General features: G+C 45.6%; 3 protein-coding genes across 3 annotated transcripts; 2 read left to right on the top strand and 1 right to left on the bottom strand.

Annotated features, from left to right (window-relative positions):
• Positions 1-11,745: 11,745 nt before the first annotated feature.
• Positions 11,746-46,549, bottom strand: CHMP4C (charged multivesicular body protein 4C). Its single transcript, XM_083186240.1, has 5 exons — positions 46,225-46,549; positions 18,883-19,060; positions 14,513-14,627; positions 14,131-14,263; positions 11,746-11,920 (listed from the first exon to the last, which is right to left on the bottom strand). The coding sequence occupies exons 1-5, from the start codon at positions 46,415-46,417 to the stop codon at positions 11,856-11,858; spliced, it is 684 nt and encodes a 227-aa protein (XP_083042366.1). The 5' UTR covers positions 46,418-46,549; the 3' UTR covers positions 11,746-11,855.
• Positions 46,550-86,242: 39,693 nt separating this feature from the next.
• ZFAND1 (zinc finger AN1-type containing 1) lies at positions 86,243-116,606 on the top strand. Its single transcript, XM_083187338.1, has 8 exons — positions 86,243-86,478; positions 88,134-88,176; positions 89,021-89,060; positions 89,360-89,502; positions 89,582-89,673; positions 112,470-112,591; positions 113,566-113,721; positions 116,347-116,606. Exons 1-8 carry the CDS (start codon positions 86,424-86,426, stop codon positions 116,515-116,517), a joined length of 822 nt encoding a protein of 273 aa, XP_083043464.1. The 5' UTR covers positions 86,243-86,423; the 3' UTR covers positions 116,518-116,606.
• A 7,440-nt stretch (positions 116,607-124,046) lies between these two features.
• On the top strand, positions 124,047-143,150 carry LOC146079466 (aquaporin-4-like). The gene is made up of 4 exons (XM_083186239.1): positions 124,047-124,412; positions 137,121-137,285; positions 141,705-141,785; positions 142,772-143,150. Exons 1-4 carry the CDS (start codon positions 124,047-124,049, stop codon positions 142,958-142,960), a joined length of 801 nt encoding a protein of 266 aa, XP_083042365.1. The 3' UTR covers positions 142,961-143,150.
• Positions 143,151-144,179: the final 1,029 nt, after the last annotated feature.

Below are 144,179 nucleotides of genomic sequence, written 5' to 3'. Positions count from 1 at the left end.
CAGTCTGGGTCCTGTTTACAGTCTTGTCCTGTGTCGTCTGGGTCCAGTCAAGTGTCCTATCCTGCTGCAGTCTGGATCAAATATCATTGTCCCCTTGCTGTCCTAGTCCAGGGACCTCCAGCCGTGGTGCAGCCATTGTCCAGCTGCCGTCTCACTGCGGTCACTGTGCAGCCGTAGTCCAGCCGTTATCCAGCCGCCCGATTGCTGCGGTCAGTGTCCAGTCTTGGGCCGGTCACGTAAGTGCTCCAGTGGAGCCTGGTTCCATATTCTTTATTCCTACGGGCAAGCGGCCCTTCCTCCTTAGTTATAATCAGTATTATCCTGGTTCTGCTCTCCGTGGTTCGGAGAGGCCCACAACTGTGGGTTTATGTCTGTTTTGGGGTACTGTCACTTTAAGAGTACTATTTTTATGTTGGCGTGTGTTTGGTTTGGTGGCACCCTATTGTTGCTTTGTTCTGGTGTTTGCGACTCGGTCGCGCTGTCCCGTCCTTGGCCTGGTGCCGGTTAGTCAGGGTTTTTTTCAGGTAGGCCCGTTAGTTAGATCTGCCTTTTGAGATACCCCCTGGCGATCGCTCACCCCTTGTCACCACATAACACCTGGCTGCATCGGGGTCGGAGCAGGCTTAACCGGCTCCTTCGAACGCGGCGGCTACAGGCGAAGCCTAGCACTACCGCAGGGGTATTCCATCTGCCCGGGGGACTCAACAGAGTCAGTGTAGGGTTTCGCTGTGGCCGTTCTAACCAGCGGTCCCGGCTACGGGCTCACGCCTGATCTCCAGCTCCCTGCCTCCTGCATCCTCACGTACTGTCTCCGGATTTCCACGGTGGGTAACCCCCAAGTCCGTAACATTATCACTGGCCATACCGATATATGCATGTGTTCACAGTAGTCATAGGTATACATGCATATATAAAATTTTGTTTCAAGGTGATTTGGGTGTTTTTGATTGGTTGCAGGACTTATAGATTAGTCCATATTAAGATTTTTTTTTTCTTCCCGCATTTTGCCCGTTACAGGGTTTTGCTTTATTTAGCTTGCCCAGTTGGTCTTGTCTGTTTGTTTCATTGCTGTACTTCCTTGATGGCCTTAAATACGGCCTTTACAGAATTAAAACCTGAGCGGGTTAAGGGTCTGCAGCAGTCATTTCTGCAATTGCAAGATCTGTTAACCCAAATTTTCCTGGATCGGTCTGAGGTTTTTGGGGCTCAACCAGCTCCTAGGGAGACCCTGGCTAAGGGGGTAGTCAGTCAAACTTCAGATCAGGAGATTCAGAAGGGACATAGAAGTTTTTTAAGGCCAAGGCTCACACCAGAAGAGCGGCGACGGCGTAAAAACTTTAACCTATGTCTGTATTGTGGGGAATCAGGCCACTTTCTCCAGTATTGCGAATTACGCAGACCTGGTGGTGGTACCGGGAAGGATTTTCCCCAATCCAAGTGGTATCAGGAGGTTACATCTATACCTGTCTCCTCTAAGCAGGAGGAACCTGACCACACCCCCCACATACGTAGCGCTCCGACTTACAACTGGGGTCCTAGGACTAGAGCGCCCCATGTTGTGGTACGGAATCAGACAGGAATGTGGAATTCATCCACAAAGATTCCAGACAGAAAGACGTTGGATGCTAGTCTTCCAGTCAGGGAGCTCAACGTTCTTTCAATGTTGGAGTTGCTAAGTCCTGTAGAGGAGTCTCAGGTTTTTCCCTCAAAAGGGGCTTCAAGTGGCATAATCCCAGAGGGGGTCCTTGAAACAGTCGCCCCTAAGAGGGTCTTGGGGAACTTAACCCCACATGGAGTTATGGAGGTCATTGCTCCTGATGAGGCATTGGGAGGCATAACTCCGAAAAAAGAATCCCTGACATCAGTCTCAGCCGGGATTTCTAGTGACATCTTCCACGATCTTGGGGTTCTCGGTGTTGCCTCTGAGGTTGTGGATCCAGGAGTCCCGGTCTCCTTAGGCGAGTCCGATGCCGGGGGCTCATCTAGCGGCAAGGGCGCTTGGGGCTCATTGAACGTTTGTGGTGCTCGAGGTCAGTCGAGCCAATTTGATGCCCAAGGCCCGCCGGGCGTGTCTGATGATACTCCTAACACTCCATACTTCGATGGAGATTTGGCCCAGCTCCGGCCAATTGCTCAGCAATTCCTCGCTAAAATGGACTTCTCACATAATATGAAGATAACTCCTTCTTCTGCTGTCCGTTATCTCTTATCATGCTTTAGAGGAAGAGCTTTGGAGTGGGTTAAACCTCTCATAGAGGCTGACGATCCCATCCTAAGGGATCTTCCGGGTTTCCTAAAAACCGTGCGGAAAGTGTTCAGCCCAAAGGCCGTAGCCCCGAGTGGGGGCCCAAAGGCCGTAGCCCCGAGTGGGGGCCCAAAGGCCGTAGCCCCGAGTGGGGGCCCAAAGGCCGTAGCCCCGAGTGGGGGCCCAAAGGCCGTAGCCCCGAGTGGGGGCCCAAAGGCCGTAGCCCCGAGTGGGGGCCCAAAGGCCGTAGCCCCGAGTGGGGGCCCAAAGGCCGTAGCCCCGAGTGGGGGCCCAAAGGCCGTAGCCCCGAGTGGGGGCCCAAAGGCCGTAGCCCCGAGTGGGGGCCCAAAGGCCGTAGCCCCGAGTGGGGGCCCAAAGGCCGTAGCCCCGAGTGGGGGCCCAAAGGCCGTAGCCCCGAGTGGGGGCCCAAAGGCCGTAGCCCCGAGTGGGGGCCCAAAGGCCGTAGCCCCGAGTGGGGGCCCAAAGGCCGTAGCCCCGAGTGGGGGCCCAAAGGCCGTAGCCCCGAGTGGGGGCCCAAAAGTCTGTTTTGCCCCGGAAGGGGGGCAAGTCTGTTTCGCCCCGGAAGGGGGGCAAGCCTGTTTCGCCCCGGAAGGGGGGCAAGTCTGTTTCGCCCCGGAAGGGGGGCAAGTCTGTTTCGCCCCAGAAGGGGGGCAAGTCAGTCCGGTCCCTGAGGGGGACTCTGCCAGTCCGGTCCCTGAGGGGGACTCTGCCAGTCCGGTCCCTGAGGGGGACTCTGCCAGTCCGGTCCCTGAGGGGGACTCTGCCAGTCCGGTCCCTGAGGGGGGCTCAGTCCATCTAGCCTCAAGTGGTATCATAGAAGCGGTGTCCCTGGAAGGGGTGGCCATATCCTTGTCTGAGGTCCCAGAGACCACAGCCTCAGCGAGGCTCTTGAGGGCCGCAAACCCAGTGAGCATTTCTGTCTTGCCAGCTTCTCGGGAGGCTTCAGAAATCTTAGACCCAAAGGTTGTTGTTCCCATAGAGAATTCCAGTTCTGAGGTCCCAGAGGTGGATGTCCCTACGTCCATCATTTTTGATGGAGATCTTGCCCATTTTATTGCCCTGGTTAAACACTATACTTCCCTTTTTGAATCAGGACCAGCTTCAGGGGTCACTTGGACTAATATTATATACCTCCTCATTTCTGCCTTTAGGGGTAGACCTCAGACATGGGCTTACAAGCTGATCAGGTGTTGTGACCCTTGCCTTCAGGATCTCTCCTCTTTTTGTGATGCTGTTATTAAGAAGTTCAGTCCCAAAAAGAAGGATGGGGTTCCACCAGCTCCTGGAAATGTGGTGCCCAGCATAAGCCAGGGGCTTAAGGACCTGGCTTCTGGAGACTCACAGTCTCTGTTTGTTCATTCTTCTGCCTCATCGCTTGGTCCGGAATCCAGGAGTTTAGCTATTGGTTTTGTCTCACTGACTCCTGACAAAAAATTTTTGGACACATCTGGTACCTGTAATTCTGGGTCTAGGGAATCCAATAAGAGTTCTGCCTATGGCCAATTAAGACATTCTTCCCTTTCTGAGATTCCATCTGTTAAAAAGACTCTCATGATCTCCTCAGATCGAGACTTCAACTCTGTTTCTGATTTGGTAACCCATAGCTGTGATTTGATAGAAGGTAACATTAGATCTGATAATGTGTGGGGCCTTAAACTGCTGATTCAATCAAAATCTAGGAAAAAGAAGCATTAATCTTTTTCCGCATTCCTGGATCATCTTGTTTGTCTTTTTGGTTGTGCCCTGTGGTCACCCTCTAGGGGGGGCACTGAGACAAGCCGTGGTTTTAGCTTGTGTTCACCTTTCTGTTGCCTTTGCCCTGTTTTCCAGGGTCCAGATGCTCATTAGTTTTTGGAGGTCTGGATTTTGGGGTCTGTTGACCCCTCCTCAAGGGGGGGGGGTACTGTCAGGAGCCAGGTTTTATGGTTCAATCTGTTTTGTTTCTGTTTGGCTTTTGACTCACTGGTGACCTCCAGTGGTAGGTCTGTTGCCATTACAGCCCTGTGTTCTTTGAGCTATGATTCACAGGCTGTGAGGTATTAGCTCGTTAATCAGGAGCAGCCTGGAGATTCACCAGCTGTTTCAATCACCTGAGGCCTTTATAAGCCATGCTCTCCTGGGGATCTCTGCCAGTGATAGCTTGTTGTTTCTCTGTGCTGGTAGCTGCAGATATACTGCTCTCTGGTCCTAGGTCCTGCTCCTGTTCCATTCAGTCTGGATTCTGTCGGAGTCCTCACTTCAGTCTGGGTCCTGTTTACAGTCTTGTCCTGTGTCGTCTGGGTCCAGTCAAGTGTCCTATCCTGCTGCAGTCTGGATCAAATATCATTGTCCCCTTGCTGTCCTAGTCCAGGGACCTCCAGCCGTGGTGCAGCCATTGTCCAGCTGCCGTCTCACTGCGGTCACTGTGCAGCCGTAGTCCAGCCGTTATCCAGCCGCCCGATTGCTGCGGTCAGTGTCCAGTCTTGGGCCGGTCACATAAGTGCTCCAGTGGAGCCTGGTTCCATATTCTTTATTCCTACGGGCAAGCGGCCCTTCCTCCTTAGTTATAATCAGTATTATCCTGGTTCTGCTCTCCGTGGTTCGGAGAGGCCCACAACTGTGGGTTTATGTCTGTTTTGGGGTACCGTCACTTTAAGAGTACTATTTTTATGTTGGCGTGTGTTTGGTTTGGTGGCACCCTATTGTTGCTTTGTTCTGGTGTTTGCGACTCGGTCGCGCTGTCCCGTCCTTGGCCTGGTGCCGGTTAGTCAGGGGTTTTTTCAGGTAGGCCCGTTAGTTAGATCTGCCTTTTGAGATACCCCCTGGCGATCGCTCACCCCTTGTCACCACATAACACCTGGCTGCATCGGGGTCGGAGCAGGCTTAACCGGCTCCTTCGAACGCGGCGGCTACAGGCGAAGCCTAGCACTACCGCAGGGGTATTCCATCTGCCCGGGGGACTCAACAGAGTCAGTGTAGGGTTTCGCTGTGGCCGTTCTAACCAGCGGTCCCGGCTACGGGCTCACGCCTGATCTCCAGCTCCCTGCCTCCTGCATCATCACGTACTGTCTCCGGATTTCCACGGTGGGTAACCCCCAAGTCCGTAACAGATATATTGTAATGCTCTCTGGCCCTTTTATAATGTATAGACTGCTACAGTCAACTGGCCAGAAGGCCATCAGCAAGAGAGCCCAGGACAAAATGTCCTCGGAGTAGACATATGTGGGGGGTTTGCGTCTGGAAACCTTCTAGATCAGGGCTGGGCAACACTGGCCCTCCAGATGTTAGTGAACTACACATCCCAGAATGCTTTGCATTAGTTTTGCTATGTGGCCATGCTGAAACTGATGCAGCATGGCCACATTCCCTCCAGGACGAGGACAGTAGATTCCACTCCTCAAGCCTTGTGGTGAGGGGACGTATTAACAAAACTTGTCTCTGAATAGGCAGGGAGGGAGTGAAGGTATACGGGGCAAGGCCCTCTTTTCCATTTTTATCAGATTGAAGCAGAAATAGTCTTGACTGCACTTGGATCAAATCTGGATCAAATGAGGCTGTACACATGCAATACAGGATCACTTTCTTTTGGATTTGGACTAGAGTCCAATTCGAATAGAAAATTACCCTTACTTGCACCGTGTGTACACAGCATTTGACTAAAATGCAATGGGGGTAAGTACTGTAAGCACCTCTCTGACCACGTTTCAGCCTAACACACAGCAGCATGTGTTGGATAACGGGGGTCCTACTGGGGCCCACAAACAGGCCTGAGTGATTAGTACCCCTCCCCCTTCTCTCGGCACCACTGCATACCCATAAAGAGTTCATATACTTTGCTTTCTAGAATGCTTCGACAGCACTGGAACAGTTAGTGGTAGGGCAAATCAGATGGCTCATAAACTGCCTGAGTAGTAGGAAATCCTGTATGTGCCTTATAGGAAGATGATGAACACAGGATATCTGTGACTCCCTCCTGTCTCACGCCTTCCAGACATCACCCACAAGTAACATTGCAAGTTATTGTTCAACCACAGACATAATCAAATATAATAGGAGAACAGGGTGGAACTGAGTTCCACCACCTCTAGAGGTGAGATGGAACTAGTTAAGCTCTGCATTGGCCCTGGCACAGTAATTCTAGCAGAAAAGCATTATAGTTTGCATGGGGGTACCGAAAACCCTGCCACTGGCCCTGGCTTTGCCTAGTGGGGGAAGAGGAGGGGGGGGGGGGGTAATTAGGTGGCAGATGGAAAGGAGTTCCCCCACCTCTCCAGGACCACTTTTAGCCCTGGTTATAGATACCGTACATCATGGATTGAGTTTGGAATAAAACATTTAGTAATGCATCTGTCATTATACTCACTCATCGGCTCTTATTTAGTGGCACAAAAACTCTGCCCCCACCCCATTAAGGTGTTTAAAAGAGGTCACCATACTAGCTGTAGAAAGGGAGAACAACACCTGGTAATCATGTCTAGTACCCCTGGTAATCATGTCTAGTACCCCTGGTAATCATGTCCATTACCCCTGGTAATCATGTGTAGTACCTCTGGTTATCGTGTCTAGTACCCCTGGTAATCATGTGTAGTACCTCTGGTTATCATGTCTAGTACCCCTGGTAATCATGTGTAGTACCTCTGGTTATCATGTCTAGAACCCCTGGTAATCGTGTCTAGTACCCCTGGTAATCATGTCTAGTACCCCTGGTAATCATGTGTAGTACCTCTGGTTATCATGTCTAGTACCCCTGGTAATCGTGTCTAGTACCCCTGGTAATCATGTGTAGTACCCCTGGTAATCATGTCTAGTACCCCTGGTAATCATATGTAGTACCCCTGGTAATCATATGTAGTACCCCTGGTAATCATGTCTAGTACCCCTGGTAATCATGTCTAGCACCCCTGGTAATCATGTGTAGTACCTCTGGTTATCATGTCTAGTACCCCTGGTAATCATATGTAGTACCCTTGGTAATCATGTCTAGTACCCCTGGTAATCGTGTCTAGTACCCCTGGTAATCATGTGTAGTACCCCTGGTAATCATGTGTAGTACCCCTGGTAATCATATGTAGTACCCCTGGTAATCATGTCTAGTACCCCTGGTAATCATGTCTAGCACCCCTGGTAATCATGTGTAGTACCTCTGGTTATCATGTCTAGTACCCCTGGTAATCGTGTCTAGTACCCCTGGTAATCATGTGTAGTACCCCTGGTAATCATGTGTAGTACCCCTGGTAATCATGTGTAGTACCCCTGGTAATCATGTCTAGTACCCCTGGTAATCATGTCTAGTACCCCTGGTAATCATGTCTAGTACCCCTGGTAATCATGTCTAGTACCCCTGGTAATCATGTCTAGTACCCCTGGTAATCATGTCTAGTACCCCTGGTAATCATGTCTAGTACCCCTGGTAATCATGTCTAGTACCCCTGGTAATCATGTCTAGTACCCCTGGTAATCATGTCTAGTACCCCTGGTAATCATATGTAGTACCCCTGGTAATCGTGTCTAGTACCCCTGGTAATCGTGTCTAGTACCCCTGGTAATCGTGTCTAGTACCCCTGGTAATCGTGTCTAGTACCCCTGGTAATCATGTCTAGTACCCCTGGTAATCATGTCTAGTACCCCTGGTAATCATGTCTAATTGGTATGATAAAAGTACTGACCAGGTTTTAAAAATTGTATTTTGTCCTTTCTGATTTTGGCAACATTATAAGTAACTGGCTAAGCAGGTACACTATAGTATATACAGGGGTTAAAGTTGTCATGGAGAGGTGGTGGAACTCATTTCCCCTGCCATCGATCCCCCCCGTACCCCATTCATTAGGCAAACCTGGGCCGGTGCTGGGGTTTTTGGCACCTCCTTGCAAATGATATGTTTATGCCTTACCTCCCATACTTTATAAAGGGACAGTAGTCATACAATTGTACCCCTAATTTACATTATTTCACACAGCAGCACAATCTCATTCACATTACACCACATGTGGTGCCCCTTACTCACTTTTTCATGTTACCCTACACAGTAGTACTCCGTATACATGTATGCAACACAGTAGCATTGCTTATACACAATGCCCACAGTAGTACTGCCCCTTACACATAATGCCCACAGCAAAAGTACCTTGTTACAGCTTGAAATCTCATGAGCTGTGCCAGAAAAGAAAGCTGCTGGGACAGTCTTTCCTGTTGGAATTATTGTTCAGGGCTGTGGTGGAGGTTAGAGGTGGTGAAACTCAGTATAATTGGTGTGTACACATATACATTTAGATAAAAATCCATTTGTCTGGATAGGTGGTTTTATTTATCAACATCTTTATAGTGCAAACATATTATGCAGCACTTTACAGAGATTATTTGGCCATTCATAACAGTCCCTGCCAAGTGGGACTTACAGGCCATACATGCTTGGGGGGGATGGGGGGGGGGGGGGCGGAATCAGCAAGTAGCCTGCCAGAATATTTTTGGAGTGGGACAGTAAATCGAGAACACCTGGGGAGCACATAAAAACACCATTAACGCTAACCGCAATGTCAACCTTACTGACATGTGGGATGTAAAATTGAATTAGGACCATTTTGCAAATGCACATTCACTCTCTATGCCTTTACTATTCATGTAGCAATGGAGAAGCACCAGATACCAGATGCTGCACTTAGCAAGGTCTTGTGTACGGGTGCCAAATGGCCGCCCAGCTGTCGGGATTCCGACATTCATTACACGAAAACCCCAACAGTCAGTATCCTGACTGACAGGTGCTATTCTTGACCCACATCAAGGATAAATAGAATAGGTGTCAAGTGCAGTGAGCCCACAAGAGGCTTCATTGCACTTGCCTTGCTGTCTGAGTCCTGGCAGTAAGGATTCCAACGTTGGACTAATGACCGAATCCCTACTGTCAATGCCCTATACCGCACTCTTGTGTACTCCCTTCAGAGCTTGCATTCTGAAATTGTTAAAACTGGATGATGCTAAGTGATATTATTAGTACATGAATTCTCTTGCTGACCTACAGATTGTTGACATTTCCATAAGGCTTATGTTTAGAATGGGGCTAATCCCAGAGCCGGATTTCTCACTAGGCCCGTGAGGCACGGGCCTAGGGGCGGCACCTACCACAGGGCGGCAGGCTGCCTGTGACCTGGCTGAGCGGGCAGCATCGGCTTACAAAAAAGCCAATCAGAATTTGTGTTCCTCCAGTGCGGCAGGAAGTGTGATCAGCCAGCAGCACTGAATGTGCTTGTGCTGCGCTGCCTGTCTAACCAGGGGCAGATATGGGGAGGTGAAGGGGGCGAAGGGGGGGGGGTTAATATGTTGTGCCTAGGGGCGGCCTGGCCCCTAAATCCGGCCCTGGCTAATCCCCCATACACAGTAAAGGGCTTTCTGATCTATAGTGTTCACAATGTTCCCTAGTGTTTACAGTTAACATGCATCCTTCCATGCATTAACAACCCCATCGATTGTCTTGCATATTCAGGCGAAGGAGATCAACTGCAGCATGGCCGTCACTCCCCCCACCGTTGCTTTTTGAGCCGGCATCGTCAAATGTATATGCACTTACTGATCCCGGCTCCCCCACTGCCGCCAATATCGGCATTGGTGGGGATTGGCTAGTGTGGCTTAAGGGACAGAGACAGACTAACGGAAAAAAAATGCCAGCATGTTGACATGCTAAGTTTATGGGCGTTAATCCCGCTTCACGACTGTCGATCCAGCCCGACAGCCCGACCCAATCCCCTTCTCTGCCCGCTCGACTGCATCTCGGCAGGCGGGATTCAATGTCCCGCATGCCAATCAGTGAGTGTGGCCGTGGATCGTCAAGATACGGCCAGAAGCTCCACAATCTATGGCCGTTTGTCAGAAAGGGGCTGACTTCTTCTTAAGTCGGGTCCGTTCTGCCGCGATACCTGTTCAATGCTGTCTGGAAAGACAGCATTGAATAGGCACCCTATTTCCCCCATCGGAAATAACGGCGGGGGATTAAATAGCCTCCAAATACTGTCGACATTGTGATCATCTAACAAATATACAAACCCCCCTAATAGACCAGAGAACCATAATATTATATAATAACAAGGAATTGTATAGGACATCAATGTGCACATAGAAATACCTGGAAACCTAATAATCACTCAATAGTCCTCAGATATTAAGCACAACAGTATTTTATTAAAACCACCAAATAATGAAGAAAAAAATACCCTTTAAATACATATTGCACTGCCTATTTCTTGTACAATATATTGTAGTGTTCAGAAATGTAATAATTTACAGCATTTATAGACCCTTCCCTCCCCCCATATATATGTGTAGGGGTCATTAGGTCGACAGTGAAAAGGTTGACACATGAAAAAGGTCAACATGCATTAGGTTGTCATGGTCAAAATGTCCACGTGGGAAAAGGTCGACATGAGTTTTATACTTTTTTTGTTGTATTGCGCCCGGCACACTATTATATTCTCCCTCTATGCCCACTGGGACGGTAAAATATGAACATGTCGGTTTAAAAAAATAATACTGTAAAACTCATGTTGACCTTTTTCCATGTTGACCTTTTTCATATGTCAACCTTTTCGAATGTTGACTAATAGTGGGCGCACTTTTGACTGTTGACAAAGACACTGTCGACTTAATGACCGCATACCCCTATATATATTTCATCCCCTTACTAAGAAATAGTGATGACATCCAGAAATCATTAAGGAAAGTATTAAGTACATTGTAGGTCATACAAAAGCCCCATACACACTAGCCAATGGGGCCGCGGACGATATATAGTTAACCATATCAATATTGTTAGTCCACACTGTATGATATCGGCTGCCAATATCATTCAGTGACGTCACCGGGGCTGCTAAACATGCAGGTCACTTGGCTATATTGCCAAATTGACCTGCAAGTTCAGTAGCTATCAATCATTGCTTAATATGTTTAATATAATGAGTGTACACACTAGACCAGTGATGGCTAACCTTGACACTTCAGCTGTTGTTGAACTACACATCCCAGCATGCCTTGCATCAGTTTCAGCATGGCCAAATAGTAAAGCTGTATCAGGTTGTGCTGGGATGTGTAGTTCAACAACAGCACTAGACGATATTATGAAAAATTTCGTTCTGAAAGCACTTTCTGAGAGATATCTTTCACTTTATCTTACAGTGTGTATGGGGATAAAGCCTTGTGCTAGAGAGATGATTGGGTAAGCATGTGTTACCTCTGTGGCTATAACCGTGTTACCTTGCACATCCCCAGCATGCTTTGCCAGATATAATACAGCAGTTACAGTGGCATACATTCATTATTTCTCAGCTAGCAGGAGACACTGGCCCTTATTCTGGTTCACTCGCAAAGGGCAAATTCCATCTCAAATGGACAAAACCATGTGCGCTGCAGGGGAGGGGGGGCAGATATAACTTGAGAAGAGATCTGCTAAATCTCAGTGCATATGTTATATCTGCCCCCCCCCCCCCCTGCGGTGCACATGGTTTTGTCCACTTGAGAAGGAATTTGCCTTTGCGAGTGAACCAGAATAAGGGCCACTATGTGTATATACAGTTTATTATACTGTGTACAAATCTGTACAAATAATAGAAGTAAAAAATGTTCCAGGTTAAGTAGCCCATGCGGCCAGCATCTGCATGTCATCTTCATCATCCACCCTTCTCCGGGACGATGCTGAAAATCAACAAAGAAACCCTTTTAGTTTGGCAGTAGAACAGACAATATTCTACATGACTGTCTTTGCTCATTAATAAGGCACTATAGATCAGCACAACATAATGAATATATGAATAATACAGAAGTATAAAAACAAATAAGCATAATAGCAGGTGACGGTCTGTAGTACAAACCCCAAGTTTTAGTTATGAATAACCAATCAGAACAACATGAATAAATAAAGTGTATAGACAGACTTGAAGGGGGTAATTCAATGTCAGGGGCACGGCTGTCGAGCTAGCGCGACAGCAGTGCCCCTGTCCCGTTCTCGCTTTGCTCGACTGGAGCTCGGCTGTTGGGATTCAATGTCCCGGCCGCTGAGCGGCGAGAAGGGGGCGTGGCCGCGAGCTGAGGATGGAAATACTCGAGCTCCGGCCGGGAGCTCAACTATTTCCGGCTTTTCTCGGCAGAACGCGCCCGACAGCTTCCGAAGTCGGGGACGTTCTGCCGAGAGCCCCTATTCAATGCTGTCGGGGAAGACAGCATTGAATAGGGCCCAGCAGCCATCTCCCCCGTCGGGAGATGGCTGCGGGAGCATGACAGTCATTGAATACCCCTCTGTGTAGGGTAGAGGTGACCCTTCCATGGCAGCTTACATGCTAGAGGAAAGTTGTAATGAGAGACAGAAAGAACAAGTGCATGAAGGTGAGCGTAGGTTTAGAAAGCAGTAGTTTAGGTCGGTCTGTGTGCCCGTTACATTTAGGGAAATAAAAGTACCCATATCCTGCCTGCACATACCGCCAAACTTATAAGACTGTGACAGTAATGTAATGTACCTATTGTAATATCAGTTGCTGTAGTCTTGTCTGTACATTTGGCGTGTGCTAATGTGGGCCATACTGTACTTCTATGGCCTGATTTCCCATTCTGCTATGCCAGGCATGTCCAAACTGTGGCCCTCCAGCTGTTGTGAAACTACACATCCCAGCATGCCTTGCCATAGTTTTCGAATTCCCTAATAGCAAAACTGTGGCAAGGCATGATGGGATTTATAGTTTCACAATAGCTGGAGGGCCATAGTTTGGACATGCCTGTGCTATGCTAATCTACTGAGCACCAGACATCGATAATTGGTGATAGCTTGTGAAAAATCCCTCAGTCACGGGTCTCAATTGGTGAATCAAGGATATCCAATGTGTTGTATTTCCCCAATGCCCTGACCAAGCCATCTGGAGAAAGACTGCATTATTTTTACTCACCTGCACATGAGTATTAACTGATACAAACATGTCTAAATGTTTGTGTATTGGGCAGGGGAAGACTGTGGTTAGTTAATTTTATACACATAAGTGGCTTATTCAAATAGATCAGGGATGGTCAAACTTGTCCTCAAGATTTACCAACCAACATGTGAACATCTATAGTAGGAATGAAAGCAGCATGTTGGAAATATGACAGTATGACAGTTAGTAATGACTACAGCTGTGCACCAGGAAGATGATTTGGAAAACGTGGACTGTTGGTAGATCTCAAGGACCGGTTTGGCCACCCCTGAAATAGATGGATACTTTTAACTTGATAAGATGGGTGAAGTTTTTGGCTGAGTTGCTGCAAGTAATAATATATACTATAAAGATTAAAACATTACATAAAAGTGTCAACTATGCGGCACAATTTCCCTGTATTAAATAGATGTTCTCATGGCATACAAAGTGGTGGGTGTGGTATGGGGTACCGACAGTCGGGATCCCGACAGTCATTAGCCCGACATCGGGATCCTGACTGCCCGAACTCAGACAGCAGTGCAAAAAAGCCCCTTGCGGGCACGGTGGCTCGCTACACGAGCCACCTATTCTATTCTCCCTCTATGGGGGTCGTGGACCCCCACGAGGGAAAATAGCATGTGGCTGTCGGGCACCCGGCTGTCGGCGTTTTGACAGTCGGGATCCCGACTTGGGTAAATGACTGTCGGGATCGCGTCCGGCACCCCAATGTCGTACCACCAGCTAGTTAAGTAAGGGAGAGGGAAGATTGCTATAAAATGAGAGGGAACACTGGAACAGAACCACAGAAAGTAAATAGGAAAGTGGAAATGATTTATGGGTACTCCCCTTTCCTTACTAGAGAGGTCATACAATCCCAGTAAATGCATCTCTCCCATGTGTCACAGATGGGAAAGAAGAAAGTACAGAATCAATATATGCTAAGGTGATTGGCTTTAGGTTTACCTGGTCTGGAAGGCAGTTTGGAGGAAGGTAGGGAAGGGAGTTTGCCGGAAGGCACACTTGGCAATCGGTTGCTGGCCATGTGTTTGTCTAGATCCTCTTGTTCCATCTCTTCTAATTCTGCCAGTAACTCATCCTGCAGGAATAATACAGACTCAGATGAGTGTTCTACAGCACAACACAATAATAATGTCTATTCATCACAGACACAAATACGAGTCATACGCTTATGCAATTGCAATTTTTATTTTCTAGGCTACTGTACTACAAATTTTAGCAAGCGACGTTTCCGCCCAGAAATACAAAGAGATGTTGTGATCCGGGCATACCACCAAAGAGGTTCAAGCAAAACATCCCTAAAGAAAAATGGATCCTCATGATTTACCTCATCAAACTCTTCACCAAAACCGACTGGTCGAGAAATAGCATCAGAAATTTCTTGTGCAACATCCTGCTGCTCGTGAATGTCCTGCATCAATTCATCAATTTTATCTACATCCCTGCAGGGAAAAATATGTGTTATCGTTATACAGACTCACTGATATTAATTACACATATCAATATAAGAACATTTCCAGTTTGTTTTAAAACTATGAAAAAAATTATATTTTTATCATACTGTATCAGAAGAATATACTGTAGTGCTTGATTCAGTGTGGGTTGTAGTTTTGTTTTGTTTTGCGTGTCATGTGATGCAGCCACTACAGCCCTCCCCGATCCGGACAAATTGTTCGGACCACACCCACAAAACAGTTGGTCGTTGCCGGCACCTGTCTGCTCTGAAACTATGAACATCTGTGTAGCCCTGTGGTCGGGAAGCATGACCCCAGAAGTAAAGCGGTGTATACCCGGAGCAAATTTGTGCTATTTTCTAAGCAATCTGACTAGATTGCTTAGAAAGTAAGCACAGATCTCTCCGTGTGTATGCTCCGAGAGATTAAATATCTCTTGCTAACTAAGTCAGTGCATGCAGTCACAATCTAGTCAGATTGTTTAGCAAATTACTGCAAATCACTCTGTGTGTACAGAATGAGATATACTGATCGCAATCTCTCATTCTGAACAACTACCCGGCCTTTTTTTGCTTAAGCAAAATTGCTTAGCAAAATTGCTTAGCACAAATCTGTGTGTGTGTATGTGCTCTTCATGGGAGATCTTGACACCAGCAAAATTGCTTAGCAATATTGCTTAGCACAGATCTCTACGTGTGTATGCCCCTTAAGATGGTGGAGCCATTCCAGCTGCATACGGAATTGCAATACGCTGTTGACACACCTGCATGCTTTCTGCCACTCACCATTACCTGCCCCAAACAGTCTCTGACTGTCAATCGCATTGCAAGTAAATCCTCTCTACGTGCTCTGTTACAAAACCATTGTGGCAAATGTGCAACATGTCTTAGATCATACTTGCCTACCTTCCTGGAATGGCTGGGAGGCCCCCAGAAAATCAAATGACCCTCCCAGTCCCCCAGAAAAGTGGGCAAATGTCCTGCTTTCCTCAGAGGCACCTCTCGGCCACCCACAACATAGTAGGAGTGGGCAATACGAGGGTGACTTGATGATGCTAATTGTGCTTTATTTGCATCATCATAGCCCTGTTATACAGTGCCTGGTTTCTGGCACTGTCTAGCTGGGGAGGAGCCGTGATGATGCGATTGTGGAACCACGCCCCTAGACAGCCCACCTTTGACCATGCCCTTTAATTCACTGCCATGCTACCTCCTCCTGGCAGCAAAGTAGGGAAGTATGACAGGTACATATGTGCAGTCAGCTATTTGCCACTCAACTATGTGAATTGGGTTTGCATCCAACTGAATCGGGCCCTTAGCTATTATTTCAATTTAAAGCTATTTTTAAATAACCAATCCCGCCATGCCATGCCTGCTGTTCTCTGGGATCTGTAGTTCTGGGTCAGGTGGCAAGCTGATTTATTAGAGAATTACATTGTTACAGAATTTTATCATAGATTATAAAAATGCTACATTCCCATAAACCATTGTATATACACAGATCTGCATGTAATCCTCCCTCTGTATAATTGTGAACCGTGGACTTATGCAGCTGCCCCCACGCAATGATTAATAACTATGATATCATTATGTCTGGGTAAAACCATATACAGAACACGGATTTTATTTTTCAGTTCTAACAATAACTTTGTTTCACGGCATAGAAAAATCAATACTTTGTTCCCTCTGTGAGCTCAGCACTCTCCGTATGCAACACACTGATCAAAAAGAACTGTAAGAAAGTAATATTATATTGGATGAATCAGAGTACACATATCAATATGTAGCATATGGTTTTTCGCCTACACAAAGGGAATATATCATAATTGCAGATCCAGTATTATTGTGAATTTGTTCCGTAGCTTTGTAGTTCCTGCAGAGATGTTATTATACATTTATGTGTTGGTATTATAACATACCGTACATCAACTGAAGTAAGGATAGAGGCAAACCTCAAACCTTGTGACTGTGTCTTGTCTTGTGAGCTGCTGTGCTAACACCTGAATCCGGGTGTGATATAGGGTTCCGACAGTCATTAGCCCAACGTCAGGATCCTGACTGTCCGGACTCAGACAGCATGGCGAGCGCAACAAAGCTCCTTGCGGGCACCCCCATGAGGGAGAATAGCCGACGTCTGTCGGTGTTTTAACAGTTGGGATCCCGACGTCGGGTTAATGACTGTCGGGATCCCGTCCGGCACCCCCTGAATCCAGCCTGTGATATACTTCCTATGCATTATCTAGCTGTGCATGTACAGACTGATCTGGAGTTACATGCATGCACTGCTGGGGTGAGATTTAATAGGATGAGAGATTTAGAAAGTGAGAGATTTGGGAAGAAATCTCCAGTTTTTTTTAAAGCGGCAATCATTTAAACAGCAAATCAAACTGGTTTTGCAGTGTAAATGATTGCCGCTTTAAAAAAAACTGGAGATTTCTTCCCAAATCTCTCACTTTCTGAATCTCTCATCCTATTAAATCTCACCCCTGGTGTCTTATGTGCATGTGTCTGTTGCACAGCACATGTGTCCAAACAGGGGAGTATACAGAGGTCAATGACCAACCAGTGGAGCAGATGTTATATGTGCAGAGAGAGTTACATTTGGGTGAGTTATTTTGTTTTTGTGCAGGGAAAATACTGACTGCTTTATCTTTACACTGCAATATATATATCAGTTTTAAGTAAAAACCCCACCCAAATGTAACTCTCTCTGCACATGTTACATCTGTCCCACCTGCAATGCACATGGTCTTGTCCATTTGAGAAGGAATTTACCTTTGTGAGTGAACCAGAATAATAACCATATTCCGCAGTGTTTTAAAGAGACTATTTGAACATTCACATCAGTCCCTGCCCCAGTGGAGTTTGAAATCTGTATTCCCTACCACATGTACACATTCTAAGGTTAATTTGTTAGGAGCCAATTAACTTAAAGGAGCCTATACACGCTCCGTTGTGTCCGGCTCCGTTCTGTACTATGCGATGCGCGCTCCCGCGCATCACATAGTACGGTACAAAAAGTATGTGCTGCACATACTTTTTGTACTAGCTACACATCGTATCGGATCGCAGTGCATGCACAATGGCATGCGATCCGATACTTTAAAAGTACAGAACGGAGCCTCAAAACGGAGCGTGTATAGGCTCCTTAACAGTATATTTAGCAGTGATGAAATGTGATGAAGGGTCTATGGGCGGGATGCTCCAAACAAAAAATGCCGTAAAAACAGAGTTTTCGGGGGTTTTACCGCATTTTCATATGCAGCAACGCCCCACCGCCGGGGCTTCACTGCGGGGGGTTACGCCAGTTCTAGATGGCGTAACCCCATGGAAGCCTATGGGTTTCTCTTCGTGTCCCACGCCTCCCTGCGTGCCCCCCCCCCCGCCGATGCACACCGCATCCCACTCACCTGTGTCCGGGCAGCCTCCTGCTGTGCTGCCCGGACCAGTGACCTCCTCCTCCCTGCACAGCTTCCGGGTGCAGGGAGGAGGAAACGGAGCCCTCACAGCCGAGTAAGGGTTCAGGGAGGGAGGGGGGACCCGCAGCACATCACCGGCCATCGCCTTTGAGTTAATAATCGCATATGTTACTGCATAACAGTGCATATGCGATTATTAACAATGCAAATGCCGGCAATGTGCGGCGGGGGTTATTAGAGAATCCCGCCCTCTGTCTGCAGATTCCAAGAGATATGGCTGTCCACATGGAACCTACTGATAAACAGCCCTCCAAAAATGTCCGCCACCTTGGAGGAGGCAGATGCTAGAGGTCGTACCTGGCAACGAGATGACAATGACCAAGAAACCTCCTGGCAGTATGTAACGCCTGGCAATGAGCAAAAAATGGCTTGCAGCGAGCATGTAGGTAAAAAAAAAATTGTGATAAATATATCGGGGCGGAGGGTCGCAAGAAGATTTTTTTGGCAGGTTGGTGAAAACTTTCAACTTACACCACTGAGTTATGCGAAACCTCAAAAATTGACTACAAATGAGTACCACACATGAAGGCCCCCTTCTGGACGAAATCATTATTGAAATGAACTGTACTGCATGCATTTTCAGATTATGTACTAAGATTTTGTAGTTTATGTACCAATATTCTCGCTGTATGTCCCAGAACTGCATATACGTAGTTCTTTGGAAAGGTGACATTGTTTTAATCTTGTTTAGCAAGTTTACGATTATTGTTACTTTTCACTCATTTATACCTCACGCACATTAAATTAAATACCATGCATGCTTACATGTTTTGGTGTACTGTTTTCATTGCTTTTGCAGCATAACCCATGTTTTTCAACACCTCTGTGTTTGTGTGGGAGTTCTCAAGTGCTTCTCGTTGGAATTCAATGGTAGATAGAGTACCATCAATCTGTGTTAACTGCTTCTCCAACCTCTTCTTTCTCTTCAATGCTTGTAATGCAGCTACGTGAACAAATACATTTGTATGTTAGAAGGCTTTTGGACATTACATAAAAAAAATAAAAAAAAATATTTTGCAGATTTAAAATTCAATGACTAGAACACTGTACAGCAGTGGTTCCCAAACGTTTTTGAATAACAGCACCCTAGTGTATCAGAATTGTTTTGCGGCGCCACCCAAAGCCAAATGTTTCTTATTGATAAATTAAAAAGAAAATATTAAATTAAGTAAATTGTGTTTATATGTCATCCTAATGGGCCATACACAGCCCCGTTTCTAAGCGATCTGTTCTAGATTGCTTAGAAATTAAGCACAGATCGCTCCGCGTGTATGGCCCCCGGCCTACTATACCATATGCCGTATAAAGCCAGTTATCTCCAGTGTTCTCTCATTTTATTAACAGTTTCTTATTGCGCTTACAGTATATTCCATTGCGCTTTACAATAGGAGACCTTGATCAAACAAACTGGGTATTCACAGACAGTTAAAAGTATAAGAACCCTGCTCAGAAGCTCACAACTATTGAGAACACTGGCCATGACAGACCACTCAGCACCCATCGCTGGTGCAGTGCTGTGTGCTGAGTGATCTGTGCTTTACTAGATCGCTCAGCACACTGCTCCTATCCCCCTGTGTGTGTGGGGCATTAGGGTTATGTGGTCAGAGACATGATTCACTTCTGTTTGTCCACATATTTTATGATGGGAAGCCACCAAGAATGGTTTTGCCTATTATACTGACGAATTTGATTTTTAATTACTCCTTGACCACCAGCCTGAGACACCTTTGCAAAGAGCAACAGAAGATGCTGTGCTATACCACGCTATATGGAGTATTGAATCCCAAAATTTAGGGATTAGACTGCCCATGTTTTTGACCCCGGTGTGTGTCTTGTGCAGTGTGACTTGGTCATAGGTCGCGCTACGCAAGCTGCACTTCCACCGCTGGAACCCTCTGCCTCCAAATCAGCACTCCTGGCGGCACACAACACCTACCGACTGCCTCCCAACAACCACTCCTGGAGGCCGTAACACCCGTTGCCTGCCTCCTCTTGACGGCTCCGCCTCAATGCTGACGCCTTCCCGGCTCCCACATGTCAGTAAATGTGGGGGAAGGGGGTGTTTAACTATTAGGGTACCAAGCCCGGAATCCTGAGATTGAGCATTATTCAATCCCAATTCCCAATATTGAAAAAATGCCCCGGCACTGGCATCCCTAATGGTAATGCAGCAGGAGACGTTTGATATAAATAAGAAATATGGTTGTGTGCTATAGGTAGAAACCAGTAACACAATATGCCATTAAGACTTTGTATTATTAAGATTCTTATTTTTAGTTTGAACCATATTTTCTATCAAAGCAGCAATCAAGTTTGGGCATACTCAACACTCACAATCAAAGACACAAATAATCCAGAGAGATTACTGCATTTAACAGAAAATAATGTTTATTATAAGATTATCATAATTTACTGTAACTAAAGTATAATCATCCTAATAAAATATTCAATAAAATATATAGCCGTCAAATAGGTTAGTAAAAAAAAATTGCCAGATTACAACCTCAATAAGTAATCATGGGGTCACATAAACCAGCTAACACAGATCCAACGAGACCAACACATGGCCACATGCACAAAATACCAAGCGGAGGTACTTTGCAACCTGCTCCGCTACTCCCCCGAAACCTGAATTAAGCCCATTCTCTGGTAAGATATTCTAGTGGCTAATTTTATAGATAATGCATAAGGTAATTGCTGATCTTCACAAGATGGCAGACAGGTGTCATCTTATAATGATGTTATTGGACCTAGTGCCTTTTTGTGAACAGTGTGGGTTCATCTTCTTGATTCTGCAAACGGTGCAGAGGTTGCCTGCTTTGGAATGCTTGCTATGACTATCAGAAATGGCCCTCATTCAGAGGCGGGATTTCCACAGGGCTACCTAGGCACATGTCTAGGGCCCAGCAGGTCCTAAGGGGGCCCCACAAACATATCCTGGCCATCCAGAACATTCCCAGAGGAGCATTGCGCGGCTACCAAAGTCTTTAACCACGGCTACCAAAGTTTTAACATGTCGGGAATACTAAGGGGCCCATTTATCAAGTAACATTTGCAGCTAAATCCCCGAAAACACCCGTTTTCGGGGGTTAACCGCAAATATTATGTATCACCGAAATGTATTAAAGGGGACCGCAGCAGGAATCTCCGATCCCTGCTGCGATCCCCCCCCCCTGCACCGCCGCCGGCCGCATCCCCCATAGGTTTCTATGGGGGATGCGAAGCTGCCCGATGTATCAACATCGGGCAGCCCGGCATCGCACCCCTGGGCTATCGCCATTCTGATATGGCGATAACCCATTGTAGCCTATGGCTACACATCGCACTGCTGAGCAGGGCAGTGCGGTCACAGGGGTCGGCGGGGGTCAGCGCATAACCGCGCATGCGCAGACCCCCCGGCTTCCGGGTCAGGGCTTCACAGGGACGGGCTCCTTTCGGAGCCCTGTCCCTGCGTCCCTATATTGATACATCTTGGCGGTATCAGATGATACCGCAATGCGATGCCCGGCGATGTCATCACGCCGGCATCGCAATATAATGATAAATGCGCCCCTATAGCCTGTTTCTGTATGTGACACACTGCAATCAATGTTTTGTTTTTTACATAAAATGATTTAAGATAGTAATAACGGAGCTGGTTCAATGTTGAAAACACAGCAAAAACTAATTTTTAATTCTGCCCCACCTGCAGCGAGACATAGTTTTGTTACTGGTAAAGTTAATGCTTTATTCTTTCTCCTTGGTTTGGTACCAAATCTGATTTAGGTCTAGCTTTGGGTCTGGAATATAAACTGGATGCACTGAGCCCTTCGTTCTATCACACTGAGGTGCTCCCTCACCCCACGGCTAGCGTTCTATCACACTGACATGCTTCCTCACCCTGCTGCCTGCGTTCTATCACATTGACGCCCCCCCCCCCCCCACACACACACACACACACCCATTGAGCTTGGCTATATCAAACTCCCTTAACCCGCAGCCTGCTCTCTATAACACTGACGTGCTCCCTCACCCTGCAGCCTGCGCTATATATCACACTGACGCACTCCCTCTCCATGAAACCTATGTTCTATCACACCAACACCCTCCCTCACACTGAGGCGCTCCCTCACCCTGCGTTTTATCATATTGGCCCTTATTCAGATCTGATCACAGTACAAATTTGGGTACTTGTGTAATATCTGGACGCCCCGATTTTTTCATTGTATTGCATCGCATCGCACTACTTAAGGCATGCAATGCAATGTGATTTTTCATTGTAAAGACCAGATTTTTAATTGTATAGTCACCCATGGGTGATTTCATACCCCCACTATCCAACTACGCATGGAGTTGATTTTATATAGTGTGGCGAGCGCACGCAGAATACATGTAAAGTAATCCGCGTCCCCTCACGGGGCTCGCTGCGCTCGCCACGCTTCGGGCTCGGTGGCTCGCTGGGCTCGCCACACTATCTAAAATCAACTCCATGCGTAGTTGGATAGTGGGGATATGAAATCACCCATGGCTGACTATACAATTAAAAATCGGGTCTTTACAATGAAAAATCGCATTGCAACACATACCATGCTGATTGGGTAGCACTCGGCCTGCCTGGAAGACAGCAGCTTCTCTTCTTACTCTTGCTCAGCATAGCACAGCAGCCGCCTGAGTCCTGTGTAGCTCCACCCTCCCCAGACAAGTGTAGCTCTGCCCCCTTTCATTTTTCGAGGAGGGGGGGAGAGGTTAGCTGTGGTCCTGGAGAAGTGGTGGAACTCATTTTCTTCTGCCATCTAATTACCCCCTCTCCCCCATTAGGCAGTCACCCCCTGCAAACTATAATGATTTACTGTTAGAATTACTGTGCGGGGCCAAAGTGGAGATTGAACTAGTTCCACCTCACCATTAGAGGTGGTGAAACTCCCCCCATGCACACACTTTAACCCCTGGTAGGCTGGTTACCGCATGGCATAATGAAAAGTATTCCACCAGCCAAACTGTGTGTGTTTATATATTGTATATCTCGTGGGACAATGAGGGGGGAAGTGGTCAAGATGTCGTGTTTCATGAGAAGGATAAAATTCATGTAATGGTTTGATGGGGCTTAAGGTGGCCATACCCTTATGCAATTTTGGCCAATTTCACCCGAGTTGGAGGGATCAGCCCAAGAAATCAGGTGAAAAGCAGTCAAATTGGGTATGGGTCATAGGGTAGACACTATGAAGGTTGACATACAGGTCGACAGGGTTTAGGTTCACACCTGAAATAAGTTGACATGGCTAAGGTTGAACGGTCAACACAAGCATTAGGTCGACAATGGGAAGATCAACAGTCAAAAGGTTGTCCTGAAAATCGAAAAAAACATTAGACTGCCCATGTTTAATCCTGGAGTCCCAGGATTAAGAAACCAGTGGGACCCAAGTACACCCTTCTACTGTTCAGAGAAGACTGGCCAGAAGTTGTTGTCATGGAAGAATTGTGGACAAAAAGCCATATCTGCAACATGGAAGCAAGGCCAAGTGACCCTGTTATTCTGGACTGAGGAGTCAAACTGTGAAATAATTGGCTCTAACAGAAGGCTGTTAGTTCGCCAAAGGGCTGAAGTACAACAACAAGTGTCTGCAGGTAACAGTGAAGCATTGGGGAGGTCCATTGCAAGTTTGGGGCTACATATCAGTTTTGATTGGGGTCAGGATTAATGGTGTCTTCAATGCTGAGAAATACGAGTAGGTACTTATCCATCATACAATACCACCAGGGATGCATCTGATTGGCTCTAAATCTATTCTGCACCAAGACAACAACCCCACAAATACAGCCAATGTCATTAAAAACAATCTTTAGCATAAAGAAGAACAAGGAATGCTAAAAATTATGATATGGCCACCACAGAGCCACGATCTCAACATCATCAAGTCTGTCTGGGATTACATTAAGAGACAGAAGGATTTCAGGCAACCCTACATCTACAGAAGAACTGTGGTTGTTGGTTTTTTTTTCAAGCTATTTGGAACAACCTCCCTGCCGGGTTCCATCAAAAACTGTATGCATGTGTACCTAGAATAACCGATGCTGTTTTGAAGGCAAAGGGTGTTACACCAAATATTGATTTAGATTTCTCTTCTGTTTATTCACTTTGCTTAGGGGCAGAAAAAGTTGTGCAGGGGTACGGAATTTGCAAGGAGTTCTGTGATTACAGCTTGTTATCACAGGGCTCACTGTGGATTTGTTTTACTTTTTTAATTTGTATTTTTTTTTCATTCATCCAGATCAAATTTCCAATTATAAGTATGAGAAATGTAGATTAAATGTTTTTTCCATGAAAACTGCTCCAAAAGCCCTTTAATTAATGTAAGTGATACAAAAATAACTTGAACACCATAATAGAGGGTCAAGAAACCAACTGGATTCATATAAGATACTGTAAACGTTTTTGTCACTGTAGCTCCAACTATTGAACACATTAATTAAGCAAGTCACTACAGTTTTGTGGATCCCCTTTGTAGCATGGAGACAATGTTTACATACACTGTAGATTGGCTGTACAGGTACAAGCACAGCAACTGCAAGAACAATATGTGCCTATGAAACTGCTATTTGTAGTATGTCTGTGACATCTGAAGAAGATCTATGAGGGTAGACCGACCTTGCACAAACGAAATCATAAGGTCTTGCTTGGTTTCCTGTTTCAAGTGTTTGTTTGTGCCAAAAAAATGTATTGATTAAAATGATATGGGTCATGTCTGTAGTCAGTGTGTGAAGCCCAAAGAGGAGAGTCTCTGCAGCTTTCCCAGGGGAATGTCAGCATTAATTCCCGCCCCATTAAGCCCCGCACCCAGCATTGTAAATGCTGTGATTCATTGCTCTTCGAGGAGGGGGTAGTACTAAATGATGTGATTTGCAACATTATAGCCCTCCCCCTCCTGAAAGATCCATGAAAACTATTATTTTACCCTGATAAAATTCGGGAGGCTTGCCCACCCTTCGAGGGCTGCTGGGAGGGGAACCCGATTTTCGGGAGCCTCCCGGCCATTCCAGAAGGGTAGGTAAGTATACTGCAGCTGTATATATCAGTATATGAAATGCTACATTACAGTGTTTTACCATTTTGTATGCAGATACAGCTGTGGTCGCTCATAGAATATGGGAATGCCACATATTTCAATCGGCAGAAGCTGCTTGTGCATCCTATTCACATAGTGATGCAAAAAAAGGACTAATTTCATAGAAAAATGTGCAAGAAAAGACACCAGGTGGCGCTACGGAGTCACACCACATCATGGTACGACTAGAAGAGCTGTTAACATGACTGCAGCAAGGATATAGGTCAGTGATGGCTAACCTTGACACTACAGCTGTTGTTGAACTACACATCCCAGTATGCCCTGCTACAGTTTTATTATTTGGCCATGCTAAAACTGATGCAGGGCATGCTGGGATGTGTAGGTCAACAAAAGCTGGAGTGTCAAGGTTAGCCATCACTGATATAGGAGGACACCTCTGTACTTTGATGGACTGAATGGCAGAAACAATCTGGGGTCAGTTTACTAAAGCTTTTAAAAATGAAAAAGGTGATGTTGACAACAGCAACCAATCAGATTTGGTCTATCATTTTATAGGATGCAATAGAGACATGAAAGTCATATTCTGATTGGTAGGGATGTGCGGCATCACCTACTGTATTTTCATTTATAGACTCTTTATCCCTGTGTGTTTAGTTTTACTGTACAATGCAAAGACTGTCTGTGCACAAGGCCGTAACTACCATAGGTGCAAGGGGTGCAGCTGCTACGGGGCCCAGAGCTGGAGGGGCCCATCTTTGCTATCTAACTATTATGTTTTACATACATTTATCACCATCAGTTGCTAAATGGAGGCCCTTACAACGTTTGCTATGGGGCCTACGAATATCTAGGTATGCCTCTGCCTGCGCAACAAGATGTTCTCTGCTATCCTGGATGTACTGCTTGATATTCATCTTCAGACTCAACTCAGAATCAGCTTAATTGGCCAGGTATACTTGCGTATACTAGGAATTGGGTTTGGATTGTTGTGCAACAGTCGTTAATCAGTGACAGTACAGATTTACATAACACATACAGGTATATGCTAGATGTGCTCTGGGTATTGTAGACGCAGGGAACATATATCCGCTGAGCTGCACAGTGCCTAGGCAGCCATCAGCGGCACCACTGATCATTGCAACAGCCAGGTAGGTAACAATATAAGCAGGGACAGTACAGTTATCACACAGGGAACATACATTCGCTGAGCTGCACAGCGCCTAGGCAGCCATTAGTGACGCCACGGGTCAGTGTAACTCAGCCAGTTAGGTAACAGTTAAGCAGGGACAGTACAGTTTCAGGTTGCTATTCAGTGTGCGAGACAGGGGAGACATGGGGGTACATATGGCTGAGTGGCACAGTTCCTAGGCATCCATTTGCGGTGCCATCTTGATGATGCTGCTCACAGGCAGCAGTAATAACAATAATTTTATCTATATAGTGCTTTTCTCCCATAGGACTCAAAGTCGCTTAAAATACATAAAAAACGGGGCGTGGCTTGGCGGCCATCCTGAACGGTCGCACTGGCGCTCTGCTCCCGCTTATAAGCCGCTTGGGACCCCTTGCAGCAAGCCCCGACAGCAGCTGAACCTCCGCACCCCTTCCTCAACTCCCCCCCTGTGCTCCGGAGACCCGCTGCCCCTTCCGCGGAGCCGGGAAGTGCTTTTAAGCGCTTCTGCGGGTTGCGGCCTAGGCGCGAGGCCGGAGCCGGGGGCTCGATTTCGGCAGCAGGCCGCCGCGGACCTCCAGAAAGCTTGTGGCGGCCGCGAGCCAGCTCTACGGGGACAGTACCTCCAAGCCTGGGCTCACTGGTATCCGGGGAGGACCCTGTGCCCCCGATTAGCCCACCAGAAGCCTACAGGCGGCCCCAGGCAGAGCAGGGCCGGCGGATTCGCCACTTCACCTGGCGCAGATCATCAAGGAGCAGCACAGCCTGCAGAGCCTACAGTCCCCACTACAGACCATCTGTGAGTACACACCTCTGTGCTGTCACACCTGCATTCCCCTCTCTGACCTTCAGAGGAAGCCTCACAGACCTGCTGCTATATTAGAAGGGCCCACTTTCAGAGGACCCCCCCTCTATCCTCCCTCCCCCTCTCTGGGGGAAATATATTATTGCTCTCCACAGGCCTGGGTCCACCCTTCTCGTACCCCTATCCTGCAGCAGGGCCTGTTATCCAGCACTTAGCAGAACGCTGCCTCCAGGCTCACCCATACTGCTGCTCAAGGCTACAATCCACAAGCCAGAAACATCTCCCACCTGCTCCCCACGCCACACAGCTTAATAGCCTCCAGGCATTATTGTGGGCTGGAATCCCTGCCCGGATGTGAAACCCCACTACACAGACTGCCACTCACTTTATATTAACCAACCCTTGAGGACACCATGATTAGGTAAATACCGTAACTCCCTCCCCCCGGTACCATTTTCACCTCGATAATTCACTTCGCAACACCACGAGTGCTCTCCACCTTCATCATGCCATCCAAAAGGGTCAAACAGGTTGCCCTCTCCAAAATTCCACTCCCTCCGAAAAAAGCCTCGCTACCTGCCTCAGCCATGGGGAACCCCCCCACCTTGTCCCCCCACTCCAGGGGTGCGTCAAAAGAGTTTTCCCCTTCAATTGGGCTTGGGGAGCTAGACTTTAACTCGGAGGCACCGGTAACAATGAAATCTCTCTGTCAAGTTTTCTCGGCATTCCAGGCAGAGCTGACCAAAGACCTGAAGTCCGCCATCCGTGAAGTCAAAACGGAGCTAGTAGCTATAGGGGAGCGCACGGATCAGCTGGAACGCAGACTTGACGAATTGGTTGAGTCACACAACGACCTGATTACATCCTACGAGAACCAACAGAGTGACCTCGACCAATTCAAGTCCAAGCTGGCGGACCTGGAGGACAGATCCCGCCGTAACAACATAAAAATCAGAGGCATACCCGACTCAGTAGCTAATTCTGAACTAGAGGACTTTGCCACCTCCCTGTTCCGTAAACTCCTCCCCTCTGCAGACTCCAAAGAGCTACTGATTGACCGTATACACCGCCTCCCCCGCCCCAAGACGGTCTCTCCTGACCTCCCCAGAGACACCCTCCTCAGAGTGCACTTCTTCACCGTCAAGGAGCAAATCTTGAAGGCAGCCAGAGAGTCCAAACATTCAGACACCCTGGGCGGACTACAGATTTTTCAAGACCTCTCTCCCGCAACAATGGCCAATAGACGTGCACTCGCCCCTATTACGACAGCACTCAGAAACCACGACATCAGGTACCGGTGGGGATTCCCGGTCAAGCTCCTAATTTACTACGAAGATTCCACCTACATGATCTCATCACTGGACGCCGGGATCAAGCTCCTTCTAGATTGGGACATTTCGGTCAACAAACCCAAAGAATCCAACCGCCAGAAGCTGCCGCAAAAGGACTGGTCCACTACCTGAACGACACCTCTCCCTGTACCCAGTCGACTTAGACAACGATCTGGTTGACTACATACCTGTGGTCCCTACCACCGGGTCGGGACACGATTGATAAGTATTATGCCAATTTGTCCTCTTGCTTTCCCAGGTTGTAGGTCATTCCAGTTGTCTTATTTTGAATTCTGTATTGACATTTGTTATGCTAGATGTTTGTTTGCTAACCTCAGGTCCTACTTGTTTAGTACCTTATGTTTGTTTCTCTCTTAGGATTATTGTGTCCCCTAGATTAGACTATACTACAAATCCTCTTCCACAGCCGCATTTTATTTACAAGTGAGTGGCGGCCGCTCACTAGGCGACCCAAGCCACCACCCCGAAGTAATTCATACTACTGCACATTCTCTCCTCCCCCCCCTCCCCTCTGCAGTAGTCATGCAGGTCCAATATACCGGACCTTTCTCTCCCCTTCCTACCGCTTTCTCCCCTGTCCCCCCCCGTTCTCGCCCCCACCTCCCTCCCTATGCTCCCAACCCCTGCCCCCCCCTTCTCTTCTCCAGACGGACAGTACAGTATACCCTTGAAGGCAGAATCCCACTCTTACCACCTGCTTTTCCCCATCACAAACCTCCTTGAGTCACCATGACTAATTTTATGTCCTTAAACGTAAAGGGGTTGAACTCCCCCAATAAACGTCGCTTAGCCCTATCTTTCTTCCACAAACAAAAAGCAGATGTGGTAGCCATTCAGGAGACCCATTTTAACTCCACGAATCCCCCATTATTCAGGGACTCAAACTACCCCACAGCCTATTTTGCAAATGGGCCGACCAAACGGAATGGGGTGGCCATCCTGTTCAGTAAACATACATCGTTTACCTTGCAATCCCAAGTACAAGACAAAAATGGCAGATAACTTATCCTCACTGGCCTTCTGGAAGACAGTCAGGCTACCATTGTCTGTCTTTACGCCCCCAACTCCAACCAAATCCCTTTCCTGCATAAACTACTTCTCCTGATACAAAAAACGAGAAGAGGCCACCTGGTTCTGCTAGGTGACTTCAACCTTGCCCTAGACCCAAAATTGGACAAATCCAGACCCCCCCCCCCTCTTCTTCATCCTCAAGTGAAACAGGCCCGTCCCATGCATTCCGTAACCTCCTTTTAGAATTCGACTTATACGACACTTGGAGATCTAGATTCCCCTCAGGTCGCGAATACACTTTTTATTCGCCAGTCCACAACTCCTACTCTAGGATTGATTTTATAATATGTGATAAATGGACCCTGCAGCACACTAAGGATACAGACATCCTCCCCATCACTTGGTCAGACCATGCCCCCGTCATGTGGAAGTGGAATTCCCGCTCCTCAAATAACCCCCCTAGACCATGGAGACTCTTCCCCCATCTTCTTAAAGACCCTACCTCTAAATCCTCTATACTAACCGCCATCAACAACTACCTCTCAACTAATTCCCCACAGGACACCTCTATTACAAACCATTGGTGCGCCTTAAAAGCAGTCATTAGGGGTGCTGCAATTCAAGCGGGTGCGGCCTTGAAACGCCGCTCAGTTAAGTCCCAGCAGGAGCTAGAACTTAAATTAAAGGACCTGGAAACCCAAAATAAGACGTCCCCATCCAGAGAACTTAAAAAGGAGATCTCCAACGTACGTAGCCAGATCCAAAAACTCCTTCTAGCCCGCACACATTTCGCCTTAAACAAGTTGCGCCACAAATTCTACCTATTCAGCCATAGATCGGGCAGAATGCTAGCTAGAAAGTTAAGGGCTCAACAAGCTAGGAATAAAATCAAACACATCATTTCCCCTGATAATGCCAAAATCATCAACCCTAAAGATATAGCGAATCAATTTGCCCAATACTACTTTAAACTTTACAACCTATCCTCTGACATCTCCATTCCCCAACCCTCGGCCGAATCGATCTCGTCATTTCTAGATAAAATACATATCCCCTCCATCTCCCCGGAGCATCTAGCTATCCTTAATGCCCCCTGGTCTCCTACTGAAGTACAAACCGCTATAAAATCCCTCCCGCGCAACAAAGCCCCAGGCCCCGACGGATTCATCACGGACTTCTACAAAACCTTCACAGACCAGATAACGCTAACACTAACCAATCTTTTTAATGACCTCTCTTCCTCTGGACAGGCCCCCCCTGAACTACTGGAAGCACGTATAGTCACGATACTCAAACCTGGAAAGGACGCATCCCTGTGCCAGAACTATAGACCCATTGCTTTATTAAATTGTGACATCAAATTGTTTGCTAAACTGATGGCAACTCGCATCAATCAAGTCCTACCCCTTCTAATACACCCCGACCAAACCGGATTTGTCCCAGGTAGACAGGCCTCGGACAACACCAGACGTGTATTTGACGTAATCGACTCCCTGTCACATGACCAAGGCCTTCTCCTACTTTCCCTAGACGCAGAAAAGGCGTTTGACAGATTAAATTGGCATTACATGCAGGAAGTCCTCCGCCGCTTTGGTTTCTCAGGGCACATCCTCAGATCTATACTGACTCTATATAGCTCCCCCTCAGCGCGGGTTCTCAGTAATGGGTTCCTGTCTGACCCCTTTCAAATTACAAACGGCACCAGACAGGGCTGCCCCCTATCCCCCCTCATATTCGTTCTCTCAATCGAGCCCCTGGCCATAACTATACGAAATGATCCACGAGTGAATGGTCTCCAAATAGGTCCGGAAAGTCACAAAATTAGTCTCTTTGCAGACGATGTCCTGCTATTCATCTCCAACCCCACTTTAACACTCCCCCCCCTGCACGACATTCTAGAGGCATACAGTAGAGCCTCATACTACAAGCTTAATACTACAAAAACAGATGCTCTCCCCATCAACCTTTCCTCCCAGACCCACCAACTACAGGCGTCTTACCATTACAACTGGCAATGTAGCTCTCTAAAGTATCTAGGAATCAAAATCCCCTCCATCACATCCAAAGTCTTTGAAGCCAATCTCACCCCCTTGTTAAATAACCTGTCTTCCATCGCCAACTCCTGGTCCGCTTTTGATATATCTTGGATGGGTCGTATGGCAGCCTTTAAAATGTCTCTTTTGCCAAAGCTAATGTACTTGTTCAGGACCATCCCCTATAAGTTTCCCCAGAAAGCCCTCAAGACTTGCACGACCATCATGTCAAAATATATTTGGGCGAACAAACCCCCTAAGATAGCTAGAGCTAGACTCCATCTCCCTAAGGCGCTAGGAGGCCTAGACCTCCCGGACTTACACATATACCAGCTAGCTGCCCTCGTGGCCCCCATCAAACGTTTTTCAGAACCTGACCCTCAGACGAGCTGGGTCTCTATCGAGCAGTCTATGACCCCTAACATACCCCTAACCGACTTTTTCAGACTACCTCGAACCCTCAGGCCATCTTTAACACGCCTCCTCCCATCAACTAGAGCTTCCCTTCTAGCCTGGGACCAGCTTCTTTCCACCTTAGGCAATGACACGAGCAACATCCCCTATGTCTCCATCTCCACCATTGCTAAATTGATCCCGAACCTAAACCTGAGCTCCTGGAAAGCCCGAGGCATTCACACATCAGGTGACATCCTGGACTCCCATTCTCCCCTCCCCTTTGACTCTCTACGAAAAAGCTTTCATCTACCTGCATCTGAATACCTACACTTCATTCAAATAACTCATTGGTGGAACTCCTCCTCTATCGCAAAACTACCTCGCTCTCAACCCACCGACCAGATTATTTGCTCCAGGCCTTTCAACCCCTACACCAAACACGATATATCCTTCTGGTACAAGACTCTTATTACCCCCCCCTCTTTCACAAAAGCCCCAGCACATAAGAAATGGGAAACAGATCTCGGGAGAACCTTCTCCTCTGCTGAATGGCGTCTCATTTTCCTTACTTCCTTTGAATTTTCCCGGTGTCTGAACCATACAGAGATGCAGGTCAAACTAATTAACAGAACATACATGACCCCTGAACGCTTGCACTCCTTCTGGCCATCCTGCTCCAATAAATGCTGGAGACAATGTGGGCAAGTGGGAAGCATCTTTCATATCTTCTGGTCCTGTCCCCATATTCACAAATATTGGTCTGAAGTACTCGAGTTAGCATCCTCGGTTCTTAACTCCCCAGTCCCCCATGATCCATCCCTAGCCCTCCTTCACGTCTACCCCCAAGAAATCCCTATTGAGAAGAGGTTGGTACTTGGTCACATCTTCATAGCTGCTAGGGCTGCTCTAGCACAGCAGTGGAAACAACCAAACCCTCCATCCTTGTTACAGGTGATCCTGAAGATAAACTATCACTTTATGATGGAGAATGGCCCCTCCCTATCCACGCCCCCGGCATCCTCTGTCCACCCCCGGTGGCACCTGTGGCACACATACATAACTGAGGGTGATGGATCCAGAATTTTCCCACCTCCATCCGCCTCAGACCCCAGACAATTTAGTCTCAACGAACCTGTAGAGTCGTGAATACCCAAAAACCCCCCTTAGACCTGTTGCCTGGGACAATCACCCCCCACCATTACCTCCTCCGTGGTTGGGGAACATAAGGTTTTACTGCTTTTTCCCGGTTTTATTTGTTGAATGGTTGCCTAGATTCTTTTGTTCTCTTTATACTGTTATTACCGCACTCTACGCTTTGGACTATGTCTATTGCCGCTACCACCACTACTATGGCTCTTAAGACCATCTCGCATGCAAAGAATATTACCCATTCCCTATGTCTGATGTTTGATTGCTTTAGTTTACCCGCTCTGCGCAGTGTGGTATCTCCCAGTCCTTAAGTCCGTACCCCCTCCCCTCTCCCCTCCCCTCCCTCCCCCCCCTGTTCTTCCCCTCCCGGCTTCCCTGCCCCCCCCTTCCTGTTCGTATTGTTATTGTATTCCCTCATATTGTACTGTGAAATTTTTTTTTCAATAAAAACCTATTGAAGTTAAAAAAAATACATAAAAAACATTGAACAAAAGCATTAGAATTGCATGAAGTTGACTTCCATTTGAATGTAACTTCCAATTAATTTATCTATGCTGTTAAATAGCAATAGGCAGCACAGATGGATAAAGGTGAGGCTGCTATTGTTAGAAAGGTCCCTGTTGGCAAATAACAATATCTCAGGCCTTCCTGATTACACAGGAACAGCAATCTCTGTGTACTTGCCCCCATCTATGATACAGCATATGCAGTAACATCATCGGCATGGTTTCCCTACAGCAGGCAAAAACTTGCACCTCATTTTAGACCAAAAATGTATATATGTGATACCCCGCAGTTGTGACATATAACTTAACCCTTGGAGGGCCAATGTTACTGTAGGAGATGTGTTATTTTTTTGGAGCAATGTTTTTTTTTTTTGTAAGAATCTTTTTTATTGAGGTGTAGAAAGGTAGACATCATATACAACAAGTAAAAGTTGTAGTTATACATATGGCTTATTTAGAAAATGTTACATATATAATCTTCTCAATCCAAACATTCAAATTTATAATATATATTATCCATGTTTTAAGGATATTGGAATGTATAACATTAACGATTAGTCATTGTGTATTGAATCTTTGTAGAGTATCTACTTTTACAAATTGTAGTATATTTATGTACAAAGGATATTATGCAGAAAAAATCTTTGTAGAAAATATATTTTTGATTATACATATATATATAATAAAAGTTGGCAACTGTAAACTAAATAAAATCTTGGATAAAAAAGAGGCAGACTAGATGGGACAAATGGTTCTTATCTGCCATCAAATTCTATGTTTCTATTTTAACAAAACTTCAATTAATGGACTTGAAATCATTTGCCGGCAATAACTTCAACCCTGGCATTTCTAGCAGATATTTTGCACATTTCTCACATCAACATTGGCACTCAAAAGGTTAAAGAGTCTAAATAGACTATGCTGCTGCTGCTGCTCTCTTTCAACCTCTCTGTCACTGACATTCTCTCTCTTGCTGCCTTCTCTTTTCATTACATCCTTTGTCACTTTCTCTCACTTCCCTCTCTCTCCATGACACCCTCTCTGTCTCTTTCTATCACTTCCCTCTATCTCTCCCTGAAACCCTCTCTGTCTCTTTCTATCACTTCTCTCTATCTCTCCCTGACACCCTCTCTGTCTCATTCTATCACTTCCCTCTATCTCTCCCTGAAACCCTCTCTGTCTCTTTCTATCACTTCTCTCTATCTCTCCCTGACACCCTCTCTGTCTCATTCTATCACTTCCCTCTATCTCTCCCTGACACCCTCTCTGTCTCTTTCTCTCACTTCCCTCTATTTCTTCCTGACACCCTCTCTGTCTCTTTCTCTCACATCCCTCTATCTCTCCCTGCCACCAACCTCTCTGTCTCTCTCACATCCTTCTATCTCTCCCTGACACCTTCTCTGTCTCTTTCTCTCACTTCCCTCTATCTCTCCCTGACACCCTCTGTCTCTTTCTCTCACTTCCCTCTATCTCTCCCTGACACCCTCTCTATCTCTTTCTCTCACTTCCCTCTATCTCTCCCTGATACCCTCTCTGTCTCTTTCTCTCACTTCCCTATATCTCTCCCTGACACCACTGTCTCTTTCTCTCACTTCCCTCTATCTCTCCCTGATACCCTCTCTGTCTCTTTCTCTCACTTCCCTATATCTCTCCCTGACACCACTGTCTCTTTCTCTCACTTCCCTCTATCTCTCCCTGACACCCTCTCTGTCTTGTTCTATCACTTCCCTCTATCTCTTCCTGACACCCTATCTGTCTCTTTCTCTCACTTCCCTAGATCTCTCCCTGACACCCTCTCTCTCTCTCTCTTTCTCTCTCTACACCCTGGGGTATATGTACTATCAGGCCTGGAATAAGAGACTAGTGGGCCTGAAGCTGGATATGTTCCAGGGCCTATTATAAAAATAGGTGAGGCCAATGCCATGTAGGCATGTAGCGGCAATACACTATACACTCCAGTGTCTCAATCCAATATATAAAAGTATGATGATTGCATAAATATGTAAAATAGAACTGAAATTTTAATACTTAGGATTTATGGCCCTGTAGTGTCTGTATGGTGATCATCATGCTGATGATGGACCTATTTTTATGTGGAGGCCTCAAGCTGCAGTTCCATTCGCCCCGTTGTTAATCTGACCCTGTGTATTATGGCAGCACTTATTATGCCACTTCCTGCTCATTAGTGAGGTGAAGAAGGAACAAAATCGATGTATGAAGGCAATCTCCCCTTGAGTGCACAGTTCATCAGCTTAGCACTGGCACGTTGTGTCACACTGCACGGCCAGCTGAACTGGGCATGTACGAGATCTGGCTACTCACACAAAATCTCCTGTGCAGTGCAGATAGATCCTTCTAAGCCAGGGACAGTGCTGTTCCCACTGTGGAGGATAGGGCAACGCCACCTGCAGCTGTCGAAATCGATAGCTGCAGAGGTCACCAGCGCCGATATAGACAGAGGCACACACCAGACACATTATACAGAGAAGGGCAACTAAGCTAGTAAAAGGTCTTGAATCGCTAGAATACAAAGATCGGTTAACCAGGCTGAATATGTTTTCACTGGAGAAATGGAGGTTGAGAGGTGATATGATTAGTATGTACAAATACAGGATTGGGAATCATATGGAACTGGGAGATACTGGCCTATACTGAGCATGTACTGAGGCTCAAGGAAAGGAAATTCCGTACTGAATTAAGAAGAGGATTCTTCTCCATAAGAGCAGTAACATTCTGGAACTCATTGCCGGTGGGGTGGTTACAGCAACTACTGTTAATTAATTTAAATCAGAACTGGATACATTTGTGGCCACTAAGGGAATCCTATAGATATGACTTACTCAAGTCATTAGTTAGACGTTAGATAGGTTGAACCCGATGGATTGACATTTTTTCAACCTTGATTACTATGTTACTATACCTGGCTGGGGGAGAAGTGGTATTAGCGCACATAGGAGGTCATTCTGCTTTACATGCTCCCCTGCACATTCGCACAGTTGAGCGATGTTTTGTGTCTGCGCATAAGCATTTATACTCATGTACAGGCTCCGTTTGCGAGCGGACGCAGCGACTTGTACAATCGCCGGCCTGTTTGCATGGAGCAGTGCGGGCAGGGGGCCACAGACACGAGTCACGCCCAGCGTTTCATGGGCGCTCATGAAAACACTGGGTGTTCCCATGGTAATTCGCCCGTGACAAATTATTTCGTCCCCGCACACAAGCTGCAAATGGATGTTTATGCAAAACATCCATTCGCATGTGTGTGGGTGAAATCTGCATGCGTACGGCGGGCGTTTGTGCGTTAGTTGACTCGCAAAGCTTTGCAGGTCAACCAGAATGACCTCCATAGCGTATGCTGATACCACTTCTCCATAATGATGAATCTTACATCTCCATCTGTCTCTCTCACTTCCCTCTCTCCTGATCTCTCTTTCTAACGGTGTGTACACACAGTCGACATGCCATGCGATGCGAGCCCCAATGCGATCTGATCACATCGGGACTCGCATCGCACGGCATGAAGGAGAGAAGAGAGGACAGTACGATACCGGTCACCATCCTCACGCTGCTGCAGGTGCCGGGCAGGGGCACAGATGGCAGGGTGCTGCGACTCACACCCGGGGCCGCGGCACAGCAACAGCTTCCCCCCGCCGCCCCCCATGCATACATCAGAGGCCACACCCCCGCCCTCCTCTATACGGCAGACTTCCGGGTCACTGCGCATCAGCCCTGCAGCCCCAGGAGAAGCCCCATCTGGCTGCCGGAGCTATGTGAGTATATAAGGCACAAAGACTATATAGTACAGATCTGCACTATATAGTCTTGCCTGCCCTCACTATGTCACTGCCGATTTGCGCTCACACGGGAGCGCGCATCGGCAGCGCATCGGGCTCGCAAGCCCTAAAAAGTACACAATTGGCATGCGATATGGCTTCCGATGTTCACTATATTGGCAACATCGGAAGCCATATCGCACCGTGTGTACACACCATTACACTGTCTCTCGCTTCTTAACATCCTCTCTCTCACTCTCTCTCTAATAAGAGGAGTGGGCAAAAAGAGAAAAGATTTAAAAAGAGACGGGAGGGATGGTCTGGCAACCCTAGCTACAACACTGGTGGTCAATGGAGGCCTTCACTAGCATTAACCTGCTCCTGGATACAGGGGGAGATGTATCAAATCTTCTAAACAGTCAAGAAGTGTCCCATAGTAACAGTGTGTAGCTAGTCTTTATAAAACACATTTTTTTTTAAATAATAGGTAGCAGCTGATTGATTCCTTTTGACAACATGCGCAGTGGCCATTTTTGGTGAAGTCCCTAGGGCTACAACAGACTACTACCATTCTCAGATGGCGGTAACTGCTTTGCATTCCAGGACTTGATAAATCTCACAGCATCGCATCAGCCATAGAAAATTATAGGGGATGTGGCTGTAGGCGGGAATGGAGGAATTGCAGCAGGTATCAGAGATATTTTTATGGTTTACTACCGAAAATGGGTATTTTGAGGTATTAAGCAATGACAATTGTTCCCCATAGATTTGGGTGGGTGTGTTCAAACTGAAATGTAATTGCAGTGTAAAAATAAAGCACGTCTAACAATTGTGGACTACATGCAAAAGCAGGCAGTATTTGCCCTGTATGGAAAAAATATACAGTATATATATATATATATATATATATATTTGTTTCCCTTGCATGGCGAAATGGTTTATACCAGATACAAAGTTAATTTTTTGGGTTTTTTTTTGCTTTACTTCCTAATCAGAATCAGGCCCAGTGTCAGCAAAAAAAAATAATACTGTGTTGCAATGGAGCAAAGTGCAGAAATACTATAAGGGCATACATTTTACAACAAAAAGCTGTTAGATGCCTCCATTAGCATGCTTGAGAGTACTATGAGTTAAGCCCCATACACACTAGACTACTAGAGGGACCACCAATATAGTTTATTATATCAGCAGTGCCGCCGATCAACTAGCTAGTGCGTACATACGGAACTAGATTAGTTACTGGGACTGCGCATCCAGGGCCGGATTATAATGGGGGCACAAGAAGGGATCAGTACCCCTGGGCCCCCTCTAGCTAGGGGCCCCCTATGGTTGGCATGTATTTTAAAAACATTTTTTTTTTTTTAGCTAAAGGTTTTGTGCATGGGAGTGGGGTAGTGCTGCAGCTTCACCTATCTGCCAATGTGATAATGATTAATGGTGATGAGCATCGGGAGCCAAGGCACAGCAACTGCACAAGTGTGCAATGCATTACTTGGAGTTGACTAAGTCCCATGACACTTTGCACCAGAGGGCAGAGGCTGAGATGTTTGTGCTGAGCTCTGATTGGTGGAGCTCTTTACATGCTTCGCAGGCCCATGGAGAACAGCAGCAGCAGCCTAGTCATGGGAGGGTTTTTAATCAGAGGCAGCACTGGGGATGTGAGGTCTCCTACAGAGTAAGGTGCAGAGGGACAAACACAAGCTTTTCACGTGGTATGTATGTATGTATGTATGTATGTATGTATGTATGTATGTATGTATGTATGTGTGTGTGTATGTGTGTGTGTGTGTATGTATATATATATATATATATATATATATATATATATATATATATCCCCTGCAGTTACCCATTGACCAAGTTTATACTGCCTGTGTTTTGACAGTGTAATATTCTCCCATGCAGTTTGCGGCCAGTAATGACAAGTGCAAGGGGCCCCCCTGTCTAAAGTGCCCCGGGCCCCCCGAAGGCTTAATTTGGCACTGTGCGCATCATTAATGATATGGAGTGTACACACTGGATTTAAAATATATATATTTATATCACTCAGAATGGCCCTTCTGAGCGATATCTTTTTTATTCTTGTCTAAAGCTGGGGCTTTAGGAATGCCAACGGAGATGGATTTCATTTTAAAAATAAAATACAAATGTAATTTAAATAATGCAAATATACAGCCAAGATATGCCGCTGATTTCAGAATATTAGCATGACCATCTCTAAGTCAGCTGTGTGGGAGTTGGGCACAAACTATAGCAGCTGCACCCTTTTGCACATACTTTTGCAATGATGAAGAATTTTGGGGGCAAAAACCTTGAAAAAATACTTGACAGATGCAGAGTTCCACAGGACTTGGCGGCTCACTCGTGTCAGGCATCTTGTGCCATACTGCGCATGGAATCTAAGTGTAAGGACACATTTGGGTACTGCCACTAGCAGTACTTAATGTGAGCCAGTAACCTTCTCTCTCTCTCTCTCCAATGCGGAAGCCATTAAGGCTTGGTTATTTACATAGTTCTCATTTTGGACTCTATAAAAATGGCTGCCACTTGTATGACTCCATCAGTAATAGGTGTAAGTGATCTCATCTGTAGATGATGTTCTGTCAAAACTTTATTACCCTCAGCAGAATGAACAAACAGAGTTCTAATGTGCCCCAGGCAGATACTTTACATATACTGTAGGACCAATTACTTTGTTATTACCAGTATCTTTTCTATGTGTGTCTGTCTCTCGGTGTGTCCCCTGTGTAACTGTGACACAAGAGAGTTGGGTGACATAGAGACATCATTTTGTATGCTCTTTAACCCTTAAAGTGCTTCATCTGTAATATTTTTTATTATTATTTAAAACTTGCCAAAATCCCTAAAACTTCAGGAGAGAGACGGCCCTGGGCAACTGAAGTACATTTCCAATTTTTACTGACCAATGTATTTTGATTTTAAAGCAAAAGGTTACAACATATTACTGTTACATATAACATACTGACAAGTAACCTCTCACGTTTGTCACTTTTCACGTTCCTTGTTTTTTGTAGTTTTGTCACGTTTTTTGGGTAGTGTGGTCGACCCTTTCGGGCCTTCCATTTCCCCAATGTGCCGAAGCTCTCGCCTTTTGGGGAGAGCTTCGGTCCCCCGAGGACGACCCTAAGCCGCAAGGCGTAGGGAAGTCTACTGAGGGTCTCTCCAAACCTTCGGGTGCGGAGGACCCACCGTCCTAACCCTTCCGGGGGTTGAGGAATGAGGGTCTCTCTAAGCTTCGGCGAAGAGGACCCACCGTTCCCTATTTTCCCCCCTTCGGCCTTATGGTTGAGAGGGATTAGGGGAAAAACGGGGCCCGTCTCCTTCGGGAGATGGCCCACTTCGATCGCACGGCCCCCTTTGCACGTGTTTAGGCACAGCACTGGTGGTAGGGAGCACACCTCGGGCTCCTGAGTTTCTTCAAACTCATTAGCAACTGACAAGTAACCATCAGTATTACCGATATTTGGCCTAACGTGCCTCATATTCTCTATTAAATACACAACAACAGAAGACAGGGACTGCTCATTATCAGGGGCGCTGGAACGTTTTTAGGTTGGGGGGGGCAAGATATAATCTCATTTTGGCGCCCCCTAAATTGCTATATGTTACCCCCGGGCACTATACACACTGGCAGCGGCATATACACGTGGGCATTATACACAGGGCAGCGGCATATATGCATGGGCATTATACACAGGGCAGCGGCATATATGCATGGGCATTATACACAGGGCAGCGGCATTTACGCATAGGCATTATACACAGGGCAGCGGCATATACACGTGGGCATTATACACCGGGCAGTGGCATATACAGAGACACCAGGACTGACATTAATCCAGGGGTTGTCAGATTGCACATTTTAGCGAACTATACCCATTACACATGAAGTAATGCCAATTACACATAATGCCGCACACATGATGCCAGTTACACATTATGCCCCACACCGCAATGCTAATTACACGATACACCGCACTCTGTGATGCTAATTACACATTATGCCGCACACCTTGATACCCATTACACCCCACACTGTGATGGCAATTACCCAATGCTCCCCACACCGTAATGCCCATTCCCCCCCTTACAATGATGCCCATTACACCGCACAATGTGATGTCCATTAAACATATGCCCCCACAGTGCCAGTAACACATATGCCCCACATGCCCCCAGTGCCAGATATGCACACACAGTCCAATACATATGCCCCCAGTGCCAGCCATATGCCCCCCAGTGCCACACATGCCCCCACAGTGCCAGGTATTCCCCCCACAGTGTTGTCAGCAGTGTCCCAATCAAATATCCAAGCAGGTACAACATTGCCGGCCCACCAAGTGTACTGAATCAGGCACCACTCACCACTAAAGACCCGTCAGTCAGCCTCACCGAGAAATGTTGTAAAGTAGACAGGGAGCTCCAAGTCTCTCCGGCATCAGCCAGCCGTCGCAAGATTCAAAGCACCCCACAGTCCAGTGAATGGGCGAGCGTGGCAAGATGGCGCAGGGCTCCTCCGTGCGGATAGCGGCAGCGCGTCTCTGCGGAGACCGCTTCCCGCTTTCCCCGCTACTTACTCCGGAGAAGCCACCAGCGCCTACCACCCCAGCTCACCCGCCACTCAGGAGCAGGGCAGTGCTGCTGCGTCTTTAATCGATGGCTGTAGTCTCCGGAGTCCGGCAGGAGAATCTGTATTTTCATATCTCCCGCTGGATGGCCGGGCAGCCAATCAGGAGCGGCGGCATTGATAGCCGCTCCTGATTGGCTGCCCGGCAGTTCAGCAGGAGATCTGTGAAAATACAGATACTCCTGCCGGAGACTACAGCCGGGCAGTGCACATACAGTCTGCCCGGCTGTCAGCTACCTACGGGCGGGCGGGCGGGTGGTCAGACAGTGGGGAAGAGCTCTGAGCGGCAGTGGGGTGCAGCAGCATGGCTGATTTTGGTGTCACCCCACTGACAGGTGACACCCGGTGCGGGCCGCACCCCCCGCACCCGCCTAGTGACGCCACTGTGTGCGGGCGGGCGGCTGCGATTAATCAGTAATATAGGCGGACGGGCGGGAGGCTGGATCAAGCCTAATCAGCCCACCGCCCGCCCGCCTATATTACTGATTAATCAGCCGCCCGCCCGCACAGCTGCTTTAGCGCCTCAGTAATTTTTTGGGGGGGCAAGCTGCCCCCTCGCCCCCCCCCGTTCCGGCGCCACTGCTCATTATTATTCATCTCTTCCAAGAGTTTTGGGTTTCCACCTATTGAGACAAATCTTCTCTTTCTCAAGATACTATTTCACCTGGGCATTCTCTTCACTAATAAAGAAACTTCATTATTCATTAGCAGACACAAACTGAACCACTTCCAGGACCAACAATGAACGTCAGCAATTCTCCCAGCAGAGATTATAAAGGTGAGCTAAGTGAAGTATAGGGGGACATTTACCAAAATGGATTCGTAGAAAAAAGGTGTATTCGTAGGGAGAAATACACCTTTTTTTTACGAATTTGTATTTTCGGGATTTACAATCCCAAAAATACAACAATTCGTAGTCCTAAAGATGGAACATTCGTATTTGTAGTTACAAATACGAATGTCTACACCATCGATAGAATACGACAGAAATCACCATTCAAAAGAATGGTGGTTTCTGATTTACTAAGCAGCCGTATGGATAATACGGCTGCTTAGTGGTGTAAAACACCCACGCAAATACGACAGGAAAATAGAACACCATTTTCATGTCGTATTTGCGTTTTTGCCTGCACGGATCAGTCAGATCCGTGCAGGCTTCGGTGTAAAAAAATAGAAAAAAAAATAAATTAAAAAAAAAAACGGCGTGGGGTCCCCCCCACAGCCGAAACCAGCACCAGGCTGACAGAGCCTGGAGCCGGTAATTAAAAATCAGGGAACCCGACAAATAGGGGTTCCCCGATTTTTAACAACCAGCCCCAGGCTCCTGCTCTGGGGCTGGTTCCCAAAATACGGGGGACAAAATGACTAGGGGTCCCCCGTATTTCAAGAACCAGCCCCAGGCAAAACCAGCCAGCGGGTAATGCCACAGCCGGGGGGAGACTTTTTATGCAAGTCCCCCCGGCCAAAGCATTAACCCTACCGACCAGTCAGCCTGGCCAGGGGCCCTGGGGGAGTGGGGACCCCCCCAATAAAGGGGTCCCCCCCCTCCAGGACTTACCTGACCAGGCTGAAGCCTGGTGCTGTCCTCGATGCCCCTGGGCGGTGGGCATCGAGCTGATGGTTTTGTGTAAAAAATAGAATAAAAACCATTGTTTTTTACTGTGGCACTACAAGTGCCAGCAAGCCTCCCCAGCAAGCTGGGACTTGGATAACCACAAGTCCCAGCCTGCTGGGCATTAAAGGGCCCGCTGGGTCTTGTAGTGCCACCGTAAAAAAAATAGTTAAATAAAACACACTGACACCCGTTTTAAATAAAAGTTTAATACACACATTACATACATACTGATACTTACCTTTCTTGATCCCGTAGGTAGCCCTGGTCCTGATGTCCTGTGTCGTCCTCCAGGTCCATGTCGGCTGTCTGCGTCGTCCTCCAGGTCCATGTCGACGGTCCGTGTCGTCCTCCAGGTCCATGGCGGTGTCCGGGTCCGAAGAAATCCATGTTGGAGCTGTGGAAGGAAATCCTACTCACCTGTTCCTGCGCTGAAGAAGTCTTGTCTTGATCCGACGTAGTCCAGGTAATCTTCCTGCTGTCGCCGGTCCCCGCTGTCTCCGCTGTCCGTGCATCGCGCTGAGGAGAGATGCTGAAGTTTCATATTCGGCGCCTCTCCTCAGACTGAATTCTATTGGCCGCCTAGCAGGCCAATCAGGAGCCGACTTTCTCGGCTCCTGATTGGCCTGCTAGGCGGCCAATAGAATTCAGTCTGAGGAGAGGCGCCGAATATGAAACTTCAGCATCTCTCCTCAGCGCGATGCACGGACAGCGGAGACAGCGGGGACCGGCGACAGCAGGAAGATTACCTGGACTACGTCGGATCAAGACAAGACTTCTTCAGCGCAGGAACAGGTGAGTAGGATTTCCTTCCACAGCTCCAACATGGATTTCTTCGGACCCGGACACCGCCATGGACCTGGAGGACGACACGGACCGTCGACATGGACCTGGAGGACGACGCAGACAGCCGACATGGACCTGGAGGACGACACAGGACATCAGGACCAGGGCTACCTACGGGATCAAGAAAGGTAAGTATCAGTATGTATGTAATGTGTGTATTAAACTTTTATTTAAAACGGGTGTCAGTGTGTTTTATTTAACTATTTTTTTTACGGTGGCACTACAAGACCCAGCGGGCCCTTTAATGCCCAGCAGGCTGGGACTTGTGGTTATCCAAGTCCCAGCTTGCTGGGGAGGCTTGCTGGCACTTGTAGTGCCACAGTAAAAAACAATGGTTTTTATTCTATTTTTTACACAAAACCATCAGCTCGATGCCCACCGCCCAGGGGCATCGAGGACAGCACCAGGCTTCAGCCTGGTCAGGTAAGTCCTGGAGGGGGGGGACCCCTTTATTGGGGGGGTCCCCACTCCCCCAGGGCCCCTGGCCAGGCTGACTGGTCGGTAGGGTTAATGCTTTGGCCGGGGGGACTTGCATAAAAAGTCTCCCCCCGGCTGTGGCATTACCCGCTGGCTGGTTTTGCCTGGGGCTGGTTCTTGAAATACGGGGGACCCCTAGTCATTTTGTCCCCCGTATTTTGGGAACCAGCCCCAGAGCAGGAGCCTGGGGCTGGTTGTTAAAAATCGGGGAACCCCTATTTGTCGGGTTCCCTGATTTTTAATTACCGGCTCCAGGCTCTGTCAGCCTGGTGCTGGTTTCGGCTGTGGGGGGGACCCCACGCCGTTTTTTTTTTTAATTTATTTTTTTTTCTATTTTTTTACACCGAAGCCTGCACGGATCTGACTGATCCGTGCAGGCAAAAACGCAAATACGACATGAAAATGGTGTTCTATTTTCCTGTCGTATTTGCGTGGGTGTTTTACACCACTAAGCAGCCGTATTATCCATACGGCTGCTTAGTAAATCAGAAACCACCATTCTTTTGAATGGTGATTTCTGTCGTATTCTATCGATGGTGTAGACATTCGTATTTGTAACTACAAATACGAATGTTCCATCTTTAGGACTACGAATTGTTGTATTTTTGGGATTGTAAATCCCGAAAATACAAATTCGTAAAAAAAAGGTGTATTTCTCCCTACGAATACACCTTTTTTCTACGAATCCATTTTGGTAAATGTCCCCCATAATGACTGGAATGACAGTGCCATAAGAAAAAAACAGAAAACAAGTTACGCCTTTCCTGCTGAGTCCTAAGAATAGACCCGGATCCGAAGGCTGCTGCTTTCTGTGAAAATGTCTACACAATGTTTTCTTAACCCTATAGTAACTGAACGATGCTTCGAAAACATTAAATATTAACATATAAAACACCATTACACAAGGACAAAAAAAGTAAAATAACAATAATAGCATTATTAAAGTGATGAATATATTGTACTGTTTGTGCTGTTTATAAATGGGTGTTATCATGGTTATGTGTATATATATATATATATATATATATATATATATATATATATATATATATATATATATATATATATAGTATTATATTTAGAAGCCAAAATTGCCCTAGTTATTATAGAAGTATAAAGACGGATTATTCAAGTGAACAATTTGTTATCCTACTTCAATACAAAAAAGATAATTTAATGAAACAGACTGGGTCTAGCCACCTGTGAATTATACAGTAATCCTGTAATGTCAGTGGATTTCACCACCTGTGGATTACACAGAAATCCCAGTAGTGTCGTCTTTGCTAACCTGTCTTGTTCTTGGTTCCGTGTCTCCTAGCATTTGCCAGTTCCTGCTCGATCTTCTTTTCCAAGTACTCCTGCTTTTTAGTTAACATTTCCTCTGTTTCCCGGAGTTTGAACAGAGCCTCCTGAGCACTCGGACCCCCTCTCCTGCTTTTGGAAGAGCTGGACGACTTGAATAATTTGGTGATCTTGCTCATTTTTCCACCTAATTTGCTGACCAGCACCAGTTAAATGGGATGTATCCAATACTAAAAGATATCCTTCCGACACAATTATGGATATAGCTAGAAATGTACAGAGAGCTGACCTAGTACTCAGGCACCTGTCATTTCCTGTCAAGTAAAACTCGAAAAGCAACTTCAAAGATCAACTTGGCAGAAGGGGTGGGGCAACAGCATCACGATCAAGTGACTTGTTACGTAACCAAATACCTGCCTGATAGTCACACACCTTGCTAGCAGCAGATACTGGCAATGTGTTTCTTTTACACAATGCAGATACAACAATAATGACGTTCTGTTTGGGTTATGTAGTAACCAAAGCCACAATTTAACATTAATGCAGTATAGCCCATAGGCTATGTAATACAGACCCAAATAATGTACATTAAATAACTATTGTATAAATATTTATATCTTATTTGCTGCTTAAGAACACAGTGCCATGTTGTAGGTGCATCTCTACAGAAGAGTGTGAGTGACAGGTTTTTACAGGAGAAATGCAAATTGTTCATTGGTGGACTCGTGCAGACTCATGTCACAGCAGCTGTAAGCAGCTGTCAGCAGCTTAACTGACAGAAAGGTACCTTTTTTGTATTCGTTAGAATGTAAGCTCTCACGAGCAGGGCCCTCTCTCCTCGTGTGCTTTTCTTAGAATATATCTCTGACACTTATAATTGCGTTGGTGTCTGCTGCTGGTCTTTTTTTTACCATGTACTTGTCCTAATTTTCTTTGTACTGTATATCATTATTTTCTTGTGTTTTTTTTTTTGCTCATCTATGTATTGTCAGGTGCTTCGGAAACTTTGTGGCACCATATAAATAAACAATATTATTATTATTGTTATTATTATTATTATTAATAAAGTGGCTACGTCTCCCGAGTCCTCAGCGCTGAGCCCGTCGGTGGTATCAGCTCACGTCCTGGCAGCCTTGGGCCTGGCACCTCAGGTAGACAGGCCTGCAGTGTCGGCTGGACAGCCCCCTCAGTCGGCAGGGGCGTTGGTTGCTCCTCCCCTCCCTGTCTCCACAGCCGCTGTTACCACGGCCGCAAGGGAAGAAGTGGCTGGTCCCTCGGGAGTTGTAGCTGTGCCGGCTGCGGCGGCAGCTTCAGGTGAGTCGGCAACAGTGCGCAAAAGGCGCAGGCGTAGGCGCTCTGGCTCATTTACCTCTTACGACTCAGAGATAGTCACGTCTGGGGAGGAGGGGGGACACAGATCTAGACGCAGGCGCTCCAGACAGCACCGTCGTCGGTCCCGGTCCTCTAGTGGGAGCTCAGCGTCCCCATTGTATCCTAAGGGCGATGTTGTACACTGTGAGAATACAGCAGTGTTGAGGGGCCTGAGGCGCAGCATGAGGGACAGAATTAATGAAGGCAAGTACGTGAGTTTTTTCACCATGACGGCGCACGCTGAGAAAGATTACCGGGAGGCAAAGCGTCGGGTGGCATTGGGGAGGAGGCCTTTTGCACGTACCAGAGATGACAGACTGGCCTATTTATGTTTGCTGCGTGCTTCCTGGAGACTAGGCCTCAGGAGCACATGAACATGGTGCGCTACATACATATGATGCATGCCATGTTCGTGAACGAAGGGGGTACCTCATGGCGGAACTATGACGAGGAATTCCGACGGAAGCAGTCGGGTTCTGACATCATGAAGTTCGGATGTAAGGATGTGGAGATCTGGATGGGTTTGAAGAGGTCGGCCTCTCCAGTATCTTCTGCAGCCACGGCAGTGCCCGCAGCCCCGGCGGTGCCTGCAGCCCTGGCTACCCCTCGCAGGCCTGCTTCGTCCTTTCGAGGTGGCGCCGGGGGGGGGGCCTTGGCGGGGAGGTGTTTTGCCTTTAACGGGGCGGGTTGCCCAGCAGGGAATTGTTGCAGATTCAAACACCTCTGCTCTAAGTGCTGGGGTCCCCATGCAGTTAAGGATTGCCCAAAACCTAAATCGGGTGGACAGGCTCCCAAGCAGGGTCCCGGGGGCCCTCCTCAGTAGGGCTCCCTCACCGGTGCGGGGGGAGCGTGTGGCCAGCTGGCTGTGCAAATATCCCCTTAGGGACGCGGCGGCAGAGCCAGATTAAGGTCTAAATGGGCCTGGAGCTGAAAATTATCAAGGGCCTATTATGCACAATAATAGGGGTTGTGGCCAGCACCTAATAATGTGGGGACGTGACCAGTGTTCTGGTTGGGTGGTCTGCTCATGGGTGTGTCTGTATTTGTGTAAATATTTTCCACCAATTATATATGCCTGGAAAAGGCAGGGGGCTGGCATAGGAGCACCCGCAGGATGCAGATGTCCTAAGATATATGCGGGGTGAGGCGGCACTCCAGTCATGAAAATAAAATTGAAAGCCGAAAACTTGGTAGACAACATTTTAGCACCTTTTATGTGGTCACCTAAGTTCACTACACCATATACCCCTTATACAAATCATGCAACACAATAGTAACCCCCTTATACTGTACTTGCCTCTTATACATTATGCCACACAGATTAAGGCAAAATTCACATTTTACCAAATGGATTGAGCCAAAATACACACTATACCAGGCATGACCAAACAGTGACCCTCCAGCTGTTTTGAAACTACACATCCCAGCATGCCTTGACATAGTTTTAGCATTCCCTAATAGCAAAACTGTGGCAATGCATGATGGGACTTGTAGTTTCACAACAGCTGGAGGGCCATAGTTTGGACATGCCTGCACTCTACCAAACAGATTGAGCAATAATGCACAATATGCTTCACAAACAGGGACATTGCGCGCCTTCGGCGCGCATTAAAAATTTACACCATAATGCCCATTACATGTTAAGCCTCACACCATAATCTCCATTACGTATTATGCAAAACACCATAATGCCTATTAAAAATGATGCTATATAAGTGCTGCTTACCTACATGCTCATTGCCAGGGGTTCCATGCTCATTGCCAGGCGTTCCATGCTCATTGCCATGTGGGATTACATGCTCATTGCCAAAGGGGAATACATGCTCATGGTAACTGGGGGCCAGCCGCCGGGCAGAAATGACAGCCATTGACAGCCGGGCAGAGGGCTGCCTGGCTGTATTCAGAGCACTGCAGGTCCCGGCTATTTGAAATAATACCCCTTTCATACCAGGAAATGCAGGCACTTATCCAGGAATTTGGTCCCAGGATCATGCAGGGACATTCCCGGACTGGCCCCTTTTACACCAGCCTAGTCCCTGCATTTTCTGGTGTGAGGGGGAGAGAAAACCACACCTGCCCCCCTTTAAACAACCAGCTATATCTTCGGAACAAACTGACCCATTTACATGTAGGCTTCGAATGATTTTGGTCCCGTGAAACTGGGCCATTTGGTTCCAGAGAAATCTGTCCTCAAACAACATGAACAGCTATGACATTACATTTCAGAAATCAAAAAAAATTGGTTTACCCGCAATATCTCTAGAACCAATGAACCCATATGGACCAGGTATCAGATTGAAGGCCCAGCGATTTGGGTTCGACTGAGATCAACCTCGAGCTTCTGTGATGCCAGGGGGCCATAGGAACCGGGTGGAGGTCAGAATTAGCGGGTCCTATTTGGAGAGTGGGCCTGGAGCTGTAGCTCCATCAGGCCCATTGTTAATCCGGCCCTGCGCGGCGGCATTTCTCGGCAGTGGCTTTGATAGCGGCTTTCGCCTCCCCGTAGTGGGGGAGGTGACGTCCGGCTTCCCTAGGAATTTGAAGTCTGCCGTGGAAATGCCGCTGGTCATGTTGGAGAAGGTGTTAAAAGAGGTGGCCTTGGGTAGGATCCCCTCCAATCCCGGGGCTTGGTCCTCTCCCCGGTTGGCGTGGTCCCCAAGAAGGAGGCTGGAAAATTTCACTTCATCCAACACCTGTCTCATCCCCCAGGTCGGTCCGTGAATGATGTGATTCCTGAGGAATTGTGTCATGTACGGTACCAATCCTTCGAAGAAGCGCTGGCGATAGTGCAAGGGTTCGGGTGGAGGCATTGTTAGCCAAAGACGACATAGAGTCGGCCTTTCGTCTCCTCCCCTTGCATCCTGAGTCTTTCCGCTTTATGGGGTTTAAGCTTCCCTCTGGGTTCTATGTCGACAGATGTCTCCCCATGGGCTGCTCAGTGTCATGCGCGTTCTTCGAATGCTTCAGCAGTTTCTTGCATTGGTGTGTCACGCAGAGCTCCGGCGAATTGGGGGTCGCCCATTATTTGGACGACTTTTTGACCTGCGGGGTCACCAAGATGCGGGGCTCTGCTTGATAGAATGCAGGAACTGTTTAACCATTTTGGGGTCCCGATAGCGGTGGACAAGACGGAGGGGCCGGTTTCGTGCCTATCCTTCTTGGGCATCGAGATTGACACGGTTGCTGGTTGCTGCCGCTTGCCCTCTGATAAGCTTGCACGGCTACAGGGGGCAATAGACCAAGCACTGGCCTCCGGCAAGTTGCGCGTGCGTCAACTGCAGTGCCTACTGGGTCTGTTCCATTTCACCTGCAGGGTCATACTGATGGGGAGGGTATTCTGCAGAAAGCTTGAACGCTCTTTAGCGGGTAATGTCCGGCCACTGTTCTTTTACGTTTAAATGCAGAATTGAAGCGTGACCTGCGGGTTTGGGAGGTATTTTTGCGGCAGTTTAATGGGGTCCTGATATGGCCTTCGCCCCCTCGGAGCAGCAAGGAAAAACAGCTATTCACTGACGCTGCAGGGGGGAGTGGGTTTTGGGGCCTACCTACATGGATTCTGGTGTGCCTCCACCTGGCCCGTCGATTGGGTGAGGGAGGGGCTCACCAGGAACATGCTGCAGCTGGAGCTTTTCCCGATAGTGGTGGCCATGGAGCTCTGGGGCGATAGATTGAGGGATGCATGCATCACTTTCTGGTGTGACAACCTGGGAGTGGTGCAGGCCATTAATAAGCAAAGCGCGTCATCGATGCCGGTGGTGCGTTTGCTTGCCCGCTTAGTGCTCCGCTGTCTGCAGGTTAATGTACATTTTGTGGCTCGCCATGTGCCGGGTGTTGACAACTCCCTTGCAGATGCTTTGTTCAGAGGCGAATAGGCAAAGTTTTGATCCCTGGCACCTGGTGCGGACCTGGTGGGTGAACCTTGTCCTAATTATGTTTGGCAGGTCATCAGGCCGGCATGGAGGAACTAGCCATGCGGGCTATTGCTCCTAGGACTTTAAGATGCTATCAGGCCGGCTGGCTTGAATGGGAGCAATTCAGACTGTCTGCTCCTCAGGCAGGTAAGACTCCTCGTGAGGTCATGTTAGCCTTTGTGTGGAGTTTATACTCTGGAGGCCACTCGGTGGCAACTGTCAGACGTTTGTTGGCTGGGGTGTTGTTCTTCTCATCGCTGTATGGGAGGTCGGACCCAGCAAAATCTTTTATTGTGGCTCGAGCCTTGAGGGGCTGGAGGTGAGCCGTACCTGTGGCTCCAGATAGTCGGCGGCCGATTGATATCTCCCTTTTGCCCCCTATTTCGCTTTGCTTATGCCATGGCTTTCCATGGAGCCTTCAGGGTCGGTGAGCTGGTGGCTCCCTCAAGGTCTCGACCTCCTCCGCTTCTGAGGGAGGATGTGGTTTTACAGGTCGATTTGGTTTTGTGCCGCTTGCGCCGCTCAAAGACTGACCAGGCTGGGAGGGGTCGCTGGCTGTCATTGCGGCCATGCTCGGTTGAAGGGATCTGCCCGGTGGAAATGGCTAACGCCTTTGCACTGGTGCGGCCCGACCTCCCTGGAGCGTGGCTCATGCATTTGGACGGCTCATCGCTGACCAAGTACCAGTTCTGCCATGTCTTGGGGCGGGCTTTGGGTGCTCTTGGCCTCGATCCAAAGGAGTTTGGTACGCACTCATTTAGGATCGGGGCGGCCACATCTGCTGCTGCGGCGGGCCATTCCGACACAGAGATTCAGTCTCTGGGTCAATGGCGTTCTGCAGCATTCCGCAGATACATTCGGCCTGGTCTCTCTGTCCTGCCTGACCATGGCCCACTGGATGCATAAGTACTCGTCTCATCTTAGCGGGAGTCTTGAGGTGGTCCACTTTTCCCTGGGGGCACAATTCGGCTAATTTCAATTTGATATGGCGTACTTACTGCTAGTTTACTCCGGGGGTTTTCTGTGCAGTGTGCCTCAAGGCCATGGTCTCTCTCCTCTCTCTTTATCTCTCTTCCTCTCTCCTTCTTCCATCTCCTCCCCTGGTGTGCCTGTGGCGCGTGTTGATTGCCTTTGCATTCTGGTTAACCTGTTTACTGACATATTGCAGGTTTTCGAGATGCCAAATCGATATGGGTGATGGGCCACTCATTCGTGCACTGGGCTTCAAGGTCTCGTGAGCTCTTGTCTGCGTGTGTGTGTCCGCGGGCTCAGTGGGTCCGATGGATTGGTGTGAGAGGAATGCGTTGGAGTGATTTGCAAAGTCTGCTGTTGCAATCGTTGCGGGACTTTGGAGTGCACTTGGGTGGCAACGACCTGGGGCACTGCACGGCCTTAGAGCTTAGGTCCGTCATTATTAGAGATCTGCATATCATTGCACAGGTGCTGCCCAGTTGCCAGTTGGTCTGGTCCTCCATGATCCCCAGGAGGGTGTGGAGGAACGCCAGGTCTGGTCCCCGCTTGGATGGCGCCCGTAAGAAGGTGAACGCTGCAGTCTAGCATTATTTGCTAGCAAATGGAGGAGGCGTCATCCGCCATGATGGCATTGCATTCAAGCGGGACAGCCTGTATAGACCGGACGGGGTCCATTTGAGTCAGGAAGGAATGGCCATCTTCCTTGACAATTTGTTTAGTTGGCTTAGTTCTAGTGCTGCGGCTTGAGGCCTAGCTGTGGCGGTAAAGAACGGTCTTGTATATTTGAAATCATCTGAGGATAGTGGGGTGCGCTCTCCCAGCATTTGATGTCGTCAGCACATGCCCCTTGGACAGGGGATGGCTGCACCATCCGGACGGGTGGGCGTGTTTGGGAGAGTTGTTTGGGAACACCAGCGATGTTTGAATGGTGTGTGTGATCCAGGGCCGGTGCTAGGGTGTCCAGCGCCCTCCTGCAAACCATACATTTTGCAGCCCGTTTGTGGGAGTGTATGCAACATACGATCCTATGAAAGATCTCGGGTGCATGTACATGTATGCATACACCATCTCAGTGCTGTGTCCGCAAAATGTTGCAGGCACTAAAGGTGCCCATACACGCTGCGAGAATTGCATACGTTATGGGCTAGATCGCATCGCACGGCATGCATGTAATGTGTGTGCGATGCGATCCGAAAGCAGTACAAAAAGTATGTGCAGTACTCATGACTGAGGGGGAAAGGAGGGGAGAGAAGGAGGAGATAGAGGGGGCGGAGTGTTGAGGACTGGCAGCGGCACTGGCACAGCACACTGAGAAGAGGGAAGGAAGGGGAGGCGGCGCTGCTGCCTGTTTGTTATTTGATTGACAGCTGACAGGAGCAGGGAGCAATGGGTAGGGGGCGGATCCGGACATGACATGTCATCCAGGCATTCACAGACAGCGCTACATGCCTCAGCGCAAGTGTCCGTGAGGAAGAGGGGGCAGGTTGCAGGAGGAGGACAGTGTGTGCGCGGTGCAGGGAGCTGCTCAGCCTCTCCATACTGCCACCCGCTGTCAGACAGGCGCTGCGGGCGGCATGCAGGAGGCAGTGACAGTGAGGGCTGAGGCAGCTTTAGCAGAGCAGGGAGGGAGACAGCGCCTTTGCAGCATGGCGCCTCCCTGCTTTGCAGGAGCTGCTGAGTGGGTAGCGCCGGCCCTGGTGTGATCTTTACCCCCTCCTTTCTGTGACCGTTCTTTAGGGCCGCCTACCACTTAATAGTCAGAGATATTTAAATGTCAATTAATAAATTTGACAATATATTTTAAACGCCAGCACTTGTGTCTATCTCTTTATTTTTAGTGTTAAGTTTAGTTATAAGTTAAATAAGTTTTGTAAAGTGTGCGGCAAAAAGGTTGCCGATGGTGAGTTTATGCTGTAATCCTGACAGTTGAAATATATGATAAATGTATTTGCTTTCCTTGTATGGCAACATGGTTTGTTACAGACACAAAATGACTTGCTTTTTTGCTTTACTAAATCTGGGCCTATTGAACTATGCCCCTTATGGGTTGAGGTCACCACTGAGGATATTTAACATTTAGTGGGGGTTTATCAAAGCTTGGAGAGCAATACAATTGTGTGTAAACCATCAGCTCTTAACTTTAATTTTTCAAACACAGATTATAAAATGCAATAGCCTAGTACTTTATCACTCCCAATTATATCTCTCACTGGCCTTTAATTGTAATGAGCAACTGAAACTTGAGAGAGCCAGACACTTCTCCTGTATCCGGCATTTCCTTCCTTCCCTGTGGGGTGCTTTATTTTTTCCTTTCTATTCCAAAACCATTGCTAGTCTGTATTAGTTTTATGCCTGTGTTGTTCAGATATTGGGGCCATTATTCTGGTTCATTCACAAAGGCAAATACCTTCTCAAATGGACAAAACCATGTGCACTGCAGGGGGGGGGGGGGCAGATGTAACATGTGCAGAGAGAGTTACATTTTGGTGAGTTATTTTGTTTCTGTGCAGGGTAAATACTGACTGCTTTATTTTTACACTGCGATATAGATCGCACTTTGAAATCAAACCCCACCCAAATCTAACTCTCTCTGCACAGGTTATATCTGCCCCCCCCCCCCCCCCCCCCCCCCCTGTAGTGGCGTAACTATAAATTTTGCTCCCCCAAGCCAAAATTGTTTCAGGCGCCCCTCCCCTATAATGCCCTTTACACATTACATCACACACTATAATGCCACTTGCACTATACGCCACACGCCGTATTGCCACTTACATTCCCATGACATTTTAGTGCTGTTTATACATAAGGCCCCCAGTAGTGCCATTTACATAGAGAATGCCCCCCAGTAGCGCCATTTACATAGAGAATGCCCCCCAGTAGTGCCATTTACATAGAGAATGCCCCCCAGTAGTGCCATTTACATAGAGAATGCCCCCCAGTAGTGCCATTTACGTAGAGAATGTCCCCCATAGTGCCATTTATGTAGAGAATGCCCCCTAGTTGTGCCATTTACATAGAGAATGCACCCCAGTAGTGCCATTTACGTAGAGAATGCCCCCCAGTAGTGCCATTTATGTAGATATTGCCCCCCAGTAGTGCCATTTACGTAAATAATGCCCCCCCCCCAGTAGTGCCATTTACATAGAGAAGCATTCCATATCCCACACCCATACTTGCCTACTATCCATAAATGTATGGGCATTCTGAATCCTCACTTCCTCAATGATCTGGGCAATCCAGGGCATAATAACAGTTATACAGAGTCCCCCAGAATGTCTTGGTGGCCTGCCAACATATTGTCAGTAGAGAAACACACACAAAGTCATTATGCACAACTACAAAATAAGTGGACCTCTTTTTAATTTTGTCACATACCCTTGTGTAAACACACACACATATATATATATATATATATATATATATATATATATATATATGTATATATATAGATGGGTTTCAAAATGGCACTCAAATGAACTTTTCAGTAGGTTAGGTGCAAGGTCCAATATGAGGAATTTAGAAATAGCACTTACCCTGCCTTGCAGCGGGAAGGAGATAGACCAGCACTCAGTTTGAAATAGAAAAAAACGTGTATTCACAGCATATACATCGTATTTACAGCAAGGTTACAGCATGGTAGTAGTTGCATGACATCACAGCTGACCCGACAGCTGTTTCGAACAGGATCCTGTCCAGATCTCTTCAGGGGTACTGACAGTGCGCATAAGACGTTATTTTATACCTTAGATAAAGGCGCCAATTCCGCCCTTAGGATTTCAAACAGGAGCTGTCACTCAGCACCACGGGGTGCGTGAGAGCGTCCTGTTGCTAAGTGACTAGGAGAGGGGGTTCGGTCGAGTGACGCGTCACTCGGGAATCCCGGCGTCAGCTGCTGCTAGCTGTCAGCGGGGCTGGTTGATGTCGGGACAGAAACAACAAGTCTACACTGTGCGGGCTTCACTGCGTGTATACTGAGCAGTGGGGTGTCAGTGAAAGGGGTTAGCGTGTGGGGACGGCGTGTCTCTGTGTTATTAAAGACGGGTGTTGGTAAGGATCTGATAACGTCTGGTGCATACAGGCAATATGTGCACTATATATGTAGCTAAATGTAAGGACATGGATTGGCACATTGACATGTACAAGTTTGGAAGACAATTGAGACTGAAGGACTACTTCCAGAAAAATCCAGTAGCCCAGACAACTAGCACAACAGAGATAATGACCAGCACTCTTAAAAAAAAACAGCAAGTTTGACCCCCCTACCCTCAATGCGTCAGTGAATACTTTTCTCAGGGTCTTGAAGAGAGACACTTGCCCAATTGTGGATAAGCACAAAGTCTCCTACCACAACATTAGTCTGGAGGAAAGAAATTCGATCAAAACGCTCAGAGGAGATAAAGACCTCATTATCAGAGCAGCTGACAAAGGGGGAGGCATAGTGCTTTTGGACTACTCCTATTACGTAAAAGAGGCTCTCAATTAATTAGCAGACCAGACATGTTACCTCCAACTTGACCATGACCCTACGTGGCAATATAAGAAGGAAATTGACAACATCTTCAACCTTGGAGTTGCTAATAACTACATCAGCAGAGAGACAGTGAATTTCCTCACTCAGACAAACCCAAAAATCCCAATCCTCTATACCCTACCCAAGGTCCATAAATCCCTCATATCACCACCAGGACGACCGATCATCTCGGCGAGGGGATCAATATGCCAGCCAATCTCACAGCTGGTAGACTTCTACCTTCAACCAGTAGTAAAAAGCACAGATAGCTTCATCGAGGATACCTCCGATTTTTTACGCAAGCTTAACAGAATCACTGACATTCCTCCAGAGACCATCCTAGTAACCTTGGACGTTTCAAGCCTGTATACCAATATCCCCCACAAGCAGGGGATAGCAGCTTGCCGTAACATTATCACTTACAACAAAGCATACTCTGGACCACCAATTGACTACCTCACACTCCTTATGGAAATCATTCTAAATAAAAACTATTTCCTTTTCCTGAACAGGTTCTTCCTCCAACGCCAAGGCACGGCAATGGGGTCCAATATGGCCCCACCTTATGCCAACCTTTTTATGACGGATTATGAAAAACAACACATAAGTGGACACTCAACATATAGCAAATATATGAAGCTATATGTTAGATATATAGATGACTTGTTCCTATTGTGGACCGGAGGAGAGGAAAATCTATTATTATTCGTTAATCATCTAAATTCACTGCCAGGGACAATCAGGTTCACCATAAACTTTAGCCGCCAATCCATCAGCTTCCTTGATGTCTGCATAACCCTCAAGGAGGGCAACTTGCACACCAAAGTCTACAGCAAAACCACGGATAAAAATACCCTACTGCATGCAAATAGTCATCATCCAGAAGCACTCAAGAAAGGCCTACCGTACTCCCAGATGCTAAGGGTCTGCCGCATTACCTCTGACCCAGAAGCATTGCCTCTGGCACTGACAGAGATGGGTAAAAGATTCCTGGAGAGAGGATACAAGAGTCTGAAAAAAGAATAAACTTTTGTAGCACGTATACAGTTGCCTCTAAACTCATCAAGAAAAAAATCCTAGAACACTGGCACCTGATCGCGAGTGACCCAACCCTGAAGCCTGTACTAAAATCACCCCCCAGATTTGCTTACCGGAGGGGGCCCAACCTGAGGGATCAATTGGTGGTAACAGACATTTCTCCCAATATCCAGAATTCCAAAACCTGGCTATCAAGAAAACCTGGAGTCTATAAGTGCTCAGGTTGGACAAACTGCAGCTTCTTGGTCACTGGGAATGAATTCATTAATCCATCAAATGGACAAAAATACAAGCTACACCACAGGTTGGACTGCAATAGCAAATTTATTGTGTATGCTTTAACTTGACCGTGTAATCTCATCTATGTCGGGAAAACGACTAGAATGATCAAAGAAAGATTAGGGCAGCACAGATCATCGATCAAAAAAAGCTTTATAACCTCCAACGTGGACCTGGACCTAAAACACCTTCCTATGGCCAGACATTATCTGGAAAAGGGACATAACATTGGACAACTCAAATGTCACCTTCTGGACCATATACCGCCACTTAGGCGAGGCGGGGACAGAGACAACCTTCTACTCCAGCGAGAATTAAAATGGATTTATCGTCTGAATACCCTCACCCCACATGGCTTAAATGAGGACTTCAAAATGGGGTGCTTCATTTGAGGGAGCACCCTACGCACAGTACCTGAATGTACTTATCAATCTTTGCTTTGACACACAGGTCCAACCCCTTTTGTTTGTACAAATACATCACACATATAGTTAAGATCAATGCACATAAACAGTGTTGGAAACGGGCTTGATAACTTTTCTGGTATCTAAGCCGGCTATCCAACACTTTTAACAGCACATCAGACATACACTCTGACCCCGCCGCGGGTCTTAAATGCTGGACTTTATGTATTTCTATCGTATTAATTCCTCTGCCTAAGCATCCACCGCCGAGTGCTACTGCCAGAATTACAAGAATTATTTGATTTTGCTCCAGTGTATGGTCATATGTGCTTTTCTGAACTTTGATTGACATCGCAGTGTGTCTGGGTGCCAATATGATCTTATTCTATGTTACCTCTGCACCAAATCCTGTGTATGCCTTAGCGTCTATTGGTACTGCGAAGTTGTCACCCACATAGCCAGGACTTCAGAATCCATGTCCTTACATTTAGCTACGTATATAGTGCACATATTGCCTGTATGCACCAGACGTTATCAGATCCTTACCAACACCTGTCTTTAATAACACAGAGACACGCCGTCCCCGCACGCTAACCCCTTTCACTGACACCCCACTGCTCAGTATACACGCAGTGAAGCCCGCACAGTGTAGACTTGTTGTTTCTGTCCCGACATCAACCAGCCCCGCTGACAGCTAGCAGCAGCTGACGCGGGATTCCCGAGTGACGCGTCACTCAACCGAACCCCCTCTCCTAGTCACTTAGCAACAGGACGCTCGCACGCACCCCGTGGTGCTGAGTGACAGCTCCTGTTTGAAATCCTAAGGGCGGACTTGGCGCCTTTATCTAAGGTATAAAATAACGTCTTATGCGCACTGTCAGTACCCCTGAAGAGATCTGGACAGGATCCAGTTCGAAACAGCTGTCGGGTCAGCTGTGATGTCATGCAACTACTACCATGCTGTAACCTTGCTGTAAATACGATGTATATGCTGTGAATACACGTTTTTTTTCTATTTCAAACTGAGTGCTGGTCTATCTCCTTCCCGCTGCAAGGCAGGGTAAGTGCTATTTATATATATATATATATATATATATATATATATATATTCCATGTACAAGGATCACACTCTCCACTAATAGTCCAGCAGCTGCCAGGGTGTCAGCTCAGGAGCTCCAGATTACTCTGATAGTCCAATATAGCTTGCAGAAAAAAATGAAGACACTCACCGGACTTTCAATTTGGATGTCTTTTTAATCCATCTCAATCCATCAAAGTATAAAGTGCAATGTGCATGACAGTGGGCCACGGGAAAATGTTTCGGTCCACCTTTGGACCTTTCTCAAGGCCCCACTCTCACCTCCTAAAATGCACATTGCACTTTATACTTTGATGGATTGAGATGGATTAAAAAGACATCCAAATTGAAAGTCCGGTGAGTGTCCTCATTTTTTTCTGCAAGATATATATATATATATATATATATATATATATATATATATATATATATATATATATATATTGTCGACCGGCCGGCACTCTATGATAAAACGCAGTACTGGCGTCCGGAGCTCTGTCCTCCCTTGCTGGGATACATACACAATCCAATCGACGGCTGCAACTGACTTTTTTCAAATAAATCACTCCATACACAAACGGCTCACTGATAGCAACGTTTCAATGTGTATTACATTGTCATCAGGCTGATGACAATGTAATACACATTGAAACGTTGCTAACAGTGAGCCGTTTGTGTATGGAGTGATTTATTTGAAAAAAGTCTGTTGCAGCCGTCGATTGGATTGTGTATATATATATATATATATATATATATATATATATATATATATATATATATATATCACAATAAAATTATAGGTGCGCCGACACTTTTTCTGTCCTTATAGAAACACTTTAAAAGTGATCCTTATCCCCACTCAGTCCAATGGGTTAACTTGTTTAGGGCAGCAGCTCCCCTCTGGTGAACCCGATTCTCACGGGAACTTCAGAACATTTCCATCTAAAACAAATAGAGGGGGAGCTTCATAGTGTAATACCGTTTATTTAAAACAGGTGGACAATACTAACAGCAAATCTCCTATTAGGAAGGTAGAACCCTTACCGAGGTGTTCCTCCGGTGTGGGCTGGCTACCACAAGATATATATCAAATAACCACTAGGGTGTAGGGGTGTGGCCTGTGTGACGCATTGAGTGCTGCTTGAGATCGTGCTGTGTGGCTGCTTTTGCTCAAAGACTCTGAGGCGCTAGGTTCCGGAATTGACATTGTGCTCCTGGAGCAGTGAGAGGTCCCGTGAGTGAGCTACAAGTGCCTGCAGTTTGTGCCAGTGGTTATTTGATATATATCTTGTGGTAGCCAGCCCACACCGGAGGAACACCTCGGTACGGGTTCTACCTTCCTAATAGGAGATTTGCTGTTAGCATTGTCCACCTGTTTTAAATAAACGGTATTACACTATGAAGCGCCCCCTCTATTTGTTTTATATATATATATATATATATCCAATCGGACCGGCACTATCACCAACAGTTCAATGTGGCTGCGTGCCTTTGCAGAAATACATACAAAGCAGGGTCCTAGGAAGATCCAAGAACAGACACGGCACTGCAGCTTCTTGATGAAAAAACAAACTTTGTTTATTTGCCTCGACGGGCCGTTTCGGGGCATACACCCCTTTCTCATTCTCCTGAGAAAGGGGTGTATGCCCCGAAACGGCCCGTCGAGGCAAATAAACAAAGTTTGTTTTTTCATCAAGAAGCTGCAGTGCCGTGTCTGTTCTTGGATCTTCCTGGGACCCTGCTTTATATATATATATATATATATATATATATATATATAGATAGATAGATAGATAGATAGATAGATAGATAGATAGATAGAGATAGATAGATAGATAGATAGATAGATAGATAGATAGATAGATAGATAGATAGATAGATAGATAGATAGATAGAGATATATATATATAGAGAGAGAGAGGTAATAATCCTATTAGATTTAGGTGAGTAGCTTTAGACAGTCATAAATGATATATGCTAACTATGTGCTTACACAAATAGTAGTACATACATGGTTAACTATGGGAAATGAATCAGAGTGAAACATGCCATATTGCATCGATAAATCAGAGTAAAATGTGCCAATTTCGCATATTACAAAGGTAGTTGGGACTTACCAGATGTATAACAGTAGGTGCTCTGCCTGCAGACTACTTAGATTTTGTACCCGGTATATAAAGGAGTGAGCGTGTGACATCAAACATATGACTATTGAGGAAATGGGTGACGCCAAGGAGTGGGTGACAGTGGACTCATTGTATGGCCGCCAGCCGGGAGCTGCGTAAGAGTGACGGTCTTGGCACAATGCACCAATGCCGCTGGCTCCAAGAGGGCCAACTGGCTAAACAACAGCCAGTAGAAAAAAATAAGAACAATTAAATAAGAAAAAAAAGAATTACCTAAATGACGGGGGGGGGGGGGGGGACGACGTTCCTCAGGTTCTAGAAGGTGCTAAATAAATAAGAAGCTGGTTTTCAATGGTTGCCCATAGCAACATCCCATCTTCAATAGAACTCCCATCTCAGTAAATAAACACACAGGTTTTCTTTTTTATGTCTTTGTGGCTTTTCTATTATTCCATTACTTAGATCTTCTGTATTAGGTGCATTGTTTTTTTATATAGAGTAATATATTATTATTATTATTATTATTATTATTATTATTATTATTAGGTATGTAAATAGCTATGGTGAGGAAATATACAGGTTTCATATACCCCACGGTATGCGGTGGAATGGTCGACAGTGAAAAGTTCTACAGGTATTAGGTCAATCACATTTGGTCAACAGGCAAAATGTCGATATGCATAAGGTCGACATGGTCACGAGATAGACACAAGCAAAAAGTCTACATGGAAAAAGGTCAACATGAGTTTTTCAGGATTTTTTTAACAGACTTGTTCATACTTTAGAAAAAGGAGGGGGTGGACCCGCAACTGCTGTAATTTAATTATTATAGATTATTATTAATTATCTTTAAAGATATGAACCAACATAAGAAACTACCTATAGCTAGTGCTCGTAGTTATAGGGTTGGTGGTGCGCCCAGCGTTCAGTAACTAGACTGAAAGTAGGTTTTTTTTTGTGTTTGCAAGGGTGCAAACTCAAAGACAGTAAACGCTTTTTGGGCGCACTCTTTTAGAAACAATTGTATTAGTTATGTATTCTGAAGTTAGTTTAAAACATAGCTTTTATTTATGAACTTGCTTAAAAAAATTGAGGCGCTAAAGAATTAGTAATTAATATAATTATTATAATTATTGTTTTTGTTGTGTGGTTATGTCACATGAACTTTATCTATTGTTTTTTTTTAAATAAATCAATTTAAACCACACTTTTATCTTTCATTTACTGCATATAGTCATCTCAGGTATATGAACCAGAGTGACCGTAGGCTGCAAGAAATTAGTTGATCCCCAGGGGTAAAATTTTCTTTGGGGGGGATTAGCTGCCCCACGTCATATATATTATATTAAGTGCCTAAATTGGCAATATTTCGGACACAAGCAGTAGGCGGCTCCAAAACTGCTCATCTAATGACAAAAAGACCGCCAAAGTGTGATACCACACCTGGACTTCTCCAGGGGTCATCCACCTGGGTACTGCCCAGGCCCTTCACTGCTTGGCTTCCAAGTTCGGAAGGGTTTTTGGCAGACCAGTGAGGTATGGTGGTATAAAGGGCGGGGGTCTGTGTCATAGATGGCTGCTCTGGTTAACTGCCTGTATGATCAGGATTATATTTACACTGTAGCCTTAACCGGATAAACAGATTTTTTCAATCTATGACACAGACCCCCGCCCTTTATACCACCATACCTCACTGGTCTGCCCAAAACCCTTCCAAATTTGGAAGGGTTAATGGTATATTAATGTCACAAGCCTTCACATACTCCGTTCTACCACCAGTTCCTTCACTCACATTTACATCATTTGAAGTACACTCCATTAGGTTTTTTTTCCCTTTCTCTCTGCGTGTTGCAGCTATCTATCTCCCACCTGGGCTTCCGAAATCTCAATTTCTGGAAGATTTCTCTGCGTGGCTCCCCCATTTCTTATCCTTCATCTCCACTATCATCCTGGGTGACTTCAATATTGTTTTCACCAGGCTGTGCTCAGTCTCTGATTTTGCTAACACTCCATTCCCTCTCTCTGATCACAATCTCATTACCCTCTTGCTCTTCTCCATTACCCCAAGCTCACTGACACAGAAATCAAGCAAGCCTACTCTAACCTGCAGAAATAATAGTGCTATTTTCCACAACTTTCCACCTCCCTGCAACAACAGCTCTCACTAATTTCTACATTTACCTCTCCTGACTCTGCTGTTTCCCACCTCTACCAGACTCTTGAAACAGCCCTTGATGAAGTGGCTCCAGCTTCCCATTACACCCCATGTAGGTTTAGATGCCAACCGTGGCACTCCAAAACAACAAGACAACTACGAAATCAGTCAAAGTAGAATGCCAATGGCGTAAATCTCATAATATGACTGATTTCCTCACATATAAGACTAGCTACCACTCCTACTGCAATGCTTTGGACACTGCCAAACAAACATACTACCAATCTCTCATCTCTTCTCATGCCACCAACCCTGAGTGACTTTTTTAACACATTTATGTCTCTTCTGTACCCTCCCCCTCCTCCCCCACCGGCTACCATCAGTGGCGTGCCTCCTACTTTAAGTTCAAGATTGATAACATCCGAGATTAAATGGTATACTCTTCCACTACCTCTAAACCACTCTCTTCCCCACCTGAACCCTCTGGCACTTTCTCTTCATTTGAGCCCACAAATGAAAAGGAAGTATCTGCACTCTTCTTATCCTCCTACTCTACTACCCCTCCTCTTGATCCTATACCTGCACAAGCGATTAAAAATCTATCTCCTGTGCTTATTCCAACCTTAAATAAAATCTGCAATCTCTCTCTTGCTACTGGTACTTTTCCATCTCTGCTCAAACATGCAGTGATTACTCCCATTCTAAAAAAACACAATTCTGACCCTAACTCTCTCTCTAACTATTGTCCTATCTCTCAGCCCCCATGCCTCTCCAAGCTACTGGAGAGATTTGTCTACTCTCGCCTCAAAAACTTTCTTAACTCTCACACCCTATTAGACCCGCTTCAGTCAGGCTTTCACTCTCAACACTCCACTGAGACAGCACTGACTAAAGTGGTGAATGATCTGGTAAATGCTAAGTCTAAAGGCCATTACTCACTACTTATTCTTCTAGATCTTTCTGCTGCGTTTGATACTGTGGATGACACTCTTCTTTTACAAACACTACACTCCCTAGGTCTTAATGATACAGCTCTTTCCTGGTTCACATCTTACCTATCTGATCGCTCTTTCAGTGTTCACTTCTCTGACTCTACTTCATCTTTTCATCTTCACTACCTCTGTCAGTCGGAGTTCCGCAAGGCTCAGTCTTAGGTCCTCTGCTTTTCTCCATCTATACTTGCTCGCTTGGCAAACTAATCAGCTCTTTCGGATTTCAGTATCACTTATATGCAGATGATACTAAAATATATCTATCAAACCCAGAGTTGTCATCAGTGGTTTTGGGCCGAGTCTCTGAATGTCTCTCTGCCATCTCATTTTGGATGTCTTCTCGCCAACTCAAACTCAACATTTCCAAAAACAGAATTACTTATGTTCTCTCAAACTTAGAACAGTTACCATCCTGATATCTCCATCACTGTTGACAACTAGACAATCTACCCTACCCAACAAGCTCCTTGCTTAGGCTTCATCCTCAAATCTGACCTGTCCTTTCTTCCCCACATTCAATCTGTCTCCAAATCATGTTACATGCATCTAAAAAAACATATCCAAAATACGACCGTATCTCACACAAGACGCTACTAAATCTCTTATCCATGCACTCATTATATCCCACATTGATTATTGCAATAGTCTCTGTCACGATCCGGGTACTGAGACAGACTATCTTACCATCCAAGTGTCTGCGCAGGCTCAGCCTGCGGTCCAAGTCCCGTCATGGCCGGTATCCTGAGCGCTGTGCGCCTCCATCTCTGTCACCCTCCAGTCCCCTCAGCACTGCTGAGTCCAAGGCTGCGCGGTGCACCGCTCCCATCAGCCACAGTGACAGTCTTCCGTGCTGCGCAAGTCCTCCCTCCGCCGCCATTGCTTCTGGCTTCCAGCATGGCGTCTCCAAACATACTTTCCCGCCATAGCCTGACATGGGGGCTGCCATGTTTTCCACAGTCACATGTCAGATCCGTCCAATCCTGGTTGGAGTGAGTTCCCAGTCATACCTGCCCGGCCAATCATGGCCAGCCAGTAGGTATAAGTATGCTGGGAGCACTCACTCCATTGCTAGTGCTTCATTTGCCATTCTGCCTATGCAAGTGTTGTTTGCTGTGCATGTTCTCTGTTGCTGCAGTGTGTTCCAGGCATTCCATCTCCTGCGATATCCAGGCATTCCAGCCTCTGCTATCCAGACTCACCTCAGCATTTCCAGCCTAGCTCCAGGACTCGGTCCCTCCGATGTTCCACCATCGATCCTGACCTATACTCCGGTTATCCTCCGCTGTCTCCATCCGTTCCATCCGGATTTCACAGCCTGTATCCACTCCGCATCTCCAGTCCGATATTCCAGACCCAGCAATATCACACAGCATCCGATGTTCCACCATCGACTTACCATCGCTGCCCGATTGTAAAGTATCACTTCTGTGACTGTGTTATACCATATTGCATACTTTACCATCTGTGATATTACAACCGACTGCTTTCAATAAACGGGTTGTATTTTACCAACTGACTCTTTACTGGCTCCAGGTGCACTGTCTCGCTAAATGCGAAAGGGTCCTCTGCAACCACCCCGGTTCAGATACCGGTCCCAGGTCCCCACCAGTGGCCTCAACCTCCCCAGTTCAGACCCCTGGTGTGACAGTCTCCTAACTGGTCTTCCCAAGAACAGACTCTCACCACTACAATCCATTTTAATTGCTGCTGCTAGTCTGATCTTCCTTGCAGAGACTCATCGTCTGCTAATCCGCTCTGCCAGTCCGTCCATTGGTTACCTGTATCTTACCGTATTCAATATAAAACACATTTTACTAGCATATAACCAAGCTATTAACCATAATGCACCAGCATATATCTCTCTACTTATCACAAAATATCTCCCATCTCGACCACTCCGCTCTCCACAAGATCTGTGTCTCTCTTCTGCGCGGATCACTAGCTCCCATTCACTATTACAGGACTTTCATAGGGCTGCTCCCATCCTATGGAATGCCCTTCCACACACAATATCACTCTCTACTAGCCTCCAAACCTTCAAGCGTTCCCTGAAAAATTTAAATTCTACATGCTTAACCCTCTGAGGCACTTATGTATTATATAGCTTCCCTTCTGGACTTGTAACTTGGTGGGACTGCTATGCTATTACTGGTTCCTGTCCTTGTGTTTCCCTCCTATGTCCCTATAGATTGTAAGCTTGCAGCAGGCCCTCCTACCTCCAGGTCTGTTTGTTGTTACCCAGTTTGTTGTATCACTGTCTCCTTTGTAAAGTGCAACGGAATCTGCTGCGCTATATAAGAAACTGTAAATAAATAAATAATAAATAAATGACTGTCGAGGTAGACACTGTTGACCATTCCATATCCCACACCCATACATGCCTACTTTCCAGAAATGTATGGGCGTTCTCAACCCTCACTTCTTCCCCAATGATATGGGCAATCCAGGGCATTATAACACTTATACAAAGGCCCCCAGAATGTCTTGGTGGCCCTCCCAATATATTCTCAGTAGAGAAACACACACACAAGGTCATTGTGTACAACTACAAAATAAGCGGACCTCTTTTTTAATTTGGTCACATACCCTTGTGTACACACACACACACACACATACACACACATTCCAGCAGGTAAATGTCACTCAAGTTTTGATGAATCCCTAAAGATTGGTCCCAATACCCTTCACAGAAATGGTGCAATAGTGGTGGTGCTCAGCTCACAAATAGCCACAATACACAGGCAGAATAATATCTGTTGCTTTCATCAGGAATAAAAGCAAATAATGACGAGGGAAGAAACTGGTGATGCCAGAGAACATGTGACTATTGAGGCAATGGGTGACGCCAAGGAGTGGGTGACAGTGGACTCATTGTATGGCAGCCAGCTGGGAGCTGCATAAGAGTGACGGTCTTGGCACAATGCACCAATGCCGCTGGCTCCAAGACGGCCAACTGGCTAAACAACAGCTAGCAGAAAAAAATAAGAACAATTAAATAAGAAAAAATAAGAATTGCCTATATGACAGGGGGGGGGGGGGGTCCTCAGATTCTAGAAGGTGCTAAATAAATAAGAAGTTGGTTTTCAATGGTTGCCCATAGCAACATCCCATCTTCAACAGAACTCCCATCTCAGTAAATAAACACACAGGTTTTCTTTTTTATGTCTTTTTGGCTTGTCTATTATTCCATTACTTAGATCTTCTGTATTAGGTGCATTGTTTTTTGATATAGAGTAATATATTATTATTATTATTATTATTATTATTATTATTATTATTATTAGGTATGTAAATAGCTATGGTGAAGAAATATACAGGTTTCATATACCCCACGGTATGCTGTGGAATGGTCGACAGTGAAAAGGTCTACAGGTATTAGGTCAATCACTTTTGGTCAACAGGCAAAATATCAACATGCATAAGGTCGACATGGTCATGAGGTAGACACAAACAAAAAGTCTACATGGAGAAAGGTCAACATGAGTTTTTCAGGATTTTTTTAACAGACTTGTTCATACTTTACCAAGTGGGCACAGCGTTCACTTATAAATGTGTGCACAACATATGTCGACATAGACACACAAAAAAACAACAACTCGTGGCAAACTATTTCCATGTCGATATTTTGCTTATGTCGACCGTTTGCCTATATCGACCTAATGTATGTCAGAATTTTTTCTGTGTCAACTAATAGTGGTCGACCTAATGACTGTCAACCTAAACACTGTTGACCATTCCATATCCTACACCCATACTTCCCTAATTTCCAGAAATGTATGGGCGTTCTCAACCCTAGACATTTCTGCCCATACATTTCTGGAAAGTAGGCAAGTGTGGGTGATCTGGGCAATCCAGGGCATAATAACACTTATACAGAGGCCCCCAGAATGTCTTGGTGGCCCTCCCAACATATTCTCAGCAGAGAAACACACACAAAGTCATTGTGCACAACTATAAAATAAGTGGACCTCTTTTTAACTTGGTCACATACCCTTGTGTACACACACACCACACACACACATACATACATACATACATACATACATATATATATATAGAGAGAGAGAGAGAGAGAGAGAGAGAGAGAGAGAGAGAGAGAGAGAGAGAGAGAGAGAGAGAGAGAACGCTAGATAGAAACCTCCACCTTAGTGCAAAACTTGACAGTGGATACAGTTTTTTTACAATTTGTAAACAAATGTATTTAAAATATATATATGACATAATTTGTATCAGACACTGTACACAGTTGAAATGATGATTGACAAATGGTTTCCAATTGAAATAGAGATCCAACGCATTTCGTCGAAACCGACTTCTTCAGAAGTTATTGATTCTAAAAAATGTATAGACAGCCCTTTAAAAGGTGATCTTTTATACAATAATTGAAAAAATCCCATACAGGTAAGTAATTATATATATATATATATATATATATATATATATATATATATATATATATATATATATATGCGCTGTGCGGCGGCACTCAGAAATGAATACAGGACAGCAGGCAAATAGGGTGCCGACGTTTCAAAGCCCGCAGGCTTTTTTATCAAGGTGCTGGTGAACAAAGTAGCTGTGAGTGAGGCTTACCTTTATGCTGGGCATCTCTCCATCCGTGACTCCGGCACACGCCCGATGGGGAGGGCGCTTGGGGATGACGTCACTCCGTCTCGGTCTGCGTGACGGAGGCACAGAGGGGGCCCGATCTAAAGGGACCAATCACAGAGCGCATAGTGAATACAGGATACAAAGGTATGCAGCAATTGCTGCATACCTTTGTATCCTGTATTCACTATGCGCTCTGTGATTGGTCCCTTTAGATCGGGCCCCCTCTGTGCCTCCGTCACGCAGACCGAGACGGAGTGACGTCATCCCCAAGCGCCCTCCCCATCGGGCGTGTGCCGGAGTCACGGATGGAGAGATGCCCAGCATAAAGGTAAGCCTCACTCACAGCTACTTTGTTCACCAGCACCTTGATAAAAAAGCCTGCGGGCTTTGAAACGTCGGCACCCTATTTGCCTGCTGTCCTGTATTCATTTCTGAGTGCCGCCGCACAGCGCACATATCCGGAGGGGACCCTGCTTCCCTCACTCTGGAAGGCACCGGATCTTTTGACTATTTACCCTGACGAATCGGAGTGCCATCCCTATGGTTTCTATATATATATATATATATATATATATATATATATATATATATGGATTCAGTATTGAATCCCGGCGGTCGGGATCCCGGCGTTCAGAATCCCGACGCCGGAATCCCGACAGCCGAAATGCCGACAAGGGGGGGACATGGATCGCCCCCCCTTGCGGGCTCGCTGTGCTCGCCACGCAGCGGGCCCGGTGCCTCGCTACGCTCGGCACGCTATTTTATTCTCCCTCCAGGGGTGTCGTGGACACCCCAGGAGGGAGAAAGTGTCGGCATTTCGGCGGTCGGGATTCCGGCGTCGGGATTCTGAACGCCGGGATCCCGACCGCCGGGATCTTAACTGCATCCCATATATATATATATATATATATATATATATATATATATATATATATATAGGATAGTGAAGAAACAACAGCGGCACTCTGGGGATTTTTAGAAAAAATATATTTTCAGCAAAAAAAGCTTCCAACGTTTCGGGGTATGTGACACCCCTTTGTCAAGGTTATACGGTTTTTTGCACGTATAACCTTGACAAAGGGGTGTCACATACCCCGAAACGTTGGAAGCTTTTTTTGCTGAAAATATATTTTTTCTAAAAATCCCCAGAGTGCCGCTGTTGTTTCTTCACTATCCTGTACTTCTGTTCCTGAAGGCACCTGGGTTACCTGTACTGCTGGAGGAGTGCCAGGCCTACACCTCTACCTCTATATATATATATATATATATATATATATATATATATATATATATATATACCCAAACTTTGGGGTTTGAAGGTTTAAAATTAGTTTTGAAAAAATTTCATATGTTGACGTTTGGTGACGTCTAAAATATTAAAATCATGAGAACTATATTCAGGGAGGAGTAAGCATGTATGAGAAGAGAGAGAAAAAAATAAAGTAAAAATGGTTCCATGATTAACATTAAGGGGGATACATACCCAACGAGATCACAGGTGGATCGTAAGTATTGGTAGATCATAGGTATTAGACCATCTGTAATTTTTATACATGGACCTATACAATAATGGGTCCTATTCATTTCACATAATATACAACCTTGTGTCACAATGATAGCCTCGCTAGGTTATATGCCATTACAATATATCCAGACTCCAAAAATCTTATTAGATTTAGGCGAGTAGCTTTAGACAGTCATAAATTATATATGCTAACTATGTGCTTACACAAAAAGTAGTACATACATGGTTAACTATGGAGAATGAATCAGAGTGAGACATGCCATATTGCATCGATAAATCTGAGTAAAATGTGCCAATTTTGCATATTACAAAGGTAGTTGGGACTTACCAGATGTATAACAGTAGGTGCTCACCAGTGTCTGCCTTGGGTCACGAGGTAGACACAAGCAAAAAGTCTAGATTTTTTTAACAGACTTGTTCATACTTTACCAAGTGGGCACAGTGTTCGCTTATAAATGTGTGCACAACATATGTCGACATAGACACACAAAAAACAACAACTCATGGCAAACTATTTCCATGTCGAAATTTTGCTTATGACGACCTTTTGCCTATATCAACCTAATGTATGTCAGACTTTTTTTCTGTCTCGACCAATAGTGGTCGACCTAATGACTGTCAACCTAGACACTGATGACCATTCCATATCCCACACCCATACTTGCCTACTTTCCAGAAATATATGGGCATTCTCAACCCTCACTTCCCCAATGATATGGGCAATCCAGGGCAACATATTCTCAGTAGAGAAACACACACAAAGTCATTGTGCATAACTACCAAATAACTACCAAATAAGTGTACACACACACACACACACACACACACACACACACACACACACACAGATACACAGTATATAATTCCAGCAGGTAAATGGCACTCACGTTTTGATGAATCCCTAAAGATTGGTCCCAATACCCTTCACAGAAATGGTGCAATAGTGGTGGTGCTCAGCTCACAAATAGCCACAATACACAGGCAGAATAATATCTGTTGCTTTCATCAGGAATAAAAGCAAATAATGACGAGGGAAGAAACTGGTGATGCCAGAGAACATGTGACTATTGAGAAAATGGGTGACGCCAAGGAGTGGGTGACAGTGGACTCATTGTATGGCCGCCAGCTGGGAGCTGCGTAAGAGTGACGGTCTTGGCACAATGCACCAATGCCGCTGGCTCCAAGAGGGCCAACTGGCTAAACAACAGCCAGCAGAAAAAAATAAGAACAATTAAATAAGAAGTTGGTTCCTCAGATTCTAGAAGGTGCTAAATAAATAAGAAGTTGGTTTTCAATGGTTGCCCATAGCAACATCCCATCTTCAATAGAACTCCCATCTCAGTAAATAAACACACAGGTTTTCTTTTTTATGTCTTTTTGGCTTGTCTATTATTCCATTACTTAGATCTTCTGTATTAGGTGCATTGTTTTTTGATGTAGAGTAATATACTATTATTATTATTATTATTATTATTATTATTATTATAATTATTATTTTTATTATTAGGTAAGTAAATAGCTATGGTGAAGAAATATACAGGTTTCATATACCCCACGGTATGCAGTGGAATGGTTGACAGTGAAAAGGTCTACTGGTATTAGGTCAATCCATTTTGGTCACCAGGCAAAATGACGACATGCTTAAGGTCGACATGGTCACGAGGTAGACACAAGCAAAAAGTCTACATGGAAAAAGGACATGAGTTTTTCAGGATTTTTTTTAACAGACTTGTTCATACTTTACCAAGTGGGCACAGCGTTCGCTTATAAATGTGTGCACAACATATGTCGACATAGACACACAAAAAAACAACAACTCATGGCAAACTATTTCCATGGCAAACTATTTCCATGTCGATATTTGGGATGCGGTCATTTGGTCGAATGCATTATGGTCGAATGTCATTACATTGAATCCATTAGGTCGAATTGCTAAAAGGTCGACATGATTCTAGGTCGACATGGGATAAGGTCGAAATTATTCTAGGTCGAAAGGTCACTAGTTCGACAGGTCATTAGGTCGACAAGGTCATTAGTTCGACATTGTCTAGGTCGACATTCACAAAGTCGACATGGGGTTTTTCACTGTTTTTTGAGCCAACATGTGCTGACAGGCGGTATTTCATGCCCTACCATCCACTAGGGCATGGTGGGAGAATAAAATAGGGTGCCGAGCGTAGCGAGGCACCGTGCCCGACGCATAGCGAGCGATGCAAGGGGATGCAGTGCACTTTAAACTGTGTCCATGTCGACTGTGTTGACATTCAGGTAAAAAAACAGTGAAAAACCCCATGTCGACTTTGTGAATGTCGACCTAGACAATGTCGAACTAATGACCTTTTTGACCTAATGACCTGTCGAACTAATGACCTTTCGACCTAGAATCATTTCGACCTTTTCCCATGTCGACCTAGAATCATGTCGACCTTTTAGCAATTCGACCTAATGGATTCGATGTAATGACATTCGACCATAATGCATTCGACCAAACGATCCCAACCCCGATATTTTGCTTATGTCGACCTTTTGCCTATGTCGACCTAATGTATGTCAGACTTTTTTTCTGTGTCGACCAATAGTGGTCAACCTAATGATTGTCAACCTAGACACTGATGACCATTCCATATCCCACACCCATACTTGCCTACTTTCCAGAAATGTATGGGCGTTCTCAACCCTCACTCCAGGGCATAATAACACTTAGAAAAAAGGGGTTGTTCAGAGATGAACAAAAGGCAAAACAATGTAGGTTTTTGGGGCACACTTGTAAAAATTGAATGAAAAAAGTGAGGATGAGTGAATTAAAACTTAACTTTTAATACACCTACGTTACTTATATAAAGAACAATATACCTTGATAGGATGGATATCTGGCACTGTAACTGCGGCGAAAATGGTTAGTGCCAAATATCCATCCTATCAAGGTATATTGTTCTTTATATAAGAGACGTGTTTGTCTTTATCTCTCTCCCCTTCTTTTTAATAGGTGTATTAATAGTTAAATTTTAATTCACTCATCCTCACTTTTTCATTCAATTTTTACAAGTGTGCCCCCAAAAACCTACATTGTTTTGCCTTTTGTTCATCTCTGAACAACCCCTTTTTTCTTAGCTTAACTTATTTGGGAGCACCGCCAACCCAGTACCTGTAAGGAATCTCACTTATAACTGGTCTAATGTTGGTCTAGAAAACATAATTCCTTATTGAATCAAATTACACAACAATTTCCACCCGTGACAATTCCATTCCCTTTGTACATAATAACACTTATACAGAGGCCCCCAGAATGTCTTGGTGGCCCTCCCAACATATTCTCAGTAGAGAAACATACACAAAGTCATTGTGCACAACTACAAAAAAAGTGGACCTCTTTTTAATCTGGTCACATTCCCTTGTGTACACGCACACGCACACATATATACACACACGGTATATAATTCCAGCAGGTAAATGGCACTCACGTTTTGATGAATCCCTAAAGATTGGTCCCAATATCCTTCACAGAAATGGTTAAATAGTGGTGGTGCTCAGCTCACAAATAGCCACAATACACAAGCAGAATAATATCTGTTGCTTTCATCAGGAATAAAGGCAAATAATGCGCTCACTTTAAATACTGTACCTTCATAACATGTGCAAACAATGAGCGGCCTAATTGCTGCGTGAATCAGTGGTGACATCATTCATTACAGACAAACAACTATATACTGTTTTATAAGTCTGATTATGTAATTGAAGGAACATCACATTGCCATACAGACATTCGCACATAAACATCCAGTCACATACTGTACTAGATACTGTAACTGCATTACATACTAGATCTGTATGTACCAGTAATAATCCATATGAATAAGTACATGTAAGTATAACATTATTAGAAATGAAGCATTCAAATCAGACGTACAGTATAACAAACTATGCTAATTTATTTTACTATTAAAACCAGTTGCGGCTTTTACCTCCGTGGAGAAGGGGGGTGCTGCAATGAAGCTCCCCCCCCCCCCCCTTCCGCTGCTGCTAGACCCCACCGCTGGTTCCCAGCTGGTGCCCACACTGCTGTTGCCTGCTGGTCCCTGCTGCCGGTCCTGACCCCTGTCACGGTCACGTGACCAGAGCATGCTAAGTAGCTTCTTCGGTACTGCGCATGCACTGGCCCCCAGCCTCTATGGGCTGCTTTGGCAGCAGTCCATAGAAGCATATTCACTACTCCGGCGCATGCGCAGTATCGTCCACAGTACTGCACATGTGCAGAACCCATTTTTATTTATGGGCTGTCACCCGTGGGGGCATCCCAGAGGGAGGGTAAGCCTCCCAATGGGATTGCCCTGGGTGACTGGCAGGTTGGACTTCCAATAAGAAGCCGCTGCTAGTCACAGTCAAGCCAGTGCAGTCTCACAGACTGCATCTGGCTTCACACGTGGCGGATTTTACCTGGGGGAGGGGCGCTGAGCCCATAGGTATGTCTCTCATGGCAATCGGTAGACACAATCGTAGACACCTACCGATTGTCACGAGAGACATAGTGACAAACCAGAGAATAAGTGAATTAAAGCACCAAATAATCTGGTAAAGATAACCCAAAAGATTGAAAAAGAAAAAATCTATTCTCCTCCTTCACCCATACCAGAATTTCTAACCACTGACAAAAAAACAAACGAACTGTACCGGAAAAGTAAAGCATATATGAACAAAAACACATTTATATGAGGTAACAGTCAAATCCATAGGATATACCATGAACATACTGTAGACCCTGGATAGAACACCAATAAGGTGGTTATTATCATCACTAGGGAGAACAGCATACGGTACGACAGTGGGAAAGATTTTCATGTCAAAAACTGCAGCAATCAAAACCAACAGACAACAAGCCTAGTAAAACAATTTTAAACTCGATTAACACACTTTCTTTTCTTTAACACAACACATGTGTGTGTAAATGTATGTCCTGAATTTTTAACCCCTTAAAAAGTTCACAAGCAGTAAAGAGGAGCATAATCTGAAAGAACACAGATAACAGTATCCTCTTCACTTTTTACCCCAAAATTAAGAAAAGTATAAGGGCCAGATGTATCAAGCTTCAAAAAGTGATAAAATGGAGAATGATAAACAGCCAGCCAATCAGCTCCTACCTGTCATGTTACAGGCTGGGTTTGAAATATAACAGGTAGGAGCTGATTGGCTGGATGTTTATCACTCTCCATTTTATCACGTTTGAAGCTTGATACACCTGCATGTAAGTTTTACAATTTGAAAAACACTTTCTGGTGTGCATCCATAGTGCAAACTCTTTCCTTTTCCTCAACGGAATCATGCCTGCCTTTTCCCTGATACTCCCATGAAATGGACAGTTACCACCCCCAGACACCTAGGGCCAAATGTAATAGGGTGAGAGTTTCAGAAAGTGAGAGATTTTGGGAGAGTTTTCCCATGTTTTTTAAAGCAGCAATCAATTACATGGCAAAATCAACCTGGTTTTGCAGTGTAATTGATTGCTGCTTTAAAAAACATGGGAAAACTCTCCCAAAATCTCTCACTTTCTGAAACTCTCACCCTATTACATTTGGCCCCTACTTCCTGTCAATCAACTTGAGAATGGCTTGCAGAATGAAAAAGTAGCAGGACTTCATCTCTGGCCAGCTCATTGCAGCCCATACGCAGCTCTTCGATAAATTGTCCGCTGTGTGAATTCGCTGCCATGCAATTGGGTGTGAATTGGGCCCAATGATAATAGTAAATGGACCTAAATACATTATAGTACTGTGATCACAATATATGAGAAAGTTCAGTAAATTCAGCATTAGGGTTTCATAATAGTTAGCACTTTTCAGCTTTTTTTTTTAGCATATTTTAGCATATTTTTTTTAACAATTTTCAAATTGTATGCCATTGTACCTGGCATACAATGCCATATGATGCGATGCAACATTGTATAAGCACCCTAATGGGTGCTTATGCAATGTTAAGCATCCTAATGGGTGCTTACAATGTTAAATGCACCCCCACGACACTCCCCCACTATAAACGTGAACCCGAAGCGTGGCGAGCGCAGCGAGCCCGCGAGGGGCGGCGGTACGCGTCCTACGACCTTTTCATACCCCCACTATCCACGTCGGCGTGGAGTTGAGAATAGATTAGTGTGGCGAGCGCAGCGAGCCCCGCGAGGGGACGTGGATACCTGTGAAGCCCGCGAAGGGACGCGTTTACCTGTGAAGGTATCCGCGTCCCCTCGCGGGGCTCACTGCGCTCGCCACGCTTCGGGCTCGGTGGCTCGCCACACTAATCTATTCTCAACTCCACGCCAACGTGGATAGTCTGGGTATGAAAAGGTCGTAGGTCGCGTACCGCTGCGCTCGCCACGCTTCGGGTTCACGTTTATAGTGGGGGGGTGGCGTGGGGGTGCATTTAACATTGTAAGCACCCATTAGGGTGCTTATACGATTTTTCATCGTATAGGGGGTAAAAATCGCGTCGCATTGCATCGTATGCCATCGGGTACATGGCATGCGATGCGATACGTTCATCGAACGATGCTCAAATCGGGCACCGCCAAAATACACAAGTACCCTTTTTTTTAATACCTTGACTTACAATATTTGACATGTGTGATGGTCTGGGTGCTGGAGACTGATTACATGCAGCAGAAGGATGCACCAGCGGTGATTGTACTCCTGTTCCGCCACTTCTTCTGCAGCCCGGCAGGTAATGACTGCTCCAGCGTTTCTCCTCCCAGCTCCCACAGTACGGCTGCAGATCTTGGACTGACTGGAGCAGCAGACAGCTATACTGCTGTGGCCTTCCTCCTCCTGGTGCTGCTGATCCTAGGGTTGGCAAAGGGGTAGGGGCAGCCAGCAATAGTCTTGCTCCACCCCTGCTGTTGACAGGAAAGTAGGCTGCCACTGCCATTCAGTATCCAATGACTAATCATTCACGTAAAGGAAGATCCCCCTACACCTGATCAATCAGTAAAAATCATGTTTCATATTTCTATTCTACATTCATTGGAACAATCGTTTTTGGCTGTGTGGGAGAAAAGTTCCTGATTATCATCTGCTCCCACACTAGTTGGTTGGTTGGTTGGAATGAAATCATTCTGATGCATGGCCAGTATTGGATGAACAGACAATGTAAATGGCTGGAGGAATGTTGGTCTGGTGTATGGATGGCATTACTCACCTATACAAAGGTATGTACAGTGTCAAACAATCTTGGCCTGATACTGTATGTTATTTCCAGTCAAATTTGAAGGACATACTATTTGGGCAGTGGTTTTTAACCTTTTTAAAATCAAATAAAAAATTGCTAAGGCACATCATGAGGCCCCCACATGAAAAAATAAACCCATTGGCCCTTATATGAAAAACAAATGAAACTAGTACCCACAGGTAACAAAAATAAAATACTTCGCACTCACAAGAAAAAAGAAAAGACTGGTGAAAAACATGGTGGTTGCTGTACAACGGTGAGGACATCTCTAGCTCTGGTGGCACACTTCAGAACAGCTCAAAGGACTAGTGTGCCACGGCACTGTGGTTGGAAAACTGGCTGTAAAATCATGAATTGGGACATTGTGAGCTTAGAAAGCGCAGTACTGGTTCTATAATGTTTGTGTTTTTATTTATTATGATATGTTTAAACTTTTACTGACCATTTATTATATTTAAATGTTTGAAACAGCCAAAACTATAGGCCTGGGGTAGCCAACTCCAGTCCTCGAGAGCTACCAACAGTTAATATTTTCCAGATCTCCTCACAGAATCACAAGTGAAGTAATTAGCTCCACCCGTGGATCTTTGAAGTTGTGTTAGTGAGTAATGAGTGCACCTGTGCAGCAGCTAGGTTGTTGGAAAATGTGAACTGTTGGTAGCTCTCGAGGACTGGAGTTGGCTACCACTGCTATAGACCATCTGTACTGTTAAATATTAATACTCTATTCCATACAGTATCCAGTCTATAAAAAGACCCATTTTTAGGGCTTCCCCAGATTCTGGTTCTTAAGGTGCATACACACGGGGGAGATATCATGCTCAGTGTATCCTTTTCATCAGCGACCAGACATGGTTGCTTATGAAAGGGAACCTCTGCCGGCGGTGCCACAGAGCAAGCTCCTGCAACCAGTGATTAGAACGGGGCTGAATACGCCGGGGCACACTCCCATCACTGGCAATATGGTCGCCTGCGACCATATTCCCAGCGATTTCAGCCCCTATCGCAGCCGTGTGTACACAGCTTAACTCCAAAGCAGAGTGGGAGATTTTGGATAACATTTGGAAACCCCCTCTAAAAATCCTGCGTTTTCCACTGCCCCTGCTGTTGCTCACCTTGGAGCAGGCATCGGCAAGTGTGTATCTGTCTAAAAAGGCAATTTTAGTATTTTTGAAAACATTTCTAAAGTTGTAAGTAGAAATTGTGGTATAATATGAGACCTCCGCAGTCTGTATACATAGAATTTGCATAGTTTTACATCAGTGTAATCATTTATTTCTGGGCTGTATGACAAGACAGATAACCACGTTCTAAATCCTGTAAATCAACCTCAATTATGCAATATCCTTTCTTTGTGTCTTCGCTAAATAAATGCATTGTATTAACACTCTTGAACCTCAATATTATTTATAAGATGCGCACTTCTCTATCAGCACGAAACTCTCCCTAGTTCATTATGCTGCATGGCTAATTAGCAATAATATGAAATTTGATTTAAAATGCATTTGTCTTCTGAGACAGTAATTTGATTTTCTAGTTGTTTTTTTATCCCCTGCTCCTGTTGAGTTCCTTATCTCCCTTTTGACAGCACTTAGGAATTTTACACTATATGAAGCCCAATCCCCTGAGACAGTGACGCTGCCAATGTTCTTTAGTGAGTTATTCATTGGAATTAAGCAAACTTCAAACAAATGAGCTTTTGTTTGCAACAGCCAAAGAGCACGATGTGAATGGAAGAGGAGAAAATGCAGGGCTAGAATGATCAACACGAAAATAGAATTCCCAACACCCTTGATGGAAAAAATATGCAATTTAGTACATGCTGAAGGAGTATCAAAAATGTCCAACCGTTCTAAACTGTGATGACTGCAGTGTACGGCTCCTAATGTGCATAGCTGTGCCTGCTTAGCAGAAGGAATTCTTTTTAGTTGTAGTCAATGGTTAATAACGTCTTGTGGAACCAAGAAACATGGCAGTAGGCATTTAAACAGTTTGCTGGTTGAATTAGAACAATGATAAAATATTTTATTCAGCCCAGTTTGAATTGTCAGCAACTTGTTCCCATAGGTCAAGGTTTTCCAAAAGGGGAAAAAAGTAAAAACCGGACCCGGACAAAACCCCGGAATGCCGGACTGGACATCAAACTCTGCATTCTGGAGCTTGTAGTGTCCGGTCTGGGGGTGTCCTGCCTGGGGGGGTCCCTGTGATAGCTTTCACCAGGGACATGGGGAAGGGGAGATTACAGCCTCCCCGTGTGGTTTTTGCTACATGCCCGGTCCATACAGGGAGACTTTATTCTCCCCCTCCTCCACTCCCTGGTGACAGCTTTCACGTGAAGCCCCCCGGACCAGACACCTCTGGGTCTGTTTTTTTTACCCTTACCCTTTCCAAAATGGTTACCCCAACAGCATGTTTTCAGGATTTCTGACTGTGGATATCCATTTAGCCCTTATAGTTTTCTCCCAAATAATAAAAAACAAATTTTTTATCGAAGGTCATTATCGGACTATACATTTAAAGTCTGCCCGGACACAGGTGAGGGGGGTGTGGCGCTGATCGGCGGGGGGCGCGCGGGGAGGCGGGGGATGCGAAGGGAAGCCCATAGGCTTCCATGGGGTTTACGCCATCTAGAACTGGCGTAACCCCCCCCCCCCCACAGTGAAGCCCCGGCGGTGGGGCTTTGCTGCATATGAAAATGCGGTAAAAACCCCGAAAACAGGGTTTTTACGTCATTTTCAGTTTAATGAATCTCTCCCAAGGTCTCCTGACACATTAAGGGCGGGATGTACTAACGGGAAAATGCGGTAAAACACCCGTTTTAACGCATTACCCTATGTATTAAAACCCGACCGCACCGTCAACGCATTGTAGGGTACCGCCACCTCTGGGTGGCGATACCCTATAGAAGCCTCCCGCCGTCCGCGCGCCTCCCCCTCCCATCCTCCTTTGATCTCCTCCTCCCCCAGGTGTCACAGCCGGGAGGACATCCGGCTTCAGGGGGGAGGAGGAGACGCAGGGGGACGCTGGCAGCCGCCGGGATGTGACGGAGACCCCCTCAGACCACATCACAGGTATCGCGGGGGTCTCCGTCACCACAACCCGATGCTATGTTAGTACATATGCGGCAGCATCACGGTGGCTGTTAGGCGAAGGGCGGCGATGTATATTAATACATCCCGCCCTAGGTCTTGCGCTTTGCTCTTTCCCTACTTAATTTATGCTCCGTTAAAGGACACATCACCCATTGTCTGTATCATATGGTAAGGGCTGTTTAGTTCATCGTTATATGGTTTATTCAATACCAGCTAAAAGCCCATCAAAGTGATGGACACTAGGGCCAGATTATAAGGGAAGGGGTTGATACTCACACAGTGGCCGCAGACATAAAAACATTACAGAGGTGCGGGTGACTGTTAACCTATGGATCACATGGGCAACTTCACCTTTCCAAGCAGTCTGCTGCTGAAGAGTGCTGGCCCATCTTCTGTCTCAACCAATTTACATCCATACTTGATCCGTGAATGAATTGGAGAGGGTGTCTATGTAACTTTCCTATGCTCCAAAAATCTCTCCATAAAAACTCTCCTTTTGTAGTGAGGCCTCAGGCTCCAGTCATTCCATACTAAAAACATGAAAAAGTTTTCATAGAAAAATAAAAATCAGAGGGACTGTAGGCTGAATCTACACTTCAAGGATACATTTTTTTTTAGTTACAGCTGATATTAACAATAGCCAAACCCCCCTGTGCTACTCAAGTGCCTTCAGGTAGGATGCCAAATATTGCCCAATCGCTGGTTAAAGGTAGGTAATTTACTACTAACCTCATACCTGGGCCCAAAACCTCTATCATCAAATTCCACTTTCATCATATTTAACATAAGCGAGAAATACAATAAATTGTTCAATATTTATATACCCTATTTGCAGTGGCGTAACTATCGTCCCGCAGCCCCCGTGGTGGCGGGGAGGCGCTGAGGGTATGTGGGCGCCGGGGGGGGGCTGCGGGACGATAGTTACTCACTGGTTGCCTTCTGCCGCCGGTGGTTTTATTTGCACCGGGTCCCAGCTCTCCCGAGTCCCGGCAGCCGCAGCGCTTCTAATACAAAAAGGTGACACTTGGAAAATGGCTGCCCCCATACCGCAGACAGTTTTTCGTCTGCAGTATGGGGGCAGCCATTTTCCAAGTGTCACTATTTCATTAGCAGCAGTAAACGGGAGAGCCGCCCGGGACCCGGCGCAGACGGATGTGGCCACGCCGGCCAGAGGTAACACACACAAACACATACACACAAACACGTCACACATACATACAAACACACACACACAAACACAACACCCCGCCCCCACCACCGAACCCCGGCTCCCCTCCGCTCCGTTTTTTCTTAACGGGGGGGCGCCTCCTGCATTGTTGGCAGGGGGCGCAGAAAATCTAGTTACGCCGCTGCCTATTTGTGTTGTATATTGTTCATTCATGCACCCTGCATCTTCCAAAACCTGTGCAATTCCTCTTCCATACTTGGGGTGTCGCTCTTTGCTGTGGTGCATCCACCACAGTCTCGTCTGTATTTCAACACTGTTATGTAGACCATGCCTGTGCTGAAAGTGCCAGAGCAAATAGCAACACCCCAGGCAGGAAAGAGGAACTGCAGGTTTTGGAAGCTGCAGGGCACTAGAATGAACACTACTGTGTGATTTAGGGGCACCGCTAAGCACACACTAGTGTTTCTTTTGTCTTTGTGAAGTTAGTGCTGTGCATGATAGGGAATGTTCACGTTTCTCTCTGTAAAGAGTTGCAGAATGTGTGGGCTATATAAATAACTGCTAATAAAAAACAAGTGAGATAACATGCTAAAGCATAAGGTTTAACTTGTAATTTGTACTAAATACACATGAGAACTGAAATACAGTAATATGTACAGAAAAATCTAATGGTGTCTGGGAAATGCATACATGCTTCAGTTATTGTGTACTTAGAAAATCAGTCAAACAAATCAGTAAAGAAATCGTTAATGATATATCATAGCATACCATGTTGGACTAGAGAAACATAGAAACGCCTGCTTATGTACACACACACAGTCACACACACACACAGTCACACGCGGTCACACACACACACACACACACACACACACACGTTAGTTTTTTGCTGGGAGACAATTAACCTACCAGTATAATTTTGGACTGAGGAAGGAAGCCCATACAAGTATGAGAATATACAAACTCCATACAGTTAAGGCCTAAGCTCCACCCTTTTATAGTATATTTAATAAACCACACCTCACCCGCAACACTTTATGGCCATTTTAACCCTCATATAGAACCTTATTCAGGTCTGTTCGCAGCTAGTTTTTTTAGTGCACATGTGCATTTCTGCGCATGTGCATACACAGGGTGCGTGCACTCAACACAGCGGGTGGGGGGCGGCATTTCATGGGCGCTCTCATGAGAACTCTGGGCGTTCTCATGCTAATGAGGCCGTGACATGGGTGGGGGGGACAGGCAGCTGACATCACCTGATGTCAGCTGCCCACCCATTTCCTCCCCAGCATGCACGCATATGTAAGGTTGCCCAGAGCTACAATACTGGGATACGGTCATTGGGTCACCAGCAAGTTGTTAGGTCAACACCATTAGGTCGACATGTGTCTAGGTCGACATGCAGGAAGGTCAACATGAGTCTAGGTCAACATGGAAAAACCCCATGTCGACCTAATGACCCTGTCGACCTTATGACCCTGTCGACCTAACCAATGTCGACCTCGACTCATGTCAACCTTCCTACATGTCGACCTAGACACATGTCGACCTAAATGCATGTCGACCTAATGACCATGGAAAGATGTGGGATGTTCCCCTTGCCCTGCAAATGGATAATATTGTGTAACATCCATTCGCAAGCCCCTTCAAGCAAGTCGCCCGTGCAAATGGGTGGTGGCAGCTAGCCAATTGCAAGGTGGGGTTTGGTGGACTCGCAGCCTTGCAAATCAACCAGAATAACCCCTTCAATGTATTATATTGTACAGCAGCTGTGACAGGAGACCCCTCCCCCTCAGCCAGAGCAGACTACAGTACGAGGCTGAATAGGGGGTGGTCTTGAATGCGGCTGCAGTGTGAGCACTTATGTTACACACAACCACACAGTGCAGATGTAGGAGGCCCAGGGGCAGCATCTGAACCAACAGAACTAGTGCTCAGCGCTGTTCCCAGGCTGAAGAGAAGGTGTGGCTTAATGCTGAAAATCCCAACATTTTTCCTGATAAATACCTAGCTGTGACACCTGGGAAATTTGCTAAAAGTATGATGAGATCTTGGCACAATAAGTTCAGGATGTAAAATTGGGCATCATTACATAACCATACAGTACTGCAGGGCTGGGCAATTGCGGCCCTCCAGATGTTGATGAACTACACATACCAGCATGCCTTGCATCAGTTTCAGCATGGCCACATAGTAAAACTAATGAAAAGCATCCTGGGATGTGTAGTTCATCAACATCTGGAGGGCCGCAATTGCCCAGCCCTGCTGTACTGCAAGTTACAGTGGTGTAGCAACATTCCAGCAGACCCCACGGTGGCTTGTGGAAACTAATGGTACTGTGGGGACTACTGTCCCTGGATGCCACACCACTGTCAAAGATGAGCCACCGGCATTAAGATCAGCACCGTGGGAGAGATGTCCCGCCCAAAATGGCAACCGCCTCAGAGGAGAGAATTACTAAGGATGCTAGAGTAGGCCGTGGCCATTTTGTAAAGAGATATTTTTCAATAATATGAAGGGAACAGGTGCAAACAACGGCCCCCGCTAAGAACAAAGACCTGCAGCAGCGGTGGCTGGGGTGGGGATCCCATGATAATGGTCAAAACAACTAGTACTATGGGGGAGTTGGTGACAGGAAGTTTTTTGGAAAAATCTTTAGTTACGCCACTGGCAGAGGTAGCACATTTTAATTGTGCTGCAGATTATTTGGATGCATCACAGTGTATAAAAAAGGGGAAAAAAGAAGGGTATTCGGACTATGGAACTTTGGCTGCTGTGGTGAAGCTGTGTGACAAGAACTGTCACAGTGGCAAAGGTCACTGCGGGGAGCCAGTCTGGCGTTCCTGGAGTCTAGACCATTCCAGCTGTGCTGTCTCCATTCCCTCTACACAAATGCAGCAGCTGTGGGTGAGGATGAGCTGTGACATCTCTGTGCACCATTTGCAGTGTGTCATACATGGGGGGTCACAGACAATTCCACAGGTGGCTGCAGGAGTCCGATCCTGTGTTCCGGTGCCAAACCATTCAAATTTATTTACAATCCTTGCATAGCACCATGGTTTGTTCTTCCACCTATAATATGGAGCAAGAGTATCAAATATTTAGGAAAAATACAGATTATGTTCATCTCAAAATCTTGCTGTAGGACACAAACTCCATACCTTCTTCAATATGTATAATACAGTATATAATTTACAGAAATATCTTGTTTGGCATATTTATGCACATATTCTGTATAACAGCAATAAGGAACACCAGGTTTCTCTGCTCGATCCCTGAACACAGTTACTACAGTATTTCTATACTTGACTATGCAAATCTATCTACAGGGCTACAGAAATAAAGCCACAGGGTATAATGCAGTGTTGGTACTCAACTGATGCATTATTCAGCCAGACACTTGCAGCTGCTGTGGTTGCAGAAACTGATTGTCATTTCTCATCTTTTCCCTAACGCGCTGAGATGTGACCTGTCATTCTGCATCTAACCAGTAGAGGGAGCCGTGGTTATGTTTCAGGAAACTGAATTAGAGTTGTGTGGTGCTGATAGACCCATCCCAGGATCGCACTTTGATGGCGTCATTAGAGGAGGTCTGATGATGCACGGAATAAACAACGAACATTGCAGTCTGGGAGCACAGTATTACAGGCACACCACACAGATCGATGTCGCATCTTCTCATTAGTTATATTAGCAAGTAGTGAGTATAATAAAAGAATAGTTATAATAAGTGAAGGGATCGCTATGGCAGAGCTGGAGATTGGACAGCAGTGTGATGCTGAGCACTGCGGGCAGCTAGGTAATGCAATGTCAGATATCAGCCATTATAATCTAGTCAGTTTATGAACATTACTTTGTCTCTATTATTTTCTGATTGGGCTCAGCAGATGCTGCAGATGTATGATTGCTAGATATTTTTCCATCTGTTATTAATATATTTGGCATGTAAATAACCTGTGCTATGTGCACACACCAGTTAAGATTGATGATAATTGTATTTGTTAGCTTCTATAATTGGTTATGGCTAACCCAATCAGAAATGCTAAGCTGTCTGCAATGCATGTATAATACCATTAGAATAACGTTTATTGTGCTTAAGCATCCCAAACATTACATTCAGCCTTGCCAAAATGATACAGTGTAAAGTACAATACTACTGTATGAGGGACACAATGCTCTGTTCCTGGACTTCCCTCTTATAATGGACGGGATGCTCCAAACTAAAAACACAGTTTTCGGGGGGTTTACCGCATTTTCATTTGCAGCAAAGCCCCACCACGGGGCTTGGCTTCGGGGGGGTTACACCAGTTCCAGATGGCATAACCCCATGGAAGCCTATGGGCTTCCCTTCGTGTCCCACGCCCCCCCGCCGATCCGCATTGCCCCTCCTGCTGTGCTGCCTGGACCAGTGACCTCCTCCTCCCTGCACCGCTTCTGGGTGCAGGGAGGAAAAAGCGGAGCACTCACAGCCGGGTAAGGGTACAGGGAGGGAGGGGGGACCTGCAGCACATCGCCGACCATCGCTTTTGCGTTGATAATCGCATATGTTACTGCATATGCGATTATCAAATGCCGGCGATGTGCGGCCGGGGTTATTAGAGAATCCCGCCCATTGTATGACTGCCATAACCTGTGGTGGAACACCGTTCTTATCCGTGAACTAGTACAGCACAGGTGATGGTATGGGTTACAAGGGCAACCACTATTGGTCGACAGGCCATATGTCGAAACATTAAAAAGGTTAAAACAAGAAATAGGTTGTCATGAAAAAAGGTCAACATGAGTTTTTCACATATTTTTTGGTTGACATAAGTCGACATGGACACCATGTAAGTATACCATGTCCACTCACATGGCTTGCATCACTCACCCGCAGTTCTTTGGGCATGGTGCCTCACTGTGCTTGGTACACTATTATCTTATATGTTGCGTATGAAAGAATATATATATATATTTTTTTTTTTTTAAGGTGAAAAACTCATGTTTACCTATTGCTTGTGCATACCCTTTGACCATGTTGATCTAAGCTATGTAAACCTTTCCCATGTGTGACCCATTGACCGTCAACCTTAATTGTGTCGATCTGCTGACTGCATCCCCAGTGTAAGTGTGAAGTCCAGGAACAGAGCATTTTGTTCTCCTGGAATGGGTCATGTTGGGAGGTATGGAGTTACATTTTCCCCTGAGTGTTACATAAGTTTATTAATGTTAAAAAATGTCCATTAATACATCTGATAGTTGCCATATTGAGCCAGATGACACAGATTTTTTTGCCGTTTAGTGGCATGAACGTAGTAGTCATTATATTCAGATAGTATTGTTGTTGTCATTGTGCCAGGCAAGGTGGCATCATTCCTCAGTGACCTGGCTCCCCTACTTGTCTAGACTTTAGGGAAGACTGTGGTGGCACCATATTCTGATCTTCAAATCACCCCATTCTATTTTTCTTGGCAGATTTCCTCCCCTTTGTCTGTGACGGCTGCTCCAGAGTGTTCTGGTGAGTACTTACTGTATAGTAATAGTAATGGCTGCTGTGATGATGTTTATTATTTGGCCTTGGTAATGGTTATCACTAACATTATTCTGCAGCTAGATGGCAGCAATTACCCTTCATCTGTCTATGAGAGCTAAATAGCTGTCTGCTTGTTATGGATGCAGTGATAGCAGGGCTGCCAGTATAGATGAAACAGACAGGGTATCGGCCTCCCATCAGGTAGCAGCAGAGGTGTATCAGTGACTACTGGCTCCCAGAGCAAGCAAACGTTCTGTCCCCCCCCCCCCCCCCCCTCACTGTTCTGACCTGCACTCGGAGCAGGGTTATAGACCGTCCTTACTGTACTCCAAATAATATATGATGAAAGAAAGTGTGCAATCCTGTCATTTAGGTTTATGTGGCGATGACCACGGTCTTGCCTTTGTCTGTCTGCACTACTTCTGGTCCGTAGATTTACTTATAGGGGTCCGGATGGCTTCTGCGGAATAACTGTGGATGGCAGATTCTGATTGCAGTCTGTAGACTAGCACTGACTGTGTGGGAGTTCTGATGGATTGGGTTGACCAAAGGAAGTTCGACAAGCCTTAGGTGGACACCCTCAAAAGGTCAGCATGGGTCTAGGTCGACAGGGTCATTAAGTCGACATGGGGAAGTTCGATAGTCAAAGGGTCGACATGGGTTTTTCACATTGTATAACATGTAATTAAGACACAGGCGCAGTCGGCTGATAATCTCTCACTGGCATCAGCGCACCGTACTGTAAGCTGTAAATCAGGCCATAGAGCGGTAATGGAATTGGAGTCACTTGCAAGAAGAGTGTTGTATAATGTTATTGTTCTGTTTACAGCCTGACACACAGAAGCCGGGATGCCCATGGCTGTATCCAGGTAAGTGAGTAACCATGGGCACACATGGGGATATGTGACATCTGGACACACACACTTTCACACGTTTGCTTTTGTCAGCAAACAACTGCTCTATCAGTATGTTGTAGGAAACCAAAGCACTCAGAGGGAACACACACACACATACACACACACAATTGGAAACCTTTCCTAACAAATCTATAGGTTGTGTCAGTCCACAAAATATCTCCATTGTGTGTAGGTGAAGGGTAAATCCTTTAGAAACATTTCTCCAAATGAAAGGCTGGTGTCATTTTAATCCTGTGTTGTTGTGGTTGAAGGTTCCTACAAGTGGCGGCGGCGGCGGCGGTGGTGGTGGAGAATCGGAAGGGAGCACGCTGTATCCTTGTACGTATGTAAGCTGTAAGGGGAAGGAGTTGGTCCAGGTTTTATGCCCTTTCTGTGAGAACCATTTTTGCTTCAGGTATGTTCTGTATGATAAACGGTCTGCACCTCGCAGTGTATATTATGCTGGTGTTTGTGACACATACAACCTTTTACAGACATCGCCACCAGTCAGACCATGAATGTACAAAACTGGAGGCACCGAAACCTCGGATGGCCGCAACCCAACAGCTGGTGAAAGAAATTGTGGGTATGTCAGTGTTTTATCTTCATTTGATGTTCAATCATTTAAAAAACAAAGTGTTACAAAATGGGCGTCCCCTTGAAATATTAGCAATGTTATGTGGATAATGGTTATAACTATAACTATATTTTTATAACAGAAAAGTTTAATTATTGTCACTCTTGGTCTTGGTTTATCCCAGTTTGGCTGAGGCCATTATTTATTTAGAGTTTCTTATATAGCGCAGCAGATTCTGTTGCGCTTTACAATAGTAGACAGTGATAAAACAAGCTGGGTAACGACAGACAGACTTGGAGGTAGGAGGGCCCTGCTGCAAGCTTACAATCTATGGGGATATAGGGGGGACACACAAGGACAGGCACCAGTAATAGCATAGCAGTCCCACCAAGTTACAAGTCCAGAAGGGAAGCTATATAATACATAAGTGCCTCAGAGGATTATGTGTTTGGTACTTAAATAGGGTCAACGACAGTCGGGATTCTGACAGTCATTACCACGATGTCGGAATCCCGACTGCTCCCTCATGGGAGTCCACGACCCCCATAGAGGGAGAATAAAATAGGTGGCGAGCACAGCTAGCCACTGTGCCCGCAGCATGGCAAGCGCTGCAAGCCCGCAAGGGGATTCATTGCGCTCCCCCGCTGTGCAGTCGGGATTCCGACGTCGGGCTAATGACTGTCGGAATCCCGACTGTCGGTGTGTCATACCACACCCCTTAAATATGATAGGCTTGCCTGAAGAGGTGAGTTTTCAGGGAACACTTGAAGGTTTGGAGGCTAGTGGAGAGTCTAATGGCAGTTCCAGGATTGTCTTAGAGGTTGAAGAACCTAAAGGGGCTTATGGGGTAGCCTGGACGATGCAGCATTTGGCGAGATTCCTGTGAGGCTGCCCATATTTTAAAGTGACCATCATTTAACCCCTTCCTGACAGAGCCAGTTTTTGCGTTCCTGACAGAGCCCTTTTTTTTCAAATCTGACATGTCTCACTTAAGTGGGGATAACTTTTTTTTGCTTTTACTTATCCCAGTGATTTTGAGATTGTTTTTTCGTGACACATTGTACTTCAAATTAGTGGTAAATTTGGGTCGATACAGTCTGTGTTTTTTTGTGAAAAATACCAAAATGTCGTAAAAAAATGGAAAATTTAGCAATTTGCAAAATGTTAAATTTTCTGCTTGTGAGACAAATAATCATACCACTCAAAATAGTTAATAACTAACATAGACCATATGTCTACTTTATGTTGACATCATTATTTCAACTTCCTTTTAATTTTTTTGGACACTAGGAGGCTTACAATATGAATAGCAAATTCTCTAATTTTCAAGAAAATTTCAAACACTGATTTTTTTAGGGACCAGTTCAGTTCTGATGTGACTTTGAGGGACTTGTATGTGAGACACCCCCATAAATGATACCATTTCAAAAACTGCACCCCTCACAGTATTCAAAACAGCATTTTGGAAGTTTGTTAACCCTTTAGGTGTTTCACAGGAATTAAAACAAAGTGTAGGTGAAATTTCAAAATTTCATTTTTTTTGCAGATTTGCAATTTTAATACATTTTTCTAAGGAACACAGTACATTTTACTAGAGAAATGTGACTAAAAATTGATTCCCCCAATTCTTTTGTTTTCATAAATATCCTATATGTGGCCCTAGTGTGCACGTTGACCAAACCACAGGCTTCATAATAGAAGGAGCACCTACTTGATTTTGGAGCCTCCTTTTTATGAGATTATTTTTTAGGCACCATGTAGGTTTCTAGGCACCATAAGATGCTAAAAGTTAGGAACCCCCCACAAGTGACCCCATTTTGCAAACTACACCCCTCAGGGAATTCATCTAGGGGTATAGTGTACATTTCAAACCCCCAGGGGTTTCACCAATTTTGATACAACTGGGCAGTGAAAATGAAAAATTACATTTTTTTACACAAAAATGCAGTTCTGGCTCAAAATTTTTCATTTTCAGAAGGTATGAAGGAGAAAAAGCACCCCAAAATCTGTGCCCCAATTTCTCCCGAGTACGGCAATGCCTCACATGTGACCAAAAAATACCAGTTGGGTGCATGGCAGGACTCAGAAGGGAAGGAGTGATTTTTGGATTTTGCAGCACAGATTTTGGTGGAATGAATGGTGGGTGCTATGTTGCACCAATACAGTGGAACCCCCCCACAAGTCACCCCATTTTGCAAAGTACACCCCTCAGGGAATTCATCTAGGGGTATAGTGTACATTTCAAACCCCCAGGGGTTTCACCAATTTTGATACAAGTGGGCAGTGAAAATGAAAAATTACATTTTTTTACACAAGAATGCAGTTCTGGCTCAAAATTTTTCATTTTCAGAAGGTATGAAGGAGAAAAAGCACCCCAAAATATGTGCCCCAATTTCTCCCGAGTACGGCAATGCCTCACATGTGACCAAAAAATACCAGTTGGGTGCATGGCAGGACTCAGAAGGGAAGGAGTGATTTTTGGATTTTGCAGCTCAGATTCTGGTGGAATTTTGGTGGGTGCTATGTCGCATTAGCAAGACCCCCCAAGCACCAATACAGTGGAACCCCCCCACAAGTGACCCCATTTTGCAAACTACACCCCTCAGGGAATTCATCTAGGGGTATAGTGTACATTTCAAACCCCCAGGGGTTTCACCAATTTTGATACAACTGGGCAGTGAAAATGAAAAATTACATTTTTTTACACAAAAATGCAGTTCTGGCTCAAAATTTTTCATTTTCAGAAGGTATGAAGGAGAAAATGCACCCCAAAATCTGTGCCCCAATTTCTCCCGAGTACGGCAATGCCTCACATGTGACCAAAAAATACCAGTTGGGTGCATGGCAGGACTCAGAAGGGAAGGAGTGATTTTTGGATTTTGCAGCTCAGATTCTGGTGGAATTTTGGTGGGTGCTATGTCGCATTAGCAAGACCCCCCAAGCACCAATACAGTGGAACCCCCCCACAAGTGACCCCATTTTGCAAACTACACCCCTCAGGGAATTCATCTAGGGGTATAGTGTACATTTCAAACCCCCAGGGGTTTCACCAATTTTGATACAACTGGGCAGTGAAAATGAAAAATTACATTTTTTTACACAAAAATGCAGTTCTGGCTCAAATTTTTTCATTTTCAGAAGGAATGAAGGAGAAAAAGCACCCCAAAATGTGCCCCAATTTCTCCCGAGTACGGCAATGCCTCATGTGTGACCAAAAAGTGGCAGGACTCAGAAGGGAAGGAGTGATATTTGGATTTTGCAGCACAAATTCTGGTGGAATGATGGTGGGTGCTATGTCGCATTAGCAAGACCCCCAAAGCACCAATACAGTGGAACCCCCCCACAAGTGACCCCATTTTGCAAACTACACCCCTCAGGGAATTCATCTAGGGGTATAGTGTACATTTCAAACCCCCAGGGGTTTCACCAATTTTGATACAAGTGGGCAGTGAAAATGAAAAATTACATTTTTTTACACAAAAATGCAGTTCTGGCTCAAAATTTTTCATTTTCATAAGGTATGAAGGAGAAAAAGCACCCCAAAATCTGTGCCCCAATTTCTCCCGAGTATGGCAATGCCTCATATGTGCATGGCAGGACTGCATGGTGCATGGCAGGACTCAGAAGGGAAGGAGTGATTTTTGGATTTTGCAGCTCAGATTCTGGTGGAATGTTGGTGGGTGCTATGTGGCATTAGCAAGACCCCCGAAGCACGGTGAAATGATGAACCTAATAATCCATAGATGTGTGGTATATTTTAAAACACTCCTTTATACATAGGCCGGGTTTGTCGGGGCAAGTTTCACAGTGGAAAATAGTTTCCTTTCTTATTCCCTTTTTATAGCAAACTTTGCACCTTTTTTGTGTCCTGCCCTTTCTTGCAGTGGAGGGGATTTCGTTCGGAAAATGCTGCCCTGGTACAATACGGGGGCCAGTACTAGAAGTACTGGGGCCCTCTGCCTGCTGGTTCCCAAATACTAGGCCCTTTATGACTTCCTCTTGAAAGTGCATAAATGTCCCCCTCTGGCCGGTAGAACGGAATAGCACGTAAGCGTTATACAGTGCCATCTGGATGATATACACGGCCAGCTTCTTGTACCAGATTTTTGTTTTCCGCAGGGCACTGTACGGCTTCAGTACCTGATCTGAAAGATCCACTCCGCCCATGTACCTATTGTAATCCAGGATACAATTAGGTTTTGAGGTGTGGGTACTGGTACCTCGTACAGGGACGGAGGTGGTACTGTCTCCGTGAATTGTTGTCAGTATAAGGACATCCCTCTTGTCCTTATATTTGACCAACAACATATTTTCGGTGCATATTCCCCTGCTTTCACCCCTTCTCATTACTTGGGCAATGTGCGTTTTTGGGAGGCCTCTTTGGTTCTTGCGCACAGTACCGCAAGCTGCTGTACCTCTTGAACCAAGGGCCTTAAACAGGGGGATGCTAGTGTAAAAGTTATCCACATAGAGGTGATAACCTTTATCCAGGAAGGGGTGCACTAAATCCCAGACAATTTTTCCACTAACACCTACGAGGGAGGGGGGGCATTCTGGCGGTTCAATTCTTGAATCCTTCCCTTCATATACCCTAAACCTGTGAGTGTACCCTGAGGTGCTTTCACACAGCTTATACATTTTTATGCCATACCTTGCCCTCTTACTGGGAAGGTACTGGCGGAATTTAACCCTTCCTTTAAAATGTATAAGGGACTCGTCTATGCAAATGAATTTATCTGGGATGTACATCTCTTCAAATTTGGCACTGAAATGATCAATGACCGGCCTGACTTTGAATAGCCGGTCAAAGGTGGGATCATCTCTGGGTGGGCACTGTGCATTATCGTTGTAATGCAAAAATTTAAGGATCGTCTCAAATCGAGCCCGGGGCATGGCCATACGGTAAAATGGGGTGCTGTACAGAACATCTGTACTCCAATATTGCCTAATTTCTGGCTTTTTTACTATGCCCATATGAAACACCAGACCCCAAAACGTCATCATCTCTACTGCATCTACAGGGGTCCACCTAGCATATGATGACGTGGGGTTTTGAGCAATAAACTGCTGGGCATATAAATTAGTTTGGTCCACCATTAAATTTATAAAATCATCAGAGAAAAATAATTTGAAAAAGTCAATTTCTCTGAGACCTGTGGAATCAAATTGGATTCCTGGCATGGCCAAAAACTCAGGAACCTGGGGCTCAAAATTGTCTGGTGGTGGGGTCCATACGAGATCAATTATTGGGGGGGGGGGTCTCAGCTGCTCTACGGGGGCGTCTTTGAGGGGGTCCCTCATCACCAGAGGAGGAAGAGGAGCTTAAGGCGAATCCTTCAAATTCCCTGCTTGCATCACTGGCTGTGTCAGAGTCAGAAGCAAGCATGGCATATGCCTCCTCTGCTGAATACATTCTTCTGGATGACTGGGATGACATTTGGGATGACATTTGGGATGCCATTTTTATTTTTGTGTTACTGGTAGTGAAATGTTTCAACACGTGTATAGTGCAGGGGGGGGGGTACAAACTTTATTTCAACCAGGGGGGTATGTAGTGTGTAGTGTGTATGTAGTGCAGAAAAAAAAAATACTTTATACAAAAAAAAAAAAATGAAGGGGTTAAAAAAAAAAAAATTGAAGGGGTTAAAAAAAAAAAAAAAAAGGTCCTGCGCCAAAAATTGAGCACAGATGTTGGTCAGTAACGTCCGTCACTGAACAGCGCTCAAAGGCAACAGGAATTTGATCAAAAAAAAAAAAAATAGATCAACCCTGTGCCGAAAAAGATGATCAGTGATGTACGTCACTGATCAGCGCACAGCGGCCACAGGACACCCCCAAAATCACAGTGTGTGTAAAAAATAAATAAAAAAAAGACCCCACAGCACACACACAAAAAAAAAAGGTGATCAGTGATGCGACACTGATTACCAGTGAGGGGCAGCAGGTGCACAACCTTTGGTGCAACTGACAGTGCAACTGGCAGGTATATATATATAAAAAAAAAACCTCTGCACCCCTAAAAAGTTGCTGATCACCTCAGATATAGTGATCAGCACAAAAGGCGGGGGCAGCAGACACAAAATTTAGCACTCTCTATCACTCTCTGTCACTATCTCTCTCTATCTCTCACTATCTATCACTCTATGACACTGCAGCAGCAGCACTGACAGTTATATATATGAAAAATAACCCCTGCACCCCCAAAAAGTTGCTGGGGGTGCACAAAAGGGGGGCAGCAGACACAAAATATAGCAGTCTCTATCACTCTCTGTCACTATCTCTCTCTATCTCTCTATCTCTCACTATCTATCACTCTATGACACTGCAGCAGCAGCACTGACAGGTATATATATATATATATAAAAAATACCCTGCGCCCCCAAAAAGTTGCTGATCAGTTAATTTATACTGATCAGCACAAAAGGGGGGGCAGCAGTCAGTTATATAAAAAATATATAGCACGATCTGTCACTATCTCTCTATCTCTCTCTATCTCTCTCTCTCTATCTCTCTATCTATAACTCTATTACACTGCAGCAGCACAAAATATAGCACTCTCTGTCACTAGGCCTCTCTATCTCTCTCTCTCTATCTCTCTCTCTCTCTAACTCGATGACACTGCAGCAGCACAACACAGCACAACACCGCACAGGATGTCACAAGATGAAGCAAGATCCCAAGCAGTGATCAGGTAAGTATTGAGCAAGGTTCTGGTCAGTAAATGGCGACAGCTGGGCACGGTGACCGCACTGCACGCTATTCCAGACCGGAATGGCGTCTGCAGTGTAGTCCCCGTTAGTTTAAACCCCCCTCCATGGCTGTGATTGGTCCGTCGGTCCGACGGACCAATCACGGCCTTTGGGGGCAGGTGGGGTGAGGTGGGGTGACACCAGTGTCACCCTTACACCCCGCTTTGATTGGTGCTGTACTTTACAGCACCAATCACCTCCGATCCCGTGTCACCGGCGAACGTTATTCGCCGGTGACACAGAAAACGCTGTGAATGGCTGTTCACACTGAACAGCCAATCACAGCGATCGTCGACGGGGGGGCTGCATCGCAGCCCCCCCTGGGCATGCAGGGACATGTCTGCTGTCAGGGACAGCAGACATCGTCCCTCTGTCACTGCGTCTCTAGACGCAGTGACAGTTAGAAGTCATGACGTATATATACGTCATGTGTCGGGAAGTACTTCCCGGCCATGACGTATATATACGTCAAATGTCGGGAAGGGGTTAAATGGTATTACCAGGTTAGTGGTCCCTTTAATGTGATTGCCACTTTATAAATCTGAGCATACATACCAGAATCTCACCAGAGCCTGCATTTCTGCAAGCTATTGCATCAGCCCCAAAGTTTTTTTGTCATTTATTTAACTATACCGTTTAGAGCCTGAACAGTGTTAAGGTACTCTATGTCCCGTTCCCCTTTACAACAATTTCAAGATTGAAGTCCTGTATGTTCAGCAGGCAGGCACTTTGCATGATTCCGTGTTGCTATGATCAGCAGGCAATGTACTATTTCTGCAGGAATAGATTATGCAATGCAGGAGGGCTTGTCATTTTGCATTACAGGTGCAGTGTTGTGGACACTTGAATCAGGCCTTGCTGCATCCCTATAAAAAAAAACAACAACTATTCCAGCTATGAGAGTAAATATCAGATATACGCCGACCCGTCAGAATGAAATCCCGCCCCATGAAAGACTGCGACTTGCTTAGCACGGCTATAAATTAGCTCTATCGGCGATTAGCTGCAAATCCATTCGCAAACCGCTCGCCAGTGAATGATTTTTCCAGTGTGTGCAGTCTGTGCGTAGCCAAGGTCTCGGCGGTTGTGATAGAAACAGTCTGAATGGGACCAGAGCTGGCGTCACACACCTTCCTGTAAAACACCTGGGCACATCTGCGTTTTCCCTGATACTCCCAGAAAATGGAGGGTTACCACCCCAAAATGCCGGCTTCCTGTCAATAAACTTGCACTTTAAAAAAAAAGAAAAGAAACTGCATTTTATCGCGGGATGGCCTCACGCATGCACTACGAGCCGTACACATGCGTCTATCGATAATCGCCCGGCCTGCAGTCTGAATAGCCCCTAAGCCACCAACAACACCGACCTGTCTTCTATTGGTTTTATACACTTCTATACAAAGGCAGAAATGTGGCCACGTCCTACAGTACACTGGGGCAGATGTATTAAGCCTGGAGAAGAGATAAAGTGGAAGGAGATAAAGCACCAGCCCATCAGCTGTATTTGAAATATGACAGTTGGGAGTTGATTGGCTGCTGCGTTATCTCCTTCCACTTTATCTCTTCACCACACTTAATACATCTGCCCCATTATTTGTTCATTCATACACATTTTTTTTTTTTTTTACTTATATTCTTTATTTGATTTTGCATATAAAAAAGACAAATACAGTTACAGTATATATCGGACATACATTTACAACATGTTACAAATACACTCACAGACGAACAAAAAAAAAAAAAAGAAAAAAAACCTTTGTGGACAGTGAGGCACCCCACCATGTTATATTGATACTGCATTTGTTATGCCATTTCTGTGGGCACCCGGGCACTTAAACAAGAAAAAGGTATAATCGAGCACATAAACATAGGTATACAACCTTCGCGGTAGTTTTACCACCCTATACGTCACATTTATTGATGTTAATACTGTCAGATCTAATTTGATTTGCAACTGGGTTCCTTCGCCCATGTGGTCTTATCATATTTAATTAAAGAAAAGAAAAAAAAACAGACAGATTTGCTTAGACATACATATATACATACAACATGTGCCTATACGGTGTTTACAGTGAAGTTTCCCGAACTCTATTACTGTGCTATAACACTTTACAAATACAACAATGCCTACCAGTGTTTATCCTACTGCATTAATTATGCTGTTATTTTATACTGTTAGACATATTTATTAAACATATTAATTAAGATTAAATTCTTCAGTCATGTGACCTGACGCGTGCCATCTGTGCCATATCTTAGTGTAATTACTTAAACCAGGGGTTCCCAATCTTTTTTGAATCACGGCACCCTAGAGTATCAGATTTTTTTCACGGCACCCCTAGACCAAATTAACATAATTAGATTGGGTTTATATATGCGATTCTTAGGGTCAGTTATGTGGTATAGGGCAGGATTTGCTTCTGTTTGTACACATTTTATGATTGGCAGCCACCAGCACTGGTTTTGCTCATAAATAATTAACCATTAATAATTTGAGTTGGTCCTGGACCACCAACCAAGGGCACCCCTGCATGTATCCTGAGGCACCCCTGGGAGCCACGGCACACAATTTGGGAACCACTGACTTAAACGGTTCCTACCCAAATATATATATCTTTCGTGAGTAGCTGTAATATTGACCAGAGATATCCACGCCGCAATATCAGGGCCTTCCTTAGAGAGCCATGTCCGCGCTATTGATAGCTTTGCCAGTGCACATAGGTTAAATACATAAGTTTTATCGTGACTACTAATAGTGTTACTCATACAAGTGTTTAACACACAACATTTACAATCTAACACAGAGTCAGGAATGTCTGTACTTATCAAAATTTGTTTCACCTTGGCCCAAAATGCCCTGAGTACCTCACATTCCCAGGTTAGATGCCAGAATGTACCTGGCGCACATTTACATTTGGGACACTGTGGTGAAGTACAACTCCCCATTCTCACCAGCCTTGGGGTGGACATATAGGATCTGTGGAAAAAGTATAACTGCACCTGCTGCACCCTTATTAAGTTAGTTGCGGCATGGACTGAGGTCATAGCCATATCCCATTCCACAGCAGTCAGGACCTACATCAAGCGACCACTTTTAATTAAGCTTAGACAACCCCTCTTCAAACTTGGCTCCCAGCAACAGGTTATACAGCCTTGAGACCCCCTTTCTCTTGCCGCCCACTTGCAGAGCTTTCTTTATAGGTGAAATCGAGAAGCACAACACCATGTTCTTAAATTGAATTTCAAGTGTACTTCTTAATTGCAGGAATCTAAAAAAAAAATGTCTAGGGAGATTGAATTCTGTTGCTAGCTGCGAAAATGTTTTCAACCCACCCATTATATACAGCTGACTGATAGACTTCACCCCATAATGCCCCCATATCTTATCTGGCTGAAGTACCTTAAGTTCTTTCAAAAGTTTGTAATCCGGTATGGGATGATCGACCTCTATATAAGAAAATTGCTTGCCTTACTAGTGGTGGATCTTTTGGAATATACTACCTGTCAACAGGCGCTGTAATGGAGTGAAATTAGTATTCCCTTGGGCCACCAGTGACCTAACTATTCCACTGTCCATTTCATCCAACACCCAGTCCTGCAGCTTTAGCTGCCCAGCCAAATAATAAAGTCTAAAGTTGGGGAGAGCGATACCCCCTTGTCCCTTTCTTCTCATCAATGTATTGATTTGAATCTTTGCCCGCTTGTTGTTCCATATAAATGTGGACATTAGGCTATTAATCTTTGAAAAGAGGGATACTGGCAAATATATTGGCGACTGCTGCAACACATACAATCATTTTTATTAAATTAACGCGACCTGTAATGGTAAGCGGCAGACGGCTCCATGATTTAAATTTTGACATCATATAGGCTACCAATGGTTGTATGTTTAACTGAATAAATTCAAGTGGGTCCCTAGTTATCCAGATCCCTAGATACCTGAATCAGGAGATGCTGCTACTGGCGACTTTAGGGCGAGGATGCTAGACTTCTTTATATTGACATCGAATCCAGAAAAACTTCCATGTAATTTGATCATTTGCAAAACAATAGGGGCAGACCTGCCATACTCGGCCAAAAAAATCAATAAATCATCCGCATATAGGGCAACAGTATCGTACAGCTGCCCCACGCGAAAACCGACTACCTCTGGATGATTCCTTAGGGCACACGCCAGTGGCTCGATGGCCAATGAAAACAGACTTGGTGACAGTGGACATCCCTGCCTTGTACCCCTAAATAGGGGAAAGGCATCAGATGTCCAGCCATTAACAGATATCCGTGCTGTCGGATTTGCGTAGAGCAGCTGTACCCACTTGATATACCTAGGGCCAAAACCAAATGCTCTCATTGCCTCCCACAGATAGGCCCATTCTACTGCATCAAAGGCCTTATTCGAAGTCTAGCGACATTATTGCAGCATTGCCTACTTTTGTTTTGAGACACTTGTAGATGGATCCTTATCCTGTTTTAACAGAAGGATGATCTTGGCCTCCATCATAGAGGGGGGACACCTACCGGTCTCAAAGCATGATAAAAACAGCTCAAGCAGCACGGGGGCAAAATATTCTGCATACATCTTATATAAATCAATAGGGATGCCATCTAAACCGGGAGCCTTACCCCCTGGTAGATTTTTAATGGCGCAAAAGATTTCTTCTAACATTATAGGGGCTTCTAAATCACTACTATCCTCCACCGGAAGTGAGGGCAGCTTTATCGCACCCATGAATTCCTGAATTTGATACTGATCGTAAAATAACCTGGATTCATAGAGTCTAGAAAAGTATTCCCTAAATGTTAACCCTATATCTGCCACATCAGTTAACAATTCCCCATCTTTATTCATAATTTTTGATATAGTGTCTGTGGGTTTTTCTGCTTGAGCCAAAAAGGCTAGGTATCTACCTGGCCTGTCAGAATTGTCATAGAAGTGTTTTGATCCCTGCTTCATGCATTTAATATTTGTTGTCCTAATATAATCCAGCCATTTCTCTCTAGCTTTCTCCCATGCTACTTTGGCCTCAGTTGTTTTTTCCACCAAATATGTGGCTTCACAATCATTAGATTTATTTTCTAGATCCAAGATTTTCTGTCTGCTGACCCTTTTGATTTCCCCAATCTTTTTCTTAAGAGTACCTCTCAAGAAGGCCTTAAATGCATCCCAGGTTGTGGCCCCGGAGGCAGATCCTTTATTAATTTCCCAGAATTCGCTCCACTGCTCTATTAATATATCTCCTGGTCCCAAGTTGGCTAACCATGAAGCATTAAATTTCCAAAACATACAACCCTTTGCAGTAGTCTCCTTGAGCTCCAATACCACTGGGGAATGATCTGAGATCCCCCTAGTTTTGTAGGCCACATCTGTAACTTGCAGCAAAAGAGCATTAGATATTAACATCAGATCGATTCTAGAAAATGCCACGTACGATGCAGAGAAACAGGAGTATTGAATAAGATCTGGATCTGGATTTCTCTCCCGCCATGGGTCTACCCATCCCATATCGCCCACAAATCGACCAAACCCCTGATTACACCTAGTTCTTTTATCCACACTATTCTGGCCTTTATGCCATCTGTCTAACCGATGGTCTATTACGTTGTTGAAATCGCCAGTACATATGACAGGGGTATCAGGTGATTGTGATACAAAGCTGCTTTTACCAAAATGTCAAATGAAAACGGAGGGGGGATGTAAATAGTGAGTAAGCAAATACGTAATGCGTTAATGATACAGTCCAAAAAAATAAAGCGACCCCTGGGTCTATCTTGACCCTACTACACTCAAAGGTGACTGTCTTACTGATTAGAACTGACACCCCCCGTGCTCATGATGTAAAGGGAGCATGGTATACATGGCCTACCCAAGCTTTTTTAAGAGCTTGTAGCTTAGGCCCGATAAGGTGGGTTTCCATCAAACACACTATATCCCCCCCGTATTGCCTGAGCTGACGCATAACAAGCGAGCGCTTTATCTTATCATTCATACCCCTAACGTTCCAAGACAAGATACGAACCATTTATAGATGAAAAAAGATTTTTTTTTTCTGTATACCATACTCCCGATGCTACCCACACCAGGCACTATAACTACATTTAGGTGCCCCACTGTCCAACACATAAAATCACAAAAAAAAAAAAAAAAACACGCAACCAAAAAAAACACAGATATATACTGTACTACCTACAATACATGAATTACATACAGTACGTAGACCCCCCTCCCTCCTCCCTGTATACCATCCCTCCCTAGGCATACCTATGGTTCCCAAAAAAAAAAGAGAAAAAGAAGAGGGGAAAGAAGATAGAGAAGAAACAAAAAACTTATCTAACTCTTTTGGAGGCTCAAAACCCCAAGACCATGTTACACTAAAGTGGCAGTTATCAGTCCCCCTGGCGTACAAAAAAAAAAAACATATTTAGACATGTATTACTGAGTTTCAAGGAGCTAGCTGGCGTTTATCTGGAGCCCTTTTGTCCAGCCATTCTCCAGCTTCTCTAGGTGTATAAAAAAATACTGATTCACCATCAACAATAACTTTCAGCTTTGCAGGGAACAACATATGATACTTCAGGTCAAGGTCCCTCAGACGCTTCTTAACTTCAGAAAATTTAACCCTGCTTTTTTGGACCTCCAAAGAGAAGACTGGGAAGACAGACAGTTTGGACCCTTTGCACTCCAATGGACCTTTTGCACGGGATAATCTCAGAATTATATCACAATCTTGAAAATTGAGCATCTTAAAGATCAGGGTAAGGGGTGGGGCCCCGGGTGGATTAAGTTTTGCTGGAACTCTGTGGGCCCTTTCAACTACAAACTGTCCCGAAAAGGCAGAGGGAGTATAGTTATCAAGCAGCAATTGGGTACTTCTTTACTTTCACGGCGCCAGCATGGCGCCGCGCGTCAGGGTCCCCTTGCGGGGCTCGCTTCGCTCGCCCACGCTGCGGGCTCGGTGGCTCGCTACGCTCGCCACGCTAATTAAAATCAACTCCATGCCAACATGGATAGTGGAGGTATGAACTATCCATGTTGGCATGGCGTTAACTTAGTTTATTTTACTTAATTAGTGGCGAGCGTAACCCGGAAGTACGCGCGGCGCCATGCTGGCGCCGTGAAAGTAAAGAAGTACCAGCAATTGTTCCACAAATTTTGATGTATCACCCCCTTCCATCCTCTCAGGGAGCCCCACCAACCTTACATTGTTCCGGCGTAATCTGCCTTCAACATCGGATAGTTTGACCTTAATGTCTTGAACCTGACCCGCCATATCTTCCATTGAGCGAATCATATTGTTATTAGAGTCCTCTAACCTAGAGACGCGACTTTCGGCCTCCTTTATCCTGTCTTTAACAGCCTTAACGTCTGTTTTAATCTGACCTATATCCGCCTGAAGGTCATTTATCTTTTCCAACAGCCGTGTTTCGCTATTGCTGATGGCATCCAATATTTGCTGCAGGGTAGTGTCTGGGATGGCAGCAGGGTTGGACCCTTTTGCTGGGGTAGTTTGAGGGGTGGTGAGTGTGGTTTGGGAAGTATTACCAGCTTGAGATCTGGCATATTTTTCCAGGCGTGTTGCCGCCGACGTTGTGCCGGTCTTGCCCATGTTGCACTGTATATATATTACGTGCACTGGTCTTGTACACTATGTATGTTGAACAATGGAAAAGGGTATGCTCAGTACCGGCAGTACACGACTTATTGATGAAATTAATGTCCAGCTCACACTACTGCACTGTATTCCCTGGTCCAGCCCAAGGGACTTTATGGCACCCACCCCAAGTCTGCACCTGGTCACTGCACGTATACTGTGCTATATAGAGGATGCCCTCAGTAAGCAGCCATCCAGGTCACAATCGACAACAGTACATACCCCCGCTGCACATCCAGATTGCTTGGTCACGTGTACCGACACTCCACTGGTACCACAGCCACCGGTCTTCACTTCACACGCCGCTATTCAGGCACTTCCACCCGGCCGGGTCCTTCACACACCACTGGTGCTGCTGCAATAAGCCCGCTGGCTGCAGCTTACGCCTGCTCCAGGAGGTCCTCACACCACTTCACGCCAGGCACCGCTTCCCTGCGCTTGCTGACTGTCATACAGAGCCACGCCGGGAGGTCCTCTCACTACCTCACGCCGGGCTCCGCTTCCGTGCGCCCGCTGCCTGCCGGGTACGGCCACGCCGGGAGGTCCTCACACTACCTCACGCTGGGAGCCTCGGCTTCAGTACGTGCACCACTGCTGTGCGACCTCGCCGGGAAGATGGAGGATGGCGCCTGTACGCTGCTGCACGCCCTCTGCGTACTCTCAATCCCGGGCTTCAGCTGCAATCTGCGGGAGGATTTTACCGGGCCAGCCTGCTCCTACATGGAGGACGCCGGAGGAGCTGCTGCCACACACACCTCACGTCCGCCCTGCTGTGGCCCCGCCCTCCATACACATTTGTTTAGAGTATTACAGAATACATAAACAAATGAGCAAAACAAGAAAACATTGACTTGCCGTACAATACAATGTAGGACATGTACATGGTATATAACGTTGTTACATCAGGAGACAGGACACTGTTACACTTCCCTAGTTATTAGGGAAGTAGTAACAGAAGGTTAGGTGCTGTTGTATGGAGTATAAAGTAGAAAGTCTAAGGTGGGTATTCAATCTTGGCCGAGTTTTTCACCAGGGGAAATAACAGCAAAGATTCACCTATTAGTATTCAATCATGGGCATATTTAGCCATTTTTGAGTACATTTTCATCCATTCCATTTCACTTTTTTGGTGGGCGATTTGCCATGGGCAAAAACAGCCGCGAATTCGACAAAACCACGTGAATTTGCAATTTTGCTGATTTACACTTTTTTTTGCTGATGCTAGATTTTTCACCCAGAGGAAAAATCGGCACGGAGATTGAATAGGGTGATTCGAATTTGCCCCCAAAAATAGGCCCTCTTCCCTCATGTGCTTTTTCCCCTGATAAAGCTTCATAAAAATGAAAGATATGATGTTTCAAAAAGCAACTAATCAGACTCTGTCAATTATTTTGTAGGATGCAATAAGGAAATTATAGGCAGAATCTTAATTGGTTGCTATGGGCAACATCACCTCTTTCATTTTTAAGAAACTTTATTAAAGAGGGGAAGAGGAAGAGGGCCCTGGGTGTGGCGAGCGCACGCGTAATACATGTAAAGTAATACGCGTCCCCTCGCGGGGCTCGCTGCGCTCGCCACACTATATAAAATCAACTCCACGCCGACGTGGATAGTGGTGGTATGAAAAGGTCGGAGGACGTGTACTGCCGCACCTCGCGGGCTCGCTGCGCTTGCCACGCTTCGGGTTCACGTTCATAGTGGGGGTGCATTTAACATTGTAAGCCCCCATTAGGGTACTTATACAATTAAACATCGTATAGGGGGTTTATACAATTTTAAATGGCATCGCAGTGCATCGGGTGTATGGCATGCGATGCGATTATATGTTGTGCGACCAAATATCGTGGGCACTGTACTGTATTTTTTTATATATTTATAAAAATTTTTGTGTATTTTTGTTAAGGAGCGATTTTAGGGCCTAATTGAGACTTGATTGCAAAGCAAATTTTTTTCAAATGGACAAAACCATGTTGCACTGCAGGTGGGGCAGATGTAACCAGTGCAGAGAGAGTTAGATTTAGGTGGGGTGTGTTCAAACTGAAATCTAAATTGCAGTGTAAAGCCCTGTACACACGGGCCATATATCGCTCACGCTGAGCGTCATATCGCTTGGTGTCCTGTTTGCATCAGCGACCATAGATGGTCGCTGATGAAAAAGAGACTGCCGGGGGAGCCCGGCAGTGGAAATCAGCTGGTCGCAGGAGCAAGCTCCTGTGACCAGCGCTCACTACGGGCAGAAAACAGGTGCACACTCCCATTGCTGGCAATATGGTCGCTTAGCGACCATATTTCCAGCGATATTTGCAGTAATCGCCCCCGTGTACGCACCTTAAGAGTAAAGCAGCCAGAATTTACCCTGCACAGGAACAAAATAACTCACCCACATCTAACTCTCTGCAGTGCAGCATGGTTTTGTCCATTTAAAAATTATTTGCGATCAAGGGTAGCCTAAATTAGGCCCATAGTTTGTAAATATTTAACACACATGTACATTTTCAAATCTTGTTTTACGGAAAAATTGTGTAATAAAAACCTAAGTTATATGTGGAATAAACTTTCTGCATTTGACTTTATACATTGTACAGTATATGCTATAAGCATGTCATTTTGTAAATGCAGACTTTTATACTGCGCATATAACAAAAACATATAGTACGACATATTGTAGAGTCTTCTGTATACAGCTACCAAAGCTCTTTCATAGGTGCGTCAAAACAATTTTTCCACAAATAAAATAGACTAATGAATTGTTTAAAGTATTCATATGTTGTTGTTCCGATTTGTGGACTCATTTTATGTACCCATATATTATAAACGATTTTACGGTACACAGCTGGCCTGGTACATTTGTTTGTTCTATGTTTTCCACTAAGATCCTCAGGAAATATAGCCGCAAATAAACATTTCAGAAGGCAGCTCCTGAATCTGTCCATAGTCTAAAACCCAACAGCATTTGTGCAAAGACGACTCTCGGATTACTGCAGCAAGAAACAACGAGGCATCGATTGCAAGAAATATAAAAACAAGCGGTATTAAAATGATGGAAAGTTCGGGGAATCTGATTCAACTTGACCTTTTTCTTTTGGAAAGTCTACGTAAAGAGAAACCTGGTGATATGCAGGTGAATACAGTTTTTTGAAAGGTTCCTGCACAGGATTCTCCGCCGTGACTTTCAGAGACAGTCTCAGTCACGATAAGAGGCGGATGCAGATTTCAGAATAATCCAAATCCCAATTAAACAACCTGATATTTCAATCAGTGTCATAAACTTATATAGGGTTGGAGGTGCTCCCCTGAGTCAGAGATAATATAGACAAAACGGGTAGAAAAAGAAGAATCTTTTTTGGGGGCACACTTAAGATAAATGCTATATGTGTCAAAATTATACTGTGAGAAAGATGAGTAGTTGGTAAATTTAAAACTTAGCTTTTATTAGGTTTACTTTCTTAAGATAAGTTGATCTCCAGACAAGAGATACAGAGGAGGACACACGAAAAACTTATAAACACTGGTTAAAAAGCAATCCTCCCGCCACTTGTGGGGATTTTTGGTCACACCCCCGATTACAGTTACTCAATTGTGACCAAGCTGTCGGAAAATACACATGTATATGTAGATCAACTTCAATTAATAAGGTACAATACTCAGTTACATACAAACGTCTGTTCAATGATGCGCTTTAAATTGACACAAAATAGAAAAAACACCAGTTTGCACGAACCAATAATTGCTCACAATTATCAAAAGGGATTCTATTCTCCTATTAGTATGAGACATAAATGTTCGAGCTGGTTTAATTGCATGCTAGAGAGTTGAAATGTTCAAAGAAGAAAAACTCTTGCAATACTGTTCAGACTATGGGCCTTATTTTGGTTCACTCTTTCTGACAAAATCCTTCTTAGATGGACAAATCCATGTGCACTGCAGGGGGGCAGATGTAAAATGTGCAGAGAGAATTAGATTTGGGTGAGTTATTTTGTTTCTGTGAACGGAAAATACTGGCTGCTTTATTTTTACACTGCAATATAGATCTCACTTTGAAGTAAAACCCCACCCAAATCTAATTATATCTGCACAAGTTACATCTGCCCCACCTGCAGTGCACATGGTTTTGCCCATCTAAGAAGGATTTTGTCAGAAAGAGTGAACTAAAATAAGACCCTATGTAACATACTTTTGTATCAGATTTGAAGCGTATATGAGTACCCTAGTGAACTGTAACAATTTTAGGCCTTAGTATATATGCAGAAAAGAGGAACAAAGAGCGGCTACAATATCTGGTTTCTCACCCTGTTTCTGCTGTCTCATCATCTTATATGGATATATAGTGGATGATCGATGAAAGAACAGGGGAGAGATAATGTATTGCCTGAAAATTGACCCGAGAAAAAGATCTTTCTGCTGTTCCTGTGAACAGTGTCTAGTTTGGGCTGTTGCTTGCTAATAGCAGAGCAGCCGACCACAAAACTGTACCAGCGAATGAGAGAAGAATAAAGGAGATTTGTAGTTCAGAGAGTATGGAGAAGTAAAGTATACAAACAGAATTTTATCAGAAAAAACTTCTGGTTTTGAGGGATAGAAAGGTGTCTGGGTAGCCTTCAAATGCTTCTTACAACCTCAATCATCATAAGTCAGAGGATGATTGCTTAGGTATTGTGTGAGAGCATGTGGGGCATACGAGACAGAGAAATAGTATGGCCACTAGAATCCTTCTGCTGCTCATGTATACCCAGCCTCAAAATCACTGGTGCTTATTTGGCAGTGCAATGAAATCTATAGCTGGCCCCATGAGTGAGAGAGGATTGAAAGGGAAGAAAAGGTTTTAGCTTTAAAGAGTATAAGCAATAAGTATAAATTATAAGTTTCAGATTTCAATAAGGTTTGTTGGTTTTATCTTATCTGTTTTGTAGTCACAGTCAGCATCAGTTTATGGAAACGTCTGGGCCTGATGAGGTTTCAGATACTCCCGCAGAGAGGTATTGTGGCAGCCGGGCAGCGTGTAGTGGGTAAATTCAATTGGTACTCCCAGCCGGCGTATATTCAGGGATCGCCTGGGCTTTGTTTAAATGTCCCAATTTTCTTGCAGCCGGGCAGCATGTAGCGGGTCTCAGCAGCCGTGGAGCTCACCAGTCATCCAGCAGTCAGGCGGCAGGCGCCGGGTACTCGTAGCGGCTTCTATGTGCTTTAATTAGTCATAGAGCTGGTGTTCAGCTTGGCGCATCGGGGGTGTAGTATAGATTGCCTGGTGGCACGGGAGACGCGTTTCGCCCCTCCCAGGGGCTTGATCACATCCTCACCTGCAGTGCACATGGTTTTGTCCATCTAAGAAATATTTTGTCAGAGAGTGAACTAGAATAAGGGCCTCAGTTCCTGCTGGAGCCTGCTGAAAAATAGCCCTGATTATAACCCATGACCTGTCTTGCTGGAGACAGACCCCATACTGATTGAGCTATTTGGGGGGGCACCAATATTTATCCTCCAGGCAACTGGGACGAACTTACTCTACTGAATATAATATATCCAACCAACATGTCTAGTAGGTGTACTTAGGTGCTACCAGCACTTATTGGATACGTTGGTTTGCAAATGTGTATTCAAACAGAATCGGTACATCTGTCAGAATGAACTTAGGTCTACAGTCATTAGGTCGGCCCCACTAGGTCGACTGGCAGGAAGGTCGACCTGACTTAAGGTCGACATGGGCCAAGGTCGACATGACTTTAGGTCGAATTTGCATAAAGGTCGACATGAGGAAGGTCGACTGGTCATAAGGTCGACATGGGGTTTTCACAGTTTTTTTTATCCGAATGTCGACACAGTCAACATGGACACAGTTGGCAATGAGAATCGGACCCTCGCTTCGCTCGCAATGCTTCGGGCACGGTAGCTCGCTTCGCTCGCCACAGCTTTAATAACCTCCTCCGCGCCCTAGTGGATGGTGGGCATGAAATACCACCTGTCGGCACATGTCGGCTCAAAAAACAGTGAAAAACCCCATGTCGACCTTATGACCAGTCGACCTTCCTCATGTCGACCTTTATGCAAATTCGACCTTAAGTCAGGTCGACCTTCCTGCCAGTCGACCTAGTGGGGTCGACCTAATGACTGTAGACCTAAGTTCATTCTAATAGATGACCGCATCCCATTCAAACATACTTGGCACCAGTCCTCAAATAACCTATGGGAGACTACACACTTAGGAGTAAATTTATTCAACTTTTAAAAATGAATAGCATAGCAACCAATCAGATTCTGGCTATCATTTCTCTTTTGCATCCTAGAAAATGATAGAAATAATCTGATTGGTTGCTATGGGCAACATCACTTTTTTTTAATTTTAGAAGCTTTAGTAAGTGTAACCCTATATGTAATGGCAATGTGCACTGCCCTTCCGTTTTATTTTACTAGTATTCCAAATGCACACACTTCTTCTATCACTAGATAAGCTCAAATTGAAAACTGTTCTAGGAATATTTAGAAGATCTGATTATATTTAAAAGAGGCCACATAATAAAGATACATAGGGCCTGATTCAGAGGTTTATGCAAATCCCATCACCTATGTACGCAGTAGATCTAGAACACTATGCTAATGCTGCCAATGCCGCAGCTGCTAGGTTTTGTACTCCAAACAGCGGCGTCTCTAATCTGCAGCTTGTGTACAAAGACGCAACTTCGAAGATCTGATCTATGGGCCTTACATTGGAAAAAGCCAAATCTTTTTCATATAGACAAAACCATGTGCTCTGCAGGTGGAACAAATGTAACATGTGCCCCATACACACTAGCCGACACTGGCCGCGACCTATATAGTTAACTATATTGGGCGCATGGGACCGATGTTGCGTGTATGCGCTGAATGATATCGGCCACCGATATCATTCAGTGACCTCACCGGGGCTGCTAAAAATACAGGTCATTTGTCTATATAGCCAAATTGACATGCATTTTCAGAAGACATCAACCATGGTTAATGGTGCACGGGAGTGTGTATTGTTAGCGATATTTAGTGTACACACTAGATCATAGGCCCTTATTCAGATCTGATCGCAGTACAAATTTGTTCTCAAAATGGGCAAAACCATGTGCACTGCAGGTGGGGCAGATGTAACATGTATAGAGAGAGTTACATTTGGGTGGGGTGTTTTGAAACTGAAATCTAAACTGCAGTGTAAAAATAATGCAGCCAGTATTTACTCTGCACAGAAACAAAATAACTCACTCAAATCTAACTCTCTCTATACATGTTGCATCTGCCCTACCTGCAGTGCACATGGTTTTTCCCATTTTGAGAACAAATTTGTACTGCGATCAGATCTGAATAAGGGCCATATTGTGAATGATATCGCGTAAAAGTCCCTTTCTGAGTGATATTGTTCACAATATTGCTTAGTGTATGGGGCTTTAGATGTGGGTGGGGTGTATTTAAACTGAAATGTAAATTGCAGTGTGAAAATAAAGCAGCCATTATTTACCCTGCACAGAAATAAAATAACTCATCCAAATGTAACGCTCTCTGCACATGTTACATCTGCCCCACCTGCAGTGCAGTTTGGTGTTGCCCATTTGAAAAAGATTTTGCTTTTGTGTTCAACTCGGCATCAGAACTAATAATGGGGCCTACACACAGGACGATTTTAGCCCTATTTATAAACTAGATAGCTTATAAATTAGGTGTGGATCTCCCTGTGTGTATACCCCTGAGCGATGGCAATGCGTGGTCCCACATGTCGCCATCACCTGACTAGATAGATACTGCATGCACTATCTATCTAGTCAGATCGGCAGTGCTCTCATGAGAGAACACAGGTCAGCACAGATCACTCAGCACACATCGCTGGTGCATAGCACCTAGCTCAGCACAGAGGCTCCTTCACTGATGTGTGAGTACAACCGCAAACAAGGATGTAGTTGCTGGATGCCACACTGATATCATAGTTAAGGCATGCCTGCATTTTACTCAAATTAGATGCAGATAGTTTGGTTACATAAATTCCCTGAACACTAGGAAATTCCTTTTATTTTTATGAAGTCCTTTGTTTTGATTTGACTATTCTCCTCATGACAGAATGTGGTGATTTTAGAGATATATACTATTTCTTATAGCAACAGGGAAAGGAAAGAATGTCGCTGTATGGTGCACAAAGAAATTTGATTAATCTAAAATCTAACTTTTATTACAAATTTCTAAAATTGTAGCAAAGTATGGGACACTAACATGACAGAACATAAAACATAAAGTGACTTAAAAAGGATAATATATCCTAGTAGATGTGACTGCAATACTTTATCCCCTTGACAGATTTGTATGTATGATGTCTGTCTCCACGTATATATACACATTTGCGAAGTATACTATTCCTTATCCCGGCCTGTTTCTAACAAGACAATGATACTCATGTTTTCAGATTCTAAAAAGTCTGCTCCTCACAGCAAAGTACGAAGGGGAGCAAAAAATGCTGAGACGGCAGCAAAGGTTTCCCTGATGAAGCTGAAGTTACACGCGCTGGGGGATAAGTCTTTACCTCAGGTAGGTCGTTAACAACAACAGCGATTTCCTGGAACTGAGACATAATTTCCCTGCACATATCTATTTATCCCATATAATAAAAGGCTAATGCTTTTCCTCACCTCTATGGGGGCAGTTCAAGTGTTTTGAGTGCCAGTGGAGACTCGATGGCATCCTGAGTGAGCAATTCAAATGTTGCTCTGTTTGGGTGCACACATGTGCCGGAGCTAACATTACTGTTCTGATGTTCCATCACTGGGTTGGGATCATTGGGTCTACAGCCTGATGGTCGACAGTCATTACGTCAACATGGTAAAAGGTCATTAGTTCGACAATGTTTATGTTGACAGTCAAAAGGTGGACATGGGGTTTTTACTGTTTTTTGACCTGAATGTCAACACTGCGCTCGCAATGCGTCGGGCATGGTGCCTCGCTGCGTTCGGCACACTATTTTATTCTCCCACCACGCCCTAGTCGATGGTTGGGCATGAAATACCGCCTGTCGGCTCAAAAAACAGTGAAAAACCCCATGTCGACCTTTTGACTGTCGACCTAGACATTGTCGAACTAATGACCTGTCGAACTACTGACCTTTTGACCTAGAAACATGTTGACATTTTCCTATGTCAACCTAATGGTGTCGACCATCATGCTGTAGACCAAATGACCGCATCCCCCATCACTTGGGTGGGTTGGTAACAAGTAAAAAAATAATCCCTACAGTTGTATATGCAAGGGGGAGAGGGGAAGCGGATAACACAATAATCTTGCATAAACTGCATGGAAACCGGGACATTGGGCCTAATTCAGACCGGTTAGCAAGGCTGCAATTTTTGCAGATGGACAAAACCACATGCATTGTAGGTAGGACAGATGTAACATGTGCAGAGAGAGTTAGATGTATGACCCCAAAGCAATGCTATGATCTAGAACACTGTTCTCTTTTACTCTGAACTTGAGCAATTGCCTGACACTTGATATTTGATTCCTGGCAGTCGGAAAGGGTCTACTTTCAAGTCTACCTGCCCAAGGGTGGGAAGGAGAGGAGTAGGCCGATGTTCTTCTGTAAGACATGGAGTATGGGGAAAGTTGTGGATTATGCAGCTTCTATAGCGAGCCTGAAAAATGACAACAACAAAGCAGCAGCGAAGGTACGTTATGTGTGTGTATTAGTGTTACTCCTGTGTCACTGTGCGCCTCCTGTGTCTCTGCGCCTCCTCTGTCACTGTGCGCCTCCTCTGTCACTGTGCGCCTCCTGTGTCGCTGTGCGCCTCCTGTGGCGCTGTGCGCCTCCTGTGTCGCAGTACGTCTCTTGTGTTACAGTATGCCTTCCCAGCACCAATAGTTTATAGAAAGATTGTATGATAACACCTACTCTGAGCTCCATTATATTAATTACCCATCACATCTACAACATGATGCTTATGTGAACTGTAAGCTTCTAGAATAATGAAAAAATATGTCATTGTCATTTTATTGTATGCATGTTAGTAACTACTCGAATGTGTGTAAACTGGATCCTAAGAAGCATATCCAAATATATCCAGGGTATTACTGCGTGGATAAAGCTGTAGGTTTTTTTCTATGTGGTAAACATAGCCAGTAACGCGCAGTAACTCATAGATTCTATGTTAAATGCTGGAATCCAATATGGTTTCTCTGCTGCATAAATCACAGAGACTGCCGTCTTAATACAGATGTTTCTCAGCAGCTGCTGAGGTTATACGGAAACACTCAGCAATAGATGTGGGAACCTAATTGAATCCAGGCTGTCAGTCAAACCCCACACTTACTTGGACAAACCTCCAAGGGTCTGATTTAGAGGTGCGCACGGGGCACTCATCATTGCTCCCACATACCATACACCAAAGGGCCTAATTCTGTACTATGGCACATATAACACACTGATGAATTCAATTACAGCTCCCTTTGCTTCTGCTGTAAATTTGCTGCTAAATCGCATTAACCCACAGGTTCTGGGAAATGTACCAGGAGCTGTGACATAACTCGTTTGCGGCACCCATGATAATTCTCATTAAGTGCAGACTGCAAATGTATTGCAGGCTAAAACCACTTGCCTGGTGTGGTTACATTGTTTGCACCAGGTTGTGCACTACCTGACCTGGTCACAAACTGTGCAGCCAGAAAGAAGCACAGATTGGCCAGCTTCCGGAAGATATTCTAGCAGCTGCCAATCAGAGGGACATCCTGTCCCACCTGCTTCTCTGTACCCTCAACCTGTGTCTGCCATGCTTCCAATTACTGCTGATCAGTCAGCATGGCAGGACCCCACCACCTGCTGGCTGCAGGTAGGTTTTACCTTGGGAATTCAAATTTGCGATGGTCATGATGTTCTGATGTTTTTAAAAATGATTGCCGATTTCAATAAACTAATTTTGGGTACGTTTTAAATAGATGCTCTTAACCTAATTCAGTCATTAATAGGAAAAATAACTTGCCAGTTAATTGAATAGTCCTAGGATGACAATTAGCACCCGGTTAATTACCACCAATAACTGAATCCGGCCCATAATAATCCTGGCTACTTTTTATGTTCTGCTACTTTTCCTGGATGTGGCTGGACTGCCCTTATCCTCTTATCCTTGGAGTCATAGCAGTCTACAGTATTGCTGTTCACTAGCACCAGCCCAATACAAGTTACACAACATCCCTCTGAAAACGTCAATGCACACACACAACTCTGCATATTATCCAGCACACTAACGTCACAAGAGATAAAACAGAAGTTGCCCATAACCAATCACTGTCTTTCATTTTATAGACTGTGCGAGAGAAATGCCAGATATAAGCTGATTGGGCAACTTCTCAATGGTTTGATATATCTCCCATTATAGGTCTGATTCAAATCTGATTGGACGGGAACAAATTAGTCCTCGTTCAGATGGTGAGGGGTCTGCCCATGCAAGTATTTGCGCATGTGTAGTCCCAGCCTCGCGAACACGTCTGAATCCGGCTCATTGTCTCATAGTGCATATCCTGTACAATAAGATCATATGTCTCCTCTATTCAGTTCATGGGGCAGATGAGAGTAATAAAGTATATAGGGGCAGATGTATTAAGCCTGGAGAAGAGATAAAGTGGAGATAAAGGTGTGTATTCAATGCTTTTTGTGAGCTGTGACATCGAGCAGTGCTGCCTACTCGCTGTCACACCTCGCAGGGTCAGTGTTCAACACGCCGTTTTCCCCTCAGTAGGTTTTTGTAGCGAGGGGGAAACTGCGTATGCGACCGCTACAACAGCGAGACTCGTGGCTAAATGCAGCGGGCTCCCTGCATTAGCCACGAGCCTCGCTGTTTGGGGGAATCCTCACTGTCCTCTGACAACGAAGATTCCCCAGGAATGTAGAATTGGCATGGGGGTTAAACAGCGAGAATCGCTTATTTTCGACAATCTCCGCCGTTTAACCCCCTCGCCAGCCACATTGAATACGGCCCAGAGTGAAAGGAGATAGATCACCAGCCAATCAACTCCCACACAGTTCATTGGCTGGTGCTTTATCTCCTTTCACTTTGTCTACAGTTTATCTCTTCTCCAGGCATAATACACCTGCCCCATAGAGAAATAAAGTACCAGCCAGCTAGCTCCTAACTGTCATTTTCCAAACACAGCTTGTAACTTGGAATTTAAGGGTGGATTAACTGGCACTTTGTCACTATAAACATTATCATTATTGAAGGCTTGTCGCCCCCCCCCCCCCCCCCCCCTATGTTTTAATCTATATTTTGTGTACCTATGGTGTCACTTTCTGTTTGCAGAAGCTGCGAGTGTGCCACACTGAGACGGGAGAGGTGCTACCATTGGAGGGCTCCGTGGAGATGTGGCTCTCTAGTTCAGAAAATCGCTTATATAACGGTGGTACAATCATCATAGAGTATATGGATAATGAGTGCAGCGCCATTGAAGATACCAATTCATATTTAACATAACGTCCGACAATGAATATAGACAGACATCCAATAAATGTTTTATATTCTTTAAAAGTTTTTTAATTGTTACTATTAAATATTTTCTCTTACGTGTATCCTTTATAAATCATATTGCATTAGCTGATGTACCCAGTTTCAATCAGGCAAACATTTGCAGGGTGGAATATTTTAACCCTTTTCACCCCCTTATGAGTCAAATTTAGAAAATGTATTATTTATTAACAGTTATTTATATAGCGCACACATATTCCGCAGCGCTGTACAGAGAATACTTGAGCATTCACATCAGTTCCTGCCCCAGTGGAGCTTACAATCTATGCCCTACCACATGTACACAAACACACAGAGACATTCTAGGGTTAAATTTGCGGTACTTGTTTCCTAGTACGGCGCCACCGATTTTGATTGTATCCATCGGGTCGGAAAAATCGGGTCAATCGCATGCGATGCGATCGACCCGATTTTTACATTGGAATCAATGTAAAATGGTCCCTGAGACCCGATTTTACATTGATTTCAATGTAAAAAGCCCCAAAACCCCCCATTTTAATACCAACCCCCCCCCCCTCATGTTTCAAATGCCCCCCCCCCCCATTGTTAACGCCACCCCACTATTGACGCCAACCCGAAGCGTGGCGAGCCCTCGAGGGGCGGCGGTACCCGTCCTTCGACCTTTTCATACCCCTACTATCCATGTCGGCGTGGAGTTGATTTTATATAGTGTGGCGAGCGCAGCGAGGGGATGCGGATACCTTCACAGGTATCCGCGTCCCCTCACGGGCTTCACAGGTATCCGCGTCCCCTCACGGGCTTCACAGGTATCCGCGTCCCCTCACGGGCTTTACAGGTATCCGCGTCCCCTCACGGGCTTCACAGGTATCCGCGTCCCCTCACGGGCTTCACAGGTATCCGCGTCCCCTCACGGGCTTCACAGGTATCCGCGTCCCCTCACGGGCTTCACAGGTATCCGCGTCCCCTCACGGGCTTCACAGATATCCGCGTCCCCTCACGGGCTTCACAGGTATCCGCGTCCCCTCACGGGCTTCACAGGTATCCGCGTCCCCTCGCGGGGCTCGCTGAGCTCGCTGCGCTCGCCACACTATATAAAATCAAATCCACGCCGATGTGGATAGTAGGGATATGAAAAGGTCGCAGGACGCGTACCGCCGCCCCTCGCGGGCTCGCTGCGCTCGCCACGCTTCAGGTTGGCGTCAATAGTGGGGTGACGTTAACAATAGGGGGGGGGGGGGGGGGGGGCATTAAACATAATTTATAACCATATTCAATGTGAAATTGGATATATTGGCCCATTTCACATTGTCACCTATGTAAAATCGGGTTGATCGCGTTGATCACATCATGGCCCATTATAATGGGCCACGACCGATACGATCAACCCGATTTTCACTTTAATTTTTTTTTAACATTGTTCCCTATGGTAAAATCGGGTTGATCGCGTCGGTCGCATCGCGGCCCCTTATTTGGGGCCGCGATGGACGCGATCAACCCGATTTTGTCTTTCACCGGCAAATTAGCTGGTGATTGACACAAAATCGGGTCCATCGCGTTGATTGTATGCCTTAAGTGCCTTAAACTTAAGGCATACAATCAAGGAGATGGGTGCCGTGCTAGGAAACAAGTACCAAATTTGCTGAGAGCCAATTAGCCTACCAGTATATTTTTGCAATGTGGGAGGAAACCGGAGTACCCGGGGGAAACCCACGCTAGTACGGGGAGAATATACAAACTCTGCACAGTTAGGGCCATAGTGGGAATAGAACCCATGACCTCAGCGCTGTGAGGCAGTAATGCTAATCATTACACCATCCATTCTGCCAGTTTGTCACGATCCTAAGCACGGCGATGCCTCAGATACGCCAATCAGTGAATCCCTGCCACGTGACACCGTTACTGGATACCCCGGCGTGTGTCTATTTCAACGAGATCTTCACTTGCCACCAAGAAAAGTCCCTGCTTAATAACTGTCACAGTTACCAGACCGCTGTGCCGGTCACATGTTCCAGAGCAGAATGATGAGGCATTGTAAATAACAAGTGAATGTTTTGCCACATAAATCCGAAACGAAGGAACTAATACCAATACTTTTCTGCAAATCAAAAAAGAAATTAAAAGGTCTTTGTCTCATTAAACAGGTTCATAGAAATGTGTTACTCCTAAAGTCATCCTTTTGCTAATAATACTTTATATAGATGGTAAATCTGAGGTTTATTTATTTTTTGTCTGCAGCGATAGATTTTATATATAGCTATCTGTAATAACCACTAGAGGGAGTCAGTGTGATTACATTTCTAGAAATAGTTAACATTCTTTTCTTCAAGGAAATGTTTTCTCTTTTGTCCATACACAAGCTTGACTGTATAGACCAGGGGTGTCCAACCTTTCACCTTCCCTGGGCCACATTAGAAGTTAAAAAGTTGGTTTGGGCCGCACATAAAATAAAATAACAGTAACGATACCTGATCATCCAAAAAAACATAGAAAACATAGTTAACATATTAAACTTACTTGGAAATGAAGTTAGTGAGATGTTTGACATTGTTTCTCAGCCACCAATGCATCCAGATTTGCTTCGATGGAACTTGTTGCAATTCTCAGCGAGTGCTCAAGGTGCTCATCAGATATTTTGGTTCTAGTTTTATTCTTTGTGTGCTTCATCCTTGAAAATAGCTGCTCACAAATGTAGGTGCTTCCAAATAGCGATGACATGAATAAGGCATGATTGTGAAGTGCAGGATATTTTTCTATATATTCTTTGTGAATTGCTGCACTCATCCCCTGTGTCAACAGCTGTGGTGAGTGATCACTACAGGGGGCATTATGAATATAAGTGGCATTACCAGGGGGCATATTCATAATGCCCCCTGGTAATGCCACTTATATTTATAATGCCCCCTGGTAATGCCACATATAATCATAATGCCCCCTGGTAATGCCACTTATATTCATAATGCCCCCTGGTAATGCCACTTATATTCATAGTGCCACCTGGTAATGCCACTTATATTCATAATGCCCCCTGGTAATGCCACTTATATTCATAATGCCCCCTGGTAATGCCACTTATATTCATAGTGCCACCTGGTAATGCCACTTATATTCATAATGCCCCCTGGTAATGCCACTTATATTCATAATGCCACCTGGTAATGCCACTTATATTCATAATGCCCCCTGGTAATGCCACTTATGAATATAAGTGGCATTACCAGGGGGCATTATGAATATAAGTGGCATTACCAGGGGGCATTATGAATATAAGTGGCATTACCAGGGGGCATTATGAATATAAGTGGCATTACCAGGGGGCATTATGAATATAAGTGGCATTACCAGGGGGCATTATGAATATAAGTGGCATTACCAGGGGGCATTATGAATATAATGCCCCCTGGTAATGCCACTTATATTCATAATGCCCCCTGTAGTGATCACTCACCACAGCTGTTGACACAGGGGATGAGTACAGCAATTCACAAAGACACTGATGGTAGTAGGGGTATGAGAAGGCACCGCTGGCCTGGCTGCCTACTCCTGCCGCCGCCGCCACCCATCAGATCATCATCCAGCCCTGCGCGCTGCTGGGATGGATCACGTGGGGGAAGCGCCAGCTCAGACGTCCTTCGGACCACGGGAGCAGCTGAGTGCGCCTGCGCATTCGCACCAGCGCTCCCGCTGCCATTTTAGGTTTGGGAGAACTCGATGCTGGCCGCGGCCATCTTTACTTTGGGCACAGTGCCGCGGCCATCTTTACTTTGGGCACAGTGCCGCGGCCAGCACGGAGACGCTGCTGCGGGCGGACCAGGTAGTTGCCCTAAATATATTATACTTAGAATTTCTTAAAATACACTGGGAAGCATTACTACCCGACCTGGGCCGCATGTGGCCCGCGGGCCGCGGGTTGGACAAGCCTGGTATAGACCATGTTTGGTGCGGCAAAACCTCTATTGTCATACTCCAACATAATCCAGAGTTTTGACTATAAAAATGAGAAAAATACAAGGAAGTTAATCTAAATCTCTTCTTTGTATTATTCTAGTCAGAATTCTGGAGTGTGGCAGGAGACGTTCTGCCTACCTTTTCTTCACATTTCTGAAAAAACTCCCCAAATTTCCAGCATTTATACTGCTGCCACTTTTTCAGGTTTTAGCTAATTGACATGGAAATGTGAAACCCGATCGGCCTTACACTGGCAATGCATGGAAAAGTACCCGTATGTATGCAATTATGTATTGGAGTTGTGTAACCACAAGTACTTTCTCCTCTAGGGCACGAAGAGTTACCTACTAGTTACACACTATGGAGTGCTTAGATATGTACTAGTCTCATTTAGGAACCTGCAGAATATGAATTAGCGCACCTTATATAGCTTCCAGGATATGACTATATTTATTGTGTAGGTAAGAGCAGTGGTTTCCAACCTGGGGTACTCTGCAGACTGTTTGGGGGTACTTAAAAATAATATTGGTAATGGGGCAGAAGGAGTCTTCCATTGCCATGAACCATGTTGCAACACTTGCGGTTCCATCTGGAGCGTCATCAGAATCTCCTTGTGCTTTTGCCCGAACAGTAATCCACTGGGAGCTTCCTGCGCTGCCCTCAGACATCAGCGATCAGGGCATAGCGGTAACCCCGGAGACAGTATTATCTTAATTATTAACCGTTTCTTATGTAGCGCAGCAAATTCCATTGCACTTTACAATTGGAAACACTGTTACAACAAAATGGTTATTTACAGATTGTTAAAAAGGTATGAGGGCCCTGCTTACAATCTATAGCCAGCTGCCAGACACCAAGGGACCCTATTCCTGACCGCACATATTAAGACGAGGGGGTACTCTTAAATGAAAAACCTAATCAAGGGGTACGGGATAGAAAAAAAGGTTGGGAACCGCTTGAGGACAGAAGGCGCACATGAAAATGAAATGATAAAAATGAAAAAATGTAGCTTCACATTCCAGCTTGTGTTACTTTAACATGCCGTTCACTCCATTGTGTAATGCATAAACTGCTGATCATTCCAGCATCATCACTTAAAACAATTAAGCAACAAGTTAAAAAAAATATAGGTACTTGTTTCCTAGCACGGCCACACCGATTCAGATCGGGGTGGTCGTGTCGGAAAAATCGGGTCGATCGCATCGCATGCGATTTGGTCGCATGCGATGCGACCGACCGATTTTTGACCCGATTTTTTTCATTAAATCCAATGTAAATTGGGTCCCTGGGACCCAATTTTACATTGGATTCAATGAAAAAAATTCCCAACCCCCCCAAATTTAAGCGCGTTAACCCCAGCCCACGATAGACGCCAACCCGAAGCGTGGCGAGCGCAGCGAGCCCGCGAGGGGCGGCGGTACGCGTCCTCCGACCTTTTCATGCCCTACTATCCACGTCGGCGTGGAGTGAGAATAGAATAGTGTGGCGAGCGCAGCGAGCCACCGAGCCCGAAGCGTGGCGAGCGCAGCGAGCCCCGCGAGGGGACGCGGATACCTTCACAGGTAAACGCGTCCCTTCGCGGGCTTCACAGGTGTCCGCGTCGCCACGGACACCTGTGAAGCCCGCAAGGGGACGCGTATAACTGTGAAGGTATCCGCGTCCCCTCGCGGGGCTCGCCACGCTTCGGGCTCGGTGGCTCGCTGCGCTCGCCACACTATTCTATTCTCACTCCACGCCGACGTGGATAGTAGGGCATGAAAAGGTCGGAGGACGCGTACCGCCGCCCCTCGCGGGCTCGCTGCGCTCGCCACGCTTCGGGTTGGCGTCTATCGTGGGGTGACGACGGGGACATCTATAATGTGAAATGGGTCATATTGGCCCATTTCACATTTTTTCACATTTTTACAGCATTTCAATGTTAAAAAATATTTTAACATTGAAGCCTATGCAAAAATCGGGTGCATCGCGTCGCATCGCGTCGGGACCAATGTTAATGGTCCCGACCGACGCGATGCCCCCGATATTTTACCTTTCCCGACAAGATTTCAATGTTAAAATATTTTTTAACATTGAAGCCTATGGAAATATCGGGGGCATCGCGTCGGTCGCGTCGGGACCAATGTTAATGGTCCCGACCGACGCGATGCCCCCGATATTGTCTCCTAGCCGGCAAAATGGACCTGATTTGAAAAGAAATCGGGTCCATCGGGGGTAATCGTGTCCCTTAAGTAAGGGACACGATTACTTAAGATTGTGGCCGTGCTAGGAAACAAGTACCAAAATATATTTATTGCATTTTGTTTGTGCTTAGCCCTGTGAATTGGAAGTATAGGATACCAGGAAACAAGGTTTTATAGGGGGTGGGATGGTGACGATGTATGACGTCAGCCTCCCGCCCTGTCTTCATCCCGGCACACGCATAAGTTTCCACTGACTTTTATTTGCGAGCCCAGGAGAAATCATTCGATGGTCAGTGATTTCTCCAACAGCGGACACATGCTCGTGGGGGGGGGGGGGGGTGTAATGTCTTTGGTACATATCCCCTCACATGGTTGGAGGGGAAGCGGCAGCAGAGGGGCGGATTTTCATTGGATTCAGTATTGAATCCCGGCGGTCGGGATCCCGGCGTTCAGAATCCCGACGCCGGAATCCCGACAGCCGAAATGCTGACAAGGGGGGGACGTGGATCGCCCCCCCCTTGCGGGCTCGCTGCGCTCGCCACGCAGCGGGCCCGGTGCCTCGCTACGCTCGGCACACTAATTTATTCTCCCTCCAGGGGTGTCGTGGACACCCACGGAGGGAGAAAGTGTCGGCATTTCGGCCGTCGGGATTCTGAACGCCGGGATCCCGACCGCCGGGATTGTAACTGCATCCCTTTTCATTGGGACATTGCCTTATACCAACAGCCTACAGTGGCACCAAACCCTTGTCTTCTGACACCCTGCTGATTATTTGAGCATTCTAATCACTGCTTAACCCTTGTAGTTCTACATAAATAATGAATAATAATAATTCAATATGAGGAGTGTACAGTATATTGGCCTTTTTATGTATGTTCAGGTCGCAGTAAGTAGACTGCACAATGTGTTTTGGCCTACGATTACAGTGTCATTTATTATACTCATTACCAGTTATTAGTCCTTACTGTAGTATTTACCTTTCCTAGAAGGCATGACTAAGATTGTCTTAATTACTCGTAATGTCTCTATACTTATAACAACCTCTGTAGTAGGTGAATGGTTTCGAAACAAGATCAATAAAAGATTACCAGGGTGGGACCATAGAGTAATCCAGTCACAACCCATCAACCCCCTGAGGTCCATATTTCCCCGTGGTGTAGATGTTTTCACAAGCCTGCTCCCAGGATATCACACCGCATTCATACACGCCCTAAACAAAGAAATAGGTATTTCTTTCTATACGTTTCAGGTCCACAGGGAAGGGGCTGTGTCACCCACACGTCACCACTTGCACAACCTGTTCTTCTGCTGTCTCATTGAAATACCCAAACCCCCTTCCTAAAGTGCTATTCACAATTCACCAGTGTGTCCACTAACCACACTGGGTGCAACATGACCGCTTTCAAAGGAATATGGACAAGGCAGTTCTGGACCTCCATGGCTGGAGAGTTTCTGGCCGTTTTCCTTTTTCTGGTAGTAAGCATTGGATCCACAGCTGGGATAGATGTCCCTGGACCAAGCGCTACTCACATTGCCTTCTGCTTCGGATTAAGCATCGCCATATTTATCCATTGCTTTGGACATATTTGTGAAGCCTTCTTGAACCCTGCTGTGGCGATGGCTATGATATGTACTAGGAAGATATCAGTGTCCAAGGGACTATTCTACATCGTTACGCAATGTGTGGCCGCTATAGCTGCAGCTGGAGTGGTCGCCCTTATTACGCCAGAAGACAAATGGCCGGTTGGAGTCACCAAGGTCAGTGGTCATTTATAACAGGAGTAGGTTAGAATTCAGGGCAGGAAATAATCAGCCAGATGTATCAAGCTTCAAAAAGTAATAAATGGAGAGCGATAAACAGCCAGCCAATCAGCTCCTACCTCCCATGTTACAGGCTGGGGTTTAAAAATGACAGGTAGGAGCTGATTGGCTAGTTGTTTATCACTCTCCACTTTATCACTTTTTGAAGCTTGATACATCTGGCTCAATGTTCCCTTTGCCAGTAGAAAATGGACTTCTGATTATACCTTGTTGGTTTCAGTATAACCAAGTTACCAGATAACCAAGGGTCGTCAGATGGCCATGATTGTTGCTTAATAATGTAAATTAAGATTCTATAGGATAATACTGGATTTGGTAAGGGATAATATCGAGTAACAGGTTTTCCCAAACTTGATTCTCAAGACACGCTAATGCTGGGTACACTCTGGCCGATATATCGATGGAACATCGACCAGTGCGTCCCAGCGATATGTCTGTGAACGGTGTAGTTCACAGACATATCGCGATGGCTGTGCAACAGAGCCGATGCCCAATAGATTTTGGTGCATTGCAGTGTGTGTGTGTGTGTTAGGGCAATTGGCTGATCATCCGCACAGTAGCCGGTGGCAATTGACAGCTCAACGGGGCAGTTGTGGCATCAGGCAGGGTATCGGGCAGTATATCGGGCACGCTGCCCGATCCAACCACATATATTTTATACAAATAATTTTGCTTTTATACATAATACATATAATACTTAAAAGTTTAACTATAATAAAGAATATGAAACATTTGTATGATAGCATGAAACTTGACTTGCGAGCACAATCTATTGCTGTCGGTTATAATCTGTGATCAGACTTAGTGGCTCCCTGAAGAGTGTTAAGGGTCCCACACATGTGGCGATTTCTGGGCACTTTCTAAGCGATCTCACTAGATCGCCTAGAAAATGCCTCTACATTGCTCCGTGTGTAGGGGCGATAGTGATGTGTGGCCCTATCGCCCGGCGATTACTATCCAGCATGCTGGATAAATCTATTTACTTGCTTGTCACAGGAGAACACTGGCCCTGACAGATCGCTCAGCACACAGTGCTGGCACATCGCTGTCTGCTAAGCGATCTTGCTGAGTGATCTACCATCGCTCAGAACACTCAGCAAATCTCTCTGCCCTAGGTGCTAACATTGGGGCAGATGTATTAAGCCTTAACAAGAGATAAATGCAAGGGTGATAAAGAGGGATAACTGTCCAACCAATCAGATCCTTGCTGACTTTTTTAAACACAGCCTGTTACATGGCAGTTAGGATGTGATTGATTGGCTGGATGGTTATCTTTCTTTGGGGGGGGGGATGTTCTAACATCCGCACCCCAGCTCCGCCACCCATCGCATTCATAATTATCGCATATGCACTAACATATGCGATAATTATGGCAAAGGACAGCTCTTGTGTTAAGAGCTGTCCTTTGCTGTGAGAGTTAGTGGGTCCCATGGGGACCCGGCGGCTCTCCCCTCCTTCCCTTACCCGGTGCTGCTGCTGTGCCGGGCTCTCCTCCTCCCTGCACCTGGAAGAGGATCATAGTGCAGGGTGGAGGAGGTCACAGGTCCGGGCAGCAAGGGGGGGTAGGTGCGGGGCGGCACTGGGTTGCAGTAGAAGCCTATAGGCTTCTATGGGGCATCACCAGATTTTTCTGGCGATGCCCCCCACCGCGGTAACCCGACGCGGGATGCTTAGAGCATCCCAATATGCGGTAAAAACCCTGATAACGGGGTTTTCACCGTATTTCTAGTTGAGAGAATCTCCCCCTTTGTCACCCTTGCATTTATCTCTTGTTAAGGCTTAATACATCTGCTCCATTGCTTGAAGCCATGCTAATATATATGCACACCCAATCCATGTAATGTAGAAGGAAATGAAGTACCAGCATTCACCAGTATGATGAAAAGTATAGACACACCTTCTAATCCAACATACAGATGAAGCGGGGCTCATCATTGCAGGGGATGGTGACGCCATCCGCCATCCCCCGTCACCCGCCATCTGTACAGCGAAAGGGGACGCGCGCACGAGATGCGTGCGCGTCCCCTTCCGACGGCGCTTCCCCCGGGTCACCGCCGGCTTGTCGGCGGTCACCCGGGTTCCCCACCGCCTCCCCGCACCCCCCTCCCCTAACCCTGTCCGTCTCCCTGAAGCGGAGACGGACAGGGTTCCCGTCGCCCCGTCGACGGAAACTGAGACGCGCGTGAGATGCACGCGCGTCTCAGTCAGATGGCGAGCCGGGCTGCTGGCGGATCGCCAGCGGTGACGTTCTGGCGATTCACCAGCAAGAGGGAGCCCGGCTCCATCTGTAGATATGTATAATGTCTACTTGGAGGGTATGGATTATTGGATAGACCAGGCAATTAGTTCGACAAGCATTAGGTTGACATGGGACTGGGCTAACACAAGCATTAGGTTGACAGTGAAAAGGCCGACATAGTTTTTCAAAAATTTTGACCCGAATATCTACACAGTCGACATGGACAATACAAAAAGTGCACTGCATCCCGTTGCATGGATTGCTGCGCTCGCCATGCTTTGAGCACAGGGCCTTGCTATGCTAGGCACACTATTTTATTCTACCGGATGGTAGGGCATGAAATACCGCCTGTCGGCACATGCCGGCTCCAAACAAAAAGTGAAAACCCCATGTCGACCTAATGCTTGTAGACCTAGTGACCGTATCCCGGCTTGACACCATCTGTTTCAGACTTAATCTAAGCTATCATCAGGGGCTTATCATTAATGCTGAAACTGATGCTTTTGAGCAGACTATGTCCATATCTGTTTTGGAGTGAATGTTTTGTCTATATTTTTCAGCATTACGGTGAATGCCAGTCCTTTATTTCTATAGTCCATGGTTTGGGGGGGGGGGGGGGGGGGGGGGGATTCGATTCGGTTTCAATTTGAATGCCCTTCAATTCGATCTGGCATTCGATTCAATTTCTACTATATAGTCTTGCCTGGCAATACTATTTTTCTTTTTGACTAAACGTGAACATACGGGATGGAATATGTGCATTCGATTTCAATTCGATTTTGTTTCTATAAACAAAATCGAATAGAAAAATAGAGGAAATCTCGCCGTGTGTACACACCATGACAGCTGTGGACAAATTGGTTGGTATGTTTTTTTGAAAAAGAAATAACTTAAAAATGACAGCAGTGTTTCTTCTATATGTATCTGCCACCCAAACTATCCACCTTTCTTGGTGCAGGACCAGGATAATGCTCTTTGGAGAGGTCGGGAGCAGCTCCCAACATTCATGAGCCTCCTCGCTGTGCAGGCATAGAAGGCCAGTATGGTGACAAGGGGCATTGACTTTAAATATAAATAAAAAATGCCGCTTTAAAACTTGAAGCTAAACTGTTGAGTGTCAGCTGTATATTTTGCAGTAGTATTTTTGCCTGGGGTTATACATGTACAGTATAGTCGTCCATCTTTTGATGACTGCCTCATTTGTTTCCTTGTGTGCACCCTCCATCAATGTCTACTAAATGCACTACCTTCCATTCTAGCTTTATTCTGTCATTATTAGCAATGTGATTACAGTATATAAATAAGCACATTGTGTTGCCATGCTCTGCCAGCCTCTCAATGTTGGCTATCATTGGGGTTTATAAGATGTGCATTCTATTCAAGATAGAATGTTGCTGTGGACAACCAATCATCTTCTTTTATCTTCTAGAAGGTGCTAAATAAATAATACTATGTTCACACTGCTAGTGCCAAATACCTGGCTTTTACCCGGCATTGTAATACCGGGGACGGCATCGCCAGACCCCCGTTCTCACTGATAGGCAAATTAATGGGTGAAGCAGTTTTGCTTCTTTTAACACAGATTTTTTTGCAATGTGAAGGGGTCAACTGAGGTCAGCATACCCAGGTCTCCAACCTGGGTAAAAAGGAGTGTTGGAGACCTGGGAATTTCGACCCGGGTTGACAGATTCACACTTAAAAAAAACCTGCGTTAAAAGGCAAATTACCGGGTCGACATGCTTGACCCGGGAATTTGCATAGCAGTGAGAATGGGTTATAAGAAGTAGATTCCGATTGGGGCAACATCCCATCTTCAATAGAACTCCCATCTTCGTAAATAAACCCCATTGTGTCTAGGGGATATTGTTTCATGTCCCAGGGCATTGAAAACACGCCAACTAGTATATATATATATATATATATATATATATATATATACATGCTGGAAATTCCGACATACTTGCCAACTGGCATATCTATAATGGGTAAGACACATGTGAGTAGAACACATTCTGTAGCAAGTGATGTATCTTATGTCATCCATGTTCACTGTTAAGGTGCGTACACACGGGGGCGATTTTGTCCAAAATCACGGGAAATATGGTCGCTCAGCGACCATATTGCCCGCAATGGGAGTGTGCACCGGCGATATATCGCCGGGTGCGCGCTCCCATTTTTGCCCCTGTGGTGATCGCTGGTCGCAGGAACATGCTCCTGCGACCAGCTGATTACCACTGCAGGGCTCCCCCCGGCAGTTTCTTTTTCATCAGCGACCATCTCTGGTCGCTGATGAACAGGAGAAACTGAGCAATATATTGCTCAGCCATATATTGCTCAGCCATATATGGCTGAGCAATATATCTCCCCCGTGTGTACACAGCATAAGTGAAGGTAAAACACAGAAAGATGTTTTTAAAACTTTTCCTATATATATATACTAGCTGACCCGCCCGGCGTTGCCCGGGAAAACCTTGGGGTTTCTTTATTTCCAAAATTGCTGAAAAATGTCATTTTACAGTATGCTGTGACAAAGACCTAAGATTGTAATTGTTATAGATTCCACCATAATGTTAGAATGTGTTTGCATTGATACTCAATGATGGCAATGAAATCAGGTGTGGTGTTGTTGTTTGAAACACAACGCTCCTGAGTTGAAAACTTGTATGTGTTGATGAATTCCACATCCACTCCTGAGATTTAGCACCCACATCCACAGCCACTCCTGAGATTTAGCACCTACCTTCTGAGGGTCAGAAATCGGTACAAAATCAGAAAGGGACATGTCCACACCTCAATTTCTATACTTTCAATGGTACAGTTTCTAGGGTGTGTAATTACAGGCGCTGAGTGCGTGGGGTCCGGGGTGGGCGTTACTTACCGTGCCATAATTAATTAAAAATTCACTGCTCCCTGCCACTGCCACTCCCCTCACTGAACCTGCCTGCAGCAGTCTCTGAGGTCTGGGGATCTGCAAAGCACATGCACCGAGCATCTCTACCAAACAGTGGGGCAGCCCCTGAGTGTGGGAGCAGGTCCGCGGGCCTGGCCACATGATGTCATGACGCGACGCACACTATCCGCACCACTGTAATGCACCACTGGGAATGGGTGCAATGGGCCAAATTCTTCCCTACACCTGCCGGGCCAATCCACTAATCCAGCCATCACAATCATCAATGGATGCATTGATAAGGTTTGGAGTTTAAGAAGTTGAAGAATAAGACTGAGAAAAAGAATTGCCATGATACAAAGTGTACAATTTACTCAATAAATCGTGAAAAAAATGTAAGTGTACATAGAAGTACAATCAAGAAATGAAAGTAGGATTAAAAAATAAATTCTGATTCAAACTGATAATTGTTTGGATGGGGTGGGTTGTGAAACAAATCTATAGGTGAGGGTATGGATATTGTGGGCATAATTGGTGTTTGTTACACCTACAGGGGGCCCTCAATTGATGGGGATTTTTACTACAGTGTCACGGTCACAGTGTCACCATAGGGGGATTCCCAATTGGGGTCCAGGTGGTCTTTTAGGGACCCTTTACAATCCTGTAGGTCTTTTCTCCTTGAGCTTACAGTCTCCCTTAATGATAGTCAATCACTGAGGGAGACCGTAGGCTCCAAGAGAAGAGACCAACGGGATTGTAAAGGGGTCCCTAAAAGACCACCTGAACCCCAATTGGAAATCCCCCTACGGTGACACTGTAGTGAGAATTTCTCATCAACTGGGGACCCCCTGTAGGTGTACCAAACACCAATTATGCCCACAATATCCATACCCCCTCCACCTATAGATTTGTTTCGCAACCCACCGCCATCCAAATAATTATCAGTTTGAATCAGAATTAATTTTGTAATCCTACTTTCATTTCTTGATTGTACTGTACTTCTATGTACACATATTTTTTTCATGATTTATTGAGTAAATAGTACACTATAACGTGACAAATCTTCATCTCAGTCTTATTCTTCAACTTCTTACACTCATAACATTCAAACAAATGCATGCAGCGCTCATGCCCATCGACCAAACATTATCTATGAACCAAAAGAGTCTGGGAAACCCTTAAGGCAGAGCTGTGCCTGATATCCAACTGACTAACAGGGTGAGTGCAGTGTACCCACTTTGTATTGATCAATGGGTGCATTGGCCAGGACAAAGATTTATCAGTGCAACTGGCCGGGGAGCGCAGTGACAGGCTGGAGGACTGGAGAGACGGATATGGGGAACAAAGTAGAAACGGTACATTAGGTACAGTTTTTATTTGCCGGTACAGACGGTTAAATAAACGGCAAATTATTTTTATGTGTTCTGTGTGTTTGTGTGTGTTGTACTGTTTTTGTGTGTGTTGTAGTGTATGTGGTTGTGTGTGTTGTATTGTATGTATCTATCCAATGCGTAAGTGTGTGAGGTGTGCTACGTATATACAGTATGTGTTTGTTGTGTCTTTGTGTATCTGTGCAATGTTTAAGTGTGTGTTTTGTGTGTGTCGTACTGTTTTTCGGGTGTGTGTGGTGAATGTGGGTGTGTGTTGTGCTGTTAGAGGTATGTTATGTGTGTGTGTTGTGTGTATCTGCCCTATGTGTAAGTGCGTAAGGTGTGCTTTGTATAAATCTGTGTGTGTGTAGTGTGCTGTGTGTATCTGTGCAATGTTTAAGTGTGTGTTTTGTGTATTGTACTGTTTTTGGGTGTGTGTTGTAGTGAATGTGGGTGCGTGTTGTACTGTGAGTGTTGTGTGTATCTGCCAAATGTGTAAGTTTGTGATGTGTGCTACGTATATATGTGTGTGTAGCATACCTCCCAACTTCTGGCTGGAGGAAACAGGGACACTCGCGAAAAGGGGCGGGGCGTATGCAAATGAGGGCGTGGCTTATGCTAATTAGCCGCGACCTCATTTTCATACGAGAATAGACGCTGTGCGCATGCGCACAGCGTCTATTCTACTAGATTGGGGGGTCTCCCAACTGCCACCCCCCGCAGCGGGACAATGCCTGCCGCGGGTGGGACGTCGGGACAGGACCCGAAAATCGGGACTGTCCCGACGGAATCGTGACAGTTGGGAGGTATGGTGTAGTGTGCTTTGCGTATCCTGGCAATGTTTAAGTGTGTCTGTGTGTTTGTTGTACTGTTTTGGGTGTGTGTTGTAGTGTGTATGGATTTGTATTGTACTGCATGTGGTGTGTTGTGTGTGTGTGTGTGTATCTGTACAATGTGTAAGTGTGTGAGGTGCTCTATGTATAAATGTGTGTGTTGTGTGCTATGTGTGCGTGTGTGTGTGTGTGTGTGTGTGTGTGCGTGTACAATGTGTATGTGTGTGTGTTGTGTGGTCTATGTATATCCTCAATTATTTCCTAATTGTGTAAAGCCTTCACCATAATGTTAGAATGTGTCATTCATATTCAATGACAGCAATGAAATCAGGTGTGGAGTTGTTCCTTTGCAAACGGTTTCCCAGATCATCGATCTTTTCCCCAGAACATCAATGAAGGTAAATTACAACTTGGTGTTTTTTAAATTTCTAAGTGAAATTTCCCAAAAACGGCTTCGAGGTGCACACCACCGGGTCCAGAGGTATCTTGTTGCTGAATTTGGTGTCTCTGAGTGCCACGGTGTGTCCGCAATGCGACGGACACGCACACACACACACACACGCACACAGATTCTTCAACTTATTATATAGATGCCTCATTCAATATACTGTTTGAGCCTGAAATTATGGACCTTTACACTGTTGGAATTTGATAATAAGTATTTTCAGACTTTTCAGAAACTTAAATGTTATCCCAGTCCTATTAGATGTGTCCTCATTTACTGCGGGCGAGATGCCCAGTGACTGAGCCACTTGAATAGGAGACGTGTCCTGTATTTTTCTTTATATTTTGCAATAATAACACATACGCAGAAAACAGCACTCACAGGGCCTTATTCTGCTTGGTACGGTGGGACCGTATACGGGCGGATCGGGTTTTTTTCTATCTGCGCATGCATAGCTTTCGCAATGCGCATGTGCGGCGACCTCACACCGCTCACGGACGGGTCTCTCCCTGCGAAAAAACCTGTCCGCAAGAGTACGTCATTGTGGGTGGCGTGGGGGCATTTTTTAGGGGAGCGCCCGGATTAATGAGGAAAACTGGGCGTAAACATGGGCGTACACGGGGGTGTGCACCAAAAATGTACGGTGCTACAACCGCTCGATCGGCGAACGCACCGTGCATTTTGGGCCAAAAACAGGTGGACGCCAAAGATAGCTCCAGACCACCCCTACAGATACCGTATGAGAGCGGATGCCTGGGTCTGCTAATTAACGCTGATTACTACACCTGAATGTAATAAGCAATGCTGCAGGCTATTAAGTGAAAACCATTATTTCACTACCTGCAAGCCACACACAGCCCTCAAACACATTGGAAGCATATCTTTCTACACTTTTCTTCACACACCTTGTTATACCATGCCTGAGGAAGAGACCTAAGAAGTCTCGAAAGCTTGCATTTTAACAACATTTATTTTTGTTAGCCATTAAAAGGTATCATATTTGCTAGATTGCTATTTTGTTTTTCTCACTGAGGAACAATAAAACTTTTCTACACTTCTCTACATGTAAAGGTTGTTTTAATTTTAGGTAAGATTAAGGGACGTACAGTCAGGGTAGGCAGTGCTTCCCCTGTCAATTTGTTTTAAAATAATACAAAGAATATACCTATGACACATATTCTGTGTCATAAGTATTTTCTTTATATTATTTTACTGGTTTGAATGATTTAATCTAGTTTGGGAGGCACCGATAAGCGTGCCTCCCACACAGAACTGCAAGGGGATGAAGCGGGGGGCGGGGTTTGGGCAGGGCTAAGCAGTGGGCTAAAAAGCTCATTCAAAATAACACTAAAAGCGGCACTTCTAGAAGTGCCTAATTGACAGGGGCTGCTGTGATTGGACAGCAGATCCAGCTGCTGTCCAATCATAGCACCCCTGTCATGTAAGCCTCTGGCAATGCCGCGTTTTCTCCCTTCTCCCCTGCTCCCCATGCGGTGACCTGTGCCAGCTCCCTAGTCCCGGTTCCCTGCCTGTGTGGCTGCTGCTCCCCTGCCCAGTGAGTTACCTTTTTTTTTCAGGGGGGGGGGGGGGGCAGCGGGTGGGGACGGAGACGGAGGTTGCGGCAGGGGACGGATGCTGGCTGCTGCTGGAGGAGGGGGGCAGCCGGTGTCGGCGGCAGCCAGGAGGGGAGGGGGGGGTTGCGGTGCGATGCGGTGGTGGCTGTGACAGTGCCTCTGCGTTCACAGCCACCACCGCACGTCACTGGTAAGATTCATTCTAAGACCTGCTTATATGGATGCGGGAACATTTGTCTACAACAAGAAGATAGACAGCCATTAGGTCGACACCATTAGTTCGACAACTCAATAGGTCGACATACCATTAGGTCAACATACCATTCGGTCGACATGTCATTAGGTCGACATGCCATTAGGTCGACACTAAAAGCATGTCGACCTATTGAGTTGTCGAACTAATGGTGTCGACCTAATGGCTGTCTATCTTCTTGTTGTAGACAAATAGTCCAGATACCGCTTATATATGTCAAGGTAGTTATTTTATAACCATCTACACCCATTCAGTAACTGTTTTTGTATACTTTAAAAGCAGGACACTCAATTCACAGAAGTCGAAATGTGTCAACTTTTTCACTGTAACAAAAACATAACTTTATTTAAAAGTAAAACCAATGTGGGGACACATAGACAGTGATTAAAATGCAACATTAGAACATAATAAATATACATGTAATGAGGGTTAAAATGTTGTTTTATTAGGGTCTTTATTAAGGTAGACAATTGAGTTAATAGAAAAAATTATTGAATAACAGTTAGAATAATTAATTGTCTTAATTATAGTTGAAAGGCTAGATTTGCAGTGCCATATATGTAAAGGGTATGCCACCGTGCACGGACGTACGCTCACTCTCACGATCGGTGATACACGCTGAGTTTTCCATTGAAAAAAGGCGAGACCCGTCCATGCACTGTGGCGTACGCTCAGATGTTGTACGCCAGTTATCGGTGGCTAAGAGAAGATCCATCCGTGCACGGTGGCGTACGCTCAAGTGTACGCCACTCCCCTTTGTCGATGTTTGTGACCGTCCGTGTGCGGCTGTTCTGTGGCTGGACTTTCGCTCACCGTCCACGTACGGGAAACGTACGGTGAAACGCACCGTACGTACATTTCACCGACCTAACCAGAATAAGGCCCACAGTGTAGTTGAGACGCTACGCTGTGACTAACACCACAGGAATTTGTTTTCCAAGTGAATATAGTCACTTGTAAAGTACAATGGAACCTGACGTGAAGAGAAACTCTGGCTGCTTCACAGATTCAGACTTAGTCACACACACACAATGTACAAATGTCGCAAACCCCATTGATCAGTATACACTGGTAATGTTTTGAAAACTTTCATTTTTATTGTGATATACCCCTATTTCAGAGATGCATGCAAACCCAATGTTCTCCAATGATAGGTGATCTGCATATATGCACCTCGCATGTGCAGATCAGTTTCTGCAATGACAGTCACAAAAAATCCCTGCAGAAAATGATGGTGGTGGGGGCAGGGCCATCTTAACAGCCTTATGGACCCCCGGGCAAAGCAAATGCAGTGGGGCCCCTACCTATGCAACCACTTACAGAAATAAAAATAACAGGGAAGCTTATATTTATAGGTACCTGCAACAAAATCAGTGTTTATATGTTCCCCTTTTACACTCTGTGCTCTTCGTCAGCTTTTTCTACCCTTCACTTACAGTACCTTTCTATTGCATTCTTTCTTCTGATTTTTTTTATCTTCTGATATCTTCTGTCTTGTCCGTCGCGGTGGTGGCTCCTCCTCTCTCTGCACTGGACCACTGGAGCAAGGGGAGGAGGGATTCCAGTCAACGCTGGCCATGGCAGTGCTAACGGTATTGCCTAAAGCACAGGTTCTCAAAGTCGGTCCTCTGGTCCCCACACAGTGCATGTTTTGTTGGTCTCCTCACAGAATCAAGTGAATTAATTAGCTCCACCTGTGGATGTTTTAAAATTGGTCACTCAGTAATGAGTGCACCTGTCGGGTGACCTGGAAAACTTGAAATGTGTGGGGTTCTATGGACTGGTTTTTAATAACCACTGGCCTAAAGCAATCTTTTATTTATTATTTGCCCTGCCGTAGGCTGCTCTGGGGCCCCTATGCTTGTGGGCCCCCAAGGGAAAGTAGCCCACCCAGTCTAGTGAAAAAGACGGCGCTGGCATGGGGTTCAGCCCAGTGGTAGCATCTTTATTCAAAGGTCAGATGTTCATGCTGAGTGATCCAAAGTTGCTTCCTCAGATGCAGCAGTGGATAACAGGAGGCATCTGTTACCAGGGCCGTCTTTTCATATGGGCTTAATATGCACTTGCCCATGGGCCCCAGCTGTATAAGGGCTTATAGCTGAGGATCCCCTTTTTCCAGGGATACCAGAATTTTGATAATCGGCCCTGGGGAACTGGAGATATCCAACTTCAAAGCAGCAGTCCACATCCGACCTGTTAATTGCATTTCCAGTCATATTTCTCAGGTTCTCTCTGACTTAGAGTTTTTCTGATAGTATATTCCAAAAATTGTGACTCTCCCATTTCTGCTGACACTAGTGGCTTGTCCCTAGTCTACCCAGAACCAGAGATATCAGCCTTCCAGCAGCCGATCCCTGCTCCAGCTCCAAACGTCTGGTGTACAGTTTTATATTTTTGTCAGTGGATCTCTCTGGCTCCTAATCTCTGATCCCAAAGTCACCCAGCACCTCCTGAAAGTTGGGACTCTAGGTTTTTATACTAGGCTAAGAAATCTATTTCCAGATAATGGCGATATCTGCAGTCAAACAAGCTGCCCTTCCACCGGAAAATGATGAATACTAAGCCCAATTCATTATCCAACCCTCCTCTGCCTATAAAACACCCCCTACCTCGCTGGAAGTCATTTACAAGGGACCCTTCATACAGCTCAGTGCCCCCTTCCACACTTTAGTGTTCTCCCTCCCACCACCTGTGCAGAAAAGGAGTAATTAGCAGATCCAGGTCCAGGTCCTACATGTTGAGTGGAAGATAGAGCACCACCTGCCACCCGTGGGACATCAAAGCTGCTGCTGATAGCACCCCCCACCCCTAGGAGGGGAGAATGGGTAAGGGCCCCAGTGCATTGCTTTGCCCAGGGGCCGACACTGCTGTTAAGATGGCCCTGTCTGTTATACATTACTATTGCGCATCCATTACATGGAAAGTTTCAGCATCTCTGAACTAAACTCTACACAGTCTAATGACACTATGTAATACATTATTTCCCATAAGCTAACTTTGATACATAACATCAAATATAAACCATGTTTCTTTTCTCCCAGGAACATGCCTCGGTCACACATGGACAGGCCCTCCTTGTGGAAACACTCATCACGTTCCAGTTGGTCTTCACAATATTTGCTTCATGTGATAAGAAAAGAACTGACATCAAAGTCCCCATTCCCCTCATCATTGGCTTGTCTGTTGTCATTGGACACCTCTTTGCAGTAAGTGAAAGGATTGTTACTACACTATTATACATTATGAGTTTATGGGGTCAATTTACTAAAGCTTCAGAAAATAAAAAGATGTGATCAGATTCTGTCTATCATCACTATTGCATCCTAGAAAATGATAAACAGAATGTGATTTAGTGGTGCAGAGTATAGAATATGTTTTTGGCCATTCAGCGGCTGTTCCAAACATCTGTATTACAAGGAGTATCAGGCTTTATAGTCAGCTAATGTCTGGCTATACGTCTCTATTTGGATCGGGCGACAAGTTTTTCCATCCTAAGAGAACAAATTCTATTGGTTAACATATGTATAATACAGTCTTTATTTAGTGGGTAGACATGTGCTATATTGTCACACTTGTTTTACACCCAGTAAATGCAAAATGCCTTAAATGGTCCTGAAACACTAAGGCAGGTTTTATGATTGATGTACTAGTTTTAATCCACTTTTCCTAAAATATCTTCTGAGCTTGATGGATAAAAGCAGTAACTAAGCATAACTATTAATACTTTCAATGGAGCCTATTTATGAAGCTTGACCATGGCACCCCAGAAAATATACACTGTGGCTCGTAATCTGAACAGCACCCATTAAGATGAATACCCTCCTCTTTCAGACATTGGAGATTTTCTCAATGTTCCTTATTGTGCTACTCAGGCTGGTTTCAAATGTTTGGAACCCTACTATAGTTGCTGCAGCTAGCTAATACCCGCAGTCTCCCTGCAACCTTTCCCACCATCTCTGGTTACTGGGAGCCGACATGTTGCTGCTGGTCAGATGACTTCTGCACAAGAGTCATCTTGAATGTCCCTGCAGCAAATGTCTGTATACACAGCAAAATGCACCAATATATATATATAGAGAGAGAGAGAGAAAGAGAAAGAAAGAAAGAAAGAGATGAGCTTGTATATCTACCAGCGGCTGTGCTGCAATGCCAATATATGTTTGTGAACGATATTGTTCACAGAAATATCGGGGGGGGGGAACCCATCCATTGGCGATATATCGGCTGCTTGAGGCCAGTATACAGTATCGCTCTGTGTGTACCCAGTTTTAGTAAATAGACTTCTGAATGATATATCCTTGTTCCTTCTCTGACATTCAAGTATGCAGAATTTAGACACCTACTCAGATTCCCCAGTGTCATGTTTTAGCTGTTCCGGTAATTTTCTGAGGGTCACAGAAAAGCCGGTCGGACAGCCATGCTTTCACCCATAGAAAGGCATGGGGTGGTTTGGTAATAACACTACACCCAGAATTGGAATGTGTATTACTCATCAGTCATCGACCTACTGGAAACTATATATATATATATATATATATATATATATATATATATATATATATATATATCTAGGCAGAGCGGTTCTACACTCATTGTTACATAGTATATAATCAGTGATTTCAGTGAGTTCTTATACTCTGCTAGGTCCTATCTTTTACTGTTCTATGCAGTCTGCTTGTAAAATAGATGAGAAAAGTAAAGAAAACCTCTCTATACTCTCCCCACCATAGTATGTCTATACCAATGTCGGTTTCATCAAGTACAACAGAGAGGGCGGGATGTACTAAAGGGAAAATGTGGTATAACGGGGGTTTTACCGCATTTTCCTATGTACCATTACCCGTCCGCCCCGTTTCCGCATGGCAGGGTATCCCCTATAGAAGCCTATGGGCTTCTATCGCCGCCGCCATCCGCGCGCCCCCCCTCCTCCCCTCCCGTCCTCCTTTGATCTCCTCCTCCCCCAGCAGGTGTCACAGCCGGCAGGACATCCGGCTGCAGGGGGGAGGAGGAGACGCAGGGGGACACTGCCAGCCGCCGGGATGTGACGGAGACCCCCGCAGACCACATCACAGGTATCGCGGGGGTCTCTGTCACCGCAACCCATTGCTAGCCGCATATGTTAGTACATATGCGGCAGCATCGCGGCGGCTAGCAGGCGAAGGGCGGCGATGTATATTAATACATCCCGCCCTTAAGGAGCTAACTCATGTTTGTACAGAAAATGCAATTTAAATTTTGGGTACTTGTGTAGTCTCACGGTGGCAGGCTACGCTACGTTTTCAGCGTAGCTTAACGGCTGCCTAGCGTTGTCAGCATAGTGTCCCCACGGCAGCCCTGCATAGTCAGCGCAGTGTCCCCGTCAGGCAGCGTAGTCACCGTACTGTCCCCACGTGCTGCAGCTCTGTCCCCAGCATCCCTGGCAAGCCTAGTGAGTGCCTCTCACACAGCGCCGGTAACTGCCAGATCCCCTGCGCTGGTGGATGCCCACGGAGAGACGCTCCATCTGCTCAGATGCTTGTGCGTCTCAGTAATTCCTGTGGTAGGGTATGGCAACCCTGCCCATGTCCGCTTCAGGGAGACGGAGTTAGGGATTCGGTAGCATGTACGTCTCGTGCACAAAGGGGGGGGGGGGGGTGCGGGGTCAAATGCATCTCATGCACAATAAAGGACGCATTTGACAGTGCTCCATGTTACATACTGGCAAATGCCTCCTTTTCAAACCCCCACTATCCACGCCAGCCCGAAGCATTACACGTCCTCCCAACCTGTTCATACCCCCCACTATCCACGTATATGTGAAGTTGATTTTATAAAGTGTGGCTAGCGCAGCGAGCTGCCGAGCCCGAAGCGCGGTGAGTGGACTAAATTCGGGGGCATTGGCTATACTCGCAGCTCTCCCGCGAGGCCACGCCCCCATTTTGACGCTATGGGGGCATGACCCACAGGCTCTGTGAGCCTGTAGCCATGCCCCCAGCCCCCTGGCTGCGGGAATAGAAGCTGTGCGCATGCGCACACCATTTATTCCCCGCTGCTTAGCAGCCAACAGGGGGGACTCCCAACAGCCCCCCCTCACCGCGGGACACTGCCGGCCGCGGGAGGGACAGCGGGACAGGCCCTAATAATCGGGACTGTTGGGATGTATGATATAACTAATCCATGAAGTGACCAGTTCTAATTCCTTAATTGAAAAATCTTCCTAAGAAAGATCAGAGGTGATTACAATATAAAGACCATTGTGGTGTGGGACTGAGAACCACTGCAAGGCAGAGCTACAGTACAGCCAGGCCCGGTGCAAGGCAGAGCTACAGTACAGCCAGGCCCAGTGCAAGGAAGAGCTAAAGTACAGCTAGTGCAGGGCTGTATCAGAATTTGAATCTTTTATGTACTAGCATTAAGACTTAGGGCAGGATTTATTAATATACATCGCCGCCCCTCGCCACCTGGCCGCAGCGATGGTATGCGGCTACCATCACAGTGCGGTGACGGAGGCCCACTGCGATACCTGTAATATGGTGTCTCCATCACCTCCCTGGGCGCCTGCTCCCCTCATGCCGGGACAGCTAAGCAGGCTGTCCTCGGCGCCTCCTCCTCCTCCCCCTGCAGCCGGAAGGATGTCCAGCTGCGTTGCTAGGGGGAGGAGGGGTTTACCTTCCGGGTCCAGGAGGACCTGCAGGAATGTAAAGCAGGGGGAGAGGGGGGTCGGCGGGTTTGGGGCGGGTGGCAATAGAAGCCTGTAGGCTTCTATATGGTATTGCCACTCAAAGCTGGCGATACCCTGCCCTGCGATGATGTGGCGGCCGGGTATTCGTACATTAGAAAGTGTGGTAAAAACCCTGATGGGTTTTTTTTCCGCATTTTTAGCTCCTGGTCCCATAATAAGGAGGTGGGACCAGGATGAATCTGAGTGCCCACAGTTTCCTGTGCAGCCCCGCAGCAGTTCTACTGACTTTAGACTACCATCATAGGCTCCTTGCAAGTCAGTGCAGTGCCACTGGGTAGTGACTGTGCTGCCTCCTAGGCAAAGGCCTCCTCTGGGAGGCAATGTCATCTGCCGCTGGGATCCTGCTCCCAAGGGGCACCTTTCTCCACCCCTGAGAGTTTGAATCAGTTAATTAAAAAGCTGACCATATCATTTCTGTGGCTCTTCATTCTAAACATCATTTTTGCATGTCACACCGTGTATTAGAAATCATAACCTGTTCCACTAGAAGCAGATACCTCATACCCATTTCAGATCGCAAACACGGGTCGGACCCAGTATTACAATCCCGAACCCGGGTCCAGTGCATTCACATTAAACCAGGGTCACCCATTATACAGAGGGCGACATTAGTTTAACCCTTCTTATTAATTGGGTCGAATTGCCAAGGCGGTTGACCCAGGTTATAAGGCCAGAGTTCATAGTTACTCTAGACAGGGGCATAACTAGATATTTGTTGGTTCTATACAATGGTGATAAAAGTATATAACACATGTAACTTACAAAGGGAACATAGGTCCCACAGCAGCTGCACATCCTGCACCTATGGTAGTTATGCCCTTGAGCCTAGTATGATATTCAAAAATACACAGACAGGAGTATACAGAAATGCTAACACGTTTTTATTTTTTGTTTTTTTCATTAGATTCAGTTCACAGGTGCCAGCATGAACCCAGCAAGATCGTTAGCAACCAGTGTTGTATTTAATCAGTGGGAAAATCACTGGGTAAGTGGGTAAATTACAATATTGTAAAAACATATGTTACTTGTATTTCCACAGAAAGTGGACTATGAAACTGGACCTACTGTAAGTTTAAGCTATGTTTTTTATATAGCTCACACATATTCTGCAGCGATATACAGAGAATATTTAGCCAGTCTCACCAGTTCCTGCCCCAGTGGAGTTTACAATATACAATCCCTACCTTACACACATTAGGGTCAACTTTTGTTATTGTCAGAATCCAGTTAATTCACCAGTATGTTTTTGGATTGTGGGAGAAAACTGATTGTGGTAGGAAACATCTGGAGGAAACCCACACAAAAACGGGGGAAAAATTACACAAAACCTGATTCAAAAGAGTGCCCAAGCCGCGACAGCTTATCAGTCAAAGTAGAGATATGCGCCATAGTCAGGCTTGGGGCAGGACCAGGAGTGCACAGGGGGCCCCACTGTCTGAGGCCCACCTCCTCATCAGGTTCCAGATACATATATTACAATGCAGAGGACTATAGTGTCATTTATACAGTTGTTGTAAGTAATCTGGTACATATCATTCATGGGGTTTGGTGTCAACTGTCAACGGTTGGAATCCCTGCGTTCAGTATACCGACATTGAAATCCTGGCTGCCGGTACGCCAATAGGGAGGGAGCGTAAAGAAGCCCATTGCAGGCTCGCTACATTTGCCACGCTGCGGCCTCGGTGGCTCGCTTCACTCTCCACAGATTCTATTCTCCCTCTATGGGGGTCATGGACCCCCACGAGGGAGGAAAGCCCCTTTTGGTTAGGATCAGGACTGTCGGGCACTTGAACAGTCAGGATTTCAGCATCTGCATTGTGACCACTGAGATCCCGACTATCAGAAAATCAACTGCTACCCCATGCAGGCACTCGCAGTAAGCATTAATTGGTTTCTTATCTGAATGGTAACTAACAAATACAGAAAGAAATCTGTCTTGTTATTCTAATGAGCAATTGAATCTCCCTACAGATTTATTGGATTGGTCCAATGATGGGCGCCTTGCTGGCCGGCTTTATCTATGAGTACGTATTCTGTCCAGATCCTCAAGCGAAACAAAGAATTCAAGCTAGTTTTACAAGAACAGAAAATGAAGATGAATCTGTCCAACTCTCAGTCAGACCGGGAGGAGAATACAACAAATTGGAGGCGACAGCATAACATTGCCAGGCTGCTGGATGAGGCTTATGGAAAGATGGGTCAGAAATGTATTGTTGTCATTGTCAGAGCTTGTTGAGCTCTGATAATGAGGGTGTTGTGGGTAAAGGGGCACCGTCATCATATCAAGGAAACGCATAACCCAGCCCTGATTGAGGCTTTCCTGTATATGGCAGGTTCCATCTGATGTTGATCATATATTCATAGTATATACCATATATTTACAGCTGACAGCTAAATGTCCACTCAGCACTTGCATTTGTACTCCCTAATTGCCTGGAGTAAGTGCTCACTTCAGGGCTGGCTTAAAATCAGAAGACATTACATTATAGCTGTAGGAAGTGTAATAGAGCTGATTAAGTAAAGTAAAATGCACAATACTTTTCTTTGCCTTATGCTGTGATACCTGTCATGAAGCCACACCCCCTTTTCATGAAGCCACACCCCCTTTTCATGAAGCCACACCCCATTTTCATGAAGCCATGCACCCTTTGCAGATGCGCATGATGAATATACTGTATGTGTCTTGGCCGCACCAGGTGTCACCCACCTCTGATCCCGATATCATTATTACTGCAAATGTTGTATGGAATATGGCTGCTGATGGTCCCTGATGAGCCTATGTATACAGTCATCTTAAACACGCATTGACAATAATTACCCTTATTTGACGCATCTAGCTAGATGCCTAAACATAGTCCACTATCTCTAGATCCTTGATGGCTAACCTTGTCAAATAGCAAAACGGAAGCAGAACATGCTGGGATGTGTAGTTCAACAACAGCTGGAGTGTCAAGGTTAGCCATCAAGGGTCTAGATCAGTGGTGGCGAAACTCCAGCCCGCGGGCCGTAACCGGCCCCCGTAGCCAGTTTAAATGCCCCCCGGTCCAACGGCTTGCACGAGCTTCAAGGAATGGGGATTTCTCACGAGAGGTAGGGAGATCTCGCGAGAGGAGTCTTCATCACCATCAGCAGCCGGAGCTCAGCAGCAGCCTCAGCATAGGACGGAAGCGTGGGACAGATGAAGCTGCCAGCGGTGCCTGGGATTTACATATGGCCCCTGAAGGTTTTTTATACATTGTAAATGGCCCTTGCTACGAAAAAGGTTCCCCACCCCTGGTCTAGATCAACAGTAATGAAAGTCAGACGCAAGCGTTGGTCGACGGGAACGTGATAGACAGACACAAAGTTGACAAGAGTTTTTCACTTTTTTTTTTTTTGC

This window comes from Crinia signifera, chromosome 5, assembly GCF_055691185.1.
Source record: "Crinia signifera chromosome 5, ASM5569118v1, whole genome shotgun sequence".
NCBI lineage: Eukaryota > Metazoa > Chordata > Amphibia > Anura > Myobatrachidae > Crinia > Crinia signifera.
The sequence above is the reverse complement of the archived record's forward strand: the minus strand, read 5'-3'. Positions and strand labels throughout refer to the sequence as shown.

Coding starts and splice junctions, on each gene's coding strand:
- CHMP4C (XM_083186240.1), bottom strand. CDS start 46,417: ATGAGCAAGATCACCAAATTATTCAAGTCGTCCAGCTCTTCCAAAAGC. Junction 14,628..18,882: donor AAAACAGTACACCAAAACAT/GTAAGCATGCAT, acceptor TTTTCCCTGCAG/GGATGTAGATAAAATTGATG. Junction 14,264..14,512: donor TTGGTGAAGAGTTTGATGAG/GTAAATCATGAG, acceptor TTATTCCTGCAG/GATGAGTTACTGGCAGAATT.
- LOC146079466 (XM_083186239.1), top strand. CDS start 124,047: ATGACCGCTTTCAAAGGAATATGGACAAGGCAGTTCTGGACCTCCATG. Junction 124,413..137,120: donor GGCCGGTTGGAGTCACCAAG/GTCAGTGGTCAT, acceptor CTTTTCTCCCAG/GAACATGCCTCGGTCACACA. Junction 141,786..142,771: donor ATCAGTGGGAAAATCACTGG/GTAAGTGGGTAA, acceptor ATCTCCCTACAG/ATTTATTGGATTGGTCCAAT.
- ZFAND1 (XM_083187338.1), top strand. CDS start 86,424: ATGGCAGAGCTGGAGATTGGACAGCAGTGTGATGCTGAGCACTGCGGG. Junction 86,479..88,133: donor TGAGCACTGCGGGCAGCTAG/GTAATGCAATGT, acceptor TTTTCTTGGCAG/ATTTCCTCCCCTTTGTCTGT. Junction 89,674..112,469: donor GCTGGTGAAAGAAATTGTGG/GTATGTCAGTGT, acceptor TCATGTTTTCAG/ATTCTAAAAAGTCTGCTCCT.